Source organism: Biomphalaria glabrata, chromosome 6, assembly GCF_947242115.1.
Source record: "Biomphalaria glabrata chromosome 6, xgBioGlab47.1, whole genome shotgun sequence".
Taxonomy (NCBI): Eukaryota; Metazoa; Mollusca; class Gastropoda; family Planorbidae; genus Biomphalaria; species Biomphalaria glabrata.
The window spans coordinates 17,452,240-17,569,061 of record NC_074716.1 but is presented as its reverse complement, the minus strand read 5'-3'; the positions used below and the strand labels follow the sequence as shown (position 1 = coordinate 17,569,061).

General features: G+C 38.6%; 2 protein-coding genes across 8 annotated transcripts; one reads left to right on the top strand and one right to left on the bottom strand.

Moving 5' to 3' along the window:
• Positions 1-6,874: 6,874 nt before the first annotated feature.
• On the top strand, positions 6,875-9,665 carry LOC106073809 (cysteine-rich motor neuron 1 protein-like). Of its 2 annotated transcripts, XM_056032823.1 has the most exons (3): positions 6,885-6,929; positions 7,547-7,851; positions 8,729-9,665. In XM_056032823.1, exons 2-3 carry the CDS (start codon positions 7,767-7,769, stop codon positions 9,214-9,216), a joined length of 573 nt encoding a protein of 190 aa, XP_055888798.1. In that variant the 5' UTR covers positions 6,885-6,929; positions 7,547-7,766; the 3' UTR covers positions 9,217-9,665. The 2 variants fall into 2 exon arrangements, with proteins under 2 accessions (XP_013089907.2, XP_055888798.1); XM_013234453.2 differs by having other exon boundaries at positions 6,875-7,851.
• Positions 9,666-10,216: 551 nt separating this feature from the next.
• On the bottom strand, positions 10,217-107,738 carry LOC106073810 (sine oculis-binding protein homolog). 6 transcript variants are annotated; one of them, XM_056032819.1, is made up of 5 exons: positions 107,183-107,738; positions 105,310-105,824; positions 46,441-46,942; positions 14,370-14,527; positions 10,217-13,574 (listed from the first exon to the last, which is right to left on the bottom strand). In XM_056032819.1, the coding sequence occupies exons 2-5, from the start codon at positions 105,712-105,714 to the stop codon at positions 11,286-11,288; spliced, it is 3,354 nt and encodes a 1,117-aa protein (XP_055888794.1). In that variant the 5' UTR covers positions 105,715-105,824; positions 107,183-107,738; the 3' UTR covers positions 10,217-11,285. The 6 variants fall into 6 exon arrangements, with proteins under 6 accessions (XP_055888794.1, XP_013089908.2, XP_013089909.2 ...); XM_013234454.2 differs by having other exon boundaries at positions 105,310-105,852; positions 107,272-107,738; XM_013234455.2 differs by having other exon boundaries at positions 107,272-107,738.
• Positions 107,739-116,822: the final 9,084 nt, after the last annotated feature.

The window sequence follows — 116,822 nt, the reverse complement described above, 5'->3', positions numbered from 1 at the left end:
ATAAGATGTCAATTAAAAAAAAAAAACTTTTATAAATATTAAAAATTAAACAACCGCTTTACTACAACCACGGAAGAGTTATATTCTAAAAGGACATTTTTTTCCCGCAATTTAGTCCCTCCCTCTTTGACATTTCTTTCTCGATCCTAATCAGTTTTACAGCCTTACAGCCACCAAAACCTTAAGGACATAAATGAGCTTTTCATAGAAACTTTACACAACCTAAGTTTAGATCAAATCATTAAAGGCCAACTAGATTAAACAACACATTAGATCTCTTCTTAACCAACAGACCTGGATTAGTAGCTGATTATGATATTATCCCTGGTCTATCAGACCATGAGATCATAAAAATACACAGTCAGATAAAAGCAGTAGCCAATACAAAACCCAAAAGAAAAATCTTACTCTGGAATAAATGTAACCTTACACAACTACACCAAGCTGCATTAAACTTTCAACAAACATTCTTATTAGAAAAAGACATTAACCAACCAGTCGATGACCTCTGGAATTTCATTAAAAACCATCTTAAAAGAATTATAGAAAATCACATACCAACTAAATACACATCAAACAAAATAAATAAATGCTGGTTTAATAATAGACTAAAGAGGCTTTGTAAACAGAAGGAAAACCTATATAGATAATTTAAAGAAACTAATGCAGAAAGAGTTTACAAAAAGTATATAAAAATTAAACACTTAACCCAAAAAGTAAGCAGACAGCTGCAGAGTGAATACATAAACAATGTAATATCTAAAGATAACAACAAAAACCTATGGTCATACATTAAGTCTAAGAAAATGGAAACAACAGGCATAGCGCCATTAAAAGATGAACATAACATAATACATAATGATAATGAAACTAAAGCAAACATCCTAAACAAATACTTTGCATCAGCATTCTCAGCCCCAGGAGACAAAGACATATTACTGAATTTGAACCAAGTAGACAACATAGAAGATATAGTAGTACAAGAAAATGTTTTATTAGCCAACACCAAACCAAATAAAGCGTCTGGACCTGATGGTATTCCAGCTAGAATACTCAAAGAACTAAGCAATGAGCTAGCCCCAGTGTTCAAAATACTCTTTCAGGCTTCACTTAACCAGGGCAGTGTACCAAAGGACTGGAAAGAAGCTAATGTCACCCCCCTATTTAAAAAAGGAGAAAAATCTGACCCAGGAAACTACAGACCAGTATCACTTACCAGCATCACATGTAAAATCCTAGAACACATAATATGTAGCAACATCATAAACCACTTAGACAAACATAATGTCCCCACACCATACCAACATGGCTTTAGGAAATATAGATCATGTGAAACACAACTAATAGGACTAATTGATGATTTTTCAAAAGGTTTAGATAATAGTGAACAAATAGATGCTATCTTACTAGATTTTTCTAAGGCTTTTGACAAAGTTCACCACCATAGTTTGCTTAAAAAATTAAAATATTTCGGCATTAATGGTCCACTGCATCAGTGGATTAAAGATTTTCTGATAGGGAGAGAACAAACTGTAATAATAAATGGCTTTAAATCAACACCGATAACAGTAAAATCAGGTGTACCTCAAGGAACAGTCTTGGGTCCACTACTATTTTTAATTTACATAACAAATGATTTACCAAATTGCATTAGTTCAGGAACAAAAGTCAGATTATTTGCAGACGATTGCATAATATATAGAACAATAAAAACAACACAAGACACAGATATTTTACAAAGAGAATTAGATGAATTACAGAAATGGGAATCAAATTGGAGCATGTCTTTCCACCCAGAAAAATGGCAGTTGTTAAGAGTAACAAAAAAAAACTAAAACAAATTAATTCCACTTATCTTATTCATGGCAAACCAGTAACACAGACTAAAAACGCAAAATACCTAGGTGTTATAATAAATGAAAAACTATCATGGAATCCACATATTGATGAAACCACAAAATAATCAAACAAAGCATTAGGATTTATTAAAAGAAATTTCTATAAATCAAATAAGAACATAAAACTAAAATGTTATTTAACCTTGGTTAGGCCAATAATAGAATATGCATCCTCCGTTTGGGACCACTCAACTCAAGAAAACATTAAGAAACTGGAACAGACACAAAATAGAGCAGTGAGATTCATAACAAACGAATATTCACATTTGACTAGAGTAACACCTTTAGTAAAATCACTAAATTTAGAAAGCCTTCAGGACAGAAGGCTCAAAAGTAAAGTACCAATCATACATAAAACACTGAACCATAATCTTCAAATACAAAAACAAAATTTAATAAAATACTCTGAAAGACACAAAGATAAAGGCACATTTCTCGTCCCATATGCTAGGACAAATTTGTACAAATACTCCTTCTTCCCTAGTGCTATCAGAGCATGGAATGGGTTGCCTGAGCTAGCCAGGAAAACCAGTGACTTGGCAGAATTTAAGTCATTGGTTAATATGCATGACTAAATGCATGACGCGTAGGACGTAATCATCTTCTTTTTTTGAAGTAACGTCTGTATTATATAAGATAAGAAATATATTACCTTTGCTATTTCTTAAACTCGTAGTTAAACAGATTGATTTATAGGCTAAGTTACGTTAAAAACTAAAATATAATATAAACAGCCAATGTATAGCTTAGCTTAGACAAGTCTAATTATTATTACAACAGTTCGAGAGAATTTAATTTAAGTGCATCTATGATGCTCAATCTGGATGGAGATGCTTATAGTCTACTGATTAAATTAGACCTTATTCAAATTCCTTTTCATGCATACTTTAGCAGGCTAATTGTATTCACTCAAATACTGCACCTACATGTTCATACAGATGATTTAATTTTTTTTAATGTTATGGGGGAAAATAGAAATAATTTAAATTGTTTCTATAAATATGTTATTGTTAAATTTACTACGCAATTAAACTAAATAATTTTTACAGTCACTATATTTATAACTATGTTCGAAGATGCACACTTTGATCCAGATATATAAGGCATACTCAAAATCGCAAGTTTGAGTTTACAAGCCTTTAGAGTGCTAGTCATTTTTTTTTACTTGATGTCTCTCTGTCTTTCTCACTGTTCCATTCTCGGATCAAGTTGAAACTTTGCACAATATTTTTCATTGTCAATGGCAACACTTTAATGCTTCAATTCTATTTTATATGGAAAATGTAACAAATCATAATATAGGTTTACTAAATTTTATACTTAACAAGCAGGAGTAAACATTTATATAATAATAATAATAAAACTTGTCTTCGAGTCCGAATAAGATAAGTGAAGAATGCAGTATTTCCCGTGGCTGTGCAGCCCCAGCTGTGACCTACATATTTTGCCACATCTAGAGCAAGCATAACCATTGTCCGCTGGTGGTCGATTTAGATTTTCTTTTCGCCGTCTGCGTTTGTCCTCTGGCAGCGGGTTTTCTTTTGGTCTCAAATGTGTATCCCGCGGCCTTCGTGAGTGACCTCCAGCTGTCTCGTTCTGAGGCCGCATGCAACCAGGTGCTCTCGTCTATGTCAGCTAGGGTAAGTTGACGCCTAAGCTGGCCTTTAAAGCGTTTCCGTGGGGTGCCTCTGTTACGTCGACCACCTTTTAGCTCACCAAAAAAGACTGCCTTTGGCATACGTTCTTCTCCCATACGGGATACGTGCCCTGCCCAGCGTAATTGTCGGACCATAAGAAATCCCTCTATACTGTCCTTACCGACGTTCGCAAGGACATCGCTGTTTGTAGTGCGGTCTTACCATCGCATGTCCATGATGGAGCGCAAGTTTCTTTGGTGCGCTCAAGAAATCTTAGTTGTTTTCTGTATAGTGTCCATGTCTCAGAGCCATATAGAAGGGTTGAGAGAACCACAGCCTGGTAGACATTGATTTTTGTAGGCAGACGGAGCGATTTGTTCCTCCAAACTCTCGAAACATTTATATATCTTACATGGGCGTAGCCAGGATTTTTTTTCGGGAGGGTTTCGGGGGGGGGGGGGGAGATTCCCCCCTGACTCCCCTCCCCCCCCCCCCCGCGGAAAAAAAATTATATATATATATATGTGTGTGTGTACATAATTAATCTTTATTACATTCTGACCCTTTCGGAAGACGTTTATTGTCTATTGTAGACTCCCCGCCCTTGCTAGCACTAGCGAAGCCCCGCCGCCGAGCACTATTTCTGGTATTGAAAGCCAACAAAATTCTGAGGTATCTACAGTGCATTATCTTGCTATTAAAAAGTTTTATTTCAAAAACTAATGTGCTATTCTTACTGACTTAGACCCTCTCGCGCCGTTCGGCGCATTTTCCGGCAAGCTGTTTCCGCAACTCTTATTTTGCGTAATTCATTTTGTGTGAGAACCTCATGCGACTCTCTGTCACAACCTTACTAAGGATTCAACTCACAGTTCGGCATATGATTTCTTTGATTTAGACCCGATCTCTATGACTGACTCCTAAAATCTGTCTTAGTCATCTTTGTTGAGACATATTTAATGATTTTCAATTTCGGCAGAAGACTATTCAAACTTTATTAATGGAGCCCAAGCCACTGGTAGAAATTTGTAACCTTTCTTGACTACGCTCTTGGAATTACATGCCTGTATTTCGCTTTAGATTTTATATCGAAAAGGAAAGTTTTTTCGTCAAATCATCTGTTGAGGGGTTTTAAACTAAGAAATCTCTGGAGTTTTTTGTTTTGTTTTTAATTCAAAACCCCATTTAGCTACGATCATAGAATTTGGTGACTGTAGTTTGCTTTAAAATAATATTGAAGAGAGAGGTTTTCAACTCTAAACGCACTGTAGGGGAATTTTAAACTCAAAACCATCTGGAGGGGTTTTAAACTTTAAAGAAAAAGCCATCTGGAGAAGGGGGATTTAAACTCAAAACCCCTTTGGCGACGCTCATAGATTTTATAGTGTGTAATTTGCTTTTTTTTTTATATTGAAGAGGTACTTTTTAGCTTCAAACCCTAACTGGAGGGGATGGGGGTTTAAACTCAAAACCCCTTTGGCTACGCTCATAGAATTTTGAGTGTGTAATTTGCTTTTTTTATATTGAAGATGGGGTTTATCGTAAATTTTGGGAGGGGTTTTAAAATCAAAATCTTCCTCAACTGTGCTGTTGGAATTTGGGGATTGTTGTTTGCATTTTTTTTTGTTTTGTTTTATACAAGAGGGGGATTTAACTGCAAAAACACTCTGGTAGGGGGTTTAAAATTCAAACCCCCCTGTAGGGGGTTTTAAACTCAAAGCCCCCTGGTAGAGGGATTTGTATCTCAAAACCCCCTGATAGGTGTTTTTTAAATCTCAAAACCCCCTGGTAGGGGGATTTAAACTCAAAACCCCCTGGTAGAGGGTTTTAACTAAAAACTGCCTTGGCTGTGCTGTGGTAAGTGATGATTTAGTATTAAAATCTCACCTAAAATAAACAAAATGAAAGCAAAAATCAGTCACTTAATTCCGTTTCCCCCCCCCCCCCTGAGGGGGGGGATTTCATTTCGGGGGGGGGGGGTTTGAACCCCAAGAACCCCCCCCTGGCTACGCCCATGAAATCTTATATATAATTAGGCTAATTAGCCTACTAGGCTATATGTGACATTTATATATGATTTTCGCTAACTGAAAATGTAAGATTTTACTGTGGAATTAGTATCATCGGTAGAGTGCTATATTAAATTAAGCACCTTTATATTATATATTGAGGGAGGTGTGATTTTAATGACTCCGCAGTTTTTGTTTACAGGTAAGCATGCCTACCACATGAAAGTACTGAGTAGGTTATTTTAGTAGGCAAGTATGTTCAGCAGAAAAGCTAGAGAAAGTATGGATCTAACAATTCTCAACTTACAAGACAAGACCGTGGAAAAAAAGGCTTATGATTATTAGTCAAATTTTAAAACAAATTTTGCATTAGGCCTGAACCTTTGGATTCGATACCCACCGATAGATCCCAGTTGAGTATTTAGAGGTAAAAGCTGCGATGCGATAAAACTTCTAAAATAAGCATTTTAATCTAAAGTAATCAGGGTTTAGTTCTTTAAAAAAATTATATTAAAAATTGAAAATACATTTTTTTAAAAGCTGTTCATGGAAATAATTTCATGATATATCTTTGTGTCTTTGCATTGCTTTTTTGTCTAAACACCGGCCGAACACTAACAGTTAACATAAATCTAGCTTTTAATCCCATCTAGAGAAAGCTTTTACATTGGCTAAGTTTCTCATCTAGGAAAAAGGTGAAACAACAATGTAAAATTATATTTTGTAGAGGCAGCTTTAGCTATCACACTATTCCAATAGATATAGGTAGGCCTATAATGGATCCTTCAAGTATAGCCTACTCTAATCAAGATAGAGGGTAGTGAATGTGTCCTTTAAAAAAAAGTCTACTATAATAGCCAGTTCCACGGGCTGCACATTGAAACAATAAGGAGTATGAATATAATGAATCTATATGCTTTCAAATTACTTGGAACTTTTTGATGACTATGTTCAGCCTTAACTAGACCTATTTGCCTAAAATGTTAATATACAGTCAAGTGTTTAAACAGCGTTCAATAACCTAGACCTGGCCTTGACTTTTAGACGTGAACATTTTGAGAAACAGTTGAAAAACAAAAGATGATGAATGGCCCAGGAGGAGAACAATTCGTGTCAAAATTTACCTGTGTCAAAAATTAAAGACGTTAAAAAATCACCTAGTTCTTTTGATAAAAAAAAAGCAAACCTGAATTTTATAAGACTTTTTGACCGCTATGACCGCTATCTGCATATCCTGTATGGGCTATGCGTTTGTACTTGTTTTATAATACTCAGATGGTGTTTGTGTTTGTTCTCTCTTTTTATTTTAAAGCGTCAGATTTTAGCTTTTTAGTTGTAGTTGCCTTAGAGCCGCTGTTCTCCAAATGTTTCTGTATAATGTAGCAGTAAATTGCAGCTTTATAGTTGTAGCTCTATAATTTAGCAGTATAGCTGTAGCTTTATTTATAGTTGTAGCTTTATAATTGCAGTTTTATAGTTGAAGGTTATAGTTGTAGCAATACAGTTATAGCTTTATAATTGCTTATAGTTGCAGCATTAGGATTAATAGCTTCACAGTTTCATCTTTAAAGTAGTAGTTCTATAGCTGTAGGTTTTGCTTTATAGTTGTTGTTTTTTAATACCACGGTTTTCCGCAGACGCCCGATGTAAATATTTTATGAATAAATAAATAAATCACAAAATTATAACAAAATGTAAAAATATTAACTCTAGCACTAAAATGTTCTTTCTTTGTCAGACTGTATTAACAGTAGAGTTACTGGACCCCTCGCTTCCCCGTACTATTATAGAACACTCTGGGCCAGCAAGCTAAACCATTGTATAGTTCAACTTCATTGGATTAAAAACATAATTTTACAACTGCAGTGAATCTCAAAACTTTTTAGAGGAAAAAATGCGTCGTTGCCGAATTACAGACTTTTGAAATTTTTGCTTTGTATTTTTATGTACTTTTATCATAAACTTTTTTGCTAATTTTACCTTTACCGTCTCTCAAACTAAGCAACTGAAAACTGCTTCGTGTCATTCTCATGTGTGTGATGCATCAAAATAGAGTGAGAACACCTGAACCCTGACGTCAAGACTTGTTATGTAAATTACGAGCACACATCTTTGTAGAGTGTTGTTGTTTTTTCAAAGTGCTTTTTTCCATTCAGGTTGACCGGGAAAGGTATTTGTGTTTACATTACGGTAAAGATAATTTTATTTGAAGTAGAAAAAAAATGGCCAGCGGTCAAGCTTTATATTTACTTTATGTCTTTTCAACTAGTGCAGTGTGCTTGGGCTATGGAGCTACCATAGTAGACGGTTAGTAGATATACATGTATCTAAATGACTACTGGTTTTTCTTATAATATAGATTATAAAAGTCATAAGGAAAACAACAACAGATTAACAAGTAAAATATAGAAATACTGCTCTTCATTACAAATGAGTGTTAGAATAAAAAAAAAAATATGTTTATCCCATCCCATTCCCCCTCCCCCGAGAAAAAATTCTGGTTAAGCGGGTGTATAAATCTACTAGAGTTTATAAAAATCTAATGACTGTATATCTAGACTTAGAAGACTGTTCTCTTGAGCCTCTATTTTATTATGTATTTAACTCTTGAATGAACAGGGCCTACATGCGGAAATACCCGCTGACGTATCGGTTCAAGATGAACATTGTCAAGACCAAATTTAATTTTAGGAGATATTTAAAAAAAAAAATATAAAAGGTCAAACTAGAATTTTCACAGTGTGCTCAATCAGTTAAGTAATTCTTTTCCCAAAGATATACAGTTAGGAAAATCGTTAGAGCCGTTTTTGAGAACCGTGGCCAGGTTTTTCCACCCATGAAAAAGCTGCAAGCAAGGGAAAAAATATTTCGCTTTCAAAATGTTCAAACGAATACAAAGAGGAATTTATCCGTTTTAGGAATAAACTATTTTAAAATTATTGCTATCAACAAAAATGTGCAAAAATAAAAAATAAAAATTTTGAGATGTATTCGCTTTAGTATATCTATCGTGTAAAACAACTACAGGGATATAACTCCGAAATTCTTCTCAGCTACAACGACTAATGTAGTCTTAGTCTAACGATATAAGATTTATTGCCTTTGTATCGGAAAGTATTGCATAGTAAAGTTACTGATAGTAAATGTTTCATTGTGGTGACCTCCTCTATTGTTTTCTTTCTAGCGGTGAAACCACACAGATGTGAAGACCTGCTTTGTGCTGAACCGCCACTAGGATGCATAGCCCACGCCTTCAAAAATGAATTCAACTGCCCAATAAAGTGCAGTTACTCGTGCGGCGCTCCTTGGTGTCTGCCACGCACCTGCGCCGAGCACTGCCCAGGGGACTACGCCAAAGACAAAATGGGCTGCCTCACGTGCGATTGTAAGCCTTCTTGTGAGCAGAAGCGCTGCTGGGTGGATTGCCCTTTCGGTTACCTTCGAGACAAAACGGGGTGCAGGACTTGCGCATGCGCGTTCAGCAATACTCTGCCGCCTGTCTTGTTGACATCAACGACGTCTACTCTACAGCAGAAGCCAAGTGAAAACGAGGCTGTCTCTACAAGAAAAGGCACACAATGGAGCAGCTCCGCTCCTAAAGCTACCACCACAACACCAAAATCTTTGTATTGCATTTTAAGTAGCGAAACTACGACTTCAGTCAGTACCTAAATAAGGCTACATAATCTAACATACAAGAGGCAACAAGTGTGATGCATCAGACGTAAAACTGCAGACTTATCAACCAACTTTTGTCTGCTAATTCGTTATGCTTTCAAACATCTATATATTTATGTGTTCATCTGGCGAGACAATAATTTCTACCGAGGTACACGCTATTGGGGACTCTCACGGGAAACTAAAAAAAAATGCCAAAGACGCTAAATTCAACTTGAATGCTGCCAACTATATTTAAAAAAATGAGCTAATAAATTTGATTCAGCAGTGCGAAAAAGTGCTTGAAAATGATCTTAAACATCTTCAAAACTCATTTCAACATTTGTTTTCCTCTGTCCACCTGACACACTAAAAGTGAGCTATCAGCCATTGGTGGACATCTCTAGTCATAAAAACAAACTTGTTTTCTTGTATGAAGAGGGCAATAAAGAAACAAAACAAACGATGCTGTTAGACGTTTTCTTTGTAAATTAAAACATGTCGCAGTCTGATCATCTCAGACTTTTTTATTTCTCCGAGAGACCTACGTTTTTAAATAGTAAGTCCATTGGTTCACGTTAGTTACTTAAGAAATAAATAGTTATTCACATGGTTGTAATATCTATCCACTCGTCTATCATTCAGAAATAGCCATCTATTGAGACACTATTAACGTAGACCTCAATAAATATTTGTATATTTTATCATTATAAATAGGTTTTGCTAGTATTTCTATCTGTGTTTCTGTTATTCGGGGCTTACAGTGCAATGAAATATGACAGTAAAATATTAAATTGAAATGAATTTTTATTAATTAAAAAAAACAACAACAATAATTCTGGACTTCATTTTTTCCCCTCAACTTTCGAACTACACTGAAATAAAAGTATAAAAAAACAACAACAAATATCAACAAGAAACAATTTAGAAAGCTTGGAGGCAACTCTCAATAAAATGTCAATAAATTTATTTTCACTGGTACCATACACAATTTTATACAGGGGTTTTTGAAAAAAAAAAAAAAAAAAAAGAAGCAATATATTTTATACAAAGATTTCTATTAATCTAGTATTTTGTATTAGACGCGCACTGACGTTCGCCAAGATTAATTAGTATATACATTTCAGTAAACTAATTTAACTGAGGTGATGATAGATGGAAAACCCTTGATGAGCACATAAAGTAATGTAATAAATATAAACACATCAGAAGATATTGCTAAGAGGTTTGTGTAAGTTACATTAAAACGTCCATCTGTTGCTTTTTTTTTTAATGTTAATGTAATACACTAGAGACAAATACTGTAACATTATATTAAGGGAAACAACTTGGTATTCATTTTAAATTACAAAATGAAAAGAGTTACTTTTCCTTCCTTAGATCCTCAAATGCACGCATAGTATAACTGTTTCTTGTTAAGTTGTTTCGTTTCTTTTTAGAGCAATGTCTGCCCAGAAAGTTTTTTAAATTTTTTTTTTTTTATTATTGCACTTGAATGAAACACAAAACAAATCAGATCTATATACATTTCACAGACATGGCCACAATCTACACACAAATGTAAGATGCAATATTGTCTTCTAGAATCTTTGAAGTGAAATAATTATGAAATCAAATTTAAATTACAGCTAAACAAAAAAAAAAAAAAACAGCAAACTTCTAATCAAACTAATCACGTCAGTTTGGTGGTTAGCTTTGTAAGTTCTGGGCCTGCTAAAATATTAAAACACAACTTAGAGTTGGCAGCACATTAAATAAAAAAACGATTTTGACACGAAAAAAAAATAAAAAATAATGGCTTTCTAATTAAGCAGTTAATTAATCAAGATTATTGAGACTTCATGTAGGTCAGAGGTTAATGTTCTCTTGAAAATGCGCCCCTACTGGAATTCTGGAAACAGATTGACAAGAAATATTTTAAATTATCAGTTTTTGATACACAGTATCATAATAGTTTTTTTTTTTTTAATTACATTATACATTTTGAAGAATCAAAATGAAACTTTCGACACATGGTTATAAAAAGTTTTTTTTAGAGTGAGATATTTCAGAAAAGACACTCTTATTAGATGTGCCAAGAAAAGTTATTTGGAGCGTACTCTCGCCCGCAATCCTCGCCGCCTAGCAGCTTCCACCATGTCTCGAGGTACTGTCCTGATGTAACGTCTTTCAGGAGATGGACTTCTGGACTTTTTGGGCACGCTTGGAGCGTCTAAAATTCTGCTCCTTCTGCTGGAGTAGGTAGACAGTTCAGGAGGCAGAGGGGTGCACGCTGAAGGTTGTGTAAGGGGTGGATCTGGGGGCTGAGAGACGATGTGGATTCTGGGAACCTTAATGTCACTCCTGGAGCCGCCCGCGTCGCTCAGGGCGCCTCGTTTGTTTGATGAGTTATTCTCCTTCTCTGAGCTATCAGTCGATCGCCTTGGTGAGTCTGAGCGTGAGGACATTTTGCTAAGGTCCATAGCTTCGTCCTCGTTACATGGAGAGTCTCGACAGGCCCCTTTGGAAAGATCTAGCATGTATGGAGCCACGCCTGGGCTCATCATGGAGTTCCTGGCTGAAGAGGAGCACGGAGACGTCGAGGCTGCTTTAAGCTGAGACCTTGATATCTCTCGTCTCAGAGTCATTATGGAATCTGTAGACTCCCTGCCCGTGAGCATAAGTCCAGGCTCCGGCGACTCTATCATTGATGGTGTCGCAACGAGAGGTACGCCTCCGAGCGACGAACATTTAGACGTCGGCCTAGGAGAAAGCGCAGATAAAGGGCTGACCATATGATTAGCACTGGCTGCCCTTTGTCTTGTATCTTCCGGTGAAGTTGTCCTTTGGTGACTGGCGTTACCCTTATGCTTGGCCGTTTTAGCGGATTCCGACTTTTCTCTGAAGTAAGCAAATAATTTCTCTGGGCTGATAGGAATCGGTATAGGAACAGGTAGAGGGATGGGAACTGCCACAGGGTATGGCACCATCACAGTTATAGGAGGAACGCCTGAGAACTGGAGTGGTGGCTGCGGTGGTAAAGGTGCTTGTGGATGATGCGCGGAAGTGGATGGCGGATGGGGAGCGGTGGTTGCTGCTGGAGTGGGCAGCCCTGTCCGAAGGTTCTGCGGCTGGTTAAAAGGCAATGAAAACGGTAACATGCCTGGCAATGCAGAGTTCGTATAGTACTGTGATAAAGGGTTTGTGTGGCTGGCCTCGCCTATAAACGGAGAGACATGAGGGAACTGCCTCGTCATGTCTGTAAATACGTTAGAAGGAATGGCTGAAGGTGTTGGAAGCCTGGCGGGTCCTGTTGCGCCAGCAGGACCAGGCGTATCCGTTGACGAAAGGGAAGTAGATGGAGACAGTGGTCCTGTTGGCTTCTCTCTACTTTTATGTCTTCTGTCATTGTGGTTAGTGTACCGGTCTCTGTCACGTAGAAGCTCTCTTCTCGATTCGTGCCTTAATTTCGCTTGGTTGTCTTTTTCCACCTGTCCTGGTAAAGGGTTAGCTCCAAAGAGGCTGGAGTAGAGAAGCGGATTTGAAGCATAGCCAATGTTTAATCCGGCGTTTAAGTGTGGAGGCATCATAGAGAGAAGATGCAGAGATGCCCATTCAGGGAGAAGAGGTTGGTGAGTGGCAAGAGCTTCTCCGCTAGTTTGTAAACCCCCAAAGGAAGGCGCGACCTCAGCTGGTGGCCTATGAGGGAAAGGAGGTTTATCTTTCCTGGAAGTATGGGAACTTGAAGGATCAGCTGAACCAGATCGAGGTTTGTTATCAGAAAACGATTTCCTACATTTTCCAAAATCTTTTCTTGGCCTGCTGTCTCCTCCTTTGTTATGAATGTCTTCATGTCTTTGTAAATGTGTAGAAGCTAAGTGCGACAGATCTGTATGAGCACGATGAAGACGCATTGGGACAGGGGCTGGTAAAACTCTTTCTTCAAAAGAGCAGCTGCTGTCATCACTGTGCGTCAGCCTGCTATTTCCATCCAAAGCTGAGCCTTTGTCTCGCAGCTCCCCCGGCTCCTCTTCATCATCCATTTTAGTGTACGCCTCTGCCCTTTCAGAGTGTCTTTCATTTCCTTTGTCACATTTCTCATCGTCTACTTCTTCTTTCACGCTGACATTGCTTTCATTCGAGTTGGCAGACAGCCAAAGTTCCGGGGTAATGAGCAGCTCTCCCTGGCCTAGCTCTCCCTTAGATTCCCCCCGCTTGTCCTCCTCACTGACAATATTCTGGATGTGCTGCAGGTGTTGCCTGGCCTCGGTGCAGAAGATGTTCATCTTGTACTGGTTGAGACATTTCTCGCTACAGAACTGAAGCTGTACATCACCTTCCTGGAAGTCTACAAAGTTGACTGTGTGGCGGACATGTTTACACCAATCACACACCTGGAAATCAATGTAAAAAAAGAAAAAATGGAAATTTGTAAAAGTTAATTTGATGTTTATTTAATAGAGCTAATTCATTCATTACGTAAACGAGAGAAGCGTCTATTAGACATAACCAACAGTCAATCAAAACATAAATACTAAACATTCTGATCCATCACGTTCCCAAAATACACATCAGGTTGTTCTTGCTAACATTTCTAGCTGAATAATGCCTTGTAAGATTTCGAATGAGGAACTGTGGCAAAGAACATTGAGGTACATATTTTTCATAGACGCTGGGGATGGATAGACCATAACATTCGCAGACCTGCATCCAAAATAACAAGACAAGCCCTTCTGGAACCCCCAATGAAAGAGGAAGAGGAAACAGCCCAGAAATACATGACCCCGCGATTTGGAAGCAGATGGGCACGACGTGGGGACAGTTGGAGTGACTCGCCCAGAACCGACACACATGGAGGAAGCTGTTTGGTGGCCTATGCCCTAGACGGGACCACAGACAGGCTACATGAATGAATCTCCTGTATTTTTTTGTCAATTTGTGAAGATGGCTGAGAGAAATGCCATTTTTCTATTTGAGTAAGACAGCCGAGTTTAAATTTAAAATATGACCAAAGCCACTTTAATGAGTAGAACAAGGAAAATGGCCAGCGGTCATACAAACTGATCATTGACGTAATCTATTTAAATGGTAACCTTTTCATTTTGTTTATTCTTATACACGCAAACATGGTCTATTCTCTATATTCTGCTAAAGTTAAAGTAATTCAGAAGGGCCCATAACCCACTGACCTTTTTCTTCTTAAAAGATGCTCTCCGACACTGGGTGAAACAGATCTCACTACAGAACGCCTTGACCCCAGTCGGGGTACCCAATGTGAAGAGTTTAGTTCCGGGTTTCTGGCACCAGGAGCAGATGATAAACGTCCCGCGGTCACTGTCAGTTATACCTAAAATAAAACACACAACAAATAAATAGAATTAATTGCTGGAAATCGAAAATACTGTCTCGTATGTTCAGATTTCTGAATACACCAACCGGAAGTAAAAAAAAACACTTAATCATATAATAAACAAATAAATAAATTATAGCTTTTATATAGCTCTACTTTCATGCTTATAACATGCTTAGAGCGCTATGGTCCAATCTCATTTGTGGACCAGTTGGGGGGGGGGGGGGGGGAAAGGGGTATCTAGGAGAAGGTTTTCCGTGCTGCCTTTAGGCGCTCAGTAAACACTCTGCTCGAGTCGGGTGCCAAACCTCGAGCCCCCTTCACAGGTTGCCAAGCCAAAGCAAAAATCAAGCGTTCTTAGCCTCTAGACCACGTTTCCAGTGACTATTTAACCAACAGAATATTGGGAGAGCTTAAGAAATGGATTAATTAAATATATGAAACTGTTGCGGTCTAGGCAACGAGAAAATGTGTAAATTGGTAGGCGTCAATAGTTGAGTTACAACACGTACATTGTAGATTAATCCTAAGTTTTTCCAAAAGAGGAAACAGTTCTAAAAAAAAAAACCAGCTTACCAGAACTCCCTTTATATTGTATACCCGATACACTAAATAGCTATATCTATTTATAGTTAATCCGCTACGCATGAAAGTCTACAATATCCTCTCACATAAATAATACAGCTGTACAAAAAAATATTTCAGTAAGGATAACATAAATGTTTTTGTTATAGATTCCTTTAATGGCATTTTATTTAAAACATAATTTAAATTTAACAGTTTTGTGCCCACTATTTATAATATAAATAATATATAAACATTTTTTTATGCCGCTAGAGGGCCTCGCCAAATATACTCCGCCCACATACAATTAAGGTTTTGAGCCGCCACTGATTCTGATGATAGTCCATAGCGCATAGTGCACGGCCAGGCAGACGTTTTACATTAGTATGTGTGTAGTTTGAGTGTAGGCTTATGTGTGTATGTTTGCGTGTATGTGTGTGTATGTTTGAGTGTAGGCCTATGTGTGTATGTTTGTGTGTATGTGTGTATGCTTGTGTGTATGCATGTATATTTGTGTGCGTGTGCACATTTATGTCATATTCCTTCTTTCTTCTGATATATTTATTCCTACAGTTAAGTTAGAGACAAGGGCCATGGTATCAACTGTCTATGTGAACTGTGGTATGTGAGAGTTTATGTGATCCAATGATTTTAGTTGCTTTTTATTTCACTTCATTTGTCTGTCCTTCTGTCTGTCCAGTCTTTTTTGCTTCCAAAATAGTGTGTAGAATTTTTTAACAGTATTCGAATTCAGAAAAAAAAAGGACTGGCTCCCCTACAGTTAATCAGGAAATTAAAAAGTAAAATAAAATAATACATTACATACACTTGTATTAGACTTACAGAGTACTAAAAAGGGGGGGGGGGGATAAATCGTATGAAATAAATATAAGAGGGGAGCACTTGTTAACTAAACTCTGGATTCGAACTTTACAAAGTAAATTCCACAGCCACCACTTCCCATAATTCCTTCGAACATTGCTTACATGTAACAAGAAAGTGGCGACACGAATGAAAACATGTGCTATATTTATATATTTAACCGAACCGTTCAGTCTATAGGCTACCATATTCACCACTCTAAACATACCATGACCGCCATCTTCCCTCCCCCTTTTCATCAGCTGGTAGCATATCCAGTTTCAGCCGAGCACTGAACAAACAGGTTTCTTATTGACAAGGGGAGTCAACTTTCACCAAGTTAGGCTCCAGTTTCTCCCTTTCTTCTCTCCCTTTTTTGAAAGTCTGCTTTGACTAAATACACAGCTAGTCATTTTGAATTTTGATTCTAATGTTGTTGTTTTTTCGTCATATATGAAAACTGTATTGAAAGAAAAATATTAGTAGAACTAAGACGAAATAGCAAAACAATATCCGAAAACGTCCCTACCATCACTTAGTTACAAACTCGTATAGATGCCTAAGACTACTTTATGGCCATATTGAAGCCACACATTATTGCCGTAGATCTCTCTATAAGGAACAGTACAAGAAAAAAAAAGAAAAAGAAGAACATCATCAGAGCCGGAAAAGGAAAACCAGATAGCCACCTAGGACAGGGGTCGGCAACCCTTTGAGCGAAAGAGCCAAAAACGACAATTTACCAAATTTAAAAGTTTTTAAAGAGCCGCCACAATTTTTTTCTTGCCAACAATAAATAGTATTCACACGATTAATTTTTAATTTAAAAAAACTAATATATTAATTCATATATACGTTTTTCCACACCAAATAAGATAATATATATATGGTTTTATTAGATAATTATTTTTCTTTCGGTAACAACTAAAGCATTTATACATTTACTTACAACACTAACTTGTACTTGAATAACAAACAATTGACAAAATTCAATGGGAGGTTGGCTTTGCATGGTTTTAGAAAGTTTGGATACGATACATTTGATTCATAAATTGTTTTAATTTCAAACACGACTCTAAATTTTCATTTGTTAGTTGACTTCTTACTGTACTTTTATTTATATATGAATATAACACTTGCACGAATATGTCGATCCGAAAATACTCAGTACTTCAAATGCCAACTTCACCTCACTCTAGCATTCTGGAAGACTATCCCATGCGTTGAATATAGGCTAAGTGCCTCAACTCGAGACATTTCTTTTATTTTTTATTTTAAAGTTGTCAAATTTGTTGCGTAATGTGCATACATTTCTGGACCTCCAAATTTTCCAACTTGTTTTTTGACTCTGTACATTTTCACTCCACAAAGCTTTACTTTTTAAATCGATCCATTGAATTTCTAGAGATCCAGTATCAATTTCAAATGGCTCAATGTGGATTTCGTTACGATTTGTGTTGAGAGGATGTATTAGGAATGCTAGAATAGTTTTGTTGAACTACTCAAATCTGTCAAGAAATTCATCTTTGATTTTTTTTTATAACTGTGCTGAAGTAATTTGTGTCAATAGTTGCACTGGTTTTATCGCGAGACTGCTTTAGACATTGAAAATGAAGTAAGTGCATATCTTCTGCAAAAAAAAATATTTTTTTTTCTTCAAAATAAACTAATTCTTCTACCAAAACGTAGCCTGGGTTTTAATTTCCTTGTAGTTTAAGATTTAGCTCATTTCATTTCGCTCTTACTTCCACCATAAAGTACAATTTTTGCAACCATTTGTCGTTCTCTTATTCAGGGTGATTAATGCTTGTTTCATTTAGGAATGTATTTATTTCATTTAGGAATGTATTTATTTCATTCCAGCACAAAGCAAAACGTTTCAAGCCATCGCACTTCATTGTAAAGAAGAATGTCGGAATACTGTGTCTCCATCTCGTTAAAGAGTTCTTTTAAATGAAGATGGTAGAGTGTTTTTGATAAGATGATGTTTATTATCTTGATTATCAAATTTATGACTTCAACTATTTCGGCCATAAATGTTTGGGCACAAAGCGCTTCTTCCTGTATGTGAAATGTAAGAATTCGGTGGTTTATTTGGCTCGAAGAATCGTTGTTGCTCCTTAACTTTTCCTGTCATACTTCTGGCTCAATCAGTTGCTGCCTAAACGATTTTATTTAACTCGATCTTATTGTCTTCAAGGCATGTCTGCACGGCATTCGCTCTATCTTCCCCTTTAGTTCGTCATGAGAGTAGCAATCTTGGAAGATCTTTTGGACCTTGGGAAGACATATACCAGACAAAACGGACAACTTGTGCCGTGCCTTTTAGGCCGCAAGACTAGCAAGTGATAAGGCAGAAAGTTGAATATCTTCCACCTGGAAATATGTTGAAGATATTTTAGCTATTCTATCTTGTACTGTTTTAGCGGATAATGGCATAGCTTTGACTTTTTTTCAAGGTTTCTGTTTTTGTTGTTTTGTTGAAATCATGAAACTGTTCTTCAGACGCATGTAGGAAGCAGTCTTTGACATACTCACCATCTGAAAATGGTTTGTCTTTTTGTACAATTTCTATTGGTACCGCACAGCTTGCCAGATTAGCATTACTTGTAGATGTTTCTAACTTTGAGAAGATCATTCGCTTCTAACTCATTTACTTAAAACAACAAACTATACGTCGCAGCCAAAGCACGCAGTGAAGATACCGTTTCGTCTTGCGTCGAAAGCGAATTAAAACCTACATAGAAACATCCGACCATGGCGTCATTTGAGAGCTTCCGACGACTGACGACACGTGTAATGGGGGGTGGTATAAAGCTGAGAGATAGAATCAGTGCCTTTTCTTAGTTAAAGATTCAGATCTATTTGAAAAATGTTTCGATAAAATAAATAATATTTGCGTATGTAACTAAAGAGCCGCAACTTCACGTCCAAAGAGCCGCATGTGGCTCGCGAGCCGCAGGTTGCCGACCCCGGACCTAGGATCTGCGATTGGTGGGGGCCTCACACAGGACTCTAAAGTATATTTTTAGAGAAGAAATAGCCAAACTTGCCCTTGATGTTATGGTTGGAGTACCCTAGGTTTTTTAATAAATTGCATAATTTTATTTTTTTCGGTTTGCATTTTACATTTTCTCCTTCAGTTGGGGGCCACCTAATTCACTTTGCCTAGAACCTTCAATTATCTAAGGGCTGCCTTGATAACATATAAGAATGGACAAGCCTGTCATTGTAAGAGATTCTACCTAAGTGAAAAGACAGGCATGGAGAACGACGGTCAACAGATCATGTGTTGTGCCCCAACGGTACAACAGACTAATAAGTGAAAATGGCTGCCTGATCATGTAATATATACGCCCTAGACTTTTGTCCCGAAGGTGACGGGTTCGAGCCCTGCCCGCTGCCATTCCCTGCAGTCCTGTAGGACGTATGGGCTAGAATGTAAACATCTTCATTCTGAAGGAACATCCGAAAGATATAAAACAATACATATTGGGTGTTTCTAATGTCTTATTTCACATTGGATCACATATTTAAGCAATATAATCCTAAAATAGAAAGCTATTCTTATTAACTGCAACTTAAGAAGTCCACAATTTGTATGCCTAAACTATATTACATTTACTTTACAGTTACGTATATTAATCTCTGACTTTGGTGACTAGGAATATCCCCAAAACAACCTATATTATTTTGAATTATTAACATGCTATATAGTTGGCCTCTTTCAGTCGTAGACAGACTACGGTTCATCTCGTAAAACACTTTTTTCATGTAACTTTCAAGACCTAGTCTCGAGAGACATTTCCATCCACATGTACCGCAGGTTAAGGTGGTAGAGGAGGCAGCCATTTTTTGTTAGGGAAGTTTTCTTCTGGAGCAGACGACAATGCGTTTTCGTTATCCACAGTTTTTTTTTTTAGGTCCCCTTCACTCTCCTCATAGTGCGGACCAGGGCTATGTCCTCACAATAGTCAACATCAATATTCACTGCATTGAGGTCCCCTTCACTCTCCACATAGTGCGGACCAGGGCTATGTCTTCACAATAGTCAACATCAATATTCACTGCATTGAGGTCCCCTTCACTCTCCACATAGTGCGGACCAGGGCTATGTCCTCACAATAGTCAACATCAATATTCACTGCATTGAGGTCCCCTTCACTCTCCACATAGTGCGGACCAGGGCTATGTCCTCACAATAGTCAACATCAATATTCAATGCATTGAGGTCCCCTTCACTCTCCACATAGTGCGGACCAGGGCTATGTCCTCACAATAGTCAACATCAATATTCACTGCATTGAGGTCCCCTTCACTCTCCACATAGTGCGGACCAGGGTTATGTCTTCACAATAGTCAACATCAATATTCACTGCATTGAGGTCCCCTTCACTCTCCACATAGTGCGGACCAGGGCTATGTCCTCACAGTAGTCAACATCAATATTCACTGCATTGAGGTCCCCTTCACTCTCCACATAGTGTGGACCAGGGCTATGTCTTCACAATAGTCAACATCAATATTCACTGCATTGAGGTCCCCTTCACTCTCCACATAGTGTGGACCAGGGCTATGTCTTCACAATAGTCAACATCAATATATTCACTGCATTGAGGTCCCCTTCACTCTCCACATAGTGCGGACCAGGGCTATGTCTTCACAATAGTCAACATCAATATTCACTGCATTGAGGTCTCCTTCACTCTCCACATAGTGTGGACCAGGGCTATGTCCTCACAATAGTCAACATCAATGTTTTTCTTGAACCAGTTGCGAGTTGACCATAATGGATTACTTTCAGGAGTCGATTGTCTTCCATCAGGCGGACATGACCAAGCCAGCGCAGGCGGTGTTGTCTGAGGATTGTTAAGGTGCTGGCTTTATGCAGAGCCGTTAATTAACCAATGAGGATTATAGTACATTATAAGTTCACAATGAGGACCTAGTGTTAGAGTTAGACTATTTATGCAATATTCTTGTTAGGTCTGTGTTCTCTCAAGTTAACATCAGCAGACGATAATGGAATTCGTTCATTGTACAGACTTTCTCCAATATTCGTTCTGTGCAACTTAGCTGCTTTTGAACAATTTTTATTTGGTATAGCCATAGACATACATAAATATAGACTGGAAAAAGGAAATAACTTCATGTAACTTGAAAACATGTATATCTATTGTATTCGGATTTCCGAATTATGAAAAATTGAAAAATTGCATGATCTTCAGTCTTAGAGATTAAACAAAACTTTTAGACATAAATAAAGTACACAGAAATACAAGTCACAAATTTTCGTTTCATAAAATTCTATTATCGGCCAGTCTATATTTATTTATGTCTATGGGTGTAGCATAATTGAATTGTTTAGTGAACGGTATTTCATGAGATATTGTATCTTTAACTGAGTTGTAACCCTTTGACAAAAGTTGCAGTAGAACTATAGTTTGAAAAGAGATAAAGAAGAGAGAGAGAGAGAGAAAGAGAGAGAGAGAGAGAAAGAGACTAGAGAAGGAGGAAGGAGGCATTGAATATCTCATTCCATGAAGTGTAGCTAAAAGAAACTGAACATGTGCTGCTCACGTGACCTGGGTTGTGTAGTGTTACCATGGTCTGTGGGCGTGGTCAATGTTCGAGGTAACACAATAGTCTTCGAAAATAGAAAGGGGGGAAGGAATCGTTGAATGAGCAAGTGAAGGGGTGCAACAGTGAGAACATATGTATACATTTACTGCATGTATTATACTGAAAGAATAAAAAGAAATTATTAAAAGTATATACTTGCTCAATTATGCATAATTTAATCTAATAAAATAATTATGCGACATTATTTTGTATGTCACGAGGCACCATCGCAAGTCTAAGGGCTCATGATGTGGCCATTTTGAAACCTCTTAAGCAAATCATAAGGTCACTGGCTGCTTTTAGTCAATGAGAGAGGCTCGTGAATCATATGGATTGAGAACCCGCGATGTTGACTATCGAGTTTCGGATGTGTCGTAAGAACACTTTCTTCCAGTTACCATTTCCCACGTTTACCAAAATGTTCGTTTCTGCACCCTGACATTTTGAAAGCGAGGAACCGTGGGGATTGACTTACAACAGGCCTAGTGTCTGTGTGGAACAGAACCAACAGCTCGGTCCATTGTCTTGTGTACCCGCAATGAGTCATCGGTTTATCCACACCATGAGTTTTTTGGTGGCTCTTTATCCTTTTAGAACAGTGTTACTCGACACCAAGATCGGTTTTTTGTCCACGCCAATAGCATTCTTTCAGTGTCGGAGCCCTGTTCAACTTGTAATTCTTTCAGAGTCGGAGCCCTGTTCAGCATGTAAAAGTAAAGTTCCCAGATTCGAACTTTGCGATCTATAGGGCAGACGATGTAATCTGTTTCTATGGCAGACGACTAACGATGATGTCATGTGGCCAGCACAACGACCAACTACCTTTAATTTCCGCACATATCTCATTTTAGTAAGGTGGACTTGGGGGCGTCCTAAAAATACCAAATTTCAAAATCCCAGTTTTGAGATTCAAACTCGAGACTCCCTCGGTTCTGAACCCAAGCGCTTTAGCACTCAGCCACCACGCAACATGTGTGTTGTTTACAATGTTTAGAACAGTGAATGTTAAACCATTGAGATACTGTTTGATTGCAGTTACTATCAGTCAAAGAGTGATATGATTACTCCAAAAGTGAGACATTATTAGTGACAGACCTTCAGTATGTTCTGTTTCATCCTTGCATATTGCAGTAATATTAACAACAACCATAAATTTAGCTTGGAATTCCAATGTATATGACTAATGTCAGATATTTCATTCTGTTGCTACACGTCTGTACTATGATAAGCAAACTCCAATCTCTCTTGAAACAATGAAACTAAAACGCCAGCTTCTATAGAAAAAATGGGTATAGCACACTTTTCAGACCTTGCGCTTAATAGGGCAGACTATATTAAAGCTGACAGTTAACGAGGGTGTCATATGGCCAGCACTAAGCGTCTTAACTTAACCCAGCTAATGTCAGGTACTCATCAGAGTTGGGTGGACTTAGGGAATGTCAGGTACTCATCAGAGTTGGGTGGACTTAGGGAATGTCAGGTACCCATCAGAGTTGGGTGGACTCAGGGATTGTCAGGTACTCATCAGAGTTGGGTGGACTTAGGGAATGTCAGGTACTCATCAGAGTTGGGTGGACTCAGGGAATGTCAGGTACTCATCAGAGTTGGGTGGACTTAGGGAATGTCAGGTACTCATCAGAGTTGGGTGGACTTAGGGAATGTCAGGTACCCATCAGAGTTGGGTGGACTTAGGGAATGTCAGGTACTCATCAGAGTTGGGTGGACTTAGGGAATATCAGGTACTCATCAGAGTTGGGTGGACTCAGGGAATGTCAGGTACTCATCAGAGTTGGGTGGACTCAAGGAATGACAGGTACTCATCAGAGTTGGGTGGACTCAGGGAATGTCAGGTACTCATCAGAGTTGGGTGGACTCAAGGAATGACAGGTACTCATCAGAGTTGGGTGGACTCAGGGAATGTCAGGTACTCATCAGAGTTGGGTGGACTCAAGGAATGTCAGGTACTCATCTGAGTTGAGTGGACTCGAGGAATGGCAGGTACTCATCAGAGTTGAGTGGACTCGAGGAATGGCAGGTACTCATCAGAGTTGGGTGGACTTAGGGCTTCATACAAACCGCGCAATTAAAAATCCCAACCGTCACCGAGATTCAAACCTAAGCCTCCTCCGTTCGAAAGCGAAGCTCTTTACCGTTCGGCCGTCACTCCCCAAAGCGTCCATATCATTTCGCACATTTTGATCTACATATAACATTATCAATCACACGCTAAACACACATATAAACACACACGTAGAATACTTAAACACAGCCATTAATACACATCCAAATAAATAACACAACGTGGCTATGGAGCAGTCTAAGTTACAAGCCAGACTTCCCTGCCATTTGTTTCATCTCCAAATCACTAACACCCCTCTCGACCTCTACCCATGCATAGGTATTGTATTTCAGAAATGCATTTTTCGGACAAAGCCCATAGTCCACGAAAGGTTTGAGTTCCACGACCCGCGTAATAGAAAGATAGATTCTTGACGTTGGGAGCGCAGCGCAGTCGTTAAGCCCCCCCCCCTCCTCCTTGTCTTGGATAATTAGAAACCTGACACGTCACCGGTACAAATTGTTTCTGTCCAACAAATAATGGCTAAAGAAGAAAAATTAGAATGCAAGAAAGAAGAGTGAGAGAGAGAGAGAGAGAGAGAGAGAGGAGAGAGAGTGAAGGAGAAAGCGAGGGTGATGGGAGAAATAGGGAGTGTGAAATTGGGAGAGGGGAATGAGAGATTGAAAGTGAGAGTGAATGAGTGAGAGAGTAAGGGATATATAGAGAGTGGTGAGAGAGAAGGAGTGAGTGAAAAGAGGGAGGGAGGGACATAATGATAAAGAGGAAGAGAGATCGATTGCAAAAGAGATCTAGAGCAAGAGAGAGAGAGAGAAAGAAAGAGAAAAGAGAGAGAGAGAAAGGGTGAGAGAGAGAGAATTGAAGGGAGAAGAGAGAGAACATGTAAAGAATGAGAAGAGAGTCGACAGAAAAAGAGACAATGGAGGAAAAGAAACAACAAGATGGCTGAAATAGTTCACATTTTGTGGCTACACATTTTGTGGTTATAATAACACTCATTCACAAAAACATAGGCTCATACGAGTCATACCAACAAAACAATACATAGAAAAAAAAATTGAATAAAAACGTGAATAAAGATTTGTTGTGGAGACCTAATTTCACATTTCATCACTAATTATCAATACCTTCAGCTCTCCATGCAACACCCCTTTGACCTTTTCTTGTAGTCTCGGGCTAACAGCACATCCAATGTCATTCCAGTTTGAATTTTCAAGCACAGACAACTGCAACACTACGTCAGCGAAGAATGGCATCACAACCTTATAACAGGACACATGATAGTTGCCAACTTGAGAATATTGTAGACTAAATTCTTTGATTGAAGGAATCTGCTTGGTGTATCAAATTGCATCATTTAGCAATCCCTCAGACAGACAATAAGGAACAAGAGAATCGGTGTCTACCTCGTCATAAATATGTGAATAATCGAATATGTCGTTCGTATTCGATACTACATTTAGATGTGATTTTTTAAAAGTGTTGTTTGGTCTAGAATTAAAAATATAACAATCGGTAAAACAATAATAAAAATTCTATGACATACAAAAAAAAGGGTGAAAAAATTTTGTAATTCTAGAAATGTCGACGAAAATAACAACAAGGAGATCATTCCCTACCCTTAGGTTTCGGCATTCAAGCTCTATCAGGTTTTTTCTAAGAGCTGAGATTTGGGACACAAAATATAATGTCAAACTATTTCTTAGGACTGATACACTCAACGTATCGAATTTTGTAGCATTTGGGTTTTCGTCTGATGAATGAATAGCCATTGTCAATAAAGCCCATCGGCCACACGAAATCTGCTGTGAAACCGGATCGTCCATTGAAAGATGACATTTGAGGCGAAAGTATATGAGTGTACCTGCATGCAGTCTAGATTGTCATCAATGTCTTGACCTGTTCTTGAGTCTAGCTATAGGCTAATCCTTTAGTTTCTTTTGTGTTAGCTAAAGGTAAATGTGTTCTCTAAAGGTAAATGTGTTCTCTAAAGGTAAATGTGTTATCTAAAGGTAAATGTATTATCTAGAGGTAAATGTGTTATCTAGAGGTAAATGTGTTATCTAGAGGTAAATGTATTATCTAGAGGTAAATGTGTTATCTAGAGGTAAATGTGTTTTCTAAAGGTAAATGTGTTATCTAGAGGTAAATGTGTTATCTAGAGGTAAATGTATTATCTAGAGGTAAATGTGTTATCTAGAGGTAAATCTATTATGTAGAGGTAAATGTGTTATCTAGAGGTAAATGTGTTATCTAGAGGTAAATGTGTTATCTAGAGGTAAATGTATTATCTAGAGGTAAATGTGTTATCTAGAGGTAAATGTGTTCTCTAAAGGTAAATGTGTTATCTAGAGGTAAATGTGTTCTCTAAAGGTAAATGTGTTATCTAGAGGTAAATGTGTTATCTAGAGGTAAATGTGTTCTCTAAAGGTAAATGTGTTATCCAGAGGTAAATGTGTTATCTAGAGGTAAATGTGTTCTCTAAAGGTAAATGTGTTATCCAGAGGTAAATGTGTTTTCTAAAGGTAAATGTGTTCTCTAAAGGTAAATGTGTTATCTAGAGGTAAATGTGTTCTCTAAAGGTAAATGTGTTATCCAGAGGTAATTGTGTTCTCTAAAGGTAAATGTGTTCTCTAGAGGTAAATGTGTTCTGTAGAGGTAAATGTGTTCTCTAAAGGTAAATGTGTTATCTAGAGGTAAATGTGTTATCTAGAGGTAAATGTATTATCTAGAGGTAAATGTGTTCTCTAGAGGTAAATGTGTTCTCTAGAGGTAAATGTGTTCTCTAAAGGTAAATGTGTTATCTAAAGGTAAATGGGTTCTCTAGAGGTAAATGTGTTCTCTAAAGGTAAATGTGTTATCTAGAGGTAAATGTGTTCTCTAGAGGTAAATGTGTTATCTAGAGGTAAATGTGTTATCTAGAGGTAAATGTGTTATCTAGAGGTAAATGTATTATCTAGAGGTAAATGTGTTCTCTAGAGGTAAATGTGTTCTCTAGAGGTAAATGTGTTCTCTAAAGGTAAATGTGTTATCTAAAGGTAAATGGGTTCTCTAGAGGTAAATGTGTTCTCTAAAGGTAAATGTGTTATCTAGAGGTAAATGTGTTCTCTAGAGGTAAATGTGTTATCTAGAGGTAAATGTGTTATCTAGAGGTAAATGTGTTATCCAGAGGTAAATGTGTTATCTAGAGGTAAATGTGTTATCTAGAGGTAAATGTGTTATCCAGAAGTAAATGTGTTATCTAAAGGTATATCTAAAAGTTAATGTTGAGTTACTTACATTTTTTTTTGTTGTAGTTTTACCTATTGGGCCTGATGTCCTAGTTGTTCGTGTAGTCACTTCAGGGTCCATGTCCACTACTAAGTTCTAAACACGACTTGCTGTTCAAACTAAATCTAAATGTCTCATCTACGTCTTTAAATTAAAGTTACATTTTCAATGCATTCGTTCTTTTAGCCTCAGCACCAACATCTTGTATTCCGAATTGCAGGGAGAGAATCTTGGCTCTGTCTTCTTTCTTACCTTGGGGACAGACTCTCGTGTTTTTATTTGGAGTTTTTAAAAAGAAAAAAAAACAAAAGTGAAACTCTCTAGCTAAACGTCTACTAGTGAGTCTCATAAAGATAGCGAAACGATAGGCTCGCATTTTTGTATCTTCGTTTTAAAAATTACAAATGCTTTGGTGATAGGATCACTACAGATCATTTTTAATCACCATCATAACATGCAAAGACCCTTCGATTGCACTCTCAGGAGAAAGAAAGGTTACTAGATCTTAGAAGCTATAGCGATTAGCTGCAATTTTCTTTTTTTTTTCAATCGAATGTAAGTGAAATAGGATTCTCTAAATTCAGTTGGCGTTCTACAATGGTCTGACGATATTACTAGAGCTTCTCAATTCAGTCAACGAATTGTTTAAAACACAACAACATAGCCTGAAACTGTGACTAGATCAACTTGTGGTATGTTGATGTTAGACTTGAACATTGGGTTTGTTAAAGTAAGAAAACAGGAATCGATGCTTGGATGAAATTTGAGCAGAATCGATGTCTGAAGACAATACTCTGTGCAGAGTGAGGTCACCGAGACATTTTATGTGTATGTGTGTGCGTGTCTTATCCTATCTCGGACAATCAAAACCATCACCCTCCTCCCTCTTTTTTCCCCTCGTCTCCTCCCCGCCCCTCTTCCAGTTCTAAAATCAACCAGGAGACAAGATTTAACTGAGAGTGCCAGGTACCAAACAAAAGACCGCGTTCTTGTGTGTGTGTGGAGTGAGCTCAACTGGCCTGATCTATCAACCGGTCATCTTTTCCTTTGTGTGTGTGTGGAGTGAGCTCAACTGGCCTGATCTATCAACCGGTCATCTTTTCCTTTTTTTTTTGTGCTGTATCAAATAACGTCATAGAACTCCTGTGGCCTCCCCCCCCCCACTCTTCAGTCCAGTTCTCATGCCATCAATGACCCTCTCTTCCCTTTCGTCTGATATCTCCCACCACATTCCCCCCACTCCCGACATCCCAATTACCAAAACTTGTGTTTACAGTTGCCTTCTGTTTGCTCGTCTGTTCTCCAGTTTCAAAATGGCGTGGGATCATGTAATGGCGCTTCTTTTAGATGGAGAGATGTATGAGAAGAGATGTGAGTGCCCTAGTAATATGTTTTGTTTTTTTTTTTTTGTTTTTTTAAAAAGGTTGTTTGAAATGGTCGGAGGTAACACGAGAAGGCGGGGGCTAAGCTGGGTATTGTCTGGGTTCAGAAAAACACAGCTTTTTGTGTGCAGAATACCCAATACTTTTCAGTCTTTTTTTGTTTGTTTGTTCGTTGAGTTTAGAACTATTTGATTTTATATACAAGTTTGAAAAGCCTAAATATTGGGTTTACTTTTATGGAGTGATGTTCGTGTTTCTGATGTAACCATAAACAAAGAAGGGCGGATGTTTTGGTTGTGTAGGCTTAAGAGATTCTGATGAAATCACGAGGTGTTCTGTCAGGGCCGGCTTAAGGCAATGTAACCTATGCGGCTGCAGTGGGCCCCTCACTTTCATAGGACACGCGCTAACTCTACTTGTAAATTAGCTTACACAGGATTCTCCGGCCTCCTAATTTTCCAGGAGGTCCTGGAAATCTCCTGAAATTTCAAAGTATACGAAAAAAAGTCATGGTAATCTCCTGAAATTATTAAAATATTTTGAAAACTCATAAAAATGTCATGAAAAGAGACAAAATTGTCATTTTAGGTTGCATTGGCCTAAGGCGCTAAGTTCTAGGATTATAGGTCGTCTTCATTCTTTGTGTTTGTTATTCATGACACTTTAGAGGAAGAGTTACAAAACTTCGATGTGACATCATACAATTGCATTCATTCAACTTTCCTCATAGTGCAAGCGTTAGTGTCATCTGCAGTCATAGTTAGAAAAAAAAGATTGCTACTTGTTATTTCTTAAAAACACACAAACAAACAAAAAATATTTTCAGACTTAAACAAAATCAATAACCGATTTCCAATATTCTTAAAAATGTACGTGTGTATACTAAAAAAAACTAGTTGCGATGACCTGAAGTCTATTTTTTGTTTGCTTATTATTTGCATGGACATCGAGATCTAGGCTAGTAGGGCAGACGTCCTAACATGACAACAACAAGGCGCCTGAACATTGTTCCATGGTGATTGGAACTAAAATCTTAAAACAAAACTAAACAGAGTGTGCTGCCGTTGTCTCAGAACTAGATCTAAACACAAAGAAAAACTTTTGAAGACATCAGGAGTTTGCTTTACTTTCGTGCTAGAGAAACGTATTTAGGTCCCCCCCCCCCACACCCCAGTCTTAGAGCAAGAGATGCAAGACCTTTAGGCAGCAAAACATTTTGGGAGACTCAGAGAATCAAAGTTTGATACGTAGAACTTTAAAGCTACGGCTATGTGTTGTTCTCAGCCGTCTCAGACTTCTGTGTCACTGTGAATGTCAGTTTGTGTAAAGAGAGGGGTATTGGCCTGCGCAAGTCAATCATCACTTTAAAAATACTGAGCGCAGGCTGGAGGAATTGTTTTACAACGTGGCATACTGCACTTCTTCTGACTCCAAGTCAAGCCTTATATATCAACTTGAGATTGGCAATATTTATCAACTATAATGAAAAAAAAAAAAAATAAAGCCCAATCAAAAATACCCAACTGTTGTATAAAATACCCAGCTTTGGTAGAACAAACTCAAGCAAAGATTGCAAGTTAATCTCCCCCTCCCCCTCATGCAAATGTTCTTCCCACATTAGTGTTGAGTGAAAAGTGTGTGTGTGTGTGAAAGTATGGGTGTGTGTGTGTGTGTGTGTGTGGCTTCGTGTAAAAGATCTAGATTGTAATCGATAAAATCGAACTATTTGCTGTAACAGGATACTTTTAAACACACTAACTCACGACAATGTCCTACAATGCCACGACAATTATCTCTGCCACAACGTCACGTGACCGTGTCTGAGCACGCGCTGGGGCCTTATACTTCTGTTGTCATCTTGAAGCTTTTTTTCAAAACTGACCTCGACCTCGCTTGTCAGTGCCGGTTCTAGATATCAGTAACTAAAGTAGCGGATCGGTGCATTGTGTGGAGGTCGTTGACTAGTAGCACCCAACTGTTTGTAGACAACTAACCCAGGCTAACGTCAACTGTTTATAGACAACTAACTCAGGCTAACGTCAACTGTTTGTAGACAACTAACTCAGGCTAACGTCAACTGGTTATAGACAACTAACTCAGGCTAACGTCAACTGTTTATAGACAACTAACCCAGGCTAACGTCAACTGGTTCTAGATATCAGTAACTAAAGTAGCGGATCGGTGCATTGTGTGGAGGTCGTTGACTAGTAGCACCCAACTGTTTGTAGACAACTAACCCAGGCTAACGTCAACTGTTTATAGACAACTAACTCAGGCTAACGTCAACTGTTTGTAGACAACTAACTCAGGCTAACGTCAACTGTTTATAGACAACTAACTCAGGCTAACGTCAACTGGTTCTAGATATCAGTAACTAAAGTAGCGGATCGGTGCATTGTGTGGAGGTCGTTGACTAGTAGCACCCAACTGTTTATAGACAACTAACTCAGGCTAACGTCAACTGGTTCTAGACAACTAACTCAGGCTAACGTCAACTGGTTATAGACAACTAACTCAGGCTAACGTCAACTGGTTATAGACAACTAACTCAGGCTAACGTCAACTGTTTGTAGACAACTAACTCAGGCTAACGTCAACTGTTTCTAGATATCAGTAACTAAAGTAGCGGATCGGTGCATTGTGTGGAGGTCGTTGACTAGTAGCACCCAACTGTTTATAGACAACTAACTCAGGCTAACGTCAACTGTTTGTAGACAACTAACTCAGGCTAACGTCAACTGGTTATAGACAACTAACTCAGGCTAACGTCAACTGGTTATAGACAACTAACCCAGGCTAACGTCAACTGTTTGTAGACAACTAACTCAGGCTAACGTCAACTGTTTATAGACAACTAACTCAGGATAACGTCAACTGGTTATAGACAACTAACTCAGGCTAACGTCAACTGGTTATAGACAACTAACTCAGGCTAACGTCAACTGGTTATAGACAACTAACTCAGGCTAACGTCAACTGGTTATAGACAACTAACTCAGGCTAACGTCAACTGGTTATAGACAACTAACTCAGGCTAACGTCAACTGGTTATAGACAACTAACTCAGGCTAACGTCAACTGGTTATAGACAACTAACTCAGGCTAACGTCAACTGGTTATAGACAACTAACTCAGGCTAACGTCAACTGTTTGTAGACAACTAACTCAGGCTAACGTCAACTGTTTATAGACAACTAACCCAGGCTAACGTCAACTGTTTGTAGACAACTAACCCAGGCTAACGTCAACTGCTTGTAGACAACTAACCCAGGCTAACGTCAACTGGTTATAGACAACTAACTCAGGCTAACGTCAACTGGTTATAGACAACTAACTCAGGCTAACGTCAACTGGTTATAGACAACTAACTCAGGCTAACGTCAACTGGTTATAGACAACTAACTCAGGCTAACGTCAACTGTTTATAGACAACTAACTCAGGCTAACGTCAACTGTTTATAGACAACTAACTCAGGCTAACGTCAACTGTTTATAGACAACTAACTCAGGCTAACGTCAACTGGTTCTAGATATCAGTAACTAAAGTAGCGGATCGGTGCATTGTGTGGAGGTCGTTGACTAGTAGCACCCAACTGTTTATAGACAACTAACTCAGGCTAACGTCAACTGTTTATAGACAACTAACTCAGGCTAACGTCAACTGTTTGTAGACAACTAACTCAGGCTAACGTCAACTGGTTCTAGATATCAGTAACTAAAGTAGCGGATCGGTGCATTGTGTGGAGGTCGTTGACTAGTAGCACCCAACTGTTTGTAGACAACTAACTCAGGCTAACGTCAACTGGTTATAGACAACTAACCCAGGCTAACGTCAACTGCTTGTAGACAACTAACCCAGGCTAACGTCAACTGGTTATAGACAACTAACCCAGGCTAACGTCAACTGTTTGTAGACAACTAACTCAGGCTAACGTCAACTGTTTGTAGACAACTAACTCAGGCTAACGTCAACTGTTTGTAGACAACTAACTCAGGCTAACGTCAACTGTTTGTAGACAACTAACTCAGGCTAACGTCAACTGGTTATAGACAACTAACCCAGGCTAACGTCAACTGCTTGTAGACAACTAACTCAGGCTAACGTCAACTGTTTGTAGACAACTAACCCAGGCTAACGTCAACTGTTTATAGACAACTAACCCAGGCTAACGTCAACTGTTTATAGACAACTAACTCAGGCTAACGTCAACTGGTTATAGACAACTAACCCAGGCTAACGTCAACTGCTTGTAGACAACTAACTCAGGCTAACGTCAACTGTTTATAGACAACTAACCCAGGCTAACGTCAACTGTTTGTAGACAACTAACTCAGGCTAACGTCAACTGGTTCTAGATATCAGTAACTAAAGTAGCGGATCGGTGCATTGTGTGGAGGTCGTTGACTAGTAGCACCCAACTGTTTGTAGACAACTAACTCAGGCTAACGTCAACTGGTTATAGACAACTAACTCAGGCTAACGTCAACTGTTTGTAGACAACTAACTCAGGCTAACGTCAACTGTTTGTAGACAACTAACCCAGGCTAACGTCAACTGGTTCTAGATATCAGTAACTAAAGTAGCGGATCGGTGCATTGTGTGGAGGTCGTTGACTAGTAGCACCCAACTGTTTATAGACAACTAACTCAGGCTAACGTCAACTGTTTGTAGACAACTAACTCAGGCTAACGTCAACTGTTTATAGACAACTAACCCAGGCTAACGTCAACTGTTTGTAGACAACTAACTCAGGCTAACGTCAACTGGTTCTAGATATCAGTAACTAAAGTAGCGGATCGGTGCATTGTGTGGAGGTCGTTGACTAGTAGCACCCAACTGTTTGTAGACAACTAACCCAGGCTAACGTCAACTGTTTGTAGACAACTAACCCAGGCTAACGTCAACTGGTTCTAGATATCAGTAACTAAAGTAGCGGATCGGTGCATTGTGTGGAGGTCGTTGACTAGTAGCACCCAACTGTTTGTAGACAACTAACTCAGGCTAACGTCAACTGTTTGTAGACAACTAACCCAGGCTAACGTCAACTGTTTGTAGACAACTAACTCAGGCTAACGTCAACTGTTTGTAGACAACTAACTCAGGCTAACGTCAACTGTTTGTAGACAACTAACTCAGGCTAACGTCAACTGGTTCTAGATATCAGTAACTAAAGTAGCGGATCGGTGCATTGTGTGGAGGTCGTTGACTAGTAGCACCCAACTGTTTATAGACAACTAACCCAGGCTAACGTCAACTGGTTATAGACAACTAACTCAGGCTAACGTCAACTGGTTATAGACAACTAACCCAGGCTAACGTCAACTGTTTGTAGACAACTAACCCAGGCTAACGTCAACTGTTTGTAGACAACTAACCCAGGCTAACGTCAACTGTTTGTAGACAACTAACCCAGGCTAACGTCAACTGCTTGTAGACAACTAACTCAGGCTAACGTCAACTGTTTGTAGACAACTAACTCAGGCTAACGTCAACTGTTTGTAGACAACTAACCCAGGCTAACGTCAACTGTTTGTAGACAACTAACCCAGGCTAACGTCAACTGTTTGTAGACAACTAACCCAGGCTAACGTCAACTGTTTGTAGACAACTAACTCAGGCTAACGTCAACTGTTTGTAGACAACTAACTCAGGCTAACGTCAACTGTTTGTAGACAACTAACCCAGGCTAACGTCAACTGTTTGTAGACAACTAACCCAGGCTAACGTCAACTGTTTGTAGACAACTAACTCAGGCTAACGTCAACTGTTTGTAGACAACTAACTCAGGCTAACGTCAACTGTTTATAGACAACTAACTCAGGCTAACGTCAACTGTTTGTAGACAACTAACTCAGGCTAACGTCAACTGTTTGTAGACAACTAACCCAGGCTAACGTCAACTGTTTGTAGACAACTAACTCAGGCTAACGTCAACTGTTTATAGACAACTAACCCAGGCTAACGTCAACTGTTTGTAGACAACTAACCCAGGCTAACGTCAACTGTTTGTAGACAACTAACCCAGGCTAACGTCAACTGTTTATAGACAACTAACCCAGGCTAACGTCAACTGTTTGTAGACAACTAACTCAGGCTAACGTCAACTGCTTGTAGACAACTAACCCAGGCTAACGTCAACTGTTTATAGACAACTAACCCAGGCTAACGTCAACTGTTTGTAGACAACTAACTCAGGCTAACGTCAACTGCTTGTAGACAACTAACCCAGGCTAACGTCAACTGCTTGTAGACAACTAACCCAGGCTAACGTCAACTGCTTGTAGACAACTAACCCAGGCTAACGTCAACTGCTTGTAGACAACTAACCCAGGCTAACGTCAACTGTTTGTAGACAACTAACCCAGGCTAACGTCAACTGCTTGTAGACAACTAACCCAGGCTAACGTCAACTGCTTGTAGACAACTAACCCAGGCTAACGTCAACTGTTTATAGACAACTAACCCAGGCTAACGTCAACTGTTTGTAGACAACTAACTCAGGCTAACGTCAACTGCTTGTAGACAACTAACTCAGGCTAACGTCAACTGCTTGTAGACAACTAACCCAGGCTAACGTCAACTGCTTGTAGACAACTAACCCAGGCTAACGTCAACTGCTTGTAGACAACTAACCCAGGCTAACGTCAACTGCTTGTAGACAACTAACCCAGGCTAACGTCAACTGTTTGTAGACAACTAACCCAGGCTAACGTCAACTGCTTGTAGACAACTAACCCAGGCTAACGTCAACTGCTTGTAGACAACTAACCCAGGCTAACGTCAACTGCTTGTAGACAACTAACCCAGGCTAACGTCAACTGCTTGTAGACAACTAACCCAGGCTAACGTCAACTGTTTGTAGACAACTAACCCAGGCTAACGTCAACTGCTTGTAGACAACTAACCCAGGCTAACGTCAACTGCTTGTAGACAACTAACCCAGGCTAACGTCAACTGCTTGTAGACAACTAACCCAGGCTAACGTCAACTGCTTGTAGACAACTAACCCAGGCTAACGTCAACTGTTTATAGACAACTAACCCAGGCTAACGTCAACTGCTTATAGACAACTAACCCAGGCTAACGTCAACTGTTTATAGACAACTAACCCAGGCTAACGTCAACTGTTTATAGACAACTAACCCAGGCTAACGTCAACTGTTTATAGACAACTAACCCAGGCTAACGTCAACTGTTTGTAGACAACTAACCCAGGCTAACGTCAACTGGTTCTAGATATCAGTAACTAAAGTAGCGGATCGGTGCATTGTGTGGAGGTCGTTGACTAGTAGCACCCAACTGTTTGTAGACAACTAACCCAGGCTAACGTCAACTGCTTGTAGACAACTAACTCAGGCTAACGTCAACTGTTTGTAGACAACTAACTCAGGCTAACGTCAACTGTTTGTAGACAACAAACCCAGGCTAACGTCAACTATTTGTAGACAACTAACCCAGGCTAACGTCAACTGTTTGTAGACAACTAACACAGGCTAACGTCAACTGGTTATAGACAACTAACCCAGGCTAACGTCAACTGTTTGTAGACAACTAACCCAGGCTAACGTCAACTGTTTGTAGACAACTAACCCAGGCTAACGTCAACTGTTTGTAGACAACTAACCCAGGCTAACGTCAACTGGTTATAGACAACTAACCCAGGCTAACGTCAACTGTTTGTAGACAACTAACCCAGGCTAACGTCAACTGTTTGTAGACAACTAACCCAGGCTAACGTCAACTGTTTGTAGACAACTAACCCAGGCTAACGTCAACTGGTTATAGACAACTAACCCAGGCTAACGTCAACTGTTTGTAGACAACTAACCCAGGCTAACGTCAACTGTTTGTAGACAACTAACCCAGGCTAACGTCAACTGTTTGTAGACAACTAACCCAGGCTAACGTCAACTGGTTATAGACAACTAACCCAGGCTAACGTCAACTGTTTGTAGACAACTAACCCAGGCTAACGTCAACTGTTTATAGACAACTAACCCAGGCTAACGTCAACTGGTTATAGACAACTAACCCAGGCTAACGTCAACTGTTTGTAGACAACTAACCCAGGCTAACGTCAACTGGTTATAGACAACTAACCCAGGCTAACGTCAACTATTTGTAGACAACTAACCCAGGCTAACGTCAACTGCTTGTAGACAACTAACCCAGGCTAACGTCAACTGCTTATAGACAACTAACCCAGGCTAACGTCAACTGCTTGTAGACAACTAACCCAGGCTAACGTCAACTGTTTATAGACAACTAACCCAGGCTAACGTCAACTGGTTATAGACAACTAACTCAGGCTAACGTCAACTGCTTGTAGACAACTAACCCAGGCTAACGTCAACTGCTTGTAGACAACTAACCCAGGCTAACGTCAACTGTTTATAGACAACTAACCCAGGCTAACGTCAACTGCTTGTAGACAACTAACCCAGGCTAACGTCAACTGTTTGTAGACAACTAACCCAGGCTAACGTCAACTGGTTATAGACAACTAACCCAGGCTAACGTCAACCGGTTATAGACAACTAACTCAGGCTAACGTCAACTGTTTGTAGACAACTAACCCAGGCTAACGTCAACTGTTTGTAGACAACTAACCCAGGCTAACGTCAACTGGTTCTAGATATCAGTAACTAAAGTAGCGGATCGGTGCATTGTGTGGAGGTCGTTGACTAGTAGCACCCAACTGTTTGTAGACAACTAACTCAGGCTAACGTCAACTGGTTATAGACAACTAACCCAGGCTAACGTCAACTGTTTGTAGACAACTAACTCAGGCTAACGTCAACTGGTTATAGACAACTAACCCAGGCTAACGTCAACTGTTTGTAGACAACTAACCCAGGCTAACGTCAACTGTTTGTAGACAACTAACTCAGGCTAACGTCAACTGGTTATAGACAACTAACCCAGGCTAACGTCAACTGTTTGTAGACAACTAACCCAGGCTAACGTCAACTGTTTGTAGACAACTAACCCAGGCTAACGTCAACTGGTTCTAGATATCAGTAACTAAAGTAGCGGATCGGTGCATTGTGTGGAGGTCGTTGACTAGTAGCACCCAACTGTTTATAGACAACTAACTCAGGCTAACGTCAACTGTTTGTAGACAACTAACCCAGGCTAACGTCAACTGGTTCTAGATATCAGTAACTAAAGTAGCGGATCGGTGCATTGTGTGGAGGTCGTTGACTAGTAGCACCCAACTGTTTGTAGACAACTAACTCAGGCTAACGTCAACTGGTTCTAGATATCAGTAACTAAAGTAGCGGATCGGTGCATTGTGTGGAGGTCGTTGACTAGTAGCACCCAACTGTTTATAGACAACTAACTCAGGCTAACGTCAACTGTTTGTAGACAACTAACCCAGGCTAACGTCAACTGTTTGTAGACAACTAACTCAGGCTAACGTCAACTGTTTATAGACAACTAACTCAGGCTAACGTCAACTGGTTCTAGATATCAGTAACTAAAGTAGCGGATCGGTGCATTGTGTGGAGGTCGTTGACTAGTAGCACCCAACTGTTTGTAGACAACTAACTCAGGCTAACGTCAACTGGTTCTAGATATCAGTAACTAAAGTAGCGGATCGGTGCATTGTGTGGAGGTCGTTGACTAGTAGCACCCAACTGTTTGTAGACAACTAACTCAGGCTAACGTCAACTGGTTCTAGATATCAGTAACTAAAGTAGCGGATCGGTGCATTGTGTGGAGGTCGTTGACTAGTAGCACCCAACTGTTTGTAGACAACTAACTCAGGCTAACGTCAACTGTTTGTAGACAACTAACTCAGGCTAACGTCAACTGTTTGTAGACAACTAACCCAGGCTAACGTCAACTGTTTGTAGACAACTAACTCAGGCTAACGTCAACTGGTTATAGACAACTAACTCAGGCTAACGTCAACTGTTTGTAGACAACTAACCCAGGCTAACGTCAACTGTTTGTAGACAACTAACCCAGGCTAACGTCAACTGTTTGTAGACAACTAACTCAGGCTAACGTCAACTGCTTATAGACAACTAACCCAGGCTAACGTCAACTGTTTATAGACAACTAACCCAGGCTAACGTCAACTGTTTGTAGACAACTAACCCAGGCTAACGTCAACTGTTTGTAGACAACTAACCCAGGCTAACGTCAACTGGTTATAGACAACTAACCCAGGCTAACGTCAACTATTTGTAGACAACTAACCCAGGCTAACGTCAACTGCTTGTAGACAACTAACCCAGGCTAACGTCAACTGGTTATAGACAACTAACCCAGGCTAACGTCAACTGCTTGTAGACAACTAACCCAGGCTAACGTCAACTGTTTATAGACAACTAACCCAGGCTAACGTCAACTGGTTATAGACAACTAACTCAGGCTAACGTCAACTGCTTGTAGACAACTAACCCAGGCTAACGTCAACTGCTTGTAGACAACTAACCCAGGCTAACGTCAACTGTTTGTAGACAACTAACCCAGGCTAACGTCAACTGTTTGTAGACAACTAACCCAGGCTAACGTCAACTGCTTGTAGACAACTAACCCAGGCTAACGTCAACCGGTTAGACACTGCAGTACTACAAGCAAAATAACTTTACCTTTCGGTAGCTACAGCTAGAGTGATCCAAGTCAAAGTTTTCCTTAGTGCTCGTTGAGTCAAGTAGAAAAAGAACCTGACAGACAATACTAAATATAACTTTTATTACAATACTATCCTGACATTACCCGCGGCCTGCGGGTCTTAGTTTGTATTTACTAATCTAGTGGATTGGACTTAGCTTATGATCCTTTCAAGATTCTTCTCTTTCGCTACGAAAATAAAATTAGTTTTGCGAAAATGGGTTTACCCGAAGCCGATACATTCATTTCTATTAAAAACAAAAAGAGCGATAGATGAATAGGATATAAAGTTCAATTAAAACGGGTTTACCCAATTTGTTAAATGAATGGGATTATAAGTAAGTCAGGACGTTCTGAATTCACAGATTATGGAATGAATTTATGTAAAAATGCTTTTGAAACACAAATTTGAAGGTTACTTTTACTAAATAATGAAATCAATAGACTATATTTTGTATTTTCATGTGTCAAAGTAAAAAACTATATGTGCAAAGTGTAGTTCTTAAAATTAGATCTAGATTTAAATCCTTTCGATCTTTTCTCATGTCAACATTGTAAACAAGCCTAGATCCATATAATACTATAGCTTTAATAGAGTCGGTCAACTTTATTTTTTTTAGGGTCTTAAGTTTGTTATAGGGCTACAATACATACACTACGGTCTAAGTTGGTACCCAAGGAACATTTCTGCCAAGTTTTATCAAGATTAATCAAGAGGTTTTTATTTCTATTCGTCACATACATACATACATACATACATACTACATACATACATACATACATACATACATACATACATACATACATACATACATACATACATACATACATACATACATACATACATACATACATACGCCTCACATTCTACTTCATAAAGTAGATAGACAAATTTAACTTATGATGATTTGAAATAAATGTGCTAGACTTTAGTAAATATCATAAAATAGTATTTCGAACAAAAGCTTAACACTCTGCAAATAAAATAGGTCGCCAATAACAGCAAAAATTGTTTTGTCGGAATATTTGTCCAGCACAAACTGAAATATTTTGAAGGGCTAAAATTGTCAAACAACAAAAAGCTCAAGGGGGGCTACCCTCAGACTACGCAGATACGATAAGCCAGATACTTCTAGAAGTAGAGTACACAAAAGTGGGAAGAGGCTAAACAGAACATTTGGGTTCATTCTTTATCGATGGCTTATTTCAAAACAATTTCTTCCTGTATTTATTCTTTAAACTGATTGAAATTGTATTTTAAACTCTAATCTCTTCTGACAACGGTAAATTTGGGGAAAAACTCCGCACGTAGAAGTATATATCTCAATAATGTAGAAGCTTTTCCCTTATTTGATATTAAACGAAATAATTAATTACCAGTAATTCATTGACAGGGTGACTTTTTAGAAAAAAAAATTAATTCATGTATTGTCTACGTCAAAAGTAAAGTTTCAGCTTGATGTGAGAAAAGATGTGGGGGAAATAACGTGTTAAAACTTTGTAACAGGCAGACAGACAGAGTGTGTTGATAGAAGATTTGTACAAAGTTAGAAGGCTTCAATAGCCGTAAAAGTTTATGGCCGTTTTCAGTCGCGAAGTGACTAGATTAACCTCATAGAAGTGAGATGAGGGCTTGGGCATTAGCTAGGGTTGGAGCAATGTCGTCTAGGGTTGGAGCAATGTCGTCTAGGGTTGGAACAATGTCGTCTAGGGTTGGAGCAATGTCGTCTAGGGTTGGAGCAATGGCGTCTAGGGTTGGAGCAATGTCGTCTAGGGTTGGAACAATGTCGTCTAGGGTTGGAGCAATGTCGTCTAGGGTTGGAACAATGTCGTCTAGGGTTGGAACAATGTCGTCTAGGGTTGGAGCAATGTCGTCTAGGGTTGGAACAATATCGTCTAGGGTTGGAACAATGTCGTCTTGGGTTGGAGCAATGTCGTCTAGGGTTGGAACAATATCGTCTAGGGTTGGAGCAATGTCGTCTAGGGTTGGAGCAATGTCGTCTAGGGTTGGAACAATGTGGTCTAGGGTTGGAGCAATGTCGTCTAGGGTTGGAACAATGTCGTCTAGGGTTGGAACAATATCGTCTAGGGTTGGAACAATGTCGTCTAGGGTTGGAACAATATCGTCTAGGGTTGGAGCAATGTCGTCTAGGGTTGGAACAATGTCGTCTAGGGTTGGAAGAAATTCGTCTAAGGTTGGAACAATGTCGTCTAGGGTTGGAACAATGTGGTCTAGGGTTGGAGCAATGTCGTCTAGGGTTGGAACAATGTCTTCTAGGGTTGGAACAATATCGTCTAGGGTTGGAACAATGTCGTCTAGGGTTGGAACAATATCGTCTAGGGTTGGAGCAATGTCGTCTAGGGTTGGAACAATGTCTTCTAGGGTTGGAACGATTTCGTCTAGGGTTGGAACAATGTCGTCTAGGGTTGGAACAATGCCGTCTAGGGTTGGAACAATATCGTCTAGGGTTGGAACAATGTCGTCTAGGGTTGGAACAATATCGTCTAGGGTTGGAACAATATCGTCTAGGGTTTCAACAATGTCGTTTAGGGTTGGAACAATATCGTCTAGGGTTGGAACAATGTCGTCTAGGGTTGGAACAATATCGTCTAGGGTTGGAACAATATCGTCTAGGGTTTCAACAATGTCGTCTAGGGTTGGAGCAATGTCGTCTAGGGTTGGAGCAATGTCGTCTAGGGTTGGAACAATATCGTCTAGGGTTGGTCCAATGGGGAACAATGGACTGGGGTTTCTAAATCAGTCAAGAAAATCAAATATTTAGAATTTAAACAAAAACAAAACAAACAAAAAACAATAATGTATACATTTAAAAAAATAGCGCTGTATAACAAAATGTAAGTCTGGTTATTGTAGCAAAGTGTAAGTTTAGGTATTGTAACAAAGGCTAAGTCTAGGTATTGTAACAAAGGCTAAGTCTAGGTATTGTAACAAAGGCTAAGTCTAGGTATTGTAACAAAAGGGTCTTGGAATTTTAACAAGGTGTAATTTTATGTATTTTTATAACAAAAGATGCACATGAAACAGAGATAATATGAAATCTCTTCTCAAACTCATTATTAGAAAAACTTTGAAACACAGAAATCTTTGATAGAATGAAACTAAAAACATCGATGGTTTAATGAGAAGTGGGCATTTGAAAGTGGGCATTTGAAAGTGGGCATTTGAGGTTTGTATTAAAAAAATAATTGTCTCTTAATTAGACAATTGGAAAATGTTTACATTAAAAAAAATGTTCTTACTTTGTAGAATGAAAATATTGATATTTATTTTAGTCCTGTTTTGGTTAATACCCTATGCGCTAAACGACGAGGGAGAAGATTCGAGTCAAGTGTAAGCCAATCTTATTGACTTTACTTACAGTCACAATTAATGATGTCAGTCCTGGTACTCCAGCTCTCTATTAACTCATATTACTTGTTTCTGTACTTTTAAGTCACTTTTTCCCCTAATTTTTTCCCTACTAAATACATCTCTTTACTGTCTTTAGTATCTAATGTTCCCCTGCCCTCTTCCATCCTGCCAAGAAATGACCAGAAATCGGAACTTTCAAGACGTCACCCGAGACTTCTCCGGCACAGAAAACCGGGAGTTTCCGGAACAGCTCTCCATCATATGACACATGAACGGAAGTCGCCCCAGGGCAGCAGATAGAAAGAAAGCTTAAACTAAGAGGAAGACGGAGGATAGGGGGCCACGGGATGGAACGAACAAAATCCCATCCCAAGTATTGTATGTGTTAATAGCTTGCTCTCCTTTGCTCATTAGGATTGATGTCTCGTTAGAATAGGGGAACATTTGGTTGTGAAACAGAAATTCCTATTCCAGATCTCACTTACCTTTCTAATAACTTAAAAAAAAACAATTTAATAATAACAAAAAAGGCTAGTTACCATTCTCACTATAGGAAAACAGTCTACGCTACTTCGAGGGGGATGGTGGCAGGCAGGATTCGAACCCTGGATTACCGAGACGACTGTTCAGAATGCAGACCGTACGACATTTTTCATTCAATAGAATAAATCTGTCACATAAATTGGTTGTGTCTGATATGTTTTTAATTATTCATTAATTACAAATCTCGATTCTTGAAAAAACAACAAAATGAATCAATCTCTTTTAATGAAGGTTTTCCAGGTCCAGAATCGTAGAATTTTTGTTTTCAATTTTAGGTTTCCAATACGAAAATGATTATAAGAATATCAATTTTATATATAGATATTTTTTTTGTCATTCATTTTCAGTATCGATTCTTTATTTTTTTAAATAAGAGAAAAACTAAAATAATGAGGAGAAAAATAAGAATCGAATTCAGTTTGACAGCTTCGATACTGTGCCTTGTATAAAGCATCTCATGAATCAAACAGTGTCTAAGGAAATCGAATACCGTCTAGCTGGCGTGCAATGGGAGGAGGTGCTGTACAATTTTTTCCCTCGCTTCCAGCCTCGCTGGGTTTCCTATTTCCCTTGTCAGAGAAGGAGGCAGAATTGTACAATGCAGACCACCACTAGGGGTCTCGCTCACATAAGAATGAGAGTTTGGAGAACATAATAAACGATACAGGGGGAATGACAGTTTGAAGAACATAATAAACGATAAAGCTTAGAACAAAAATAGAGAAACAAAAAAAAAATAAAGAGTATAAGGTAAAGAAAAAGCTGATTTACAGACACTCGTAGCAGACGACATTATCTTCTTCATTGGAAGAGGAATATTATTAACTTTCAACCAAAACTGATGGCTATCGACCTGCTGTGGCTGATATTTGGTAAAGGTGGGAATGGTGTAGAGCTTAAAATATAAATGCTACATCAAACAAGTTTTCTAGCGAATGGTAATAACGCTGAGGTTGTGGAAGATGTATTGGGTGGAGGCTGTGTACTCGCTGAATGAACTCTCTATGTTGTGTCTATTCTATTTATGTGTATGTTTCTGTTGTGTTGTCTGTATATGAGAAGGGAGTCCTTGTAAACATAACAAATTTCCATAAAGATCAATAAAGCAGTCTTAGTCTTAGTCTTATTCTTAGTCTTAGTCTAAGTCTTAGTCTAACAGACATTCCTTTACCGCCCACTCTACACCATCCGCCAGGGTGTAATTAAAAAAACCAAGGTGGTTCAACGTCAGAGGAAGAAATTTAGGAGAGAGTGAGAGAAAGAGCGAGAAAAAAGAGAGAAATGGAATGAGAGAGTTACTTATGATCCATGGTGTTCCAGATTGCAAATTATTCATCTATTTACATCATCATCTTTCCTTTGCCTTCCTCATGGAACATAGGGCCTCAAACTATTTATATAGTATATGAAAACACAAATGTATTACTCTATGTTAAAATACTTTTTTTTGACGTGATATGGAATAAATTTATTATAAAATAAGTTACCAACATAGGAGACCCACACACTAAGATTGAGCCATTCATTATGATAGACCCACACACTAAGATTGAGCCATTCATTATGATAGACCCACACACTAAGATTGAGCCATTCATTATGATAGACCCACACACTAAGATTGAGCCATTCATTATGATAGACCCACACACTAAGATTGAGCCATTCATTATGATAGACCCACACACTAAGATTGAGCCATTCATTATAATAGACCCACACACTAAGATTGAGCCATTCATTATGATAGACCCACACACTAAGATTGAGCCATTCATTATGATAGACCCACACACTAAGATTGAGCCACTCATTGTGATAGACCCACACACTAAGATTGAGCCATTCATTATGATAGACCCACACACTAAGATTGAGCCATTCATTATGATAGACCCACACACTAAGATTGAGCCATTCATTATGATAGACCCACACACTAAGATTGAGCCACTCATTGTGATAGACCCACACACTAAGATTGAGCCACTCATTATGATAGACCCACACACTAAGATTGAGCCACTCATTATGATAGACCCACACACTAAGATTGAGCCACTCATTGTGATAGACCCACACACTAAGATTGAGCCACTCATTATGATAGACCCACACACTAAGATTGAGCCACTCATTGTGATAGACCCACACACTAAGATTGAGCCACTCATTATGATAGACCCACACACTAAGATTGAGCCACTCATTGTGATAGACCCACACACTAAGATTGAGCTACTCATTGTGATAGACCCACACACTAAGATTGAGCCACTCATTGTGATAGACCCACACACTAAGATTGAGCCACTCATTGTGATAGACGATTATCCTAAGCTACTCTAAGATAAGCCCACACACTGAGACCCGCTCATTTGGACAGACCCAGACACTACGATAGACCACACACACTAAGATAGACCCACACACATAAGATTGAGTCACACACTAGGATAGACCCACACACACGATTGACCCACACATTATACCCCACTCTAGTCTCAGATCTTTGAACCTACTACATGTTCTGTTTCGAATATCTCTAAGCAGAATACTTGCATACTTGAAAAAAGAACAAGGTTACAAAGACATTTTGTGTGAAACACAAACTCAAAATCGGCCCCCAAAGTGGTCCACCCAGGCATGTAAAAAGGTAGTTTCATTGTTTTCAGCAGACCAAAGGATAGGTGAAAGTGAATGTGATGTTCGATGTGAACCTGGTCTAACTGATGTCTTATAATGAATATCTTATTGATCTAATTGTTTTATAAAGGGTCAACCTCTTATTCAAATCCTCAAGAAAAAAAAACATTTACCTAAAAAAAAAAATTACCTATAGTTCAGTGTTTTACAAGTATAGGTGGATAGTGCAGTTCACGCGATAATATGAAAAACTACTTATTAATTGTTGTCCAACTTATATGAAAAAAAATTCCGGCTACACCCATGATGACAGAAGTTACGTAAATTAGCAATACAAATCTAAAATTCAAGTCTAAAAAATATTTTTTTTGACAAAAATATAAAACTATTTGCATAAGTATGTTACCCATCTACTATAGAGCCTTCAGTGTTTATTACTATTAGTAGTGAATAGTTGTAAAAGTGTTGTATTTTTATGAAAAAACTGCTTGCATAAGTGATATAAAAAATTAAATGTTTCGCTTTCAGAAACGAAAAAGTTTCTGTTGCATCAGAACTTTGAATGGTCTAAAATATTGTGATGTCGAATTTTCACTATCTTTGCTAGTTTACGAGATCTAAACGGGACGGACGGACGGACAGACATTCCACACAAAACTAATAGCGTCTTTTCCCCTTTCGCGGGCCGCTAAAAAACGTGTACGTTTTAAATGTTTAACATTGACATTCTAACAAGTCTTAGAACTCTGTATGTAACAGTGATAATTCCCTTATTGCTGGATTGAAATATTTATTCTGTTATCTCCCTTTCTAGATACTAATAATACATTAAAAATACCGAGTACTAAAGGAAATAAAAATTCTCTTTAGTTTAAAACAGCAATAATATAAGTTTTGAAAGGGAATACAGATTATGTTTGCAAGTATTCAACAAATATACTCTACCTCCTAGTGGTGAAATCATTCCGCTAACATCGCTCCGGACACTGGGCGAGTCCCGCATGTTGTCCATCTCATCTCCTGTGTCGTCACTGACAGGAAGCTGGTGGGGGTCGTCAAGGTCAGCATCATCCTCCTCGTCGTCAGTCCTTCCGCCGCTGCCACTGCTGTTATTGTTGTTGGTGTCGTTGCTGTGTTTCCCACTCTTATCTTCGCCGCTGACTGGTGAAGGGAGGGACGAAGGCACCACAGCAGACCTCCTCCTGCAGTCTTCGCTCCTGAGATTCACGTTGCTGGCGTCAAAGTCGGGCGGCGATGACTTGGGTACAAGGTGTTTTCTTTTATGGCACAACAATGCACCAGCTGCCATGGGCGGCGGCGACTGTTGGTCTGTCATAGAGAGATGAGCGGGATACCCATTCAGAGAAACATTAGGGGTGTCACCCTTGTCTATCTTGGGGAGTCCGTACCAGCCTAGTAGCTCATTCATGGTCGTCTCCACATAGTCCTAAAGAGGGTATAAATTAAAGAAACAATGTTTAATAACGAATTGAGATCTTCGAAACATCGACAATAATATGGATGATTGAGTATGCTAGTTTATTCTCTGTCAGAGATGTGGGCCAAATATCAAACATAATGAAGAGAATCTGTTTGTTTATTTTTGAGAACAAGATAAACAATTAGAAATGTACCAGACTGGACACAACTGTGCCTTGGCTACATAATAATTTCTAAGATGAGAAATACAAATATTAAAATTGGAACTACTGCTTCTGGAGATGATGATTCTGTGTAAGTTGAAGACATGCCAAAGGCGATCTTCTTTTGGAGACCTTAAAGAAGCAGGGGACTATCTAGGGATTTTAAATTATTTGGGGGCCGGGGGGGGGGGGGGCTTGACCTCTTTAGGGGCCCCTACATTTTGCGTAATATTTAATATTTAATGTAAAAAACACTCATTTGGGGCCCCTTTCAAGTGAAGGCCCTGGGGGATTTCCAAATTCTCTCCCTCCCCCCCACCCACCCTAGCTACGCCACTGTAAAGAAGGACTAGAAGTCGTTAACAGAGCTGTCCCTGGAAGTGCTATAAAGATCAAGTCAAGCGACATTTGCCTGCCCTCTCTGGTATAGCGGAAAGTATCTAGCAGAAGATGGCCTGTGAAAGTGACGAAGATCTTTCACGAAGGCCGTGGGACACGCATTTGAGACCAAAGACAGGAGCAGAAGGCGAGAAAAAAACTTAACTAGACCCCTATGCGGACAACGGCTTTGCCTGCATTAGATGTGACAAAATATGAAAAGCGCAATGGGGTTGTCATGTGAATCACTGCACTCGTCGGACTCTAGGGACTCGAGGACATAGCCATGAAATTGAATATTATAAAAAAAGATCTATATCCAACTGTGGTGTAGGTTAAATAATTCACACAAGACATCTTCGAAGCCTTGAATTGTAACGTTGCTCGCTATTCAGGGTTTCTGCAAACTGCACCACACGATACCACCAACTTAAAGAACTTAACAACTCAGGACTAAGATGATGATTGTTACCACTCAGAGCGAGATCCTGGTTCAAACCTGCAACATCCTTAAAACATTCCGCAGTGGACACTGTTGAGGAACCACACTCCGTTTCAAGTTAACTAATACACTAGACACTTACAAGGAGCTGAAGAGATTACAGTACTACTGAGAATACTTTGACTTCAATAGCACAGTTCAAAAGACATAAATGTTGGCTTTAAAAATGAAACAGACATAAAACAAAACTTGTATTATGCACATGTATCAGATATCAGGCAGGTCTGAGGTCAGACTTTATTGGAAATTAAGTGGATTGTCTACAGCAGACTGGATCTTTGTTCTCTATCAACTAATTTGACTGTCAATATCAGCTAATTCCAATGTTTCGTGTGAAACAAGAGAAGCACGAGGCTAGAGCAAGTCATTAAACGATTAGCGAACCATGTTTCTCTCTCACGAAATCTCCTGCACGCCCCGTTTCATGATTTCTGTCACGGACTAACAATGACATTGTTATAGAAGTCTTCCCGATGTACAGACACGTAGACAGAGACATGGCTTGTGAAGACAGATTCGAGACAGACACAGGAAACTCAATGGGGAAAACCTCCCAAGAAAAGGTTTACGCTTGGTGAGTCATAAAACAATGTACAGTCAATGTGAACATATAACAGTGACCCTTTGAAGTATTTTCGCGTTAATTTCTTTCTCAGACGTTTGCAACCCAGGAAGATAATGAATCTCATGACAGAGAAGTGACCTACCAGAATGTCTAGAATCTAAATCAAACCACTTCATTTATACACTTCAATATTTTATTTTGAGCGCACCAGAAAACTCAACATAGACTACTATTTTTTTACAAAGGTTTATCACTCTGTTTGACTGTCGGTCTGGTAAAAAGTATATATATATATATGTTATTTCTCCCATACCCATTCCAAGATCAAGTTGAAACTTTACACAAGTAATAATTATACCTTACGAAACATGTGTCAATGTAGCAGTAAGTCTTGTTGGATGTTTAAACTAGAGGTTTGAACTAGAGGTTTGAACTAGAAGTTTGAAGTTAAACTAGGTGCATACTAAATATACTTCACACCCATACCCTCGCACAGTACTTTTTGTGTGTTGTGTGTACGCTACGCACCGGTACGGCGTACCGACACCTTTTTGAATATGGGGAAAACATTTTTACTTTTCTTGTATATTAACATTTATTATTAATATTAGTTTATTAGTATTTAAAAGTTAGGCAATCCATTACTGAGTACCGGCACCTAGTCACTAAGTACCGGCACCTAGTCACTGAGTACCGGCACCTAGCCAAGATTTAAATGCAGGGACGGACTGGGAGTAAAAATCAGCCCGGGCATTTCTATACAATACGGTCCACAAATTATATGCCACATGATGGGCATTCAGTTATACCTGTCCTCAAGAGCATTGTGTCAAGTTTAATAATGTATCGAAAGTAGTTATATATATGAATAATTAATTAGATGATTTTGTGAGTATCAGCCAGTATCAGGTACATGTTGCTTTTAATAAAAATATAAAATCATATAACAATTTACTGGCATTCATGTGGCTCTTTCAGTAGCCCTACCAGCCCAATTGGCCCACTGGGCATTTACCCTAATACCCATATAGCCAGTCCGCCCCTGTTTAAAGGTGATCTGAAAAAAATGAAATCTTTTTGGCAGCACCCTCCTCTCTCTTGCTGTATTTGGTTGCTGGATTAAGAGATGCACATGACAAATCTCAAATGTCCAGACACGTGATACAATCACTGCAGTTCCGTGGTCTAAGGACACGTTTCCAAGTAACATTACGTATCATAAAAGTTGAAGAGATTCGTGCGATATAGAATGGTGGTCTTTGCGCAACGGGCGCGGAGGGGGGGGGGCGTGCTTAACTCTATCCCCCAGCTTTGAGTTACACAAACAGCTGCTGTTTACACAGGACAGACAGCGTTTGTTTACAGGATTGATGTCACGTTATGGTGGCATTTGATACGGCCTGATGACATGCGATACCATATGGGGTGCCGTGTTTCGTGGCTATGTATGAAACTGTATGCTGAGAAAATATCCTAGAAGCCAAGTTGGAGAAGGTTCAATAAACGACATCTAATGGTAAGCGTACTTTGGGAAACGTTCTTGTCTATCTTCAGAATGTGGAGAGCGTTCGAGTTGGTCTAAACCAGTGTTTCTCAAACTTTTTTGTCTGGCGGCACAGTAAAAAAACTACAAAAATTTCGCGGCACACCACGAAGAGCAACAGTTGTTTCATAATAAAGAGAAAAAAAACGTATTTGACCTGTTTTGAAGTATTACATTTAATGTGAAGGGTTTTGCCCGTTTTTGTTTTTTTTTTAGAGCAAATGCGATCTAATCGAGGCTCCAGAGTCGACAAACAAACTCGCATTTCATCGTCAATTGTAAGAAGTCTCTCTCTTTTCTTATATTTGATTTCAGTCAATGCTGAAAATCCAAACTCACAAAACTATGAAGATGTGAATGGAAGAATTATTTTGATTGCTTTTAAACTGATTGCAGGATATAATTTGTTGATTGAAATCCAAAACATATCCAGGCTTTTCTCGGCAAAACTTGACTTAAAAACTGCATCGTTTTTTAAATCAATGAGCTGCTCTGCTTCTTCAGTTGTCAGATTTGTAGCTTCATTGTTTCCAAATGGATAACTGACCCATCCATACTCATTACTTCCAACTGTTGGAAAGTAACGCTGCAATGCTGACTGCAAGTGGATCAAAGTGTCCAGAATTTCAAAATAAAGATTTGAAGGCAAGAGCTTCTCTGTGAATCATGCAGTGAACAACTAATACATTTGGATTTTCTTGACGCACAAGAGTGACGAATTCATTTCCCTGCATGGAAGGACAGCCATCGGTGCAAACGCTGATGCAGTTTTTCCACTGTAGTTTGAATAGGAAAATGTTTTCGTTCAACACATTGAAAATATCTTAGCTTTTGGTCGTAGTTGGTAAGTCTTTGCAAAATAAGAATTTGTTGACACATTTTTCATCCTTTATGAACTGAATAAAAGCTAACAGCTGGGCTTTGCACTAATGTCAGTGGATTCATCCACTTGAAGGGACCACAACAGAGACAGTTCATCGTCAGTCACATCGAAGTGTTTGAAGATTTGATCTTGTAAATCTGACAATAAGTCTTCAATTCTGCGCGAGATATTATCATTTGACAAAGTAATTTTTAAAACTTTTTCGGCGGCATCGGGTCCAAGGATAGTTTCAACAACAATTGCTAAAGCTGGTGCAATGACTGATTCGGCCTCTGTGTGTGCTTTCTTGCGTTTTGCTAATAATTGAGCAACCTTATAACTTGCAATCAATCCCTTTTCTGTCAGCTTTAGGTACTTCGTAAGTGTCTTAGCTTGTTTATTTTGTTGAGCCCCGATGTTTTCGAAGTATTCCTTCGGTTGCGCTTTTACAGCTAGGTGTTTTGTTTCCTAGTGTCTCTTCAATTCACTTGGAACAAGCGCCTCATTCGACAGAGTTGCATTGCAGATCAGACAGAATGGCAATGGAGCATCTTCAGGCCCCGAAGATATGAAACCCTATCCGATGCAGTCTTTGTACCTTCGTTTGGTTCCTTGCTTTTCATTTAACGCTTTCGCAGTTTCATTCTCTCTAACGTATTTCTCCATGGATAACAATGAATAAGGCTTAGTGATAATTTGTTATTATTAGCATACACCTACAAAATTTACAACAAACGCATCGCTTATTATTATCGTTACCAATTCAACAACTGCTGTGCGTCAGCTAAGGCGGCCTACATTTGAGTCATTATAATAATATATGTATAGTTAAAAAATTCCATAACCTGAATAGCTAACACCCCTTTCCGTCATAATGGAGCGATCCACTACTACTACTGGTCATTGCAAGTGGGGATGTCATCGCAACGTAAAATACAAATTCAATAGTAGGCAGACCTGTGTAACGCCTGCATTTGTGGCGTTTTGAAAACTCCCGCGGCACACCTGCAAATCTTCGGCGGCACACTAGTGTGCCGCGGCACACAGTTTGAGAAACACTGGTCTAAACCAGTGGTCTAGGGGGCGTTTTCGAGATTTTGGGGGGCGCTGAGAGCCAAAGGGGCGGTATGAGGGCGCTGGGCACAAAATGGGGCGGTAAGGGGGCGCTGGGCATAAAGGCGGAAAGAAGAAACTAAAGGTGCTCTGAAACAAAACAAATAAAAAAATTCTTCAACATTAAAGCTGGGAAACTAAATATAGACAAATTATAGTTAACTTGCTTCTAATTTAAGAACAGAAACAGCGTTAGAAATTGAGTTCGGGAATCCCATTTTCTATTTTTAAATTCTTACTCTTTTGCTGTGTTTACGGAGTATTAATTGTCCTTGGATCTCGCGCTTATAAACGTTTAAGATTTGATAAACAAAGTAGGTAATACGCCTTTTAGATTATTGTTTATTTTATCTACATATGTTAATATATTGATATGTAAATGTTAATTGCAAAAAACATTAAAGGTAACATTTAATAGAATAATTTAACTTTTTAAAAACAATAAACATTTATAAAATGTTGTTACGAAAACTCACTGGTATGTCATGTAATATTTCCTTGAGATTTAGTGAATTGCCACTAGAAAAAAAGTAAGTTCTACTTTGATGGCATTTTCAGATGAGGTTATGAAACCAAGTCAGCTTCACGAACATATAGCGATATCCAAAAATAATTTAAGAATATTCATGAACAATTATATAAATCTACAATTAAAACTATTAAAAACAAAAAACGGCAAAGCAGGATATGTTTTAATGGCTTCTTAGAAAAATGCATAGCTTTTTAAAAATTCTTATGATATTGTTGAAAAATTGATTAAAACTTTTTTTTTTTTTAAAACATGTTACACAAAAAGACTTTTTTTTTCTGTTAGAGATGAAATATTATTTCAAAATTGTCTAGTTATGTAGCTTATGAGGACATATAGGAAACCATCAGTGGTTGGACGCTACAATGACTTCATAGGTAATATAGAATAAAGAACAAATCTATTCACTATTCACATTGTGAGTTATGATACACAAGAAATGTTTAGCCCGCAATTTCATTTCTATTGGAATCTAATTATAAAACTGTAAATAAAATACAAACCCATGCCGAAAATAAGCGCATCTTTCAACAGTTTTGTGAAACAAATGATAAAAATGGAGTTAGACTCTTGTTGTAAACTGAAGTTCGCTGGATTTCGAAAGGGGTTTGTTAATTGTTATGGCTCGTTTTTTTAAGCTCTTAAATAATTTTTTTTTTTTTTTGAGAAACGGGAAGATTCAACGGTTGGCGATGACTTAAAGCAGGCTAAAAAAATGTTTTACATGGTAGGCATCTAACACAAATGAATGAAACGAACCTCCGACTGCTAGGGAAGAGATTGACTTTGATATCATTTTCTCTTTTATCGAGATATTAAATCTATTTTAAAGAGTTTTACACTCTCACATAACTTGTTTGTTGACAAATGAATTACCGATATCAATGTAATTCACATAACAATGCTCTATGAAGAAATTAAGATTCGCTCCTAAAATTTAAAAAAAATATATAAATGACAATTATTAAACATCTATTACCGATGTTCAAATTGAATTGCATGAAAAAATATATTTACAAAATTATGTCTTCAGTAAAAAGAATGTAAACATAGGAGGCCCACAGTGGCGCAGCTAGAGTGGGGTGAGGGGGGAAATTTGAAAATCCCCCGGCCCCCATTTAAGGGAAGCCCAAATTAGTGCTTTTTTAATTAATTAAATTAAATATTACGCAAAATGCAGCGGCCCCTAAAGATGTCAAGCCCCCTGGCCCCCAAAACAATGGAAATTCCAAGCTACGCCCCTGGAGGCACAACAGAGATGTGGCTGCATTTAAATGTTTCAGTAAAATTCCAAAACTGTGGTCAAAATTGGCTTATGTTTTAGCATTTCAGTAAACCTACATGGTTAACCTAGCAAAGAAATAGACTGGATGTAGCAAATAGAGGAGACCTTCGCCTTGCCTTGGCTAATTTAAAGCTTGAAATTTCTAATATTATCAGACTGCATGGGGCACAAGGTTCCCATTAGCTTAATATCTTTTTGTAGTGAATTCAGCAATAATAATATTTATATTAAAAAAATAAAACTAAATTTACAATTAAACCTAAAAACAGTAGGCCCTAATATTCAAAAAATTAAACGGAGATTATTCTTAGGATTTCAAAGAAAGTCTTTACAATTAATTTTGTGTAATCACTGCAAATTATTTTACATAAATTATGTATAATGATAATATTGGCTGTTTTTGCCTTTAATTCCGAAGATTACGGTCCAGTGTTTCACATAACTACGCTAACCAAAATGCGACCTACATATTTTCCCGATTTTTGTGCAGACAAAGCCGTTGTATGCTGGTGTTCTATTTAAGTTTTCTTTCCGTCTTTTGCAACTGTCTTCAATAATGGCTTTTCTTTGAGTATCAAATGTTTGTCCCGCAGTTTTTGTAAGAGCTCTCGAACTGTTTCTCTCAGAGGTTAACTGCTGCCAGAGAATGCTGCCAGGTACTTTCCTCTAAGCCAGTGAAAGCGAAATGGCGCCTGAATAAATCTTTATAGCGCTCACGATGGAGGGGGCACCTCTGTAACTCAGTCCTCCTCACAGCTCGTCAGTCATAGGCCAAGGAGTTCACAACAATCGCCTTTGGCATGCGGTCGTCTCCCAAGCGGGATAAGTTTTATTGACAGCATAAAAATTAATAGATAGATGATATTTTGTTCAAATTTGCCTTCTCGTGCTTCTTTATAAATGTTTTTCTTAGAGGGGGGCGCTGGCGGATTTTTTTAAAGAAAAAAATCGAAAAGGGGGCGGTAGGCCAAAAAAGGTTGAAGACCACTGGTCTAAACTGTTCAACCATTTCATCAGCTCGTCCCTCAGGTAGTGGCCACAACAAGGACTTCCAGCTTTTAACGCACCCAGAGGCGTAGCGAGAGGGGGACAAGGGGGGGGGCACGATGCCTCGGGCGCCACTTTCAGGGGGGGGGGGGGCGCCACACGCAGATAGGCGCCAAAATATTATTGTAGGTATTTTAGTTAGGTAATACATTCTAAGGTTATTCGTATTACATTATTATTAAATACTTTTTATGTATAAGCCTATATTTCTAGATTATGTAATGTTCAGGTAGAATGTGGGGCGCTAATAAAGTTTCTTGCCCCGGGTGCACGTTTTGCTCACTACGCCACTGTAACTGATCCCAACGTTCATTCCTTGACAGGATTTAGCTTTAATAAGGCCCTAAGCTTTTTAAGATCTGGGGCCCGATGTCATCAATATAAGGCACAGTTTCCTGATGAGTGAAAGTATCCCTGGAACTCTTTTTGAGAAGCCAGCCAACAAGTGGTGTCCCTAAGCTATAGATTCTATTGCCTAGAGGTAAACCAAGCCAAGGTATATTCATCGATTGTAGATTCAATGATACAAGTATAACACTTCAACGATTCGAACATGAACTATTTAGGATTGTATTCTGACGGGCTAGATCTCTACCTCCGCCCTACTTTTCAAAACAATATTTTTTTATTTGCCTTTATTCTGATTCTACTAAAAGTAAATGGACACACTCAGAGAGAGAGAGGGGGGGGGGAGCGTAGCGAGAGTGAGAGAGAGTGAAAAAGAGAGTGTGTTCGAGAGGGGAAGTGAGATAGAGATATTGAGCTAGAGGAGAGGTATAGAGAGAGAGAGTAAGACAGAAAGTGAGAGAAAGTGAGAGAGAAAGAGAGAGAGATTGGTAGAGAGAGGTGAGAGATTGAGAGAGCAAAGGTAAAGACTAAAGAGGTGTATCTAGGGAGAGCACAGCTGGAGGCACGTGGAGAGGTGGGCAGCTACTCCAAGAGTCTAATCAGTGGATCAAGGAGAATGTTGAAGTGGGGCTGGGAGCGAGGGGGCTGCCAGGTAGATCAACAGGTGAGACACATTCCATAGCATTCAGTTGAGCAGAACAGATAGAGAGAGAGAGAGAGAGAGAGAGAGAGAGAGAGAGAGAGACAAATTGAGCCCTTTAACTATTTTTCTGTATTTTTTCTTTCCTTTTTTAAAATCAAATATTGCATCGACTTTATCATCAAATCACTCTATTTATCAAAACGTCTGTATGGGAATCAAACTGCCAACATTTACTGCTGTGCAGTATGTCTTTGTGTTCTATACATTTATCACTTCATTCGAGCTGCTAGTTCTTCGGTGACTGCCGCTGTCTCACTGTCATGTCAACATATCAGATCCATGAAAAAAGAGGGGAGGGGGGCCCAGTCTCATAGATGTCACGTGATGCTAGGGTGTCAGGTTCTGAATGAAACTCAAGCACATATCTACATTTTCTTAATTACTGGGAGATCCAGTTCTTATCCAATAGCCGTTTAATAAATTGTTTTTTCTTACAAATATGTTTTTCATATTTTTTTTTGATTGTTGTAAAGATAATGTATATAACTATATATATTAATTATACCTCCACTGAAATCTAAGAAGGATCTGGGTTTTTTTTTTTTTTGCTTCCTACACAATCTGTCAAACATAACTGCCACTCTATCACCTATTTTAAATTCATAAAAAAACCTAGGTGTTTGTCACAAAAATATCCAGATGTTTTTGCAATATATAAAAGGAGCGATTTGACCTTAAAAAAATGCAAATAAATATTCAAAGAGAATACTAATCTAAGAGAATTCTAATATCAGGTTATAAGACGCGACGCTTGTTGTTAATAACAACTAGTGTTATTCTTTAACCTTTACAAGCCGAGAATGCAGAATTGTTTTCTAACAAAGCTAAAAATAACTTATGGGTCTTAAAAGTATATAAGTTTGCCATACTTGTAAATTATTGTTCTCTTTAAAACCTAGACTTGGGTTGAGAGGTAGGAGAATGGAAAAATAGGAACGTGGGTGAGTCAGTGGAGCTACATTTTACAAAACTTATATCGAATCACTCTGTCGGTCTGTCTGTCATTCCTTGAAATTTTCACAAATATGACAACACACGAATCAATCAAATAATAAACCAACAATTTAATCAATTAGGAATAATTCTTTTATATATAGAAAAGGGGAGATAAAGATGCACTCGGACGGCCTCTCTTTTTATATTGAATATATATATATATATATATATATATATATATATATATTTTAAAATTGTTTTAGATTTTATTTCGGTATCATCAGTATGAATGTAATTATTTAGGCCTAATCTATTTGTATTTTAAGTTCAAAGAGTACAGTGTACCTGCTTACTCTACTTGTCACATATGTGCAATGAAATTTATCACACTGTGTGTGTGTGTGGCTTGATTTCCACTTTACATATGACAGAATTACCAGAAAGTGAGAACCACCTAGACACAAGACAAGGGCAAAGTAAGAGCTGCTGTTTATAAGTAGAGTTTAATTGTCGTTAGAGGAGCAAACTAAGAGCTGCTGTTTATAAGTAGAGTTTAATTGTCGTTAGAGGAGCAAACTAAGAGCTGCTGTTTATAAGTAGAGTTTAATTGTCGTTAGAGGAGCAAACTAAGAGCTGCTGTTTATAAGTAGAGTTTAATTGTCGTTAGAGAAGCAAATTAAGTAGCTAAAAAGGTTTGTCCAAATCTTCAAGCAGAAAGCATAACACTAAGAAGAGAGGTTCTCAAAACGTATTAGAAGCCCAGAATGAAATAAAAACCTTTTAAGGGTTCAAGAGATACACAATGCCGTTCAAAGAGGTTGATTATGACCGATGTAGGAAATACTTTGCTTTTGTCTCGTTCTGACGTCCCCGGGCAAGGCCCTTTCATTGGATAAAAGCTTTTCCAACTATCGACGGGATTATAGCACCACTAGCACGATTGCCTACTGACTATATCTAAGATGTCATCACAATTGACATTACACACCAGACTCGACATTTGACAACAGACTCGACATTTGACAACAGACTCGACATTTGACAACAGACTCGACATTTGACAACAGACTCGACATTTGACAACAGACTCGACATTTGACACCAGACTCGACATTTGACAACAGACTCGACATTTGACACCAGACTCGACATTACACAACAGACTCGACATTACACAACAGACTCGACATTTGACACCAGACTCGACATTTGACAACAGACTCGACATTACACAACAGACTCGACATTTGACAACAGACTCGACATTTGACAACAGACTCGACATTACACAACAGACTCGACATTTGACAACAGACTCGACATTTGACACCAGACTCGACATTTGACAACAGACTCGACATTACACAACAGACTCGACATTTGACAACAGACTCGACATTTGACAACAGACTCGACATTACACAACAGACTCGACATTTGACAACAGACTCGACATTACACAACAGACTCGACATTTGACAACAGACTCGACATTTGACACCAGACTCGACATTTGACAACAGACTCGACATTACACAACAGACTCGACATTACACAACAGACTCGACATTTGACAATAGACTCGACATTACACAACAGACTCGACATTTGACAATAGACTCGACATTACACAACAGACTCGACATTTGACACCAGACTCGACATTTGACAACAGACTCGACATTACACAACAGACTCGACATTTGACAACAGACTCGACATTACACAACAGACTCGACATTTCACAACAGACTCGACATTTGACAACAGACTCGACATTTGACAACAGACTCGACATTACACAACAGACTCGACATTTGACACCAGACTCGACATTTGACAACAGACTCGACATTACACAACAGACTCGACATTTGACACCAGACTCGACATTTGACAACAGACTCGACATTACACAACAGACTCGACATTACACAACAGACTCGACATTTGACAACAGACTCGACATTTGACAACAGACTCGACATTACACAACAGACTCGACATTTGACACCAGACTCGACATTTGACAACAGACTCGACATTACACAACAGACTCGACATTTGACACCAGACTCGACATTTGACAACAGACTCGACATTTGACACCAGACTCGACATTTGACACCAGACTCGACATTTGACAACAGACTCGACATTTGACAACAGACTCGACATTTGACACCAGACTCGACATTTGACACCAGACTCGACATTTGACAACAGACTCGACATTTGACACCAGACTCGACATTTGACAACAGAATCGACATTTGACAACAGACTCGACATTTGACACCAGACTCGACATTTGACAACAGACTCGACATTTGACAACAGACTCGACATTTGACACCAGTCTCGACATTTGACAACAGACTCGACATTTGACACCAGACTCGACATTTGACAACAGACTCGACATTTGACAACAGACTCGACATTTGACAACAGACTCGACATTTGACAACAGACTCGACATTACACAACAGACTCGACATTTGACAACAGACTCGACATTTGACACCAGACTCGACATTTGACAACAGACTCGACATTTGACAACAGACTCGACATTTGACAACAGACTCGACATTTGACAACAGACTCGACATTTGACACCAGACTCGACATTTGACAACAGACTCGACATTTGACAACAGACTCGACATTTGACAACAGACTCGACATTTGACACCAGACTCTACATTTGACAACAGACTCTACATTTGACAACAGACTCGACATTTGACACCAGACTCGACATTTGACAACAGACTCGACATTTGACAACAGACTCGACATTTGACAACAGACTCGACATTTGACAACAGACTCGACATTTGACACCAGACTCGACATTTGACAACAGACTCGACATTTGACAACAGACTCGACATTTGACACCAGACTCGACATTTGACAACAGACTCGACATTTGACAACAGACTCGACATTTGACAACAGACTCGACATTTGACACCAGACTCGACATTTGACAACAGACTCGACATTTGACAACAGACTCGACATTTGACACCAGACTCGACATTTGACAACAGACTCGACATTTGACAACAGACTCGACATTTGACACCAGACTCGACATTTGACAACAGACTCGACATTTGACAACAGACTCGACATTTGACAACAGACTCGACATTTGACAACAGACTCGACATTTCACGTCGTTCTAAGAAACCCATATGAGGAGTAGCCTAGATTTTAATATTATTTTAATAGGACACTTGTATGAACATAGAACTATTCTTTTACCAGCGATGTCTTCTATCGCTAACATAGCCAGTGTAAAATGTAGAAGGTAACAAAAACTTAGTTTTTTCTTCCTCTTCTTTGTAATTGTGATGAGAGTTGAGTCTAAGACACTTGGAACTCTAGGCCTATGGAAGCTTGTCTTAAGAGTTGAGTCTAAGACACTTTGAACTTTAGGCCTATGAAAGTTTGTCTCCATCTTCCTGTCTGAACAAACTGTTCTGTCTGGGAAAAAGCCAAGCAGATGCAAACTTTTCTCATTCCTATTACCAATGGCTCGTATCCCAATATGCTTGGCTTAGAAGCGAGGCCAAAGGCCGAGAACACTGAGGAAACTCTGTACCACATCATCCGTGCAAGTGTAGGCTATAAGAGTGGCTCCTTGATGAACGCTGTATAGTACAATGTTTGTGGGGAGAATATATTATTCCACCAGTGTAACGATAGCTAAAAAAGAACACATCTTGTATCTTGTACTCTCAGTACGATGTACACTTACTGAAATGTTCTTATATTACAAGTATAATACGAGACATACTCAGGGCCGGTCCTAGCTATTGCGGAATTGCGAATGCAAATTCGAAACGGGTAGCACTTACACTTGGCTATCGTGCTGGCAATTCATTTTTTTTTCAAGGGCTGAAAATTCTTAAATTCTTTGTATTTCATTTATCGTTATCCATAATAAAGCATTGATCAATTGGCACCCAAAAAGACAATTTTGTCTATTTTTCAGGAGATTTTTAATTTCAGGAGATTTCCAGAACTTTTTGGTCTATATTGCAATTACAAGAGATCTCCACTAGTCTCTGGAAAATCAGGAAGACGTGCAAAACTTGTTATTATTTATAAGTTATAATGTTTAAATGTAATAATTTACACTTAGAATTAGCGCGGGGCCTATGAAAGTGCGGGGCCCACTGCGACCGCATAGGTTGCAGTGGCCTGAGTCCGGCCCTGTACATACGTCACCAGAATGTTTATCTTACGTGTATTAACTGAAATCTAATTTCAGAGGGAGGAACTCATAAAGAGAGAGAGAGAGAGAGAGAGAGAGAGAGAGAGAGAGAGAGAGAGAGATCAGAGGGAGGAACTCATAAAGAACTAGAGAGAAAGAGAGATGAGAGGGAAGAACTCATAAAGAACTAGAGAGAGAGAAACTTCTCCCAAAAGAAGAAAACAGAGTTATCAACAGAAAGAGATAAAAGAACAAGAACAGAGGAGATCTAGTATACATTACGGAAGAAATTGTTAGCCCTGAAGTGTTAGCGCACACGCGCATGTGTGTGAGAGAACCAGAGAGAAAGAGAGGGAGGAAGGGAGAGGTAACGTCACTTGAGCAGGAGTACATCTGAAGATGTCCACGTCGAAATAGTCAAAATGGACTCAGTGTTGAGTAGAAAGAAAAGAGATACACAAGAATGAAGAGAGAGAAAGTGAAAATGAAGTGACTTGGGGGGGGGGGGGGAGGGATGAATCCTTACAACTGGACTGGAGCCAAAGAAGCTCCTGAGACCTGGGATGTTCTCTCCCTCCCTCTAAATCAGGCCATCTGCAGCTCGATCAGATTTCAAAGAATTTTTTGGAAGGAGGTGACGGAGTCTGAAGGCGTTTGGGGTTTTGGGTTGCAGTGTTCTCTGTTTTTATATAACTTGTGTATAGGTTATAGGAGAGAGTGAGCCAGAGGAAGAGAGGGAGAAAGAGAGAGAGAGAAAGAGAGAGAGAGAGAGAGAGATGGAGAGAGAACAATATGGATTAAATTACTTACAAACACAAGCATTTTATGTTAACTTGATATACAACTATCACACCGCTAGTCTACATATATATAAATGTATGTATCTAAACATGTAGTCAGGGGCTCTGCATGGGATAGAACTATAGGCAGGGGCTCAGCATGGGATAGAACTATAGACAGGGGCTCTGCATGGGATAGAACTATAGTCAGGGGCTAAACATGGGATAGAACTATAGTCAGGGGCTGTGCATGGGACAGAACTACACAGAGCCGCATTTATATTTTTAAAAATGCTATAAGATATTGGAAAAAAATGCCCTTTATAGTACAGGTTCTATATGTTAGTATTAAATATTTTTGGGGCCCTAATCTATAGCTTTAGGTCAATCCGGCCCTGATCGTGAGATAAAATGTATCAAGTATCGATTGTTTTACACAATAAGTAACTCTGTCAACACCCGAGTCACTAGTAAATTAAAGGCTAACATATTCATCCCACATTCCCCTTCTAAGCACATCAATTAGTATATGCGAATTTATGTGTACAAGATATATTTTAAGACTTAAATATCTCATTTTGAATACAGTACCAAGCTCATTGTGTAATAAACATATCGACTAATGAAATACATACTCAAGTTGATGGGGGTTTGTTGTGAGGGCCATCATAAATCGGAGAGCTGAAACTATTCTGTTCATAGTTCTAATAACAGTAAATTATGTTTAGAGTTACGATGTCAAAATGCCACAGAGGCAGGATAGAGTTACAAACATAGTCACATGCATATTCCTAATAAACAGAGACGTGAAACTTACCTGGCTAGAAAATGATGATGTAATGAATTCTTCTTCTTTTTTTTTCTTTACTTTTCAAAGTTTGAATAAACTATGCCAGTTAGGATGAATAATCTATGCATATTGTTTACTTTGGTTTGTAAAAAGAAGTGACAATCTCCAGTTTGTAACAGAATATTTATCAAAACAGTTAAGAATTTACCTGCAAAGAATTTTCGTTTTTCTTCCAGAAATGTCTCATTTCGTTCTAAGGAACAGAAGATGAAATATCTAATACCCATATCTGGGTTATTATGACATTTATCACGTAGGCTATGTTTTTAAATTAGAGTGCGAAGGTATATCTGTGAAGTCCTCTAAATCTTTAGACATAACCCTCCCCCCAGTCTCATTAAAAATAATAAAATTTAGCAAGCTCCCTCCCCCCTCTCGTGCTTGTGACGATTTTGACTGGTTGTGTATGTGCGTGCTTATTCTATCGTTCCAACCTCTCTGAATGTTTGGATGTTAGGACAGGAAATACAATACACGTGTAAATGGTTGTGAATGGGGGGGGGGGAGTGGCCCGGGGATGGGCCGGGGGGGGGGGGGGAAAGGGGGGGGTTGTAGACGATGTCATTACCAAAAAAAATCTATTGTGATACGAAAGGATTGAGTAGAAGATGGGGGGGGACAGAAAAAGAGAGAGAGAGAGAGAGAAAGAGAGAGAGAGAGAGAGAGAGAGAAAGAGAGAGAGAGAGAGAAAGAGAGAAAGAATGAGAGAGAGAGAGAGAGAGAGAGAGAAATAAAGAGAGAGAGAAAGAGTGGGTATATATACACATTTTCTTTTCTTGTTTTGGTGGGTGTATTTATTTTATTGATTATTCTCTATAAAGTCTTTAATTCTATTGTCTAAATGTTTAAATGTATATAAGAAGTGTTAGCTGTAGCTTGTCCCCTCCGCTCTCTAGATATCAAACTGTAGTTCCAAGTATTAAAATGGTGTTTTCTATAAACTTGAATGCTACAGTCGAGTCGAAATATTTTACAGCTTACGCCTGAAAAGCTGAAAAGTTCACAGTCTTAATAAAAGACTAAATCCTTTTGGAAAATGTTGACTCCCAGAAAAGGTCAAAGTGGCTTGGCTAGTATACTGCAAAGGAAGAGTTTCAAAATACATCCGGCAATGCTCTCTTATAGAGTGGGGAGGAAGACTTGCAACCTCTTCACACAAAGTCGACAAAGTAGTTCTCAAACAGCTGATCCAAGAGGGTGCGACTATTCCGAAGCATAACAGAAACAACAAATCAAATCTTGACGACCCCATTCTTTGTTATCGTGTGTGACGTGTCATATAAGTTCGGCGAAACCGCTATGTCCTTTGGGTCTTGTGTGAGTCATCAAACAAACTTTGGGTCTTGTGTGAGTCATCAAACAAACTTTGGGTCTTGTGTGAGTCATCAAACAAACTTTGGGTCTTGTGTGAGTCATCAAACAAACTTTGGGTCTTGTGTGAGTCATCAAACAAACTTTGGGTCTTGTGTGAGTCATCAAACAAACTTTGGGTCTTGTGTGAGTCATCAAACAAACTTTTGGGTCTTGTGTGAGTCATCAAACAAACTTTGGGTCTTGTGTGAGTCAACAAACAAACTTTGGGTCTTGTGTGAGTCATCAAACAAACTTTGGGTCTTGTGTGAGTCATCAAACAAACTTTTGGGTCTTGTGTGAGTCATCAAACAAACTTTGGGTCTTGTGTGAGTCATCAAACAAACTCAGCTGACACGAGTCACTGTTGTACGTTTCTCATTGTGGGATATCACATGTTGAAAATCATTGTCTCGCAGAGCCTCGATAGTGCCATTAAAATAATATTAAATAAAGAGAGAGAACTATAAGATTAAATAGAGGAGGGGGGGGGGAGATACATCGCTTCTAAAAGTTTTCTTTTTAAACAATTCAACAGAGTAGTAGATCTACATTGGTAATCGCTTTTTAAGGTCAAAGGTTAGTATCTCCGAGTGTACTACTCGTATTAACGAGGGCACAAAGGAGCCAAGCGATTATTCCCATTTATTCAAGCGGGCTAGACCGAGACCATGCGTTCAAGAAGGCCTTCACACATATTTATAACTAATAGACATGTGACGTGACAGCGAGCTATTGGTCTAAACTGCCCACAGGTTGTGACGTTGCAGATCAGTGTTCAGGCCTTTGGTCTTTGCTAGACCGACACCTTGGATATAGGTCACGGAAGTCACGGCTAGACTGCCTCTCCAACATAGTGCTCTGTAGCCTCGAGATGAATGGTTCTACGAGATGGAGCCGTGGTCGTTTTATGACTTACGGTGGTCAACAAGCCGCCGACGATTGAATACTTCAATGCTCCACTGCTCAGTGCATGAGATACTTGTGAAACACTTTGAGTCCTGAGAGAAACACCATTATAAATGTACTTCTGGTTATTATGGCTGAAATGGTAGCTCGGGGGTCGAAGGGGCAGATGTGAACACAAATATATACCATGGAACTATACTCATTGATTTACTGAAAGTAAAGTAAGAAAAATGTAATTTTTTTAAAATCGATACCTACTTAATGTTCAAACAATACAGTCAACTAGACATTTATATATTCTTTTTCATAAATAATAATAATAATAATCTTTATTGTCCGTATGGAAATTTGTCTTACAATTCGTGCATTTGTGTAAGTATTGTAATTAATATAAATATGAATAATAATACATAATAACTTAACAACATATGATGAATATTATATCACATAAGTTGCAGAATAGAAAGCGATTATTTTCCTTGCATTTTTAATTTTCTTTTCCTGCGTCTATGTACAGCAGGTTATGTTTAGAATTGACTATTTTGTTTATTTCTATTGAAACCTGGCTCATTCCATTAGGATTGACATCAGTTAAATGTAAGGAAGCAGACTGTTTTTTTCTGTTACAGCTCAACGTAGTGGCTAGTATATGGATATTCTTTGATAATAAAATTAACTACTTTTAATCCCAAGTAAGAAGGGGAATCTTTCTTTAGATGTAAAAGGTAACAAACTTTATGAAATAAAACAATGTCATTTCTCAAGTTGAGAACCTCGTGTAGGCTGACTACACGATTCACACACACTACAACTTAATTTCCAGGATAGAATCGCAAAATGACACAAACATGAAGCTTGAAACTTATTGACTCATTCCTCTTATTGTCTTCCCTTGTATTTACACACACTCTCTAAAGTTTAGCTTTTTCTAGCATTCAGTAGCAGGACACTATTTTTAACTCAGTTTGCTATTTTCAGTGTTATTAAAAATTTACTGTTGTGTCTCGAAATGTAAACATATTGCTTATACAATTAAAACAACATTCACACTTATTATTTACGTGACAGAGGGCTTAGACTAAATATTTAAAGATAGTTACGCCCATAATAGTGCCTTTGAATTTACTATTTTAATTTTTAATTAATACAATACTTTTAATGGATCTTTCTGAAATTTTAATGAACTAAGTTGTCACATGTTTGTATGCGAAATGTCACAGCTCGGTAGAACAATAAAACGTCAAAATAAATGATTCAAATTTCTAAACATAACGAAAGTTGTGCTAATAGTAGAAAAAAAAAAGGGGGTCAGTATTCACGCACTAATCAACATTAGTTATAAAAATGTCAGTACTCAGGGTCATTTATGTCCATATAGCGGTCATTGCAATGAGTCTGTCATAAGTCAGCCGAGTTAGTACCAGTCTATACCTTTCGTTATCTATCGTGACCCACAATGACCGAGACATCGTCAGTGACAGATTTGAGAGGATCCATCTTTAGCTCGTTCGCTTTGCATCTCGTTAGACCGAAAGCGGAAGTGAAACACATGTCACGTGATATTGAAAAATGCAATATGTCTTAATTAAGACGGCGGGTCAACATGACACAACAGAAAGATGACATTATTGTTTCGAAATATATAAAGTGCGTTAACTCTATGACATTTGAACAGTCATGTATCACAGATATATTGCTCACCATGTCTCTAACCTATATAGATTTACATTATTGGGAAAACGTTTATCAATAGATAAAATGCACACCATGTCTCTAGCCTGTATAGATTTACATTATTGGAAAAATAGTTTATCAATATATTATTTCTTTTACTCTTTCTTCGTTTTATTGGGGCACCACTGCTGACTCGGGTTGGTGGCATAGTGTTAAAGCACTTGGGTAGGCTTTTAATTTTCGGGATCTTTGGGCGCCTCTGAGCCCAGCTCTGATAATTACCTCAAATAAGTTGGGTAAAAGTATAGGTCGTTGTGCTGGCCACATGACACCCTCGTTAACCGTGGGCCACAGAAAAAGATGACCTTTATATCATCTGCCCTATAGACCGCAAGGTCTGAAAGGGAAACTTAACTTTACTTTTACCAATGCTGATTAGAGATGAACTTTGTGCTCAAAGAATAGAATCAGTAGTAGCACGAGAAAGAGAGAAAACTGTTATTGTCTTTCTTACTCTTTCTTACTGACTCTCTTTGTCTTAGTCCCTCTTTGTTCACCTTTCTCTATTTAAAGTCTCTTTCTCTCTGTCTTAGTCCCTCTTTGTTCACCTTGCTCTACTTAAAGTATCTTTCTCTCTGTCTTAGTCTCTCTTTGTTCACCTTGCTCTACTTAAAGTCTCTTTCTCTCTGTCTTAGTCTCTCTTTGTTCACCTTGCTCTACTTAAAGTCTCTTTCTCTCTGTCTTAGTCTCTCTTTGTTCACCTTGCTCTACTTAAAGTCTCTTTCTCTCTGTCTTAGTCTCTCTTTGTTCACCTTGCTCTACTTAAAGTCTCTTTCTCTCTGTCTTAGTCTCTCTTTGTTCACCTTGCTCTACTTAAAGTCTCTTTCTCTCTGTCTTAGTCTCTCTTTGTTCACCTTGCTCTACTTAAAGTCTCTTTCTCTCTGTCTTAGTCTCTCTTTGTTCACCTTGCTCTACTTAAAGTCTCTTTCTCTCTGTCTTAGTCTCTCTTTGTTCACCTTGCTCTACTTAAAGTCTCTTTCTCTCTGTCTTAGTCTCTCTTTGTTCACCTTGCTCTACTTAAAGTCTCTTTCTCTCTGTCTTAGTCTCTCTTTGTTCACCTTGCTCTACTTAAAGTCTCTTTCTCTCTGTCTTAGTCTCTCTTTGTTCACCTTGCTCTACTTAAAGTCTCTTTCTCTCTGTCTTAGTCTCTCTTTGTTCACCTTGCTCTACTTAAAGTCTCTTTCTCTCTGTCTTAGTCTCTCTTTGTTCACCTTGCTCTACTTAAAGTCTCTTTCTCTCTGTCTTAGTCTCTCTTTGTTCACCTTGCTCTACTTAAAGTCTCTTTCTCTCTGTCTTAGTCTCTCTTTGTTCACCTTGCTCTACTTAAAGTCTCTTTCTTTTTCTTGCTTTCCATTTTTGTTGTCATTTTTAACTCTTTCTCTCCGTAATTATTTACCACATTCTAGGAGAATCAACGTTGGTATCGTCAGTTAAGAGAGAAAGAGTTAAATCGTTCTTCAATCAGCAATTCCAAAAGGGGGATGGACGCTATTAGTTTTATGTAGTCTGCCATTCCGTAGGTCATCGAATAGATGATAATTTCAACACATCGATAGGCCAGGCTCACACTGAACTCCATAACAATAAGTGCATTGAAGAGCCATTGCATAGTAACAAAATACTAAGAAAGGTTTGGACGCCAGCCCGCACAGAAATACAGCAACGTCAGGAATTCACATCTAGTTTGTATGGAGGGGGCTCAGATTCTGGCTGTTGATAGTTTCTACGTCATAGCTTCTTGCTAAAAATATTGAAAAAGCTCTCTTAACCTGCATTGTTTATCTAACAAAAGCACCATTGGTCGACCCCTTCAAAGGCCGCATCTGAGTTTGTGCTAAAACACAAACTCTCTTTGTAATCTTGTATTTTTTTTTAAATTGTTGTTTTTCACCTCGTTTTTCTTTTAAATTCCCAAAGATGATTATTTCCCAAAGAGATTATATGGCCAAGTAACAAGATAGGCCAAATTAAAGCATTAATTCTACCATTAAATAACATACTCCTCTGTTGGGTTAGTTCCTCCCCCCAAATCTCTTTCCACCCCATTCCCCCAACTCCTGTTGTATTTGAGTGACATATCCCACGCGACCCTGCGCTGATTAAACTGGGGTGTTAGGCCTTCATTCCCAGTGGGTGCTCTAAGCATTAGGATTGTCGCGCAAGTTTAAGCGTCCAATTACGGTGTCGGATTTCAGGTTAGCGATCCTCTGATTTCTGCCTTTGATATGCTAGATTCGAGAGAATAACGTCCCCTTGGTAATAGCACCCTACCCCAACCCTCCCGCAAAGTTCTTTTTTTATTTCTACATGTTGTCTTTATTATAGTTAGAACGCAACTCTGGAAAAACCCAGAAATACCAAGTTAAATGGTAACACGAGGAGGTAAGTGGACAAAGGTGAGTGGGGGGCTGTGTTTATCTGAGACTGGACACTGGGAAAAACCCAGCTGGAACGAGTTTGTCTGCATGTTTAGAGTGACACATTTTTTGAAACTGACGTCAAGCTGCTTCTCATGCTCTGGGAGAGGTTGTGAGTAGCCTCGCCCCCCACCAATCCCCCAAAACGTTCCACGTCCTGGAGGGAGTGCCAGTTAGTGACTTGAGCCAGTATATACTGGCGTGTTATTTGGTGACTTGAGCGTATATACTGGCGTGTTATTTGGTGACTTGAGCAAGTATATACTGGCGTGTTATTTGGTGACTTGAGCCTGTATATACTGGCGTGTTATTTGGTGACTTGAGCCAGTATATACTGGCGTGTTATTTGGTGACTTGAGCCAGTATATACTGGCGTGTTATTTGGTGACTTGAGCCTGTATATACTGGCGTGTTATTTGGTGACTTGAGCCAGTATATACTGGCGTGTTATTTGGTGACTTGAGCCTGTATATACTGGCGTGTTATTTGGTGACTTGAGCCAGTATATACTGGCGTGTTATTTGGTGACTTGAGCCAGTATATACTGGCGTGTTATTTGGTGACTTGAGCCAGTATATACTGGTGTGTTATTTCGTTTACAGCTTTTGTTTTGTCTGACACGTAGGGATTTTCAGTTCATGTTTTACTCTGATTCTAGGGCATGCGGCTCTTTGGATGCTCAGCTGCGGCTCTTTAGTTCCATGAGCAAATATTATTTATTTTATCGAAAATAAAAAAAAAAACATTTAAAAATCGTTCTGATTCGATTCTATCTCTCAGCCAGTTGTACTCGCTTTTCAGCGCCCCCCGCCCCCATGTCTTGAAATGTAAGTATTTGCAGGTGGAAGATATTTAACTTTTTTCTGCTTTATCACTTGCTATAGATGAGTCTTGCGACATAAAAGACACGGCACAAGTTAAACTTTTTTGTCACATATATGCCTTCCCAAGATCCAAAAGAAAAACTTCTAGGATTTCTACAGCTCTCGTGACAAACTATAGGAGAAGATAAGCTAATGGCAGGCAAAAAATACTTTGAAGACACTGTAATCTATATGATAAAATCGTTTCAATAGCAACTGATGGAGCCAGAAGTAGGACAGGAAAAAATAAAGGAGCAACTACAATTCTTTGGCGCAAAATAAACCTAGAAGTTCTTACGTTTCACAACATAATATAGCTTTGTGTCCAAACATCTCCGGCCGAAATAGTTGAGGTCATGAATTTGGTAATCAAGATTTTTAACAGTCTCTTGTCAAAAGCACTCTATTATCGTCAGTTTAAAGAATTCTGAACGAAATTGAGACTCAGTATTTTGACCTCCTTCTTAACAATAAAGAGCGATGGCTTTCCAAAGGTAAGGTGTTGAAACGTTTTGCTTTGTGCTTGAATGAATTAAATACATTCCTAAAGGATAAAGGCATTATTCACCCTGAATTAGAGAACGACAAATGATTGCAAGCATTTAAATTTATGGTGTATATAACAGTGAAATCAAATGAACTTAATCTAAAACTACAAGGAAAGGGATACCAAGTCTATGTTTTGGCAGAAGAATTCGTTTGTTTTAAAGAAAAAAAAATCTTTTTGCAGAAATTATTCAGAACAGTCAATTACTTCATTTTCAATTTGTAAAGCAATATTGCGATAAAACCAGTGCAACTGTTGACACGAGGTACTTCAACACAAAAAGAACAAGGCTACAAAAGACTGTGTGGAAACACAAACTCAAAATCGGCCCCCGAAGTAAAATGTTTTACATAATTCGGATAATCCTTCAGAGTTGAAGATAGTTTACTTCCTAGTCCAAACCTCCCGCAGGACGACGGGGGATGGGAGCAGGCAGGGTTTGAACCTTCGATCGTCGATAAATCCAAACGACAGTCCAGCGCGCAAACCGCACGACCAGTGGTCCACCCAGGTAGGCTTCAATATTTTCAGAAAGAACATCCGAATGAAATTATATCAAAGACAAATGAGAGATAAGAATGGAGAAAGAAGGTTAACAGATCTTGTGTAGTGCCCCAACCGTCCCGCAGATCAAAGGATACGTGAAAGTGAATGTAAAGTTAGATGTGAACCTGGCCTAACTAGTTTGTGGTCTATAGGGCAGATGATGTAAAGTTCATCTGTCGTTGTGGCCTACGGTTAACGAGGGTGTCATGTAGCCAGCACAACGACCAACCGCCTTTGCTTTTCCCCAACTAATGTCAGGTACCCATTAGAGCTGGGTAGACTCAGAAGTTGAAAATCCCAGTCTTCACCAGGATTCGAACCCGGGACCCTCGGTTCGAACTAAATAAGTTAATTTCTTTGAAAAGGCTCAATCTCATTTTCGAATTCTCAAAAAAAAAAAAAAAAAAAAAAAAACTTAAAAAAAAAAATAAAATTTAAAACTAACAAAACGACAGTAGCATTTATAAAAAAATCTTCTCGACACTAATAGTACCGAAATCCACATCAAACCAGCTGAACTTGATACTGTATCTTTAGACATGCAATTGATCGCTTTATAAAGTAAAACTTTGTGTAGTGGAAAATATACAGAGTTGAAAATCAAGTTGGAAGAGTTGCAGCTCCAGAAATGTATGTAACGCAACTAAAGTGGTCAGCGAGATGAGGCACTTATATTCGACGCATGGAATAGTCTTCCAGATTGCTACAGTCAGGTGAAAAAGATGGGATTTGGAAGGCTGACTATCGTCGAATCGGCATATTCGTGCAAGCAAGCAATTAAAAGTAAAGTAAGATGCCAACTAACAAATGAAAATTTAGAATCTTGTTTGAAACTAAAAACACGCTATGAGCCGAATTTATTCTTTCTAAAACCATGCATAGCCATAGTTATCACTGAATTTGTTTTGCTCAAATGTTTGCTATTAAAATACAAGTTAGTATTGTATGTAAATGTTTAATTGTTTAAATTTTATACTTAAATAAGTAATTATCCAATAATACCATATATGTATATCTTACTTTACTTTTAATTGCTTGCTCGCACGAATATGCCGATTCGTTTTTTGTTTTTTTTTTTATAAGAAAAACTTTATTGATGCGAGTACTTTTTATTGTTTGTTTGGAAGAAAAAAATCTTGTGGCTCTTTAAAGGCGTTGAAATTTTGTAAATTGTAATTTTTGGCTCTTCCGACTCAAAAGGTTGCCGACCTCTGTTCTAGGGTTGACCATTTCTATTTGCCGAATCCAAAAAAACTTTCATCATTGTCAAGGCGACAAAGTAAATCACAAAAGCAGCCGAAATCGGAATCAGACGAAATCGGAATCAGACGAAATCAGAATCAGACGAAATCGGAATGAGTTAAGGCGCATAAGGAAAACAAGGATCTTACCGAATTCAGGAAGTTTTGTGGGGGATACGGAAAACAGAGATGAATTCGAATTCAGGAAGATTCATGGTGGCTAAGGAAATCAAGATGCAGCGGAGTCTAGGAAGGTTCCTATCGGCTAAGGAAATCAAGATGCAGCGGAGTCTAGGAAGGTTCCTATCGGCTAAAGAAATCAAGATACAGCGGATTCTAGGAAGATTCCTATCGGCTAAGGAAATCAAGATGCAGCGGAGTCTAGGAAGATTCCTATCGGCTAAGGAAATCAAGATACAGCGGAGTCTAGGAAGATTCCTATCGGCTAAGGAAATCAAGATACAGCGGAGTCTAGGAAGATTCCTATCGGCTAAGGAAATCAAGATGCAGCGGAGTCTAGGAAGATTCCTATCGGCTAAGGAAATCAAGATACAGCGGAGTCTAGGAAGATTCCTATCGACTAAGGAAATCAAGATGCAGCGGAGTCTAGGAAGATTCCTATCGGCTAAGGAAAACAAAGATAAACATACATCCGGACAGAGTCAATGCGGCTCAGAAGATGAAGATAAGAGACAATTCTGCTAGTTAAATCCAAGATGCAGACGAATTAGTGACCAGTGTACTAATGCTTCCATTTGTTTTTACATGTAACATTTACAGAATGGACAGTCAAACATTTTTTTTACTAGAAGCCTGTCATAATAGTTCCTCATTAATTAGACCGCTGGATGACATTTGACATATGTCATAATAAAAATATGGCTTAGTCGAAAGTGAATGAACTTAGGAGGTATCTTACCTTGTTCTGTAATCAATATATTTCTATAACGTCTCTCACTCTCTCTCTCTCTCTCTCTCTCTCTATCTATCTCTCTCTCTCTCTCTCTCTCTCTCTATCTCTCTCTCTCTCTCTCTCTCTCTCTCTCTGTCTCCGTTTACAAACAAACAACAATCAATCTCTTTTATGAAATAACAATGAGTAGGTTAAAACAAGCAAAATAATTTAAAAAAAAATCAAAGGGGAATAGTTCTATATTTACCACTATATCTTTCAATAATGTAGAAGTTAATGTAGACGTTAAAATTTATTTTTCGATGTCCGTTAAAATTTATTTTTCGATGTCCGTTAAAATTTATTTTTCTATGTCAAACAAAATAGTTATTTTTCAATAATTAATTTTAAAAAAATGTTTTAATTAATTTTTTTAATCGATTCGTATTTTGTTACGTCAAGAAATAGCTGTTTAATGTTTCAACTTGATCCGACAATGGGTGTGGGGAAAAATAACGTGATTCAAAGTTTCACGAGACATACAGACACAAACCGTTAATGCAAGGTCGTTTATTTACATATATATACATTTATTCATATTTATTGAAGATATTTCAATGTCCGACATGTTTGTCAAAAACAAAAAAACAAACAACATCAAATAAACAATAATGATAACAAAAATAATATAAAATTAAATAGCAATAAATATTTTTAAAAAATCGTCGATTATAATGGAACTTATTCTTTGCGGCTTCGCTCTGTGGACCGAAGTTTTGAGGAGTCGGATTGAACCTCGTTACGGACCAGATGTGACCCGCGGGCCATAGCTTGTGCATCACTGACATGAACTATAAATGAATATAATGTCTTGCCGTTCAGAGTTCTATATTAAGTTAGTAATCATAGGAGGAAACAGAAAAACTGCCTGCCAAGAGCTCAATGTCACTCTGAATGACACAACTGATGAATGAACTACAGAAGTAAAAAAAAAAAAACAATTTCCATAAATAGCTGACGTTGTTATTTTCAACGACTATTAAGACAGATGTATGCAGTGATTTATTTGGTCTTTATAGTTACATCACTGTGTCAGTGCACGGAGGGCATGGTGGCTGAGTGGTCAAGCACTTGGGCCCTCGGGTTCGAATCTCGGTGAAGGCATCGCATTTTTGGGGGTGGGGGAGATTTTTCGGACGTCCAAGAGTTGACCAGACTTTAATGGGTACATACTTTATGAATAGTAACGCTGATTGTCGTTGTGCAAGGCACACGACGCCCTTATTAACGGAAACAGATGACCTTAACTTCTTCTGCCCTATAGACCTTAACTTCCTCTGCCCTGTAGACCCCCAAGGTCTGAAAAGTGTACCTTACTTTACTTGCAAGTGCAATATCATATATACTATTACACAAATGTTTTTTTTTAAATTTAAATTATGATAATTTGAAAGGGAAACAACTCCTAAGACGTGAAGTTTTCACTGCCCTTGTTGTCACTGCTACTTAGCAGAGGATTACTGACAAGACAGCAAATTAAAGCAGAGTATTCAAAGAACTGAAGGTAATCCGTAAAACGACATCAGTTTACCAAAGTCAACGTAGATCTAGAAATCTCCGAATATAACCGCAGTCTACCGAAAACCACCGAACGTTCCTTTATGAAATGTAACTCCCAAGGTCTGACAAGCTTGGGTTAGAGAGTACACCCCGAAGACCCACTGAGTGGTCAGGTTTCAGTCCGCCTGGGAGTTGTCGTCGCACTCATATCGTCTTACCGCCGACTCCTTTCAATAAACTTGAAGAGGGAACAAAAACAAAATCTCAAATTTCAGTTTTCCATAGTTTACTTCAGGTGTTTGACAAACACACACACACACATACTGACACATACACACACACACACATACACAGAGCATCTAAACACAAACACTAGAACACAAATTATATGGTTTGAAATTCAAGAGTTGCATCCCGCTGTTTTGGAGACGGCGCTAAAGGTTTCCCACTTATTCGTGAAAAACTATTTGAGGCCCAGAATTTAAAAAAAAATCGTGTTTTTAAAAAACAGTTACCTCCTTTGTCAAATCGATGCTAACAAATGATTACACCTAAATAGATGATCAAAAATGGATCATGACTCACTAATAGTAAAAAAATAAATGAGAAATGGACAAGCTCTCATCCAAATCACAAGAGAGATGTTGCATATTATAAGCTATCCCGACAAGATCAACGTCTAATCTTTCGACTCAGGACCGGACACAACAGAATGAGACAACACATGTGCCGGAAGCTAAAAATTGGAACCAGTGAAATCTGCCCATGTGGAGTGTCACCAGACAATGCTGACCATGTCCTCCAAAACTGCTCTCATTACCAAGTGGCCCGCACAAGACACTGGCCCTAAAACACCCCAATAGAAATAAACCACTGCGCAGTTCATCTCATATATTGGTCTAGTGGAGTCTAGTCATCTGAACACTCCAACCTAACAATGAGAACGAAGAAGAAAAGAAAGCCACTATTGTCCTATAATATATATATCTATATATTATACTTAGAAATTAGCATTCTTTTTTTTTTCAGATGCACTATATGTCGCCTAGACGCCTCCTCCTACCACTGCAGCAATGTTGAGGAAAAATAGTTCTGGATGTCTAGTATCAACATAATGTCATCGTATGCAGGTTCTCTGTAAAAAGAGGTTCATTTTTAGTATGGGATGTTTCATACAAAGGATCTTTTCTTCCAAATAAACAGTTGTGCTGGTATGGTCCTCACAGAAAGCAATAGGACTGAGGCGACCTTAGAGGGAAGAAAAAGTCTGCCCTAACAAGATTCCTGCCCTAACAAGATTCCTGCCCTAACAAGATTCCTTCTCATGCACGAACTGTTGAAGTTTTCTCTTCTTCATAAGTCAGAGTATCCTTTATACTTAGCTACACAAACAAATGGTGGTGCGGTGGCTGAGCGGTAAAGCGCTTGGCTTCCGAACCGGGGTCCGGGATTCAAATCCTGGTGGAGACTGGGATTTTTAATATCGGGATCTTAGGTGATTCTGAGTCCACCTAGCAATAATGGGTACCTGACATGAGTTGGGAAAAAGTAAAGGCGGTTGGTCGTTGTGCTGGCCACATAACACCTTCGTTAATCATAGGTCACATAAACAGATGATCTTTACATCATCTTATCTTATCTTATATAATACAGACGTTACTTCAAAAAAGAAGATGATTACGTCCTACGCGTCATGCATTTAGTCATGCATATTAACCAATGACTTAAATTCTGCCAAGTCACTGGTTTTCCTGGCTAGCTCAGGCAACCCATTCCATGCTCTAATAGCACTAGGGAAGAAGGAGTATTTGTACAAATTTGTCCTAGCATATGGGACGAGGAATGTGCCTTTATCTTTGTGTCTTTCAGAGTATTTTATTAAATTTTGTTTTTGTATTTGAAGATTATGATTCAGTGTTTTATGTATTATTGCTACTTTACTTTTGAGCCTTCATCTGCCCCATAGACCACACTAACAAATAGAGTCCATAAACTGATGTTAATAAGTTCAATAACATATCGATCAATAATCAGTCAGAGGCGAAGTAACACCCGTTCATAAATACTATGACTTCAATCCAGGATTGCAGCTTGAGAGTTTATTTTACGTAAGTTTACTAGTCTTGTCGGTCAGTCGTTGGTTTGTGGCACCAGACAGCTAGTACAACTACAACCATGTAGGCGTATTCAATTCTTAGTATAGAACATTAAACTTATGCAGGATTCGTTTAAAGAAACTTGAATATAACATATTTATATATATATACATAGATTCAACTTGAAATGAGATATAGATCTGATCTAGTAATAACAAAATGTAATGATATTTAAACAAAATATACGTCCTTTCTGTCTCACGCCTCTCGCCCTGTCTCCCTTCAACTCTCGCCCACCTGAATTATGACAGACTATCTCATGGTTTCATCAGAAGTTCTGTAGCATACACAGCATTAGGGTTTACCAGATCCTCAGAGCACGACAAGACGGCATCGGCCCCAAAGTGTGAAAAAGTCCGGCTTTATCACTGTATGCTAATTGCATGCATAGATACTTTGAATCGAATGTAATACTTCATATCTACTGGTTTAAATTCAAACTTTCCCGTAACATAGAAAGATCAAGAGATTAGTGTGATGATTTGTATTATGTGTTACATGTGGTGTGTGGTAATTAATGTCAACTTTAGTAGTAAAATAATTAATTTGTTTGTGTTTAAAATTTGGTATTCAGGGTGTTGCATAACGTCAGTGCTCATAGCAATATAAAGGGAGATGTACATTCTCAGGTCAAATGACGGGCGCTCAGATAATGTAGCCAGCGAAAAACACCAGCTTTTAAAGTTTACATTGTATTTTTTTTCCTCCTTTGTAAGGCTTTGTCCTCCTTTTTGTCCTCGCTTGGGTATGTAGGTCTCTGGTAACCCTAACCTTACTTTCCTCATGGTTACCTTGGAAACACACACACCTACACTCCATAACTATTCGTTTTTAAATAAGTATTTACATGTGACAAAAATGCATGTCTATTTTATACAGAACAGAAAAGATCAAATCTCATAGATCTAGATCAGAACAGAAAAGATCAAATCTCATAGATCTAGATCAGAACAGAAAACATCAAGTCTCACAGAAAAGATCAAGTCTCACAGAGTTCAAATGTCTGGTGGTGAATTTTAAACTTCTAAATGTCAGAGTGACTTTCTCCGCTAGAGTTCCTTGGTGTCTCACTATGCTAAAACTCTCTTATTTCAAGGTCTGCATTGTGAAAAGAAAATATATAAAATATATAAGAACTTCTATTTCGAACAGGACACAACAGAATGAGACAACACATGATCCAGAAATCGAAACTAGCTGAACATATCATTGCTGCAGAACCGGCCTTTGAAAATTGTAGCCCTAAGCAAAGTGAAATAGTGGCCCCAAATAAAATAGAAAAATAAATTAAAAAAAAAAAAAGATAAAAAAAAACAAAAAAAAACAAGGTTACAAAAGACAGTTTGTGTGGAAACACAAACTCAAAATCGGCCCCCGAAGTAAAATGTTTTACATAATTCGGATAATCCTTCAGAGTTGAAGATAGTTTACTTCCTAGTCCAAACCTCCCGCAGGACGACGGGGGATGGGAGCAGGCAGGGTTTGAACCTTCGATCGTCGATAAATCCAAACGACAGTCCAGCGCGCAAACCGCACGACCAGTGGTCCACCCAGGTAGGCTTCAATATTTTCAGAAAGAACATCCGAATGAAATTATATCAAAGACAAATGAGAGATAAGAATGGAGAAAGAAGGTTAACAGATCTTGTGTAGTGCCCCAACCGTCCCGCAGATCAAAGGATACGTGAAAGTGAATGTAAAGTTAGATGTGAACCTGGCCTAACTAGTTTGTGGTCTATAGGGCAGATGATGTAAAGTTCATCTGTCGTTGTGGCCTACGGTTAACGAGGGTGTCATGTAGCCAGCACAACGACCAACCGCCTTTGCTTTTCCCCAACTAATGTCAGGTACCCATTAGAGCTGGGTAGACTCAGAAGTTGAAAATCCCAGTCTTCACCAGGATTCGAACCCGGGACCCTCGGTTCGAACTAAATAAGTTAATTGTTTTGAAAAGGCTCAATCTCATATTCGAATCCTCAAAAACAAAAAAAAAATGTCCGCTAAAAAGAGAAAAATGTGCACGAAAATGTTGTTTATAAGATTACTATTCGTCTTAAATTAGGTCTAACATATAATGCATACTAATTAGCTTTTTCTTATAAAAAACTGCTTGCATAATTAATTTTAAAAATTAGAATTTTCGCTTTCAGGAAAAAAAAAAGTAGCCGTAGCATCAGAACTTTGAATGGTCTAAAATATTGTGAAGTCGGATTTTCAATATCTCTTCTAGTTTACGAGATCTAAACGGGACGGACGGACAGAAGGACAGACGGACAGAAGGACAGACGGACAGACATTTCGCACAAAACTAATAGCGTCTTTTCCCCTTTCGGGAGGCCGCTAAAAATGACTTCACCAATAACTTTGAGGAGAAGTTTCGCTATTTCATCTAAAACAAAGTTTAGTAGTCCTGGCGAGGACCCCACCAATCGGAAGCCCTTGACGGCTGTCTACTTTGATTATGCCTAAGGCCGGTCCTGCTTGTCGAGAGTCACCAGAGAACGTCATTCAATGATACATACTTTACCAAAGGTTCAAACATATTTATACACCGAGGCAGGCAAACATGCAATTTGAGAACCTTCTATGACTTACCGCTGAGTGTCCTAGGTCACATCTCTATATGGGTAGCTCTAGACCTTGAGTAAACTCAGCCATGTCTAGACTCTCCTCTGATGACAGGTTAGGTGATATTGCTGATACCCTACCCAGCAATTAGACCTACTTCTATTGAGAACCTTACAAAGGTGGTGTATGGAACCCTCCCCCCTGTCGCTACAGTTGGAGGGGGGGGGGGGTGTATCTTGATTAACACTAGAAGTTACGGAAGTAGTCTACGTATGTGTTAGCTATAGGGCGGGTAGTAAATGCACTAGCTATATTGTAGACAGGGGCCAAGATTTACTTGCTATATTGTAGACAGGGGCCAAGATTTACTTGCTATATTGTAGTCAGAGCCAGGGGCCAAGATTCACTTGCTATATTGTAAACAGGGGCCAAGATTTACTTGCTATATTGTAGACAGGGGCCAAGATTTACTTGCTATATTGTAGACAGGGGCCAAGATTCACTTGCTATATAGTAGATATTGAAAGGAATCGGATGATTTATAAATTAAGCCTGCGCTGGAAACTATTATTTAAAAAGTTTTTTTTGAACATTTTAAACTTGTGTATAATAAAAAAAAACAAAAGAATGTTACAAGGACAGTTTTTGTGGAAACACACGTTCATAATTGGCCCCCGAAGTGTCAGCCCAGGCAGGTTTCAATCTTTTCAGAAACAATGTCAGAATGAAATTCTATGAAAGGCAAATGACAGAGAGTAATGGAGAAAGAAGGTTAACAGATCTTGTGTGGTGCCCCAACAGACCAAGGGATAGGTAAGGTGAAAGTGAAGTTAAATGTGGACCTGGCCTAACTGATGTTATATTATGATTATATAATTGTTTTCTAAAGGGTCAGTCTCTCATTCAAAGCCTCAACAAAAAAAAAAGATGTTTCCTTAAAAAAAATAAACTTTTTCAATAAGATACGTATGCTATATAAGTTATATCATAAGAAAATTTCAAAATAACACGTAAAACTACTTATTAATTGTTGTTTTAATGTATGTTTCACTTAAATACATATTAAATAGATTTTTCTCTTTAAAAAAAGTAAAATTTTTTTTTTTTTTGAAAATGTAGTAGTTAGTATGACAGAAGTTAATTAACTTAGCAATACGATTATAACCAATAAAAAATCGACAATAAAAATCTAAAACTGCTAGTGTAGATGTGTTGAGAATATTGTATATGATATGTACGTGTACTAAGTAGTCTCTGGTGTTGTTGTTTTTTATTATTAATAGTGAATAGTTGTAAAAATGGTGTATTTTTATGAAAAAAAAAACAGCTTCAATAGTTGATTTTAAAAATAGAAGTTTTCACTTTTAGAAAAGAAAAGGTAGCCCTTGCATCAGAACTTTGACAGGTCTAAAATACCATCATGTCGGATTTTCAATAACTTTTCTATTTTCTAAAATCTAAACGTGACCAACGGAAGGACGTACAGACCACTTAAAACTAATAGCGGCTATTCCACTAAAATTGATCCTATTTTTTTTTTTGTAAATATTTCAGATTTGTTTGAGGAACGAGTTCTGTTGTGATTAGAAATAAATGAGATAACATAATAGCCAGCAGCCCAGCACCAGCTCTATTAGCCGTAATCATAAAGAATTCTGTTTACATAGTAACTTTTTGAAGTAAAATACAATCACCATGTTAACCCCCTTGACAAGAGAAACAATTCTAATGTATGGACAACATACAGTAACATATACTAACAATATTGTCTAACTGTATAAGGTACATAAAGTAACATATACTAACAATATTGTCTAACTGTATAAGGTACATACAGTAACATATACTAACAATATTGTCTAACTGTATAAGGTACATAAAGTATCATATAGGCTGCTGTTAATTATATCCCCCCCCCCGTCATGTCATGAGTACTAAATCAGTTGACCAAGTAAATATTGAATAAGTAAACCCCCCCAAAAATATCCACGTATTTGTAACTGCTATACTGTGGCTCTAAAATGGAAATACATTTTTCTAAACACATTTTATACTTTATAGCAACACATTCTGTTTGTCTTTGTTTGTTCTTTTTTGTTCATTAAATACACCATTCACACCGAATGCTAGTGCATTGAATGTATTTGTCATTTCTTTAAAACACAGTTTAAACTGAAACTGTTGCCCATAGCCCGCACCGATTAGAGTCTTGAGTTTGTATAGCACATCTTCCATGCTCCCATGTTCAGTGTCCTTATGCTCAATCTCTTTTTTTTTTGAGCTTGTGGAGCAGAAAGCTTCAGTGTTGCCTTTATGGGCACTCTGCAAACGCAATTTTCATTATTCAAATGCCTTGTTTAGTGGGCCGGATTTAAGAGAGGGCTGTTGTGGTTAACAAGTGTCTGCTTATAGCGTGCTTGTAATATACAGCGGATTTACTGTATTGCGTAAACCCTAAAATTTAACATTTTTTTGTTACTAAAATTTGCATCTGAAATAATCTTATTTTTTTAAAAAGAAGGAAACTTATATTTAATTGACAAGTACTCTCTTACTGTTGCAATATGGCTTGCTTTTAGATTTTGACATTGGCATTTTTATTAATAAGTAGATTTTTATTAAAGATTTCATAAAAGTGTTGTGCTTCCCCGGTGTTTCCACAATGCTTAAATCCGGCCCTGTTTGCTTCTATTGGGATTTGAACTAGAACTGACTAATGTAGCCAAGCTACTCTGCCACACGTCTAAGAAGAAACTAAAGACGACATGAGACAAGACGGAAATGGAAACTGAAGACATGCTTCTTCTCATGACACTATCATCTCTTGATTTTGTAACTGCCAAGTTTCTTGTGAGTACATTTACCAGACAACCACGTGACAACCCCCAGGCCCAACCTCATCCACCTCTAGCCCCTCTCGTCTAGGAAGTAACCTTATCTTCCCCCATGACTCCTCGTCGCCATAGCAACCGCGGAAACCTAAACCTTGAGACGCCGGGGCTTCTGTCACGTCGACATGATATTAACAAATAGTAAAATGATGGTGAAATTTAAAGGCATCATTCGATAGTTTTACATGCCATCACATCGACTTGATATTACCAATTATTAAAGGTTATGACGTCATCCGTGTTCACATACTGCCCAACCCACCCCTGAACACTCTCACACAAACGTGACGCTAATGTTAGAAGAGAGTCTAATTGTGGACTCGCTGGACATTTGTGCCTTCTCTTGGTTTCCCCTTAGGTCATCGAACCCCCATGGTACAAATGATATCGTGCATTGGGTACACATAGAAGTACTGAGTGGAGAAAAACGTTCTCCCCCCCCCCTCCAAAAAAAAAACAAAAACAAAAAAAAACTTAGTTTCTGGGTTAATTGGGTGTTATGGGGGGCTTTTGATATAACGGAAAGTAGACTTTCCAGCCATAGCCAATACCAGGTTCTGATCTCATCCCTTCAGAAGATGAGCTCTGTCAGGGCCGGCCTTAGGCATAGGCAGATAATGCAGCCACCTAGGGAGTCTGATTGGTGGGGGCCTCGCATAGTAAACAAATGTTTACAGAAAAAAAAAGCGAAACTTAGAGGAAATCTGAAAGATATCAAAGCTCTATTGCTCTGTGTCTACTAGATTAGCTCTAAGTTTTTGCCATTACTCAAGATTAATTAACAAAGGTTTAGATTTACCTGTTAGACTAGGAATTTTAGAAGACCGTTTGGTGAAAATGTCGACACGTTGTTTCAAATTTGGTACACCGATAGGAAATTGAAAAGATGGGCTAATTCGCATGGACAAGTCATAGAAGATGCTCAAGCGATGAAGAAGTGAGTCAGAATATCGGCGTCGATTGGGAAGATCTATGCTATGGTCAATTAACAATAAAGAACGTGTCGTAAACATATTGATTAATTTTCGATTTAGATACAGATATGTTTGTAATCAATTGCGGGATTTCATTTATTCCATGTTAATTTTTAACTAGGGCCTCCAATTACCTAAGGCCGGCACTGCTCATGTTTTCTAACGACTGAAAGAGGCCAGTGAGATGTCCCTCTTTGTGGCTATGATAGTCCAGAGGCCAAACTTTATGTCACGAGATCTAACCACTGAAAGAGGCCAGTGAGACGTTTCTTTTTTGTGTGGCTATGTTAGCCCAGAAGCCAAACCTTTGATCTGAGCTCGAATCTCCTTGAAGGATTAAGGTTTAGCTGCTCTATAATTTTTTTTTAGAAAAAGAAAAAATTCGTTGTGGTTGCGATGATCATGTGATTGAATTTGAACATAAGCAGGGTTAGAATTTACTAGATGATGCAGATCGTATTGCGTAGCTACATTGGAGACAGAGAGAAATAAAGAGAGAGAGAGAGAGAGAGAGAGAAACCATTTCGGGATATGGATACTGCGTTATATACCTAACCAAATTTGGCTGGTTTCCTATGAGTGTCCAGCAAGATGACAGTGAGCTAAGAGAGAGTGTCTATAAAACGAAACTAAGCTTTGAACCAGCCTTGTACCACTGGAGCTCACAACTCATCTACAAGGGGGCCTTCTTCTTATGGATTAGTTCATGACTTGCCCGATAGTTTCACAATGTCTAGGCCTGATGTTTCAGGAGCCGTCACTAACTAGTTATTGAGAACTGCTAAACTCAATGCTCTGAAACACAAGTGGAAAGGTGAGGAGCCAAAGAAACTTGGAGGTCGTTACCTACTGCCCGGGCAGGTAATCAAGGAATGTTATTAGAAGTACATTCTTGGACAAATATGTAATCGTAAGATACAAGTTGTTGAAATCTTGTAGAGTGTTGCGTAATGTTTTTTGTAAGTTAAATATTGAAACAATCAAATTGTCGAGGTGACCAGTTGCATGTGAATTTAAAAAAAAACCAACTATCCAATGGTCAAGGTGACCAATTGCATGTGGTATTAAAAAAAAACAATCAAATGGTAAAGGTGACCAGCTGCATGTGGTATACATGGTATATCTTGGACATCACGAAATTTATTGCGACCAGGAGACTTGACCTGGCGTAAGTTTTTGTCGGTGTCCAGGACAATGCAGGTAGACTTGACCTTCCTAGTCAAAAGAAGTCTTAGAAGTAATGGGGATGCTTACCAAATGTTTAGGTACAAATCTAACAATGATGTGATGCGGACTTTGTTTCTGTGTGTGTGTGTTTACGTACACTAGTTCTGTGTCTCAACGTTGAGCCGGTACACAAGTCATCTTTGGGAAATAACAACATTGCAACAACTCTCATCGAACTTTATCACATTTCCACCATCAACAACAGCATCAACATCAATGGACATCATCCTCACAGACATAATCGTGTTGCGAAATATAACAAACTCTACACTTTTTTTTCTTCCTACTCTTAAAAATCATCTAGCAATGTTTTCTTTGAGCGATAAATTCTTGACGGGCTCAGAGAACTGGGAACATTGCAACTACGTCACGTGATCCCCGTGGTGTTGGGTTTCGTCTTGAACGTCTAGTCATTCCCAATAGATAATTGAACGGATTGTTTTTCTCTTCTCGTTCCTAGTCACATGATCATCTCTCTGTTTACACCTTTCTTAAGACTCGGCTAGAACAAGTCACTATCTACAGACGTGTCAGGAATCATGTTTCTAGTTGATCAACAGGATTGGTTTTGTTTTTCTTTGTTGTTTTCAAGCATTATAAATATATATATATATAAGCTAAACCCTATTTTTTTGTGATTGAACATCTGAAAAAAAAACAACAGCTCTATTCTAGGATGCAGCTATTTCACAGAAAGTCAGGGGACCACGAAGCGCAAAGATGAACGAGGACACATCTCAGAGAAGCATTGGAGCAGACGTGGAACTTGCTAGCATTGACCAATTCTTTGTTCCTCAACATAATACTCTTGCTAGCTCCATTCCAATATGGCTGCATAAATAAAGCCAATGTTTCTATTCAGTCATTGACGTCTTCGTTGAAATCGAGGAAGTGGAAACTTGAAATGTTCTACTGTGCACAATTCAAGTGACAAGGGAGATTACTGGCAATGAGAGGCAACAAAGAAGCAGCGGCGACAAGAGTTCTTTTAGATGATGGCAGAAACACAAGGCAGACATATTCCTATGCAAGTTGACTCGAAATAATTTGACAGGACCAGAGTGAGATTGATTCAGCGAGGTAGATATTGAAGTAATGGCGTTCTTCAAAGTCAGACGAAGACATTTTCCCTTGTATCGATGTGCTATTTAATGTCATTGACAAGAGAACTCGACGTGTAAGTTAGGCGGCTGTAGCGCGTCAGTCAATTGACGAGATTTTGGTTTATATAAATATGATTATGAAATGAAGAAATGAGAACAGAACCAGAAAATGCAATCAATTTGAAATATAAAATTGTGATTTCTCTATTCATCATTCTCTCAAAGTTTTTAAAAAAATCCTCGGTTTGGCCTGAGGCTAATACTAAATATATTTGCATATATTCTAAAGCTCTAGAGATTTGATCTACACGCGTCTTCATCTGGAGGTGTGCAATACCGAGACGGACAAGAGAGAAACAGACAGACAGACATCTAGAGTTTGATAAAGAGGAACCGAGAGAGAAACAGAACAGTTAAGTGACATTATCCAATGGAGGGCTGGGAGGAGAGTGTACACGTTTAGAGGACTAGAGGGAGGGACAGGCGCTGGCTGGATCATTCTGGAAATCCAACGCCACTCTTAGAATTGTGCCAGTCCTGATTGACAAGTGTGATACACTAGCCATGATGATAATGGCCGGTTTAGAATGTCACTGTAACCTGAGAAGCATTCCCACTGTGGACACTGCACGAAAGCCTTCGGTTAGGGTATCCCCCCCCCCCACGAGACAACAGACGAATTAGCCAGGGTATTTCGTTTAGGGTGCTCTCCCCTACCCATCTACCATTCACTTAACACACATTTTGTTTTACTATGTTTTGCTAAACACAGAAATTTAGTCAAGTATTAACATTGACGTTGGAACTGTAGTCATTGGATGAATCATAGGGACTTAGTTTTATCATTTACTTGTAGACTGTTGTCATTGGTTGACATATGCTTTGTTTGGTGGCCGGGTTGTAAATAGATTGACCGTTTATCAGAGAATCCAGAGTTTGCATCCCGGTGGATAACCATACGTCATTCAGTGTTCACTGGCTCTTTAAGACTCATAAATACTTAACTACAATTATTAAAGTGAGTAAAGATTATAACGCAACACCAACATAAGTCGTTAAGTGAGTAAAGATTATAACGCAACACCAACATAAGTCGTAAAGTGAGTAAAGATTATAACGCAACACCAACATAAGTCGTAAAGTGAGTAAAGATTATAACGCAACACCAACATAAGTCGTAAAGTGAGTAAAGATTATAACGCAACACCAACATAAGTCGTAAAGTGAGTAAAGATTATAACGCAACACCAACATAAGTCGTAAAGTGAGTAAAGATTATAACGCAACGTCAACATAAGTCGTTGGTAGAAAATAAAACGGATAAGTGTCCATCTTGAAAAATAGACTTATTTTCACGATTAGTAGGCCTAGGCTCTACTACTTCCGGTGATATTATTAGCATACAAAGATGGAAGACTAGATTTATTTTTAATGGAAATCTCTAATTAAAAGAAATTTTCTTCTGATCATCTAAGACATAACAGACATTAATAATTCAATACCGAACAATATTTTTAAAAAATATAATGAAGTTAAATTCAATTACCAATAATTTTCCTAACCATCATTACATGATCACCCTCTCAGTCACCTAGTTATATGACTTAAAAACAAATCATGCTGGCATATCAAAGGTACATTATTTCAGTTCATTTCAAGCTGTTTCCTTTATCCCCAATGTTGCCCGGGCATGCTACCCTGCCTCATAGTGTCGCCCGGGTGGAAATGATCGTGAGAGGAAACGATTAGACAAAAGGGTAGCAAAACAAGACTCCCGGGAGGGGGGGTGCCTTAGGCATCCTCATTGCACTGCGCGGAGTTGTAAAAAAGCTCCCACAACCTTGTCACAAACCAGGCGCTATTCCTCAAGGGGGCGTTACATAAATGGCGTGCCCCGCACAGTTACCCTGGTATAGAAAAGGAAAATGGCGGGGGTCTTAGCGTAAGCGGTCTCTTGCGGCGAGTCTGACCCACCCGTCAGACAGAACAGTGTACACTGTTCTCATTCAGAGAGGGATCTCTTGTTCACTTTTGCTGGCCTAGAGTTCCAAGAGCCGAAGGCTCAACTCTACCTGACAGTTTAAGAAGAAGAAGAATCCGCAATATTGCATCTGGTCTCTCAAATCTGATCCAATCAGGTAAGGGCCACACAGAACAACACTTTGAACTTGTTTTTTAAATAAGAAAGGGAACAAACTGGGCCGGTTTAATCAAATAATACAATTTTTTTTTTTCAAATACGTTGTTTATCACGAACGAAACATGACACGTGACTTCCGGTACTAGGGATCTGCGGTACATATCTTCGTCCTGAGTGCAGAGAAAGGAGAATTGGCAGGAGATTACTGAGAGTGACATTGAACCGTTTCTAGCTGCCATTAGGTTAGCTGACATACTAAGTCTGCTTTACTGGAAACGTGTTGTGATTACAAGAACTCTTTTAATTAAAATAAAGTCAACAAAGGAGAACAGACACATCAAAGATCATTGAGTGACCACACTTTGACATCTTGACCCTTTTCATGATCCCTAGTCAATGAGTAGTGCTCTTACTGTCTGACAGAATGAGGGACTAACGAGTTATTGTTCAGTTCGGTTCTAGCCTTGATGGACAAAATTCAACCTCTACGCGACGACTTGACGTAGTTATCATGGAGTGGGTGAAGTCTGTCTTGACATTTGTATTCTGATCTCGCTGAAGCATTTTTGTTCAGAAAGTTTATTGAAATAGGATCGGGTTGTTTGTGTACTTTTTGGCGCTCTGTTTCATAAAGCTGTCCTATCGGCCCAACAGTTTGGGTTCTAAGTTGTCCTGCCAACAAGTGATCGCAGATGTTAGAAAAAAATTGATTAGTAAAAATGAAACAAGAAGTTATTTTTTTTATTGAAGCTGCCAAGTTTGTAAACGAAGATAGAGGCTGTGTGATTTTCTTTGCCAGATTCTCATGAAGTTTGTTCTCAACGTTGACACCTAAATATCTGTATGAGTTCACATATTGTATCGGTATTGCATGGTTCCTCTCCAGTTCATGTATCATTTGTTTGTTCCTTCTGAAATCTTTTCAGAGTTCTTTAGCTTTTGTGACATTCAGTTCTAAAAAAAAAGTTGTCAGTGCACCAGTTTGTAAAGTCTTCTATCTAACTTCAATACTGAGTTTCGTCTCCTGAAATAAGACCAACTACGGCAGTATCATCAGCGAATTTAATGAATATAGCTGATTCATGGAAGCTACTTATGTCATTGGTGTACAGAGTGTACCATGTCGGAGAAAGTACACAACCTTGTGGGTTCTCCGGACTCCTCCATACATTGTACTCGAGTTGATGATTGCTGATGTTAACTTTAACAAACTGGGACGTTGGATTAGGAAATTTAGAACCCTTGCTTGTGCGTATGGGCTAACATTTAAATTATTTAGTTTGTTGATTATTAGATTAGGTTTATGGTGTTGAAAGCCGATGAGAAATCCACGAAGAGCACTGGTGCATACGTTTAGAGTGTATCTAGAACTTTATAGAATTGCATCCTCTGTTCCCCTGGCTGCTTTGTAGACAGTCTGGTGAGGCTGCTAGTGCCTTTCGTTATAAGTTAAGCACACATTATTTCAAAACATTTCACTAGGTATTGAATTAGAGTTTTATACATTGATGAACGCTAATGAGATAACTCTGATGAAAGCAAAGCTGTGCACCTATTCACAAGACAACGGACTCTGTAAAGCTTCCCATGGAAGGTCGCTTGTCCGCCAATTACTTTGTGTCTTTTACTGCCCTTTACTTACAAGTACATTGCCGCCCTTATGTACGTGTCTTCCCCACCACCACCCCCATACTTATGTATGCCTTTTACCATCCCCTATTTTTTACAAACACCTCTATTCAAGTCAGAACTTCGTGGAAGGCGTATCCTGGACGCTGATATAAAAAACGGTTCTAATGATTTACCTAGAAAACAGTTGGTGTATATCACTGAGAAAAGAATTACTAGTTCGTTGCTATAATTTTTGAAGTGAAATAAATTTTAATTTGGCTAGAGATCTAGATCATACATCAGTTTTGAAAGGACTGTCGTGCTCTTGAAAGGACTATCGCTTTAAGAATTTCCGAATGAAAGGTTTTATTGATTCAAGTGTTTAATAAAATAATGTTCAGGAAAATTTTGCGCATCGTCTTTCAAGTCTAGATCTAAATGCTCATCATTGGAATATTATAAAGTGTACTAGATCACTACCTTCACTTAACAACCAGGATTCTTTTGCATAGCGCAATAGTTCATGCTTTAGAATGCTCAGAGACGTGATGGTCTCTTTCGTGGACTTGTGGGGAATCAGTGATATCTGGGTGAAGGTATCTGTGCTGCATTGAGGCGCTCAGCAAACACAGCTCTGCTCGATTCATGATTTCACTTGGAGCCCCTTGAAAGGTAGCCAAGCTGTAGCCAAGCTGTCTAATCCTAACATCCCAGTGCGGGAGAATTGTAGAGCGTGTACATTAAATTCAGCCAATCATCTGTCCTATGTGTTTTCTCAGCTACAGTTAACTAAAACATCAGATGTCACTGAAGTGCCAGTTTCCATTTGGTTCGAGCCTAGGATCTTGGTGAAAACACAAACAAGATTTCAACAATCCAACCGCAAATTTTAAAAAAAAAAAATAGTGATTCAAATCTATTAAATGAGTGAATATTATAAAAATTTGGATTTCAAAAAAAAAAAATTCTTCTTTTACAAAATATCGAATTCAAGTCTAGTATTTAAAAAAATCGATGAATTAAATATATATTCTTTTTTACTTCTCGTGATGAAGCCTGATTCCTATGTCATTGTAACACAGACAAAATAAAATGAATGTAATATTAATTTCTATCACCTTTGGAGAGTGTTTACGCAATGTTAATATTTAAAAATCAAGGATCACATTATTAATGTCTCGCAGTCTACAATTGTAATATCAAATGGCCCATCAGTGAATCTGCAATCTGAAAGCCACGGCCACCATTCGTTCAAACTCTGAGACTCCCATCTTGGACAAGCCGTGGTATAAAGCGATATATTCCTGGCTATTAGACTCATATTAGAAGCATGTATTGTATGGTTGATGTAAAACTATGTCTGGGCCTGTCGATAATGGGTGTCGTGTCATGCAAGAGTAGGGCACATGCCTTTTTAAAGTCTGTTATTGGAAGTTTATGAATCGTATTGGATATCGCATTGTTTATGCATATATGCATTGAAGGTTTTAAGATTTTTAATGACCTCATAGATATTGTTAGATCAAATTATGTTTTTTAGATTTATTAAAATTTAGACTAAAAAAAAGCGAAGCAAAAAATTAAAAAAAATAGTATAATATACACTACAAAAACAAAAGATTTACGAAATTATTTCCGCGGTAGTTTGTTCAGAATTCAACTATAATAGCACTATATAAATTATTTAATCTTTGGACGCCTCTGAGTCCACCCAGCTCTAATGAATACCTGAGATAGGTTGGGGAGAGGTAAAGGTGGTTGGTCGTTGTGCTGGCCACATGACACCTTCATTAACCGTGGGCCACAGAAACAGATGACCTTTACATCATCTGCCCTATAGATCGTAAGGACTGAAAGGGAAACTTTACTATTATTAATTGATGGAAAAAATATTTTCTGTAGTTTAAATATTAGATACAACAAAGTATTCGCTCCTCTTGGCATAGGTCTCAAGATAGTAGCAGGTAGGATAAGATGTGGTCAATCGTTTGATAGTATTTATAGCAAGGTTCATATTATATCTACGATACCAATTTCATAATGTTTCTTGTCCCAGGAGATCTGACCAGTCATGTTTTTCATTAATGTATCCTTCCATTTCTCTTCAAGCCACCGACTACTCCCCAAGATACTCACTTACACAAATAGGTATGAAATCACCCAAATTATCAGCAGAGTTCAGATTTCATCTTAGACCATTCGACTTGCTGTATCTGTTTCATAAAAGGGGAACCACCATATTTGCTACGCATGTAAATTTTAAAATTGTTTCCGGTAAGGGGACACCACTTCCCATCTGCTGAGCGTATAAAGTTACCGCCCTCAGACGCGGTACCCTCACGCCTGGATGTCATATATCCCGGGGTAGTGGGCGCTGGTGGTCTGTTAGTAGGGAAACTCTAGCAAGGCAAGGACCCGAAGTAGTACTCACATAATAACTCAAATATTTCTTCCAGATACTATGCTGAGGGGGGTCGGGTTACTTCTCTTCATGCTGGGACAGACTTATTTTCGCGGTGTGCTCTTTTGGGGGGTTTGTGTGACGTACAAAGTGGGGCAAATAGCCCTTTCCGCACGTGAGCTGAGAAAACGTGTATCACGTGATAGGAGACAAAGTTCAACACTTAGACCTCCTCTGACTGACCTCTATTTACCCTCATCTCCACTTCATACTAACAATTCGTATACTAACAATTCGTGTTCGGTATAAGTAGCAATGTACCATAAGAAGAAACGCTTTTCACTCGAGAGTTCTGAAACATGTTTGAAATAGTGAGTTCTTATTGGTATTTATTCTATGTTATTCCTCTGGCTCTGACTATGTCAAATCGTGACTTGTATAAAGGAGTTCTTCTCCAATATCAAAATCCACTTTAAAATTCTCATACTACGATAATGTGGGGCAGGTCTAGGCTATTGTTGTTACTTATTGCAGTGTGTCACTTGATCCATAAGTAAACTTTTTTAAAAGATATTTAAAATTTTATAAAATTTCTCTAAAAAGTCAAAAGAGCAAAACAAATATAGATAAAACAATGTTTCCCTTTCAGACCTAGCGATCTATAGGGCAGATAATATTAAGGTCATCTTTTTCTTTGGCCAACGCTTAACGAGCAGGGTGTCATGTGGCCAGCTCAAAGCAACCGCATTTACTTTCCCCAAATAAAGTCAGGCACCCATTAAAGTTGGGTGGACCCAAGGGCGCCTAAAAATTCCGAAATTCAAAATCCCAGTCTTCATCGAGGTTCGAAAGCCAAGCGCTAACCGCTCAGCCACCCTACCCCCAGAACAAATAAGCTTTGTGTAATAAAAAAAAAAGAGTTAAATGATTATGGTAACTATGAATAAAAACAATACTAACTAGGTCTAAGACAAATGAATGGACGATATCTTTGGAATGTTAACCAAAGGAATGTACTTAACGTAAGTGTGAACAACTCTGATACTGAAACATGTACTAGGGCCCGAGTGACACTTCTATAAGTAGCCTGAACGTTGAAATCATGAAGGATAGTAATGCTTGTAGCGCCGTGAAATGTTTAAACACTACTGAAGAATTATTTGGTACAGAACAACGGGTATATAAACGCATGTATGCGTGCATAACATTTATAAATATGTATTGGCGATTTTCACTAAAAACTAAACAATCTCACGGAAGCCAAAGTAACTTTGAATAAAAAAAAATCAGCTTAATAAACAAGAGTTTAAAAATTTCATAATAAATAGATAAATATTATCATTAAAAAAAGCATGATTTATAAATATAACCTTTATTCTGTCTACCGGACATGCCATCAAATCTGGCTATTTATATATGTTTAGATACACATGTATTTATAGAACACTACATAATATGAAACAGCTCCATGTGTTGGGATCTAGACTTCTGTACGAGTCCATTGAACGTCTTTAGTCCCGGGGGTAAGGCGCAGAAGACGAAAGGAAGACTAAATATACCGCCGGCGGACAATGGCTAAAACTGCACGAGATGCGGGGAAATATGTAGGCCACAACTGGGTTTGCGTAGTCATGTGAAAACACTGCACTCATTCTTTATCTTAGGAAAGAAGACATTGTCACTATTAGTTGGGGTCAAATATCTGAACAGATAAGTGTGTTGAGTTTAGAAATGTCTTACAACTTTGCTCTGTTTTCAGCTTTTCAAAAAATATGATTATGATTCGTTCTGTTATCAAATGGAAGTACTCAAGCAACCATTGAAACCACAAGGCATGGTGGACATACGGTAAAGCGCTTAGCCTCTGAACAGAACGTTCTCATAAGTGGTCAAGCAACCATTGAAACCACAGGGCATGGTGGACATACGGTAAAGCGCTTAGCCTCTGAACAGAACGTTCTCAGAAGTGGTCAAGCAACCATTGAAACCACAAGGCATGGTGGACATACGGTAAAGCGCTTAGCCTCTGAACAGAACGTTCTCAGAAGTACTCAAGCAACCATTGAAACCACAAGGCATGGTGGACATACGGTAAAGCGCTTAGCCTCTGAACAGAACGTTCTCAGAAGTACTCAAGCAACCATTGAAACCACAAGGCATGGTGGACATACGGTAAAGCGCTTAGCCTCTGAACAGAACGTTCTCAGAAGTACTCAAGCAACCATTGAAACCACAAGGCATGGTGGACATACGGTAAAGCGCTTAGCCTCTGAACAGAACGTTCTCAGAAGTACTCAAGCAACCATTGAAACCACAAGGCATGGTGGACATACGGTAAAGCGCTTAGCCTCTGAACAGAACGTTCTCAGAAGTACTCAAGCAACCATTGAAACCACAAGGCATGGTGGACATACGGTAAAGCGCTTAGCCTCTGAACAGAACGTTCTCAGAAGTGGTCAAGCTACCATTTAAACCACAGGGCATGGTGGACATGCGGTAAAGCGTTTAGCCTCTGAGCAGAACGTTCTCAGGTTTGAGTCCTGATCACTTGGATTTTGAACTTTGGTATTTTTTAGGACGCCCCCCTCCCCCAACTCTAATTGGTATCAGGAGATGTAAAGACGCTGGTCGTTGTGCTGGCCACATGACACCTTTGTTAACCGTCAGTCATAGTTGAGCAGACGACTTTATCTTATCTTGTAGATTACAAACATTAGATTAAGAAAAATAATTACGTCCTACGCATTTCATGTGTCAATCCAGTCATGCATGTCAATTAGTGACTTTTACTCTGCTAAGTCGTTGATTTTCCTGGATAATTCAGGCAATCCATTCCATTCTCTTATGGCACCAGGGAAGAGTGAACTTGTACAAATTTGTCCTAGCATATGAAGTGAGAAATGAGCATTACGCCATCCGGCCCCATAGATCGCGAGGTCTAAAATGGTACCTTTAAAACTGTACTCAATTATTGTGTAGACTTCCTCACTTCATAATATTTCTTTAATGACAGGGTCTTACTTTTTTAGCCATAAAGTGTAACGGTTGTGAGATACTTGTTGTTACTGCTAGAACCTTATTGCAACAGAAGAGATGTGATATTTGAAATGTAACTCGAGCCAAATGGCTTGATCTCCGGTTACCATTGGTCAGGACATCGGGTTACACGGGGATATATCTGAGGGAGAGCTTGTACACACTATAGGCCGATGACGCAGTAGAATATGATACTGGCTGGATACATGAGCAGGGTATCGTTCCAAAGTTTGTCCCATGTGGTTCCTGGAGAGATTCGAATCCCGAATAAGAAACTGATGAACCACGAGGAAAAAAAGAAAGACAAAATGACTCAGAGAGAAAAAAAGAGAAAGAGAGAGAGAGAAAGGGAGAGAGAGAAAAAGAAAGAAAGAGAGAGACAGAGAGAAAGAGAAAGGAAAAAAAGAGAGAAAGAAAGTGAAAGAGAAAAAGAAAGAGAAAGAGAGAAAGAAAAAGAGAGACATTGAGACAGAGAGACAGAGAGAGAGAGAAAGAGAAAGAAAGAGAGAAAGAGAGAGATAGAGAAAACTAGAGAGAAAGAGAGAGAAAGAAAGAGAGAGAGAGAGAGATAGAGAAAGAGAGGTTATAGGGAAGATAAATGGTTGAAGAAAACAAACAAAAGAGCCCGGGGGTTGTGGGGAGGGGGAGATAGAAGTGAGGACTTATGGACTACATAGAGAAAAAAGAAAAACATCAGGATAGATCTATTTGGTTTCAGAATCATGGTGTTCTTTTTTAGCGCACTCCCCACCCAAATGTGGAAAAGCCGCTATTAGTTTTGTGTGGTATGTCTGTCCATCCGTCCGTCAGGCTAAGATCTTATTTACTAGAAATGCAATTGAAAATGTGATTTGAATGTGGTTGAAGCAGCTGCATAGAATACTCATGATAATATTAAATTACCGCGGTATTTAACAAGGTGTTTATTAAGTCAAGTTCATTTCATTGGAATTGGAACCAGAAGTCTTCGTATTTACATCCAGGCGCTATCATGTCTCTAAACAGCGCTAGACGCTTTCTTTACATCTCAAATAATCAGTTCCAACCAAGAGTGTATGTATCTGTTGTAGATCCGAGAAAAGGGTTTTGAAATGACAGTATAAATAAACAAGGTTACAAAAGACAGTTTGTGTGGAAACACAAACTCAAAATCGGCCCCCGAAGTAAAATGTTTTACATAATTCGGATAATCCTTCAGAGTTGAAGATAGTTTACTTCCTAGTCCAAACCTCCCGCAGGACGACGGGGGATGGGAGCAGGCAGGGTTTGAACCTTCGATCGTCGATAAATCCAAACGACAGTCCAGCGCGCAAACCGCACGACCAGTGGTCCACCCAGGTAGGCTTCAATATTTTCAGAAAGAACATCCGAATGAAATTATATCAAAGACAAATGAGAGATAAGAATGGAGAAAGAAGGTTAACAGATCTTGTGTAGTGCCCCAACCGTCCCGCAGATCAAAGGATACGTGAAAGTGAATGTAAAGTTAGATGTGAACCTGGCCTAACTAGTTTGTGGTCTATAGGGCAGATGATGTAAAGTTCATCTGTTTTTGTGGCCTACGGTTAACGAGGGTGTCATGTAGCCAGCACAACGACCAACCGCCAGTCTTCACCTAGGATTCGAACCCGGGACCCTCGGTTCGAACTAAATAAGTTAATTGTTTTGAAAAGGCTCAATCTCATATTCGAATCCTCAAAAACAAAAAAAAAATGTCCGCTAAAAAGAGAAAAATGTGCACGAAAATGTTGTTTATAAGATTACTATTCGTCTTAAATTAGGTTTAACATATAATGCATACTAATTAGCTTTTTCTTATAAAAAACTGCTTGCATAATTAATTTTTAAAAATTAGAATTTTCGCTTTCAGGAAAAAAAAAAGTAGCCGTTGCATCAGAACTTTGAATGGTCTAAAATATTGTGAAGTCGGATTTTCAATATCTCTTCTAGTTTACGAGATCTAAACGGGACAGTCGGACAGACGGACAGACATTTCGCACAAAACTAATAGCGTCTTTTCCCCTTTTCGGGGGCCGCTAAAAAAATACAACAAAATTGGGCGTAGACCTCATGTATAACTTTTAAACTTCATATCTAAGAAAATGTTCACTTAATCTAGCCTAGAACACTGCACTAGACACTTATCAGATTTAAGAATATTTCATTTAATTTTGTAACTACCTTCACACCTAGTAACAATATACCTAAATCTGTAATACTTCAGTTGATTTCAATTTCCTGCATCCACTGCGTACTTACAATTACATTCTGGTAACTAGTGTAAAAACGCTAACTAAAACTCTAAGGACATATTACAAGGTCTTAAGGGCTCGAAAAGGTCTTCAGGGCGGCTCGAAAAGGTCTTCAGGGCTCGCAAAGGTCTTCAGGGCTCGAAAAGGTCTTCAGGGCTCGAAAAGGTCTTCAGGGCTCGCAAAGGTCTTCAGGGCTCAAAAAGGTCTTCAGGGCTCGAAAAGGTCTTCCCTTAGAAGATACAGACAGCAAGAGATGTGAAGACACCATACAAGAATGAACTTCGGACATTGAAAAGAGATTCTCCAAGGCAAATGGCAGGGAGGAATGGAAAAAATGGTTGACATGTGTGGAGTCCCAGCAGACGAAGGACTAGGTGAACGTAAAGGAGGGGAGGATAGTGTACATCTCTAGACCAGTGGCTCCCGACCTAAAACCTTAACATTTACACTACAAGGTAGACCAGCACAAAAAGTGAGTCATTAACGCATTTCAGATGGGCTTAAAATTAAATTATTAACTTGCAGAATAAGTGCCATGAATACACACTAAGAACTAATTCTCAGGCAGAATTCTTAAAGACATAATTTAGCGAGTTAGGTTAAACCTAAGATTAAAAGACCAGGTGACGAACTGGGTCACGTCTGATGTTTGTACCGCGTAAAAGCATCCACTTAAAACTCAAATTGAACAGAATTTTGATAGTTCTAGATAGTCAGGCTGTGTTTGACCTAACTCTTCGTGTAATTCTGGTGCGACTGTGACTTAGATCTTTGGTGCAAGAAGAAAATGAACAGTGTATTTAAGACAAAATAAGACAAGATAAGACAAGAGCCAATTAAGGAAAGGGTTAGATCACACATCATTGTAGCACTTCCGGATGTCAAGGTTATTAACAGTACACTAAGTGGTTAGGTGATTTTAGTACAAGACAGATGAACGGAAGGTTTTGAAGAGATATTTACTAAGGTCGGAGGAATGTGTTTAGTTCATCCAGTCTTTTGAAAGGACACAAGTAAGTACTTTGGTTGGGCTGTGTTGTTCCAAGACATCGTCAGCGTCTTCCCTTGTTCAATTCTTGATATGGACCTTTGGTATAGAGATCTTCATCGTAAATTAAGTTTTGTTTCAGTGTTGAATCCCAGACGTATTTGGACGTATCTAGCACTGGCGTTGCTTAAGATCTCAAGACCAGATATCTTGTAGAATCTCAGGCCAAGACGTCTTTAAAATGAAATGCAAGTTTTTCTTTGAAACACAAGGCTAGATGTAATTGAACACTTCACACCAAAAGGTCTTTTAGATTCTTAAGCCCAGGCGTCTTTTGGAAATAAATCAATAAATACATGAATAAATATTTAAGTTATTTAAATTATGACGTTAATCCCAGACCTCTTTTAAAACCTGAAGCTCAGACCTTTTTCTAAGAATCTCAAGTTCATTTGAAATGCTGCAGCATACGTGCGTAGCACCTGGAACACTAAGGCCAGCAAAAGCGAACAAAAGCTCCTTTTCACTAGCCTCAATAGGACAGCGAGTTCCTCCTGCCCGCTATCCTGTCCGACGGGGAAAGGGGGGGGGGGTGAGATTCAGGGTTAAACTTAGATATTGTTTTGCGTTCAATTCCAATGGACACGGACACTCGGACTCGCAGACTAGAGACGCGGCCGACATCTATAGTAATATACGGCCCTTTCTTAATAGGCCTAAAATACATAACAAGCTAAATATAAAAAATACTTTTTAAAAAATTACCTAAGAAGAATAACTCAACATTTACATTCATGTATCTCAGTAATGTAGGATTTATTTCCCTTCTTCAATAACAAACAAAATTACCGCTAATTAATTCGTTATTTTTTTTAAATTGATTCATGTTTTGCTAGAAACAATTAATAATTTCCAAGGTTTCAACTTGATCCGAGAATGCAAAATGTGTGCCAGGCAGAAAGAGTTAATGTACGCTTTGTCAAATGTTAATATTTTTGGATTTATAATCAAAACTAATTTTTTTTCACATGGTTAGAGTAAAAAAAAAAAAATAAATAGAGGTCCCTACCCTACCCCACTGACTTAATGATGTGAGTTTTGCTATAGAAGTCTTAGCCATTAAAAAATAACATTCTTATAAAGCGTGACTTTTACTTTCATTAGACAATCCATACACTAAATTTGAGCCATTAGACAACCTGGTCACAAAGTTTACTCCTGTACTCCCGGTAACACCTATGAAAAGCCTCATGCCCTTACCCCTAAACACGCCCTGCCTTCCCCCTTTCCTCTCTTCTATTTTTGATGGGTAGAAAATCTGAAACAGGAACCGGTCAGTACCAGCAAAGGCGTACTAGATGGGAGGCTGGAGATAAAGTCTAAAGTTTCCATCCTGACATTTTGGGCCGTCAGAGTGTCGAGTTACGGGGAAATTATAATTGTATTTGTTGTCCCAGTGGCTCTCAGACTGGCATTTCCTGAGAGGGCTGGGCTGGGCAAGGAAGTAGGAAGGTTTCAGAACCCATGCTGGTCAAGGCTACACATAAGTTTTGGAAGTTCGTTCTGGATGGAGCGGGGTAAAAACTCGAAACAGAAAATTGAAAAAGAAAAGATAATACAAATTATTTTCATCCTCTAACTTTTTTTTTCTCAATCCTCTCTTTCATTTCTCTCTCTCTCATCCTCCAACTATCTCACCCTCTCTCTCTATATATATATATCTCATCCTCCAACTATCTTTCTCACTCCTCCTTTTCATTTCTCTCTCTCTCATCCTCCAATTATCTCACCCTCTCTCTCTCTCTCTCTCTCATCCTCCAATTATCTTTCTCACTCTCTCTCTGTCTTTATTTCTTTTTCAGTTTTCCGTGTGTCCCTCCTTTTCTCTCAATCTCTCTGTATCTCTCTCTCCTTTGCCCTCTCTTTCCCATGCTCTCTCTCTCCCTCGATGTCTCTCTCACTTGCTCTCTCTCTCTTTCTCTCCCTTGTTTCTCTCTCCCAAATTTTATTCACACACAAAACAAAATCCGCCACGTTACAAAGCAAAAGGAAAGTAGTTAGAGGATATTGGCGGGTAGAGGATAGTGGCGGGTAGAGGATAGTGGCGGGTAGAGGATAGTGGCGGGTAGAGGATAGTGGTGGGTCAGCCAAAAGACTAACAGATCTTCACTCTCTGGATGTAATGTTGGCTAGCTCGATGTTAAAATGTGAACAAAGTCAGAGACTATAAAGTCGGTGTATGTCACACTTCGAAATGAATAAGAACAAACAAGATTACAAGTAAATGATGTTTGTGTAGGACACAACTGTTAGCATATTACAACTGTTAGCATATTACAACTGTTAGCATATTTCACCAAAAGAAAACAGTTACACATATTTTCAAGACGATACAGGCGATGGTGAAATCTGATTCCTCAAAGCGATTCTTTATAGATTTCAGATCTATTAACAGACGGGACAGAAGCTTTTCTTTTTGGTGTCCGCCCCGAAAATACAAAGATAATTTTGTTTTCAAAGGAATATTTCTGTAAGAACAATATTTCTTTCTTTAAAGTGGCAAGTATTAAATACTGTACAAACTTTATTGAGGACTAACAAACAACTTTCTAGCTAAATTACATTATCAAAGAGACTAGGAGTGGGGGCAGTTGATGAGACCTTGGAAGCTCCTGTGGAAAGAGGTCAACAGGTGATCAGCCGAGCTTGGGGTAAGCGGATACAGAAATACGTCACTCACAAATCGGATACACCAGGCTCAAAAGGTGTGAGTGACAGAGCACTAAGAACATACCGTGGAGCTTTTAGCTTTGTCTTGGTTGATTTTATGTGTTCTTGGGTTTTAATCGAATCGTGTGTGTGTGTGTGTATATATATATCACTCCAATATCCATTGGCATGGATGAATAAATTATCTTATAAAATTGTAGCTATTATTTCTAAACTTGCTAGAGTTGTGAAATTTTTCTAACAGCTAAAAATGTTTAATTGAGATAACAGTTTGTAAAGGCGTAGAAAATATGCATGTCAATTATATTAAATCTATGAAATTAAATTTTAAAAAAAAACAGATTGGTATGATTAAAAAAGAAAACCCAACATTCTATTTCACCGTGTCTTTGTCTGGCGTTCACTTTATCCTCTCGTCCGAACCCCCAAGGAATCACTAAGTCTAGAATTTAACTAGTTCCTTTTCTCTTCATGCCTTCCAGCGCGATGCCCAGACACCGGACACCAGCACATAGGGTACTTGGTCTTTTTGAAATTGTCAAGGTAGACTCTGTTGTTCTTCTCCAGCGCTAATGGATTCGCGAGAAAAGAAATGGACACTTTCGTGGCGGGGAGAGGCGGGGGATGTGGGGAGATGACTCTATCCGTGGATCGTATGCCATGTCTCGACAATCGCTTTATGATGGGTTATTTAGTGTTCTATCACTTTCAGTTATTTGAGACGAGATCAAGAAGTCTGACATTTTCTTTGATCTATGACATCCTTTGATTCAGAACACTATCACTTTCCTAAAAGGTAACATTATTTGTGTGGTTCATTATCCGTGTGCTTGAATAGGAAGATGTTGAAACAGGATTAAATGTCATCTATTTGTTTTCCTTTTCTGATTTCAACTGAATTTTAAACTGAAATTTACTTCGTGGAATTATGGGACAGGAGATAATTACGTGTCTGTCTGTTCTAGTGTCTGCATGTGTGTATGTCTGTCAGTATGTCTAAAAGTGGAAGTTGCCAAATCAGAAATAACGACTTTATGTGTGACATGGGTACATCATGACATCGGAAATAACGAGGTTATATGTCACACAGGTACACAATGACATCAGAAATAATGAGGTCATGTGACATGGATACACCCTAACATCAGAAATAATGAGGTCATGAGTGACATAGGTACACTATATGTGTGACAATGGTGCACTCTGACAGACCTAAAGTTTACCAAACAATGAGATAAAACTTGCAGTGAGGCAGACATGGACTTCACATAGATATTTATATCAGAAGAACCCAGTCTTTATACGAGTTCAAAGCACTTTTAAACGATTGTCTTAGCCACAAAATGTTATACTACATAGGAGGCGTTATGATGCTGCATCGTATAACGATTTAACGTTTTGATTCTATATTGATGTCTGCCTGGTCATGGAGGATGTGCTTTGGATTGTCGTCCTGCCCCTCCCCCCACTCCTTGTCGTTCTGCGGGAGGTTTGAGCTAGGACCTAATGTTTAACCCAAATGTATAAAACTAAAATGCCAACTGCTCCCTAGATTGTCTCTGTGACGCTAAACGTCATGTGCCAAGATGTCAAAATGACGATAAATGTCATGCACCATATACAATCTGTATGACGCTCTAAGTCACGTGACCCAATAATTAAAACAAATCATTGCGTTGAGTCCTGAGATAGTCACCACGTTTTAGTTTTTAGTTTTAAAAATGTGTGCACGAGAGACATATCATAAGACACTGGGCACCAGACATAACGCATGTGAGCTCATTTACTGCAAATGACAAAGTCGTGACCTGGAGAGACTGAGTTCTTCTGATTTGACTTTGTTCAAGTGACCTCCATGCTGTGTCTGCTGTACAAAGTGATAGATTCCAACCTTGTCCAAAAGAACTTCCCCCTCTCCTGTTGTTTAATCCAGAACTGTCGTTTTCTCTGTGTCGGTACCATATCTAGGGGCAAACATTTGCAACCGGGACAATAAAGTTAGATAACTCTACACATCTCTTTCTCTCTTTCACACACACTTTCTCTCTCTCTCTCTCTCTCTCTCTCTCTCTCTCTCTCTCTCTCTCTCACTCCTTCTCTCTATCTTACCCCCCTCCTTCCCGTCTCATCTCCTGTTCTCACTAATGCCAGGTCCTGTAAAAAGTTTGCTCCCGTCTCAAATGACATGCCCTAGAAGTGTAAACAGTCAGACCTTAATGAGATGTATTCTCTAGGCTGAACGCAGTCTGTAATAAGAGAAAGGGGGTGGGTGGGTCCTGGAGTTTTGGGAGAAAGCCTGGGTCACGCTGGCTCCCTTTATATAGCCTACAAATATATATAAATATGTGTTTAATGTTAACTCTAGGTGTATGAGTTTTCTCATTTTTACAGTAATGTGTATGTTCTGGCGTATCTGGTGACGTAATTCAATCTGTGATTCATAAGATTCAAGATGAAAGAGAACTAGGGATTGGTGGGTGTGTGTGTGGGGGGGGGGGGGAGGGGTATTATGGGAACGTGTCTTTCGTTACCAACTTTTTCTCAGAGTAAAGTTTCTTGTTTCCATGGTATCCTGTTTTATACAGATTTTGTCTTCATTTTAATGAATTGGCTTTGTCGTGCCGCACATGTTAGATTATTAAAGAAACATGTCGTTTTGGCTCATCATCTAGTAAGTAGGAGTTGGCAATAGTCTTGAGAATGACAATCTGAGTTGGCAATAGTCTTGAGAATGACAATCTGAGTTGGCAATAGTCTTGAGAATGACAATCTGAGTTGGCAATAGACTTGAGAATGACAATCTGAGTTGGCAATAGTCTTGAGAATGACAATTTAAGTTGGCAGCAGTCTTGAGATTGACAATTTAAGTTGGCAGCAGTCTTGAGATTGACAATTTAAGTTGGCAGCAGTCTTGAGAATGACAATTTAAGTTGGCAGCAGTCTTGAGATTGACAATTTAAGTTGGCAGCAGTCTTGAGATTGACAATTTAAGAGGAGAAGGCTTCGAGAAGACAAGATCTACGATAACATAAAAGACAACAATTAAGCCTCAATGCATAGTGCTGCTAAAGGCGCATTAAATGATCTAGAAGCTGCTAACCTAGCTTATTTTTAGTTAAAAGGGAAGTATGTTATACTTAGCAACTAAGAATGCTTTTTTTTTTGGGGGGGGGGGGGGGGGTCTTAGAGCGGATTTCTAGAAATTTCATAGTGCCAAAATTTTAACCAAATAAACACATATACTTCTAGACAAGAGGGATTGTATGTAGGTTGTCAGCTTATCAATAAGCAATAAAAAGTAACGATGGTTGCTTATCAATTAATGTAGTGTTACAAAAGTGAATCTTTATTAAAAATAGTTTCCCATTTCATTATGTTATATATTTTCCGGTTATGGCAACCAGAGGCGGACTGGGTGTCGAAATCGGCCCAGGCATTTCTATATAATAAGGCCCATAAATTACATATCATTTGATGGACATCCAATTATAGGTATACCTGTCCTCAAAATCATTGTATTAGTTTGAGCATCGATAACTGTTCACATGCATACATTGATCTCTAGATTTCTATAAAAAAAAAAAACATAGGTCTTATTTTGCTTTTTAATCGATTAGTGTGTAGCCCCTAAAAGGATGAAGCCTACTACTAGTAGCACTGTCCACGGATGTAGGCTATTTCATTATTTCGGAAAATTTGTAAAAATTAAATTACTATTACACTGCAGAGAGATTTCAGAGGGCCCCGTTTGTAAAAAAAAAATATTATAAAACCTTTAACAATTTAATGCATAATGGCACCCATGCGGCACTTTCTGTGGCCCTAGCCGGCCCACCGGGCCCGAATGCCCATATAGCCAGTCCGCCCCTGATGGCAACATACACATACAAAATAAATGCATGACGCGTAGGGCGTAATCTCTTTTTCTTTTGACGTAATGTCTGTATTTTATAAGCTAAGATGTTCTTTTGTACAAAGCCTATAATAACTCACTCTGTCTGTCTGTCTGTCTGGGTGAACTCTTTGACACGTTTGTATCCTACTTCCCATTCCCGGATCAAGTTGAAACTTCGCACAATTACTCATTGTCGATTTTAACACACGGATCAATAAAAGAATTAACCAATTAGTTAATCAATTAGTGGTACATTATTAATTTTGCTTAGTATAGAAAAATGAGAAATAAACCTTGTAATATTGAAAGTTATTGCAGCATTTGAACTCAATATATGCTTTGTTGTTGTTTTTTTTTAAAGTATTTTCTTTCATTTTGTTTGTTATTTGTATTCATAAGGATTAACAAAGACGAGACTTGTTTTTCTTTGTCTACGCCAAGACATCAAGCACTATTGAAAACTTACCTTAATGTCGTCACGAGGTTCAGACTTGATCACCGTGTGCACGTGTCCGCTAGCTGATGCAGCAGGTGACGTCGCCGCCACAGCTGGCACCGTTAAAAAATTTGGTGGCGACACCGCTGGCCCTGGAGAGGTACTATTATTTTTCTCACCGGAACTCCCTTCGCTGGCCGCGATCAATCTTGCGGCTTCCTTGGCTACCCGCGCTTTCTTGGCTAATGATGGCCCAGAAGGGTAGGACAAGTCTTCAGGGGACTTAACAAAGTTGCTTTCCTCCACCGTTCGATCAGCGGCACAGACAGATTGACTCGACTTATCTGCCATTTCCTGGCTCGAACTTTCAATTAAGCCAGGCTCCTGTTTGAATGCGGCAGAAGTTGGCAGCGAACTAGAGTCCTCTTGATTCATCTTTCAAGAAATTAGTCTAGAGCATGTGGATAATCCTTGTTACTAAGTAGAAATAATTTTCTTATAAGATATCCATGTTATTCACATGCATGTTTTGGGTCATAAGTTCACTGAAATGAGATCCCACACACACACAAACTGCATCACAAACATCGAGAACAATTTAGTGCTGAATACAAACAATATAACAAACACAAACCAAGTATAAACAAGACACGTTTGTTTCTTGTTAATTCGCTTAAGACTCAGAGAAGCCCCTGAGTCCACCCAGCTCTAATGGGGACCTGACATTAGTTGGGGAAAAAGTAAAAACGGTTGTTGCTTTGTGTTGGCCACATGACACCCTAGTTAACCGTAGGCCACAGAAATAGATGGCCTTTGCATCATCTGCTCTATAGACCAAAGGCTCTGAAAGGGGAACTTTACTTTTTAATTTTTTTTTATTTTGCTTAGACTTTGAGGAAATTTCACAGGGCAAGGAAATGGTGACGTAACACTAAGAGAAGATGAAAAATGTCCACAGAAGGAAAGTTCAAGCTTTTGTTGCATAGATATAACTATTCAACACTAGCGTTATAAATAGCTCAGTTATATTAACAGAATATATGTCCCGAACGAAGATACGCCAAAGTTTGCTTTAACTCTTTCTCTCCGTAATTATTTTCCTCGTTACGATAGTATTATTCGTTTTGCTCATGTGTATTTCACTATCCTGTTAGGATAAAACTTCAATAACTTTTTTGTTTGTTATCAGGAAATGTTATAGTTGGTATTAAAGAGTAGGAGAAAGCATGCTCTTTTTACACAACACAAATTAAAGTTTATAAACTCAAAAATCAATTTAGTTTAATTGGGGCCAAATCAACCATGGCATAGTCAATCAGGAGAGAAAGAGTTAAAAAATAAAATCAGGTCATAGAATCTAGATAGTTTTGTACCACTAATACACTAGACTAGCATTCACAACTTGTTAATAGGGCCTACATGTCTAATTACTTATTCACATAATAACTGATCATTTGTTACCGTTACAGAGATATACATCTAGCCTCTGCTCAGCACCAAGATGGCGAAAGAGAAACACAACAGCAGAAAAAAAAAAAAAGAGAGGAAAAAGAATGGTGCGGAATATAAATTTATAATTCAGTTTGAACTTTTCAAGGTGAAGGTCACTGACACTCCTTCCCTTTGCCTACTACTACAATGTACATACATCTCGAGAAGAATCTCCTAAGGCCATTTTGAAAACTTGTAGACTTGCTGATATTTTACATTGTCCTTCTTAGGATATAAGTTGACATACAGAACAAAAGAGGCGGCTAAAACATGAGAGATCAGATGCCCCCTCTCCTACCTCAAGGGTTAGGACCTAATTTTTCTCCATCAATACTTTTAATCTATACGTGTGCCCCAAACCTGGATTTGAACCAGGTTCTTCAATCTACGAGAATAATGAATGAGCCCCTACCGTGTTTCCGATGCAGGATTCAGTTAACACTTTTTAAAAAAAGAAAAACATGACGTAGGTATAGTTACAATATTCCGAAACAAACTTACAAATGTTTATAGATGTCTGCACTTGACTACATAAAAAATGTTAAAGAAGCATTCACTTGACTATATATCAAAATGTCACAACTGAAATAATCCTAGAAATTGGTCACTATAAATAGAACATTGTCACGGAACCACTAATATGTATATTACACAAAACACCGCTTTATTGGCTGTACATAGAACAACCAAGATGAACTAGAAAAGTCAAATGCATGTTTCTATTGAGATGCACACACACACATATAGTATCACTCCTTGAAACAAATACCCTGGCGAAACAAAAAAATAGTTCTAGATCTATAAGTCTATATCCTAAATAACAACAGCGGCACACCGTAACGCGGTAGTCTATTTATAGTCTGCATACTGAGCGTCTAGCAGACGTGGTTTCAGTACTCAGTCGACACTCCGTCTGAGCTGACTAGTCCACCAACTCTGTTACTCTCGGGGAGAAATGTAATGTTAGAATGCAGCGTTTCGAAATAGAGAGAGAGAGAGAGAGAGAGAGAGAGAGAGAGAGAGAGAGAGAGAGAATTACATGGTAGAAAGAAAGAAAAAATAGGAAAGAAGAAAAAATGTCGGCGCTGGGGCGGGTCATGGCAAAAGTGGAGTTTACCACCATTGAATGAAATCTGAGAAGGGAGGTAATCCGATATTTCTATTGATAGCGGGTTCTGTGCTCTTGCTTCCCATTTAACTCCCCTACCCTCTCCTGTCTTTTCCCCCCTTCCCCCCCCCCCCCCCCCCCCGCCTAACCCAAACTGGTTTCTTTGAATTAGACTACCTTGTCAGCGCTGGGTTTTGCAGACAACCCCCTCCCTCTCTCCCGCCCCTGCTGTAATGATGGACAGAAGAAAAGGAATATTGGGGAATGGAGGGGGGGGGGAGGTCAAGAGAAAACTCAAATTTCAGTTTCTAAAACCTGGACTTGTAGAACGTTTAGGGCAAAAGTACATTGAAATAGTAGGCTGTCTCCCACCCCCTGGAGAGATAGACAGATAGTTTATGTCACATCGGCACTATTTAGATAATGTCACCAAAAAAACAACAACAGTGTCTAGTTTATTAATAAATCTGAAGATATTTCAAGAAAATAAAAAAAAAAACTTAAAAAAAAATCTAATGGAAAGAACTGCAAAATTGTAGCAATATATCTTAATACTGTAAAAATTTACCCTTTTTCAATATCCAATTAAATTAATTAATTACCACAACTTAACTAATTAATTGGTTACTTTTTTTTTATTGATTCATTATTTTTTAAAGACTACAATTTTAACTTGATACGAAAATGGGAAGTGGAAGAAATAACGTGTACTGAGTGTGTACCAGACAGACAGACAAACAGACAGACAGACACAGGGTGAATTGATAGAAGCTTTGGGATAATAGAGCTCATTGTTAACTAGATATCTGAAGGTAGATAATGGCGAAATATATATATATATATATATATATTGTCACAGCTTTCTTATTCTATTTATAATAATAACTCTATAGAATCTACCTCAGGTCTCGATACGTCTAGGTGTCCCTGGTTCAGTTCTAGTTAACGAAATCAAACTATGAAACCACTAGATCAACACATAAACTTTAATCATCTTTACTGCATCTCACACAAGCTGGTCTCTGTCTGACAACAAAACACACTTCCGGTCATTCGCGCAGATTGTAAAAATAGATTATACATACATACACACATTCATCCGTGACATATATATATTATTAAGGAAAGGGTGTCCTGAAGATAGATAAAAGACGACCTTGACTTCAACGACTGGAAAGATCTGTCAGTCAATCAACTTCTCAGCATGGTGAGCCTCTCTCAGTGGGGGGAGACGCAAGCTTGATGCTTATATCCACAAAACTCTCTAAGATTTATAGAGTAGGCCTTGTCTGGCCTAATATTGTCTTGTGTGATATTAACGTGTGAAAGTTCAAATTTTAAAGGCCTTTTCTTTTTTGTAAACGTATTGATACATGTTGGATGGTTATTTTTTAAAAACTTAAACTGCTGTAGGGTGCCCACCATCACAGTAGTGAACCAGCGCCCACGGGAAACATGCTACCCTAATGACTAGTGTTGGTGTGTCATTTAATGTATCTCAGGGGCCTACTACAAGTTTAAGTGACTAACAAATTTCATTTATCATCTTGTTATTATTTGAAATACTGTGTGTGTATGCATGACATGGTAGATGAATATCCAATGTCTGATATCCCCAAACAAATAGACTACGAATTTAAAGGTGGAGATTCTTTGTTTTAGCTGAGCCTTTGAACTTTAAACTTATTCCTTCAATACATACATGTCAAAATGAATGGTCCATTTCTCTTTTTTCCTCTCTCTCTCTCTCTCTCTCTCTCTCTCTCCATTTCTAGATCACTTTTACCCTTCTCAAGCTATCCCTCAACTCCAGTGGGTGTCGAGTTCGGACCAGGCATTAGCAGACTACCAGACCCGCAAATTGCGTGCCAATTGACTGACTTCCATGCCTCATAATATGTACAGATTGATAATGCATCGAAAACATATGCGTGATTATATTTACGTAAAGTATTCTATTTCTACGTGCAGCTTGGCTTGTGAGCTTCAGAATAGGGAATCTCTGTGTCTACAGACAATTACTGTACAAGCGCCAACTGAATTAGTTTGAATTCAAAAGTTTATAACTTGATGTAGAATTATTTGATATTACATAAAGGGTTAAAGCATAACACAAGAAAATGAAACTCCTCACAAAAGGGTTCTTCCTACCGTAAGCCTTAAGATATTTGTGATGTCAGAATATCTTTCGTTGTCGAACTAAATCCTGTGTTGCCACATTGTTTAAGATTGTGTGTAAATCCATTACTCGTAGAGCGTCTTAGTCAATAACCAATACTATAATCTTTTTGAAGTGTTCTTGTGTTATACGATGCTTCACGACCCAGTCATTGTTAGCTTCAACGTGCAGAAACTTCCTTGACACGCCACTTCACAGCGTAATCACTCATTTATAAGCCAAGCGGATTAAAAAAAATATACCCTGTAAATAAATTGTACCTATAAAAAAAAACTAAGAGCACTTTGGACAACTATAACTAGCGATGGACTTCTTGCTTTCATCTCCATCACCATTGCTCTATTGGTTGTCGTTCTGTTCCCATTGATATATTGTATATTCATCTTGTCCTATTTCTCAGTTATATTCGTTACATGAATTGTTAATGCAGACTCGGATAAGTCATCAACTTTACTAGACACTTCTGAACGTGAATGCTACTAGAGTCGCTAACTTGTTCAGAAACATCGGAACACGTATCTTCTGGAGTATGTTCATGTTCAGCTCCACTCAATAGCTCGTCTTCCTCTCATAAACTCCCCTTTTTTTGTCTCCTTTTTTCTATATGACAATTTTCTATATATTCTAAAACTCGCTGTCATAGACTAGAATATGAAACTAATTATGTTTTGTATAAGCTTCATAAAATTTGCATTTGAAATTAATAAAAATTGTCATAGATTTATATTATTTTAAAACTAGTGATGCAGAATCAACTATATCACTGACCACAAGAGTGGACCAATCAAAAGAACACTTGACAGGTTCAGGTCCAGCTCCTCCCACGGCTTTTGTTAGTGTCCAAGTTTACCCACCCAAACTGTGACTTCGGTCAGGACCTAACAAAAGGTGGCTAGGCAATATTTACTTTGATGTGAAGTACCCGCCCGCTGTTGATATGATAAGCTACTGTGAAAGAGATAAAGAATACTATGCTGATAAGCTACTGAGAAAGAGATTAAATCATGTGACACTGAAATGATATTTACCGCACAAAAGATGAAAGATACATTTTGTCTTAACTTTGATGTAGATTTCCAGGATCACTTTTGCTTTAACAATGTGGGGGAAAAGAGTTAAAACAAACAAACAAACAAAAAAAGACAGAAAATCAGAAACAAAATTATGGCACTATATATTCTATTAATAACTGTTTCAACTATATACAATGACATTAATACTAATGAAGTCTTTTTTTTTTTGTAAATAAACGCAAATATACACTATTTTATTATTTTTTTTTAAATTTGAAATAATTCTTCTCCTTGCGACATTTAAAAATAAGTAACACAATAGAAAGAAAAACTACAAAATAACTTTTAGTGTGCCACTATTAAACATATCATTCTAGACGACAGTCTTTTGAGAACTCTTGATCTGATAACATCATCACATGACTTCTAAGACTCCGTGTCCTCAGACTGCAGTGGTCCAGTCCTACAGTTACATTGATTTAATTACATGTAACATACACCCTCAGTTGTTGTTGACATTTTTGCACTGATCATTTTTTACTGTATCAAAAACGTTGCATGACGGGACTGTTTATTTTAAAGCCGTAATACATGTGTGGAGCTGTCATAAAATCCTTTTCTGTACATAACCTTTCAGCATCTCACTATACATGTTATTATGGTTGTCATGACAACTACCGGGACAGTGGCTCCACCAGGATATTTTATTCTTACCTAAAAATCAGACGACTGCGAGTGGCATCCAACAGTCACCAACAAAAATCAACAGCAACAGTCACCGGCAACAGTCACCAGCAACAGTCACCAGAAACAATCACCAGCAACAATAGATTCCATAGGAGACGTTGCTCTTCCTGACCAAGCAACCCTAGATGAGTTTGTGAAGGACAAAAACTCCATGAATTGAAACCCAAGCCTTAAAAAGAGTTGGTTTGATCGAATCTGAGATACTTCTATTAGGATTACCTTTTAGCGGCCCCCTAAATGGGAATAGACGGTATTAGTTTTGTGCGGTCTGTCTGTCTGCCCGTCCCGTTTACCCCGTATAGATCTCAAAACAAGAAAATATATTGAAAATCCGATATAGTGAGATTTTAGATCTTTCAAAATTCTGATGGCAACAAAATCTGCCCATGTGGAGTATCACCAGAGAATGCCGACCACGTCCTCCAAAACTGCTCTCTTTACCAAGAGGCCCGAATAAGACACTGGCCCCAAAACACCCCAATAGAAAGAAAACAATATGGAGAGCTCCCTGATTTGGAAACCACTGCGCAGTTCATCTCATGTATTGGTCTAGTCATCTGAACACTCCAACAGTTCATCTCATATATTGGTTTAGTCATCTGAACCCTCCAACAGTTCATCTCATATATTGGTCTAGTCATCTGAACACTCCAACATAACAATGAGAACGAAGAAGAAGAATGATGGCAACAGTTACTTTTTTTCTGAAAGTGAAAAGTAATTTGTAAAATTAACAATGCAGCCAGTTTTTTGTTTAAAATACACCATTTCTAGAACTATTCACTATAATAAGAAAAAAATAAATACGGGAGACTATCTTGCGAGAGAATACACTTCTCAGGAAATACTCTATATTAAAATTAATTAATTAATTACGACTAATTGATTATCTAATTGGTTTATTTATTTTTATTGATTCATGAATAATTGTGCAAAGTTTCAACTTGATCCGACACTCGGAAGTTGCCGAAATAACGTGTCCAAACTCCACTAGGTCAGTGATATAAGCTGTGTAAAACAAAAGGAATCAAATGGACAATTTTGAAAAAAAAAATATAATCGAAATAGGGATTTATGCGCTAAATAGCCTTCACTGAGTAAAGATATCTACTGAGCAAGGACTTAAGGATTGAAACACATGGCTTGGGATTAACAGCCAAGCAATGTTCCCCTCAACAGATCAACATACTCCATGGTTGAAATAAATATCTTATAACTTGAATGTACCACATTGTATATAATATTTGGTCAATGGTAGGTGTGGTTAGGGTGTGGTTACGTGGTCGCAGAGGAGTTTACCTAATAGACGTTAACAATGGAAGGAGGGGACATCAAAGTCGGCATTTTACTTTTGATGTGCTGATGTGATCTGTGGCTACAAGTGACCAGTGTCCAGCCCTCGATGAACTACTGAAACAAAAAAGGCGACGTAAAAAAAAGTTTATGAAAGAAAATTTATTTTAAAGGAGTGTGTGTGCGTGTGTGTGTGCGTGTGTGTGTGCGTGTGTGTGTGCGTGCGCGCGTAAGAGAGAACTGGTTTAAGAGAGAAAGAACGTGCTAGAGAACAGGGGTGAGAGATGGAGAGAGACAGAGAACAGGGGTGAGAGATGGAGAGAGACAGAGAACAGGGGTGAGAGATGGAGAGAGAAAGAGAACAGGGGTGAGAGATGGAGAGAGACAGAGAACAGGGGTGAGAGATGGAGAGAGAAAGAGAACAGGGGTGAGAGATGGAGAGAGACAGAGAACAGGGGTGAGAGATGGAGAGAGACAGAGAACAGGGGTGAGAGATGGAGAGAGACAGAGAACAGGGGTGAGAGATGGAGAGAGACAGAGAACAGGGGTGAGAGATGGAGAGAGACAGAGAACAGGGGTGAGAGATGGAGAGAGACAGAGAACAGGGGTGAGAGATGGAGAGAGACAGAGAACAGGGGTGAGAGATGGAGAGAGACAGAGAACAGGGGTGAGAGATGGAGAGAGACAGAGAACAGGGGTGAGAGATGGAGAGAGACAGAGAACAGGGGTGAGAGATGGAGAGAGACAGAGAACAGGGGTGAGAGATGGAGAGAGACAGAGAACAGGGGTGAGAGATGGAGAGAGACAGAGAACAGGGGTGAGAGATGGAGAGAGACAGAGAACAGGGGTGAGAGATGGAGAGAGACAGAGAACAGGGGTGAGAGATGGAGAGAGACAGAGAACAGGGGTGAGAGATGGAGAGAGACAGAGAACAGGGGTGAGAGATGGAGAGAGACAGAGAACAGGGGTGAGAGATGGAGAGAGACAGAGAACAGGGGTGAGAGATGGAGAGAGACAGAGAACAGGGGTGAGAGATGGAGAGAGACAGAGAACAGGGGTGAGAGATGGAGAGAGACAGAGAACAGGGGTGAGAGATGGAGAGAGACAGAGAACAGGGGTGAGAGATGGAGAGAGACAGAGAACAGGGGTGAGAGATGGAGAGAGACAGAGAACAGGGGTGAGAGATGGAGAGAGACAGAGAACAGGGGTGAGAGATGGAGAGAGACAGAGAACAGGGGTGAGAGATGGAGAGAGACAGAGAACAGGGGTGAGAGATGGAGAGAGACAGAGAACAGGGGTGAGAGATGGAGAGAGACAGAGACAGAGAGAAATCAAATAGTTTGTATTTAATTAAGAAGGTCTAAAATGACTTTATTAAAAGGTTGTTCTAAAGACTTAGGTACCATTGTGTCTCCCTGTCCAATTACAGAAGCTGGCTGGACCTTCTGGACTGATAGTACTGCGACTCGGACTGTCGTCGCGATGTTCCCGAGTTTAAACACTCATGCCTTGTAGTCCTGAACGAGGTTTGAACTAGGACGCTACGTTATTTATTTCTGAAAGATACCACATGTAAAGTACATAGTCATTAGTAAATAAACATGTAAATATTTAATAATTAATACTTATTTTTTTTTTTTAGAATTTCAATATGAATACAGAAGAACGTCTTTTATCCGGACGTTAGTTATCCGGAAAGTCAAATATCCGGACTGCCTTTTATCTTTTTTTTTTTAAAGTAGGGTATCCTGGTGGTCTTGGTAATGTAGAGCAAAAGGTTGGCGATGTTCTGTCTCAGTAATGGTGGTCTACTAGGTATAACACTTTGTCCCTCCAGTACATTTGACTTATATCGTATGTTTACGTATATCGCGTTGCCCCCCCCCCCTTTTTATGAAATTTCTTAATATTTTTGGTGAAATGGAACGTTTAAAATACTTCGCATTATCTTATCCGGACGATCGATTATCCGGCCTCCCCCTCCCCTTCCCGTTCCCCAAATATCCGTATAATTGATGTTTTACTGAAAAATCAATATGTAAAAAAAAAAAAAGTAACTCACTAACTCACCCCCCCCCCTTTTTTCCTTTTTTTTTCGGTGAGTTAGTGGGCTAAGATTTATAATATGGTCGCCATTGTGAGTAAATAGTATGTGACTAAATATCAACTTTCTATGACATGCCGTGCTCGGACCAAAAGGGTTAATACTTAAAAATTAAATAATTGTCTTAGCTTAACTAGTCCCTTGAGCTCCCGATGGACCCAGGTAGCGTGATACTCGTACACGCGGATTAAAAAGATACTTTTGAACAGAATCAATAGGAGAAGAGAATTTCGATTATCCACTTTATCTACACCCATCTCGTTCACACCCCAGTTGTTCCCCCTGTTTGAGATTAGGATTGGAAATGTAGTCTTTTATCAACGCAGGTGTCATCCAACTGTGATAGCATTATCAGTAAGGTCGCAGTGGCTACTAAGATGACCTTACACTTACACTTCGTGGTCCACTGATTTAATGTCCAGTAGTTAGATCTAATTGAAAGATCTATAGATCAGTGTCGAAGAGCGCAGTAGTTCACAAGTGTAACTTTGTCCAGTGTCCTGTGTACAACGATCTTACATTTTATTTTTCTAATTAGAATTAGGATATTTAAAACTGGTAAGTACATTTAGTTTTTTATTTCTATTATTCACATTATCTAATTTTAGAAACTTAAAAAATAATAAAATAACATCAACAAAAATTCACCTTTACAGGAATTGAAGAAATATGAATGTAAATAAACATATGGATAAATCGTAATACAATGTCTGTATACAAGGCCTACATACAATACTTTATGGAAATGTATCATTTATTATATCTTTTATTGATAGCACTTATCTGCGGGCATTCTCCCGTATAGGAGATGTGTAAGTGGTCTCGGGTTTGAATCTCCGTGAAGATTGAGATTTTGAAACTCGTGCCTTTCCGGACGCCCCTGAGTCCACCCAACACTAATAGATACCTGACATAAGCTTTGGAAGCGTAAAGGGGGACGGTAATTATGCTGGCCACATGACACCCTCGTTAACCGTCGGTGATAGAAATAGGTTAACATTTTACATCATTTGTCTTTTGAATAGAAGCTATTGACTTACTTATTGACTTACTTATTGACTTACTTATTGACTAACCAACGATCCTAAACCTAATCTGAAGTGTTAGTTCTGGTGTATTGCTTGTGCATGACAGTGCGTCCCTTTTAGTGGGTAGACATTTGATCTAGCATTAGATCCCTCAGTTGTACATTGATACAATGTAACTTACACACTGATACAATGTAACTTACACACTGATACAATGTAACTTACACACTGATACAATGTAACTTACACACTGATACAATGTAACTTACACACTGATACAATGTAACTTACACACTGATACAATGTAACTTACACACTGATACAATGTAACTTACACACTGATACAATGTAACTTACACACTGATACAATGTAACTTACACACTGATACAATGTAACTTACACACTGATACAATGTAACTTACACACTGATACAATGTAACTTACACACTGATACAATGTAACTTACACACTGATACAATGTAACTTACACACTGATACAATGTAACTTACACACTGATACAATGTAACTTACACACTGATACAATGTAACTTACACACTGATACAATGTAACTTACACA

What these genes read in the sequence shown, in the direction of transcription:
- LOC106073810 (XM_056032819.1), bottom strand. Translation starts at nt 105,714, where the DNA reads ATGAATCAAGAGGACTCTAGTTCGCTGCCAACTTCTGCCGCATTCAAA. An exon ending in AATGATTTCACCACTAGGAG is followed by an intron (nt 14,528 to 46,440) that starts GTAGAGTATATT and finishes GTTTTATTTTAG; the next exon opens with GTATAACTGACAGTGACCGC. An exon ending in CATCTTTTAAGAAGAAAAAG is followed by an intron (nt 13,575 to 14,369) that starts GTCAGTGGGTTA and finishes ATTGATTTCCAG; the next exon opens with GTGTGTGATTGGTGTAAACA.
- LOC106073809 (XM_013234453.2), top strand. Translation starts at nt 7,767, where the DNA reads ATGGCCAGCGGTCAAGCTTTATATTTACTTTATGTCTTTTCAACTAGT. An exon ending in TGGAGCTACCATAGTAGACG is followed by an intron (nt 7,852 to 8,728) that starts GTTAGTAGATAT and finishes TTTTCTTTCTAG; the next exon opens with CGGTGAAACCACACAGATGT.